General features: G+C 37.3%; 2 long non-coding RNA genes across 2 annotated transcripts; both read left to right on the top strand.

Annotated features, from left to right (window-relative positions):
• Positions 1–62383: 62383 nt before the first annotated feature.
• LOC103101177 (uncharacterized) lies at positions 62384–98843 on the top strand. The gene is made up of 3 exons (XR_459283.3): positions 62384–62655; positions 84059–84180; positions 98286–98843. It is a non-coding gene; the product is annotated as an uncharacterized LOC103101177 (long non-coding RNA).
• Positions 98844–101516: 2673 nt separating this feature from the next.
• LOC103101057 (uncharacterized) lies at positions 101517–115518 on the top strand. Its single transcript, XR_459282.3, has 3 exons — positions 101517–102113; positions 111437–111536; positions 115390–115518. It is a non-coding gene; the product is annotated as an uncharacterized LOC103101057 (long non-coding RNA).
• Positions 115519–144179: the final 28661 nt, after the last annotated feature.

Raw genomic sequence — 144179 nt, 5'->3', positions numbered from 1 at the left:
GATATGGGGCAATATGCTGCCACAGGCAGACTTCTGACATTTTGCTGGAGGTCTTCAGCACTTTAAGGGTGGATATCTAGCACCTTGAGTTGACCTCAGATAACTGAAACCTAAAGAGTGAAACTGTGGCTAAGGAGGCCCTACTGCATATTGCATTTACTAACCAGAAGACATTTAACATAAATGAGAAGCAAAAAATTTTAAAAAGACTTAGAAGAGAGGAAGAAGTCAGAAAAACAGCAAAATTCCTTTGTAATTTTTTAGAAGGGGTTAACCTCAAGTAAGTGTGAATTAATAGTTTTATAGACAGAAATAAAACTTGTTTCATTAACTAGTTCTAATAACTAAAATAGATATTGAATGTAAACAAATTTCATTTAGTCCAAGAACTATCAAGAAGAAATTGCTAGAATAGAGATGAAAATTATGGCCCAAGGATTAAAGTAAATTGTCTGAGTCTTATTAAAATAAAAATGATTAGGGAAAGATTAAGGATGAAAATCTCTTAATATGATATAAGAAATTCCATATAGAAAGATAAGTAAAATTAAGAAGCTATTCTAAAATATATCATGGAATTACAAGTTTTAAAAAGTAGGTCTGACAGTAATGACATATAATAAGATACAATTCTAACTTTAAAATACTGGAAGTCTCGGACAAAGGCACTATAGAATGATGAAAAGAAAAATAAATGGCAAATGTATTACATTTCTCAATTTATATGTACCAAGTATTTTAGCAACTAAATAAAAGAAAGATGAATAGTGGTAGAAGAAGAAATTGACAAAATTAGAATTAAAGTAGGAGAGTTTAACATTTATTGCTGAGTATGATCAATCAAATTAAAAGATGAATAGTGAAGAAATCACAGATAAGAACCTAATCATTTGGAATTAAGAGATATATAGAAAGAACAAAATGGGAGAAAGGGATAAACATTCTTTTTAAGTATGCATACAATGTTCATAAAGATCTATACTATATTAAGTAAGAGAAAAGTTCCATATAAATTGAAAAAAAGGAAAACGTGAAACATCCTATGTTTTCAGACTTTGATGCAATAATGTTCAAATTAGATTACATTGACATGAGTGCAAACCATAAAAACAACATGGAAATTGAAAGCAATCTATCAAATATTGATTAGTTTAAAGAATATGGATTATAGCTAAGACAAATTTCATTGATATAAGTATTTCCTGACTGAGAAATCTCATTTCAATTCAAATATGAGGTGAGATTTGAATTCAGGTCTTCCTGATTCCAAATCCAGCACTCTGTGCTGATATACCAAGAGGACTAAACTAAGAAAATAACAGAAAAAAATTATAGAATATTTAAATGGCAATGACAACAAAATGGCAAAATCCCCTATTAAGTCTATGGAATGCAGCCAAAGCAGTTCTTAAGAGCAAATTTATATTGCTGAATGCCCACATAAAGAAAGAAAAGCAGAATGTAAATCCATTAGACTTGCACCTAATGGCACTATAAAAGGAGCAAAGCAATATTCTAAAGGAGTTTATTTTTAAAGATAAATGATAAAATTAAGCACAGAATAAATAGAAGAAAAATGAAAGAAGAATTCAATTGATAAATAAGACCAAGTGGTACTTTTTTCCCCTTACAGACCAATAACATTTACAAACTATTAGCAAGCTTAATTTAAAAATGGAGAATAAAATAAAATTCAGTAAAGTTACAAATAAAAATGGAGAGGTGATGACAAGTAGACAAGAAATGAATAATATCAATAATAATTAAGGAATAAGGTATATTTTCACAAATAGGGTAACTTAAAGGGAATGGATATATACAAAATATTAATGGACATATCAGGAAATTTATAATTGAAACAAATCAGTCTTGGAGGGAAAAATAAGTTGTCATCAAATAAACATCTGACTCAAATGGATTTCTTTGATGGATTCTTTCAAACCTTTCAAGAAAAAAGTCCCTATATTATATCAAGAAAAAAGTTTTGGGGGACAGCTGGGTGGCTCAGTGGATTGACAGCCAGACCTGGAGATGGCAGGTCCTCGGTTCAAATCTGACCTCAGACACTTCCTAGCTGTGTGACCCTGGGCAAGTCACTTAATCCCCATTGCCTAGCCTTTACCACTCTTCTGCCTTAGAACTGTTTTATTTATGGTTGGACTTAATATATTATTGGTGGTTGCCAGGGATTTAATTTCTAAGTCCCAAAATGAATTACTAAAGTAAAATGTAATTTATTGGTAGTTTACTTTTACAATAGAGAGAAGATATTAAGGAAGAGAGATAAGTGGAGAGAGAGAGGCAGATAGAGCTCTAGCTTCACCAGAGCCAGGTAGAAATTCTAAGCCCCACCCAAGGGAAAGGAGTCTCAAGAGAATGGACCTTTCTCAGAAGTTCACACCTCCAGAAAGGCAAGGAAACTAAGTCAGCCTTTCACTCACCAAGGTGACCATCTAAAAGGAAAGCAGTCTGAGGTCTCCTACAGGAGCTCATCCTGGGGTCCAGTTCCACAGCCAATTGTCTTTACTCCAAGTCAAGTGTCTGTTTTCTAATCTCTCCTCTGAGTGACTCTTCTTCACTCCAAGACCAAGTGACTGATTTTGATTCCAGTCCAACTCTGAGTGACTGAATCTTGATTCTTCAATCGATCTATTTAAAGACCTTTTTTCTCTTCTGTCACCTCCCCTAAATTTTACATCTACCAATCACAGCAGATGCTCCTCTTCAGGACTGCCCACTCAATGTATGAAATGGGTGTTCACACCTTTTGTAGTTAGTTAACACCTCTTTGTGGTTAGTTAACATCTTTTTTGGTTAGTTAACACTTTTTTTGTTAGTTAGCACCTTTTGTAGTTAGTGAACACCTTTATGTAGTTAAAATGGGTAGAACTACTTTAAATACTGAGTTAACACTTTGGGGGATTAAAATCTAAAAATAGACAGGGGATTACAATTCAATCTTCCCAATAAAGGAAGAACTAAGTACCTCATTGTTACAATCAGGAGATAGCTAAATCCAATCTTCACAGAACCAATACACAGTATTGATTTTAAGACAGAAGGTGAGGGTTTAAAAAACAAAACAAAACAATGTTTTTCTTTGACTGAATCTATGGTTTTCTGGCTATAGGAAGGAAGTTTCTGGAGAATTAACTCTAAATCAACACAGAGTGACACCATCTCTGTAAGTTGTAATCTTTTTGAGCCGTGTAGAGCACTAAGAAGAGAAATGATTTGCCTGGTGTCATGTAGCTAGTGATGTCAGAGGTGGGACTGATCTCTAGGTCTTCCCAATTTTAAAAGTGATTATTAATTTCTTGGTTTCCTTCAATACTCAGCTCAAGTCTCACTTTCTACTTGAGACTTCCTACTTTTAACAGCTGCTGGTGACTTTTCCTCTGGGACTACCTTCAATTCATTTTGCATATTTTTTTCTATGCATTTCATTATTTTCATGTTGTTTCCTTCATTAGAATATAAATTGTTTCAGGCTCTATAGCTCAGGGCCTCATATAGAGACCTTGTACAAGTCACTTAATATCTTCTTCCATTTCCTAATCATAAAATGAGGATAGTAACAGCATCTACATGCCAGAATTGTTGTGAGGATAAAATGAGATAATATTTGTAACATGCTTATTACCACAGTGCCAGAGTACAGTTTTAAAATGTAGAAACCATGATCAGGATCATTCAAACTTAAAAATGATAATATAGAGTAGGGAAAATCTTGGAATATGCTATTCCAAAAGGCAAAAGATAATGGTTTATCCTTCAAGGCAGAGTATAAACTTAATGGGGGAAAATATATATCTTTAATGGAATAGAGGATTTTTCAGGCATTTTTGATGAATGGATCAGAGCAGAACAGAAATTCTGAAATGCAAAGTCTTATCAAAGGAAATCTAGAAATATAAATACATTTAAGCAACTAGAAGAGACTAAACAACAATATTCTTTATTTCTAATAGGGGGAGAAAAGATATATCTCTTTCAGAATTCTGTCTTCAAGGGTCATAAAGGAAGCTACATAGGGCAACCTGAGGTTCTGAGGAAGGGTGGCTGTGTTTTGTTCTTAGAAAAGAATAGAGAGGGGAACACTAGAGAAAAAGTGAAGAAGGAGGTAGGACTCTATTTCTCCTACTTGGAGTGCGTTACAAGAATAGTATATAAAGATAAAGGGATGGACGAGTGGGCATTACATGAACCTCACTCTTATCTGAATTGGAAAAGAGGAGAGTTGACCATGCAAATATAAACATGCACAAATGGTTTGGTAGGAAGCAAATGAAGATAGGAGAGGAGAAAGAGAGAAGGAATAGTCACAGGCAAAACAAACTAATTTTTGAGAGTGGATCATTTAAGGTGGATTAAAAGGAGAGAAAAATGGACCAATTGTCAGCTGGGTAAGAGGAAGAAAAGAGGGAAAATAGAATGGGAGCAAATTGCTTCACTCACAGATCACTTCACAGAGAACATTCCTTTTCTCTCCTACTACTTGAAGCGGCTTTTTCACCATGAAGGAGAAATGAGAGTCAGTCAGCATTTACCATTCAGGTCAAACCACTGCCATCATTTTGACTAGCACCTACCCTTACTCTCTAATAGAAACAGACTGGAACCCTGAACCCAAGAGCCCTGGGAATAGCAGTGCCACCCCTTTGCTCCCAGATTATCCTTGCTGCTTCCAACCCATACATCATTGAGGGGGGAAATTACTGTGGGGAAGGGACTCACCTTCCTTAACATCACAAATACTAATGGTGGACCAATTGCCACCTATGGATATGTGAACCCTGAAGATCTGGAAATAGTAGCACCCTCCCTGCTTCAACCACTTGTCTTATTTTTAGCCTAGCCTTGACAGCTTTTATTCAGGAGGGGGCAAGAGGAGACACAAACACTGTGGAGATGTGACCTGCAAAACCTGCCCTGATCTGTCTCCTTACCTATCTTCTTCTGCTTTTACTTATCTCCTTAGCAATCACAGCTTTCAAAGAGCCCATAAAGAAAATTCTCAGCCCTGTCAAACGTTTTAAAAACAAGAAACAAATATGAATTAATAGTAGAAATGACATTAAATAAGATGCTTTTGACTACACTTTTAAATAAAGAGACCTTTCCATATGACATATCTGAAACATCTTATATATATATCACACCCACCACCACCCCTCATGAGAACTGAAAAGCAAGAACTATCTTATTTGTATTTGCATTTTCTATTTGTATCCCTAGCATTTCACATTAAATGTTTAATAAAAGCCTTTCTATTTATTTTACCTTCTTTTCCTTTATAAAGACAGAAGAAAGCACAAAGATGTCAAGAAATGCAGAATTATAGATCAAATTATAAATCAAAATATAAATAAAAAATTATAGATCAAAACCATGAATCTTCCCATAAAATGGAAGAAGATAGAATAATTAGTAAGAAAGTACTGGAAATGTTGTTTATAAGAAAAACTGAAAATAAAGATTCACACACAGTTAAAAATAAGGGAGTGGAACAGAATTTGTCATATTTCAAAGAATTTAAAAAATCGAAAATTGCCATCATGATCTCAAATGAGGCAAGAGTAAAAATTGACATGACTTAAATAGGTAAAGAGGGAAAGTACATCATGCCTAGAGGCATAATGAAATAATGTCAGTACTTAATATACATGCACAAAATGCCACAGTGTCTACTTAAATACTTAAAATGTAGTTTAATCCACCTACAAAAAAAAATGGACAACAAAATGTTGTTATTGTTTGTCTTTTGTTTTTGAAGAAGACCAATGATATCACAATGAGTGATGTCTTGACTTGCAGGTGAACTGGATTTTAGTGAAGCAGAGTTGTACCAAATCAGCTTCATTTTATCTTCCAGGATCATGGAAGTCCAGTGGCAAGACAAAAGTCAGGATGACTGGTAAAGGTCCAGAATGCTGTGCATGATCTTGGCATCTCCAATGCTTGACTAAGCTCTAAGCCTTCCATAATGTCTCTTCAGCTATCTTCCTGGCCACTGGAGCAAATTGTTCTCATCTGCCCAGTTAGCCTGGGGAAATCCTCCCATGTCTGAGATAGGCATTGCTCTATGTCACCAATAATTTTAAAGCCTGTCAGGTACTCTTAAGCTGTTTTTCTTGGGCTATGGCTCCTGTTCACACTATAGCTTCTTGCAGGCATATGTGAGAGTTAGGTAACAGGTCGACACCAATGGTTGGTGAGCAACCCTGAAAAGGGCTTGACAAATCCTCTCATCAGAGGTGCCAGTCCTTCCTGAACACCCATTAAGGAATCTCCTTGGGGACATTGGTTGATATATTATTTTCTTTGTTTTGTGAAGCAAATGAATAACCTAAATGAATAAAAAAATGTTTAATAAAATATTAGCCAAATGGTTACATCAATATATTTTAAAAGACCATATACATAAACTAGATTAGATTTATTCAGGAATATTGGCTTGATTCAATATTAGGATAATCATAAGGATAATTTCAACAATAAAAGTACTTAAAAAATTCATGATTATATCAAGATATGAGTAGTAACTATTTAAAATAAAAAAAACCCTAGTATACAAAATTGAGAAAGAGTAAAGGCCTTTCCAATAAGATTAGGGCTCACACAAACACATCCATTATCTCTACTATTTATTTATTTATTCATTCATTCATTCATTCATCCATTTATTTATTTATTTATTTATCTATCTATCTATCTATCTATCTATCTATCTATTTATTTATTCATTTATTCATTCATTTATTTATTTGTTTGTTTATTTATTTATTTATTTGTTTGTTTGTTTGTTTGTTTATTTATTTATAAAAACCCTTACCTTCTGTCTTGGAGTCAATACTGTGTATTGGCTCCAAGGCAGAAGAGTGGTAAGGGTAGGCAATGGGGGACAAGTGACTTGCCCAGGGTCACACAGCTGGGAAGTGTCCGAGGTCAGATTTGAACCTAGAACCTCCCATCTCTAGGACTGGCTCTCAATCCACTGAGCTACCCAGCTGCCCCCTCTCTCTACTATTTATTAATATTATTTTTGAAATGTTGATTATAAAAATAAGACAAAAAGAAATTGAAAGAATAACAGAGCACATTTTTTTCAGATGATATAATGATCTCCTTAAAGAACCCTCAACTAAAACTAAAAATAATTTAGCAATGACTTCAACAAAGGAAAAAGATATAAAATAAACCCACATAAATCATCAAGCTCTTTGTATATTAATAACAATAATCATCAGGAAGAGATAGAGAAATTCCTTTCTAATAGCTAGCAAATGTAGCAAATATTTGGGAGCCCACCCAACAAGGCAGAAATAGTAATTATTTGTATAATGGGGGATTGTCCCCAAGGGGCCAAGAGCTTCTACAATCTGCTTGGGAAGCTTGATTCTTCTGGAAATATCTGATGGTGAATAACAGAGGTCCAGTCTTCTACTTCAAAGCATGTGCAAGGGTTCTATATTTCTTATTTGCTTATTGCAGAGTGAAGAAAAGCCTTTTAACTGGATGAGCTCGAACTGAGTGTGTATACAAAAGAAGAATTCTGTGCATACAGAAGAATTCAGTTACTCTGTCCCTGCTGGCTTTTGAGTGAAGTGGATGGTCTTGGGGTCTTGGATACTCTATGAAACCGTGAAATATGATGCTGCTGCTTTTCTGCTTCTGTTATTTTTCATTCTTCTCTGCTCTTAGTTGAATGAGTGTAGAAGGCAGAAAGTAGTAGACTACCACTCTTTGAGTTTCAAAAGAATCTGGATCTGACAGAACTAGCTATCTTCCCCTGGGGTGGTTGAGGAATATGCCCCATGTAGATGCATTGTACCAAACAGGACTTGTTTTCTTTAGGGTACCACCATCCTTTCAGTCAGTCTAGTTTTCAGCTTTTGTGTCATTGTTAACGCCTCACTCTCACAACTCCAACTGGCCAATAAATTGTTAAATCTTGTCATTTCTGCTCTGATATATTCCCTTATGTCTGATTAATTGTATGGCCTTTGATCTAGTTAAGACTCTCATTACCTCTTGCTTATACTACTTGTAATAGCCTTCTTATTGGTTTCCAGGCTTTAAAATCACTCTGTCATCCTAATCCTTCTATCTTCCATTCTGCAATTAATGATTTTTTCCTAAAGCCTAGCGAGGTCTGACCATGTCATCTCAGGATCCAATAAATCTCAAATGTAAAATCCTGTAGCTGCAAAATACTTTTCCAACTTGGCTCCTTCCTCGCTGTCCAGCCTTCTTACACTCTCCTTCTCGCCATGTAAACCATGATCCAGTAATACTGATATCCTTGCTGTTTCTCACATTTCATCTCCCAAATAAAAGCATTTTCACTGACTGCCCCCATGCCTGGAATGCTCTTCCTCCTCATCTCTGTCTCCTCATCTCTGCTTCCTCGATCTTCTTCAAGTCTCATCTAAAATCTCTCTTTCTACAAGTATCCTTTCCCAGTCATCCTTTTTTTCTTTTTTAGCTCTTACCTTCCTTCTCAGAACTAATACTGTGTATTGGTTCCAAGGTAGAAGAGTGGGAAGGACTTGGCAACAGGGATTAAGTGACTTGCCCCAGGTCATAGAACTAGGAAATGTGAGAAGTCAAATTTGAACCCAGGATCTCTCACCTTTAGGACTGGTTCTCAATCTGCTGAGCTATCTACCTGCCCCCACCCAAGTCATTCTTAATCTTAGTGCTTTCTCTTTGAAAAATTTCCCCATTTTATCCTGTATAGATCTTATCTGTACATAGTTGCTGACACATATTGTTTTCCCCATCAGACTGAGATCTCCATAACATCTCCTCAAAGAGTGCCTCTTGATTTCCTTTGGATCCCAGTGCTTAGCACAGTGCCTAGACCAGAGCAGGCACAAAATGAATAGCTGATACATAAAAGGACACTGAATGAATTTGTAAGTGAGATGATAATCAAAGAAAAATAATCTCCATCTATATAAAATATATTCTGAAATATGAAGTGAATATGTTTCTCATCCCCAAATATGGAAAGGATGTCAGAGACAAATCTACAGGTTAACATCATTACTAAATATTGATATTTAAACACTAAATAAAGTCCTGGCAAATAAAAAAGATCGACAATTTACAAATATTATATATATTCAAAATACAAATCCACTTTATTATAATTGCAAGAAAATAGGATTTATACTAATATTAGTTTGATTCAACATTAGGAAAATAATTAGTATAATAACCTTATGGATAACAAAATATTTCTTAGTTATATCAATGTATATAATAAAACCTTGAAAAACTATTCTACCATTTACATTTAAATATAAATATAGAAATGGAATAATTTGCTCTTAATATGATGAAAAGCATTCTGATGGAGTCTGAATGCAGATCAAAGCATAGTATTTTTTGCTTTATTTTTTGTGAGTTTTTTGTCTGTGTTTTCTTTTACAACATGACTAATGTGGAAATATGTTTTGTATAACTGCACACATATAACCTATATTGAATTGTTTCCCTTCTTAATAAGGGGGGAAGGGAAGGAGGAAGGAAGAGAATTTAGAACTCAAAATTTAAAACATATATATTAAAAACTGTTTTTACTTGCAATTGAAAAACAAAATATAACATTTAAATATAAAATAATATATTAATTAAAATATCACATAAATGAATATAAATATAAATAAAATGAATGTTTTGTAAAATATAAAATGGAAAACATATGTGATGGAAAACATTGGAATCTTTCATATTAAGAACAGAAGTAAAAAACAAATAACCATTACTCTTGACAGTTTTAGGAATGTAAGCTATAATAATAAGGCAAGAAAAGGAAATTCAGAAAATAAAAATTGGCAAAGAAGAATCCAAACCCAGTTATATTTGCAAGTAATATAATGATTTGTGTAGAAAATTCAAGTTACTAAAAAAAAAGATGATAATAATATATACCTTTGGTAAAATGGCAGATTACAAGGTATTTTCAAATTTGGAGTACTGAGGAATATTTTAGATAATCATATTTCTATCAATAGGACGCTGGAGTTACACAACAACCCTGTAATGAGTTAGATTTTTTTGCCCTACTCTTAAAGTTATTTATGGTCCCAATTAATTTTTTTATGAGTCTCTTGGGTTTTCTATCAGACTATTTCAGTTTTCTGCAGACCAACCTAATTCAATGAAACTGCATAGTATATTAGAGGCTGAGTGATGAATTCTCCACCAATCTATGGAATAGAGCATAAATCCACCAAAGTCACCGGTTTCCCTTTAATAATCAGCCAGTAGACTCACACTGACTTTTTTAGCAAAGGCATTTACTTAAATGCTACAGCAAGAAGAGTAGCTACAAAGCATTCCATACCCCTTCTCCCTGGCCAAAAAAAAAAAAAACAACCCAAAACAAAACAAAACTGGAGGACAGTCTCTCACAAATTTACACAGGGTTTGGGGTGCATGGAGGGAGATTATTTCTTTGCAGTCCTGAATTTAATGATAATGAAGTGCATGTGTAGACGACACATGTGACCAAAACAATTCACAGTCCTTTAACTACAGGGCTTTGATGTATATTGTCTTTCTCTGGAGGGTCCTTTTGAAGTTCACTGTAAGCAATGGTGTTGAAGGTGAAAGAATTGCCCTGCTGCTTGGAGCTGGGTTAGACCAGTCATTCAAGCATTGGACTATTGGTGACTATTGATGGACAACTCAGATTTTGGGCAACAGCTGATAGACTGGGCTAGGTAGGCTCTGATGTCTGTCCAGCTTAGTCAAGAAGTGGGAGAGATCTAGTCTCTCCTATTTAACAGTCAGTCCTCATTCAAAGGCAGTTAGTTACCTTAGTAAGACACTCTCCCTGGCTTAAGGTGATCAGTTCCAATTCAGAGTCTCATGTAGATGGAGGACTAGGTACAGCTCGAATCTCAGAGTGTGTCTATTTGACTTTTTAATATTCAAGTAAGTTATTCAAGCCTCAGACCCTTCCTAATGGAATATTTATTTTGCATTTTGAAGCTTTTCACTTTAGTCAGTCAGTTCTATTTCAATATCCTTGTCTTTAAAAGCCTTAAGCTTTTGCTGAAGCCTCACTAGGGCACCTTATTTCATAATGATAACCATAATATGATATTACCTGCAATATATATAATAACCAAAATATATATTGAAATAACTGAAGAATAATATTAAGGGGAGAGAGATTCTATACACATGACTAGGTCAAGCAAATTCAGCAAAGAAACCAAAGCGACATATAGATTAAATGCACATCAAACAAAATAATGATTGGATAGTCTATTAACTAGATAACATAATTACAAAATTTATATCAGAGAAAAAATAGTCAAGCAGACAGGAATTAAGAAGGAAAAAAGTGAGTGGAAAGGGGACTTATAGTGATATTATTATCATATAGTTGTTATTAAATTAACTTCTGGTACTGGAAACAAAAATATAGATGCCATGAATAATTTATATGTCATAACTAGAACCAAATGCAAACAATAGCTTTTTTCCCCCTCTTTTTGAAGAGTTAGGTTAAAGTGGATAGATTTGGGGCCTGAAATTTCATTGGTTTTAGGAACTCAAAGGAGGAGACTCCCTTCTCCCAGAGCAGGCTAACAATTGTTCTGCAATTTATAGTTTTAGAATGGAGCACACAGAGAGAAAGTGACTTGCCAGTAATCATTTAGCCAAAATGTGCCAGAAGTAACAATGCATCAGAGAATTGTACTCAGGTCTTCCTAACTCCCAAATCCAACCTTTATACGTTAGCATTCAGCAAATCAAAGATCACAAAGGATTGATAAAGCAATTTGTTAAATAATAAAACCTACTGGGATCTTTGGGTTGGAGTAAGGCAAAATAGGGAATTAGATTTAAATCTCACACCATAAAGCATAATGAATTACAAATGAATTCATAGACCCCATTGGGTACATCCAGTTCCCAAGTGGCATTCTCTCTCCTCAGTTGCTATGGTTTTGTAAAAAGGATCTGAGTATTTGGAAACATCCATTGTTAATCCAATATAACTGGATCAGCAATGGACTTTATCAGACTATTGAATGGGACTTTCTACTTATGCTAAATTAGGTTTTAGTATTCATCACTCTTCCCATAGCCTATCTTACTTCCAGGTTAAGTTATCCATTATCATCCAATCAGCCAAGTCTGATTAAAAAAAAAAAAAGTTGAGATTATCTCCAATTGGGTTGATGCTGGCTAACAGGCAGCTCAATCAAGCAATGGCATTGGTGGAAAGATGAAGAAGGAGCACTTTTATGTATTCCTGAACTATTTCTGGGACTCTACTAGTTCAGATAAAATGATGTGTCTCTGGATACTAACTCTTCTGAAAAGGAAATTATGAGGCACTTTGAGGCTTACATTGTAAGGAAATAGAGGAAAAGGGATTGTTTTAGAATTATATGATTTATGTATATGTAACATAACAATATAATATAATGTGATATATGATTATATTATAATACAATATAATAATATTATAACATAACAACATAACATAATATAATATAATGTAACAACATAATATAACTTAATGTAATAATGTAATATAATATAATATAACACAACACAACACAACACAACACAACACAATGTAATGTAATGTAATATAATATAATATAATATAATTAATATAAACCAGCTCCAGGTTCAGAAAACAAAAAGATAAGGACAGGTTCATAGTTACAAAGGACAAGTGTTTCTTGTAACAGAATACATTCTTTTTTGGTAACATACATTTCCTCTTTTTGGATATACGTCTAATTTATCATTGCTGTTATTATTTGTGATAAAATATATATTATGTGGCATGTGGAAAGATGCTTTCCATTATTATATATGTAAAATTGATATCAGATTGCTTGCTGTCTCAAGGAAGTGTAGAGAGAAGGTGAAAATTTGGCTCAAACTTAAAAACAAAGGATAATTTTTTTTTCATATAATTGAGGAAAAAAATTTTAAAATATACATCATATATTGTAAGAATACCCTCAAGACTTTGTTTCCTACAATGACTGGGGCCAATAATATCTCAGTTGTGAGGAAAGATTCTATGTTTTTCAGAAGATTGTGCTTGAAGATGGCAGCTTAGCAACATTGAAAGCTGGAACTGCTCTGAGAATTCTCCCAAACCAACCTTAAAATAGTGCCTCAAAATGACAAGTCAGAGATCCAACAAGGAGATGGAGTGAAGGGGCTCTCCTGGGCAAAACAACTTGAAAGGTAGGCAGAGAGAGTCAATTTTCATGAAAAAAGGAGGAACCAGAAGTAAAAAATGCACACAGAGGAGTATAGGTTCAACACCACCCCCAACCTTGCACCAGGTTCCAAGCCTGGGCATATACCAACTTTGCCATCCTCGGACCCTGCCTAAGCCAACAGCAGAGGACACCCCAACCAACCCTTGAAGTCCCAAGCCCTGGCCCCAGCCCACAGTGAGTCCCCAAAGCCCACAGAGCGTGACCCTGTCAAGACTGTAGCTGCAGTGAAGCCTCTAGCCTCAGAGCAACATAGTTCACAATGCTTAGTCCTGCAAGTCATCAGCAAAGGAGACAGAATCAGCAGTTTTCAGAACTCCAAGTCCACAGGGAAAAAAGTCTAGGAAAATGAGCAAACAGCAAAAGAAACACCTAATCACAGAAAATCTTCATGGAGACAAAGAAAAGCAAGGCACTGATTCAGTAGAGAACAGTGAGAGCAAAGCAACCATATGCAAAACTTCAAAGAAAAATGGGAATTGATTTCAGGCACTAGGAGAGCTCAAAAAGGAATTCAAAAAATCAAATAAGAGAGGTAGAAGAAAAATGGGAAAAAATGAAAGTAATGCAAAAAGAAAATAACAGCTCAAAAAGGAAAATTGGTAAAGTAGGAAAACAGGCACAAAAATTCAATGAAGAAAAGAGTCCTTTAAAAAAAAAGAATTGATCTACTGGAAACCAGAAGGCTATGCTTGAGTTTGCAGCACAGTGATATTACCAAGCAGACTCTTTTTGGTAGTATGGACTACCCCAAAGGCAGTTTAGACAGTGAACCTGAGTGTAAATGGGATGGGTCAGTGGGAAAGAAAAGCAGTTGGATGATGGTCAGCAAGAATGATAGAGAATGTTTTGAGTGACATGACTTTCAAAGGCATCAAGTCCAAAGTCTAAGAATTTCAGACCTGAGACAAGAAGCTTCAGTGTTGTAAAACTACTTTGACTTGAGAAAAACTCAGAAAAGGCTCTATAGGAGACAGATTGCACCGTGCTCAGGGTCTCTAGTTCTGAAGTGACTATGCTTTCTCCCTATGCTGCATAGTCGAAATAACTGAAGCCATGAGTTGAATAGTTATCATCCAAAAAAATCCCTTTTGAACTCGGAAACTCAAAAGGATTATACATGTGTTGTTTAAAAGTTCCACCATAAAATAGATTGAATTTTAGACTTTTATTTGGAAATGTACTCTATATTTGGCCCTTCTTTGGGAGCAATTCCCATAATTGCAGTTTCTAACTTTTTCACGTCCTCTTGCATCCTTGTTCCAATGGTCACCAAGCAGAAATGCCAGAACCTTATGAGAAAGTCTATTTCTGTGGTATTCTCCTAGCTGCATTGTATACCCCTCTTCAAAACCTTCTCAACCCACTGGATTGGACCCACAGATTTGGATCAATTCCTAAACTTCTGGGGGCTGGTCCAAACCCCCAAAACCACTATCCTCTGGAGTTCCTTTTACCAAGCTTGTTTGCTAGTCTTGGTAGAATGATCTCTTTGTAGGCAATCCCTAGACTTGCCTCACCATAAACCTCTTCAACCAGGCTGTCATTTTTGTGGCTCTCTGGGCCTGAAAAGTATTTTCTTCTGAATGGATTTCTCAGTTCTGCCAAACTTTTTTTCTAATCAGAGCTCAGGTCCTCCTGGGTCACTCTACTTTCACAGGTTTATTCTAAATTGCATATGCAAAAAAAAAAAGATTTTAATCTATTCTATTAATTTTTTCTCTTAAGACATTTTCTACATTCATCAAATAATGAAGTATTTAAGTATTTGAGGAGTTGGAATACATGTTGAACCTACCACCCAGGGTCAAGTTTATAGACTAATATTGACTGAGTCAACATTCTACCTAGTTGTGTGACCTTGGGCAAATCACCAAACTTTCTTGAGCCTTAGTTTCTCTGTAAAAAAGGGGGGAATAATAAAACCTATGGTACAAAGTTGTTGTGAAGATCAAAATGAGATAAGATATGTTGGGGTTTTGCAACCCCTAAAACAAGCCTATATAAATCCATCAATAAGTATTTATTAAATACCTATTATATTTTAGATAGGAGACCTTAATTCAAGAAATTATAACTTGGTTTCTTCTAATCTTGCCTGTATTTGTCAAAATATGCCTTCTCTAACGGGAGAAGGGGAAGGAGAGAGGGAGGGAGTTAAATGGGCATTTGAATGTAACAAATAATCAAACAATTTTTTTAAGTACCTTTTATGTGCTAGTGACTGCACTACACACTGGAGGTAACAAGACAAATATGAAATCATCCTCTGTCTTAAGGAGCTGACATTGTATAGAGTGGGGGTGGGGAGATATATTTTTAAGTATATGTAAAATACAAATAAGGTAATTGGGAAAAGAGGGCACTAGAAACTTATAGGACAAGGAAAAGCTTCATGTACTTGAAAGGTGATGCTTGAGCTGAATTGTGGAAAAAATAAGAGACTTTTAAAAGGCAGAGATGAGAAATGGGGGAGAATATTCACCTTAGGGAGGAGAGCCAGTTCAAAGGCTTAGAAATGAAGATGGAATAGAATGTGTGCAGATGATCAGAAGGCCTTTTTGGCTGGACTGCAGAGTCCAGAGAGAGCAGTAATATGAAATATGGCTGGAAAAGTAGGTTGGAGTCAGGCTGTGAAAAAGCTTTGAAAGTCAAACAGAAGATTTTTGTGATTCTAGAAGCAACAGAGAACCATTAGAGTTTTTTGCAATATTAAGATCAGTAATTATTCTGATTCTTATTTGCCTACCTTTTAGTAGAATATAAGAGGATATAGAAAGATTCCTTACTCCTAAAAAATTCTCCTGTACTTCTATTGAAAATTTCCTCTTTACTTTGCTATGTTTCCAAAAATGTTACCAAATTAAAGATTTATGAGTGGTCTAGTAGTTATTTACACTTTAGTGTGAATGAATGTGAGCAGAATAGAAGCTTAGAGTTTTAGAGCTTGAAGAAAGCTTAGAAATAATATAATCCAAGCCCTTAATAGGTAGGTAAACTGAGGCTTGAGGACCTAAAGTAATTATGCAAGTTTACATTGTTAATTAGTGGTTAAGCTGCTATTAAAACCTGAGACTCATGATTTCAAATAACATAATCTTAAGGTCTAAATCAATCAATCATTTATTCTTGGTTTTCTATATATGTCCAGGTACTAAACTAAGCTTTAAAGGATATCAACAGATACAAAGTGAAATGAACAGAACCAGAAGAACATTGTACACAGTGTCAGCAATATTTTTTGATGAACAATTGTGAATGACTTAGTTATTCTCAGCAATGCAGTGATCCAAGATAATCCTGGAGACTCCTTATGAAAAATGTCATGTACCCTCCAAGAAAGAACTGATGGAGTCTGAATGCAGACTGAAAAATACTATATTTCACTTTCTTCTTTTTGTTTGTGATCTCTTCCACAAAATGATTAATATGGAAAAATATTTTACATGATTGTATATGTAAAATCAATATCCGATTGTCTACCTTCTCAGAGAGGATGAGAGGTGGGAAGAAGACAATTTGAAACTCAAATTTTGAAAAATTTTAAAAATTTTAAATTTTTTTCTTGGAACTCAAATTTTTAAAAATGAATATTAAAAATTATTTTACATGTAATTAGGTAAAAATGAAATGTTATTTCCAAAAATAGAGTACAATATCCAATTTCCAGTCTGTTATTTAAAGCAAAAAAATTAATAAATAAAGTGGATCAACCACTCCAAGGGAATTCAGCAAGTAGTTACTGAGTACCTGTTATGTGCAAGGCACTGTAGCAAATACAGAAATAAATAAAATGTCATTGCTGCTGCTGCTGCTGGAATTTATAGTCTGCAAGAAGAAATGAGATAGCTACAAATAATATGAATTCAAGGTAAAATATTAAAAATTCAATATTAGGGCTATAGAGCACAACAGTGTTCAGAGGTAAAAGATAGGACCTCTGGTGGATAATTAGGACAAACTTCATGGAGAACAATAACATTAAAACTCTGCTTTGATGGATGGATGGAATAGAAAGAGATGCTCAGGGTTGGATTCCAGGAAGGAATAGAATGCATAAATTGTGGATAAAGGCATGAAGATAAAAAAAGCTAGAACATGTTCAAGGAAATGTGAGTGGTCTAGTCTAGCTAGAACAAAGGATATCTGGAGGAAAGTAATGAGAAATAAAGCTGGAAACACATTTAGGGACTAAATCATAAATGATCCTGAATATCAGATGAAGAAGTTTTACTTTTATCTTACAGGCAATCAGGAATCACTGAAACCTTTTCAGTAACACAGTGTGACCAGGAGATGATTTAGGAAGATTAATTTGGTACCTTTGTTAAAGATGTGGAAGGGAGATTGGAGCCCTTTAGGAATTAAGAATTAAGAAATAATTAAGAAATAATAAAATAAAAATTAATATTAATAAATGTCCCTAAGGAGAAAACATGTACACAGAAAAGTAAATACAAGATGATTTGAGGAGAGAGAACACCAGTAGCTAGGAAGGTAAGACAGGCTTTCTATCGAAAGCAGCGCCAAAACTTAACCTTGAAGGAACTTAAGGACTGTAGGACGTAGAAATAAAGGAAATAAAGCTAGGAGGAGAGAGAAAAGAGGAAGGACGTACCCAGACAGTCCATATACTTTTACCACCACTTCTCTGACTCTGGTGAGGTAGCTAGGACCCTGAGCCCAAGATTCCTGGGAATAGCAGTGCCCCCACTCTTCTTACTTCTAGCTTTCCCTGATGTCATCAATGAGGAGAACAACTCCCTGTGGAGGAATAGTCCATCATTCCAAGGGACTTAGGACCTAGCACCACATCACCATCCTTCCCACAGACCACTGTCCCTGCCTTTTAGACTCTCTCTCTGCCCTGCCTGCCTCCCCATGCACCTACAGCAATCTCCATAAAGAGGAGGTCATCTCTCTCCACCAACTGACAATCAGATGTCATCAATGGACCAAGAAAGCTCCACCTTGGCTGAAACAGCAAGGCACACTGGCAGGAAATACAAGACGAAGAATGTGACAGGTGAGTCAAACCACTACTACCACTACCTCTCCCCACATCCCAAGGGAGAGATAGTCCAGGACCAAGAATCCAAGAGCTCTGAGCATAGTAGTCTTCTCTCTTCCAAATCACAGATGCTATTTCTAGACCACGTCCTTATAGTCATCATCGAGGGGAGGAATCTCTATGGAAAAAGAGCCATCATCCTTGCCACCACTAATATCAGCTACTGACTACCAAAGTCCTTGGCACTGTCAAATGTTTCAACATATGAAACAGATATAGTTTTATCAGTGAAAATGATATTAAAGAAGATTCGTTACCATCTTCTTTGTTGTTGGACCCTATAATCCACGGGATATTTCCATCTAATGTGCAGATGAAGCCTCCTACTTATATTGTTTTCCCCATTAAAATGTGAGCACCTTGAGAGTGAGGATTATTTTGCTTTTTATTTAAATTCTCAGGATTTGGCACAGGGTCTTGTGCTAATAAGTGCTTAATAAATAACTGGGATATGGAGTCAAAGATAAGAGAAAAAAGAGGGAAATGCTTCTAAAAAAGAGGAAAGATAAAGAAGATGAGTTAAGATGCACCAACTTTGTTTTAGAGAAGAAAGAAGTTGAGGGAACTCATTTGTTTTACTGTGATAAGCAGGAAGATGTCAGGAAGAGGAAGAAGTGAAGATGGCACCAATTTTCAATGGAGACAACATCCATAAAGTGCTTAGCAGAGTGCCTAGCATATAATAGACATTTAATAAACATTTTTATCCTCCCTTATTCACAAGGAAGTGGGAATGAGTCCAAAAAGGGTGGAAGAGGGCAATAAAATAAAATTTTATCAACATAACTGGCTCTGCTATAAACAGTATAACATTGGAGTCCAGTTCTCATTGTCATCTATATAGCAAAATCTACTTATGGCCAGCTATGGCAGAATGGCATGATAATATTTCCCCCGTTTTAGAACCTGTACAGGTATTCTGATTTCCACTCCTCAGGTCATGAAGAGAAGCCTTTCATTCACTTCTAAACCAGTTCTAAGAATACATTCAAAAGGCACTACCTGGCCAAGGCATTTTCTCTTTCCTGCCTGGCTGGCATTTGATCAAGGTGAAAGTGGGGGGTCTCTGAGTGAGGGAGGTGCTCTAGGACCTCCATCTCCTGGAGCCTGGCAGTCAGGAAGAAAACAGCATTTGGGGAAATGGTGGCAGCAAGATGCTGTTGCTGCCTAGCTCCCCTCCAAGGCCAGCACCTGGCTGCTTAATTCTTTGTCTCGTTATCCTTCCAGATTTTAGGGTGAAGAGAAGAGGAGGTGGCTGGGACCTTGCGAGCTCCCAAGAGTCAGAACAGCAAACACCAGCAATCCAGCAGCAGGAGTCCATCCTAGGTCTTGTAAGTGCCTCAACGCCAGTGAAGGGGTCACAGACCCAATCCAGTAGGAGAGAGCAGCAGCAGCAGCACATTCATCCTCCACACCACCCTCAGAAGTGAATTTTGGGGACAATTGCTTTGTAGAAATGACTTTCACATCCAGTCTACTCTCCCCACAGCCTGATCAGGTTTTGAGAGAAATGTTTGTCCTTCTGTTCTAACAGTAACATTGCTTTGATGTTCATTGATGGCACTGATCCCTGGTGATTAATATTGAAGGGAAGTCATTGGAAAGGGGGCTCAAGCTGATAGCATTAGACAATAGCTCCTGAGCAGTGGATAAAGCCTTCTTTTAGAGTCCTGACTCATCTATAAGACTAGAAATTGGATAAAGATATTGATTTCTGTATATGGTAGCATGTAGCATATAGCACATGGTAAGTGCTATATAAATATTAGCTCTCATTATTTTTGTAAAATTAGGGCAGCTAGATGGTGTAGTGGATAGAGCATCAGACCTGGAGTCAGGAAGACCTGAATTCAAATCCAGCCTCAGATACTAGCTAGGCAAGTCACTAAACATTGTTTGTCTCAGTTTCCTCATCTGTAAAATGAATTGGAGAATGAATTGGCAAATGACTCTAGCGTCTTTGACAAAAAAAAAAAACAACCCAAATGAGGTCTTGATCAATGACACATGTAAAACCCAGAGGAGTTGCATGTTGGCTACGGGAGGGGGATAGAGGAGGGAAGGGAAAGAACATGAATCTTGTAGCCATGGAAAACTATTCTAAATTAATTAATTAAATTTAAAAAAAAATGGTGACACAAAAGGTCCAATCCCACTTTAAGATAACAGTAATCAGTATTATTGACATGAACTACAATAGCAAAATATGTTATTCAAATTTTATCCCCATTCTGTAACATGTACTTTTAATGAACTTAAGAGGAAAGATGAGGAGATAAGTGGTCATTTTTTTGTCCTGATATACCGAAATGTGCCTGACCTACTTTGGTAAAGCCCTAAACCCCATGGTATCTTTCTGCATTTCTGGTGTCATGATGAAATCTTCTTATAAATGCCTGAAAAAAACAAAAACAAAGCTCACACATTTCTACCATCTGGCTTCCTCCAAATATCTGACTATAGTGGTAAGATCATTCCTAAAGACCTAAGTCTATGAGAACACTTTTATAGACTATCTTGAGGGACCCAGTGAAATCCTTAGTGAGGATCAATAATATTCTTGTGTCAGGGAATGAAAGAAAGAGCAAGAGACTGAGGGAGAACTTTCCAAAGAAATGGAAGACTTTGGAAATGGAGACCCAAGCCTCCAGCCCATGTCGTACCTACTTGCTAAACTGCATGCCCTTTTTGGAACTGAAAGAATTATGGCCAGAAGCAAAGCCAAGTCAACTCTGGTACAGGCAGGTCTGAGTTGATGGAATGAGGGATTTTCTCAAATCTGGAATTTGAGAAAGGAAGGGAAGCTGGGAAAAAAAATTAGAAATGTAAATGATATCTGATGAAATCCTTTTTTGATTCTATAACCATTAATTCCAGGTTGCCTAATTCTTCTAACTCTTTAATTGTCTCTCAAGTATTTTACCTATTAGGTTGAGAAATTATTGATTCATTCCTTCATGCAGCTAGAACAATACACACCCATTGCCCAGAATTTAAAGCAGCAGTCAGTTCTAAATAAGCTATGTAGTAGAATGCCTTACACCTAGTAGTCACTCAATATTAACATGACAGAACGCAACTGAACCAAATCTACTAAGTCTGAAGATGGAGAAGGAAGCACATTCCCTATAAATGGGGATTCAGGAAGAATCTGCTGCAAAATTTTCTGAGGGTGGAATCAACTATCTCCTCTTAAATAGGAACTAAATTATTGGGCTAAAACAAGAAAAGCATTGTAGATTTTTCCAGGATTTTTTTAGGAAAGGGGAAAAAATCCTGAATTATTTTTCAGTCAGGATGGGCTGATTTTGTACAAATGGGATGAAATGACCAACACTTGTCCCTAAACCTTGGTGCTACAATTTAGAGCTTCATATGAATTTTGATGAAGCCCTCAAAGCAAATCATTTTCTGTTTCTCCATGCCCTATTAAACTATATGCTACAGATGATTTCAGAAAAAAAAATCTAGAAAGACTTACATGAACTTATGCATTAAGGAAAAAAATAAATGAAAAAGTATTTATTAAGCATCTACTATGTACCAGGCACTGTGCTAAGCACTGAAGATACAAATTCATTCAAGAAAGACAATCTCTTCCTGAACAAGCTTATATTCTAATAACATACTTAGGAGAATGGTGCCCCAGGAAGAATGTTCTGCAAAGAAAAGTCAGAGAGAATGGTGCTTTAAGTGAGAGGACAACAGATTGAGCTGTAATTGAATATTGTTGATTTGATTATTATTCTCAGTAAAAAAAGATAGAGAGAATGATTTTTATATTATAAATAATAAGAAAACGTTATGTCATGGGCTTCTCAAAGTCACATATTAACATTTTGAAAGAATATCCTTTATTGATTCTATGAGACAAGCTGTCATCGTGGCTAGAGTGGTAGGTGGGGACTAGATCATAAATGCATCCCAATCTACATAGTGGAATGTGTTGGTGGAGGGGGTTAATGCACATAATTACCCATACTGACAAAAAGTACAAAATACTTCATGCATTCATGAATTGGTAATATTGAGGATGTCTGGCTTCTACCCTTGGCCACATTGGCTGCTCTTGAGCTGAGATAATCAGTAGTTTATAATACCACTAGACCCTCAATAACCAAAGCATTGAGAACTCAAAGGATATGTTGCATTTTTTTTGCATAGGATGTGAATGAAAAAAGAAATAAAGCATATATTCTCCCCACCAATTGTCCTTAATTCAGAGATGTTTAACTCAATATGACAGAGTGGAACTCAGCTTCTGATAAGTATGATATGGTTTCAAGCCCTGTAGCAGGCTTGAAAACTTGCCATTCCTGGAATTTACACTGTCTTTTTTTTCTGTGAAAACCAGTGTTTTGTGTGATAATAAACAGAATGGTCCCATTCTTGCACCGGAGGAATGACAATATCTTAGTTTCTTAAGATATTAAGTTAGTTTCTTAGCATCTTAGTTTCTCCATTTGTATCTTGTACTATTCTTCACATTCAAAGATGAAACTTTTTTTTTCCATCAGCAGGGCATGAATTGTTATTTTCAGCAGTGGCAACTGAGTCTTATGACCAAGGCATAAAAGTTGGAGATTTTACTAGGTTGGGATGTGTGGCTATGGGAGAACACAAAACAAATTTACTTGCTACAGATTCATTAGTATCATGCTTTGATAAACAGGTGAACAAAATAAAACAAAAACAACATTTAGAATCAGAGAATATCAGAACTGAAATGAACTAGAAAAGTATGTTCTATAAATTATCTCACATGATCATGTTCCTAACTTTTTTTAGCTATTTCAGCTATTTTATGAGGCATACACTGAGAATGCTTTAGCAAAAAGCAGGATAAGATATCATTTAAGACAAATGCATACAATTATAGAAAAATGAATTTAAAGTTAGAAGGAGTTTGAATGGCCATATAGTTTAAACCAAACCCAACAAAAGAATCTCCACTATATATAAGCGATCATATAGTCTGTGCTTGAATACCTCCATAGATGGATCCTACTATCTTTCATTTCATGCTTCCTATTAATAAAGTAAACCTTAAATAATTGGAAGGATAGTCATCTTTCCTGATTGGGCTAATATCAATATTATAAAAATGGCAATGCCATCTAAATTAATTTATTGATAGAGTGCTATACCAATCAAGTTATTAAGAGGTTCTTTATAAATTTAGGCAAAATAATAAACAAATCATTGAAGGAATAAAAGGAAACTCAAGGGAATGATGAAAGAAAATATAGGAATGAAGAGGGAATAGCACTTCTAGACTTCAAAATGAGTTTTATAAAGTAATCATTGTCAAAAATATTTGGTCTTGGTTTAAAAAACAGTAAAAGCATAGAAGAAAATGGTTCAGTATGTTATAGTGGTTAGAGAGGAAGACCTGACTTGAAATCTTGCCTCTGATACCTTCTGATTGCGTGACTCTGGGAAACTCATTTTCTGTTACTCCATGCCCTATTAAACTATATGCTGCAGATGATTTCAGAAAAAAAATCTAGAAAGATTTCCATGAACTGATGCAAGGTGAAATGAGCAGAGCTTGAAGAGCACTGTACACAGTAACACTAATATTATTTGATGAACAACTATGAATGACCCAGTTATTTTCAACAATACAGTGATCCAAGATAATCTCAGAGACTCAAGATGAAAAATGCCACCTGCCTTCAGAGAAGAAAACTAATAGTCTGAATGCAGACCAAGCTATACTATATTTCACTTTATTTCTTCTTTTTTTAAATCTATGCTATAAAATGACTAATATGGAAAAATATTTTACATGATTGCACATGTTAAATCTATACTAGATTGTTTACCATCTCAGGGAGGGTGAAAGAGTGGGAGTGAAGGAGAGGGAAAGAGTAAGAAGGAGGGAGAGAGTTTTGAACTCAAAATTTTTTTAAACATTAAAAATTGTTTTTAAATGTAACAGGGGAAAATAAAATATGATTTTAAAAACCATAAGCTGTAAATCAGTTTCTGCTCTCCAGTGGTAGAGGAAATTTCCTTCTTAGGAATTACCTTCACTAATGAAATCACAGATCTAGATGAAAAAGAAAAAGGAAAAAAAAGATTAGTGGAGCAGCCTAGAAAAGCAATACTCAGTAGCAGTAGAAGTCAACAATCCAATGAACAATAAACTCAGTAGCATAAACTACTTGGGGAAGAACTCCAAATTCCATAAGAACTGTTATAAAACTTGAAAGCAGTTTAGGAAAAAAATATGTTTAGACCATTACTTTATGCCATATGCCACAATTTCCACATGAATGAGTGACCTAAATAAAAGGTCACATAAAAAAGAGAAAGATGAAAATAAATAGAAGTATCTGTCACAATTACATCTAAGAAAGTTTTTAACCAAAGTATATGAGAGACAACACAAGATAAAATAGAAAATTTTGGTTACATGAAATAAAAAAGATTGTGACAAAACAAAAATTTAAAACTCAATGCAGCTAGGTAATCTAGAATAGTTATTGCAGTTAGGTTTTGATAGGACTGGTCAGGGTCCTCTCTCCCTCACCTTCTATAGGTTAGGTTAATTCTATCCATCAAAAGGCACTAAAGCTATTGCCAAAACTTGATTAGACCATGGGATTATGTCTCAGGCTTCATAGTCCTTGACACAGATTTCTGATGGCCTAAAGTCATATTGGCATAAAAGCCATAAAAGCCATAAAACACCTACCCACATTGAATCTGAGGTCCATCAGATTTGGTGGATGTCCCAAGGCAGTTTGAGTCATCACATCCTGCTCTGCTGACTAGACCTTTGGCCTTTATGCAGAAATATCTACTCCAGTTAAATGCTATAACTATAGAGAGGAGGGAAACTATAGAGAGGAGGGAAAAAAAGTCATTGCATCAAATATATCTGATAAAAGTCTTATATCTGAAATCTGATATGTAGGGAATTAACACACCCACACAAATAAGACTAAGAGCCATTCTCCAGAGAAATAGTAAATGGATATAAATAAACAATTCTCAAAAGAATTGCAAATTATTAAGAACCATATGAAATATTGCTACCGAGTACTAATAAGAGAAATACAAATTAAAATAACTCTTGAGTTTAACTTCACTCCTGGAAAATGGTTGAAAATCATGAAGAGTGTAAATAGTGTTGGAGGGACAGCTAGAAAGTAGGCACACTGATATTACTATGAATTAGTCCAACCATTCTTGAAAATTTGGCAATTATGTTCCCCAAAGTGCCCAAAATGTCAATATTCTTTGCACCAGAGCTCCTACTATTAGATTTGTACTCTCATGAAGTTAAATTCAGAAAGGTACAATCTATTCATGGCAATAATTTTGAGTCACCAAAGAATAGGAAATGATATGGATGCCCAATAGAGCCTGGGAATAACTAAACAAGTCATGAATCCAAGTTCCATGCATGATTAGCTATGAAATAAGGAAAGAGCACTATCCATATCCCTACCTCCCATACAGGGAGTTGGTAATAGAGAGCTCTTTTGCCACAATACATGTATTGTATATTGTATATTTGATTAGAGAATCAAAGTAAGATCATGAACTGGAAGTGTCTACTTCTAGAAGAGATTAAGTACACAAATTTCAGAATCAAATAGATACAATGACATAGTGTTTAATAAGCCAAAGCATCATTCCTGTTGGGATAAGGACTCCTCATTCAACAAAAATTATTGCAAAAACAGGAAAAACGTTTGACAAAAATTACATTTAAAAAAATATTTCATATCATATACCACAGTAAGCCACAAATGGATCTATGATTTAGATATAAAAGGTCATAGCATGAGCAAATGAGGAGTGCAGGGAAGGACATGAAAAATTTTGATTACATAAGATTAAAGAGTTTTTGCATAAAATTAATGAAATTAAAATTAAAAGGAAAACAAGTAGCTAGGAGAAAAATTTTATGGAGGGGGAGAGGTGAAGCAAGATGGTAGAGTAAAGTCAGGGACTCACCTGAGCTCTCCCAAATTCTTCTCTAAACAATGTTTAAAAAATACAACAAAATGAATTCCATAGTGGCAGAGCAAACAAAAGGGCATGGTGAAACAATTTCTAGTCTAAGGCAACTTAGAGAGTCAGCAGGAAATATTGATCTCATTGGGATGAGAATAAAGTACCATCCAGTGTAAACTGTACCTGGCAAGCCAAAGCAAGGACCTGTATTCTTGCATAAGGCATTAGCAAGCCTTGGGAGCAACAGAATTGGCAACAATGACTATTTGAGCTCTCACCACACAGATGGTAAGGGGGTTCAGTCAACTGGTCAGAAGAAAATTATAGGGGACCCTTTGATGGCACTGCATATAGGACTCTGTTGCATTGCCCATACGCTAATCAGAGTCCCAATACCAGGGCAAGGAAGAGTAGTAGTAACACAGTAGAATATTTTTGTGACTTCCAGGGTAGAAAATAGTGTTTGTGGCCACTCATGGACCAGAGCATAGGTCTAGAGAGAAGTGACTACACCTCTCTTTAGGTCATTCCACCTTGGAAGAACTGAAAACTTTCAGACCCTTAGAACTAGCTCTGAAAACAGCAGCAACAACAACAACAACAACAAACCTGAAGCCTGGGAAAGTGCCCTATCCACCCCTGGAGCAGAGCCTAACTTTATTTTTTTTACTCTTTATTTATTGAATTCCCTCTCATTTTTCTTTCCTGTTTACCTTTTTATTCTTCTCTTGAGTTCTATATTTAAAAACTGAATTTTCTATGTCTTTTCATCAGGAATAGTTGAAAGTCCTCTATTTCACTAAATATCCATTCTTCTCCTGAAACATTATACTTAGGTTTGCTGGATGGGAAATTCTTGGCTGTAATCCTAATTCTTTTGCCTTCAGGACTAAGTTCTTCTTCCTTTAATATAAAAGCTGCTAAAGCAACAAAGCAATGGGTTCAAATCAAGAAAACATCTAATGCCCAGTGGACTTACGTGTCGGCTATGGGGGGTGGGGGGGAGGAAAAGAAAATGATCTATGTCTTTAACGAATAATGCTTGGAAATGATCAAATAAAATATATTTAAAAAAAATAAAAGCTGCTAAATCTTGTGTTATCTTGACTGTGGTTCTACAATACTTGAATAATTTCTTTCTGGATATTTGCAATATTTTTCTCCTTGACCTGGGATCTCTGGAATTTGGCTAAAATATTTCTGGGAATCTTCATTTTTGGATTTCTTTCAAGAGGTGATTGGTGGATTTTTTCAATTTTTATTTTACTTTCTGGTCCTAGGATATCTGGGAAATTTTTAAAATAATTCTTTGAGAGGTTTTTTATTTGTTCATGGCTTTCAGGTAGTCCAATAATTCTCAAATGATCTCTTCTGAATTTTTTTCCAGGTCAGTTGTTTTTACAGTGAAATACTTCACACTTTTTTTTTACTATTTCTTCATTCTTTTTATTTTGTTTTATTGTTTCTTGATGTCTTATGAAATCATTAGCCTTTGCTTGCTCAATTCAACTTTTTAGGAAATTATTTTCTACAGTGAGTTTTTGTACTTGATTTTTCCATTTGGCCAATTTTACGTTATAGGAAATGTTTTCTTCAGTGAATTTTTGTTCATCTTTTTTCCATGTGGCCATCAGACTCCTACATGAAGTGCCATCAAAGGGTCCCCTATTATTTCCTTCTGACTAGTTGTCTGGACCCCTTTACCATCTATGGGATGAGAGCTCCAGAAATCACTGCTGCCAATTCAGCAGTCCCCATGGCCTGCTACTAGATTGCACAGGGACTTGGGGCCTTGCTGCTGGCCTACACCAGGGCTTGGGATTTATCTGCTAACTTACTGAGGTATTTTTTTTGCCAGGGTATTGCCTATACTAGACTTCATTCCATTCTCATCCTGGTGGGAGAGAACTTTTCTGGAAACCTAAGTTGCCTTAGACAGGGAAATTTGTTTCATCCCTCAAATGATATGAATAGGCATTTCTCAGATGAATAAATCAAAATTATCTATACTCATGTGAAAAAATATTCTAAAGTATTATTGACTAGAGAAATACAAATTAAAACAACTCCAAGGTACCAACTCACACCTACCAAGTTGGCTAATATAACAGAAAATTAAAATAACAAATGTTGGAGGGGATGTGAGAATTTTGGGACACTAATACAATTTGGAACCATGTCCAAAGGGCTATAAAACTTCATACCCTTTGACCCCATAATACCATTACTAGATCTGTATTCCAAAGAGATCAAAGAAAGGGTAAAAGGACATATAGATTCAAATACTTATAGCTTCTCTTTTTGTGGTGGCAAAGAATTGGAAACTGAGGGGTTATCTATCACTTGGGGAATGGATGAACAAGTTGTGGTATATGGTTGTAATGGAATACTATTATGCCATAAGAAATGATGAATAGGTTGAGTTCAGAAAAACCTGGAAAGACTTGTATGAATGCAAAGTGAGTGAGCAGAACTGGGATAATAATTTATACAGAAACAGAAAAATTATACAATGATCATGTAAAATTAAAATTACTCTCAAATAATAAAATATTATATTTTAAGAGATTTATTAATGATTATTAGAAATAAAGGAATAAAAGAGATACAAAATAAAATCACGTGCCCATGGCTAATCTCCTTGTTCAAAAACCCTGCTTACCACCACCATGGTCATGACAGGAAGCAAAGAGGCCAGACCAGGAACACCCACTGAATTTATACCTCTGTCTACAGGAAGTACATAATGACAGGAAGTCATTGGGCTCCTGGGCTCCTGGGAAATGCAGTTCTTAGGGTAACAGATTTCCAATTACACAATCAACTGTGAAATACTAAACCATTATCAGCAAAGCTAGTTTTCAAGAAAATTGAAAAGACCTCATGATGAAAAAAGCTATATACAACCAAAGAAGGAACTGTTGGAGTCTGATTGCAGATCAAAGCATGCCATTTTCCACTTTGTTTTCTTCATGAGTTTTTTAATTTTATGTGTGATATGTGTCTTCTATTACAACATGAGCAATATGGTAATATGTATTGCATGAAAGCTATGATATAATCTATATCAGACTATTGAGGAGGTGGAAGTAGTGGGGAAGACAGGGAAGGAGAAAATGTGAATCTTAAAACATCAGAAAACAATTGTCAAAAATGGTTTCTATACAAAAATGTAACTGATAAAAAAAAAAATTTAAGTCAATAAAAAAACAAACAAACCTGGAAAGACTTAGAGGAATCAATGCAAAGTGAATGAGTAGAACCAGGGGAATGATTTACACAGTTACAGCAATATTGCACAATGATCAACTGTCAGTGTCTTAACGTCTTATCAAGATAAGCCAAGATAACTCTAAAGGACCCATAAAAAAAAAAATAGAAAGAGCTCATGGAGTCTGAATACAGATTGAAGCATACGATTTTTCACTTTATCTTCTTCATGAGTTTTTTCTCATATGTGTGATATGTGTCTTTTTTCACAACATGATGAATATGTAAATTTCTTTGGTTTTATTTAGCATGACAGCACATGCACAACCTACATCAAAAAACTTACTGCCTCAGTGGGGAGGGAAGAGAGGAAGGGAAAAAATTTGGATCACAAAATGTCAAAAACAAATGTTAAAAAGTGTTACTACATATAATTGGGGAAAATATAATAAAATATTACTGGAAAAGAAAATTATCAATTCATCTTGAGGTGTAATTTAAAGTTATTTGGTGAGGAATTTGGGACAGCTTAGGTGAGTCTTTGCCTTTTCTTCACCATTTTAGCTCTATTCCCACCCATCCACAAGCTATTCTTAAATGAAGACATTTAGGTTTTTGTGAAAATTTCTCAAAACCATATAAGAGAAATGGAAATTAAAGTAACTGAGTTTCTACCTTATAACCATAAGATAACAAAAAGAGAAAATGACAATTGGAGGAGAGATTATAGAAATAGAGGCACACTAATGGAATGTTAGTGGATAGATAAATTGGACCACATATTCTGGAAAGCAATTTGTAACTATGCTTTAAAAAGCCACTAAAATGTGTAGAACATTATGTAGGTGTACTACTAGTAGGCTTATGCCATCTAAAGAAGATCAAATAAAGGGGGAAATAACTCATATATACAAAAATATCTATAGTAGGAGGCAGTTAGTAGGCAAAATACTGGGCCTTGAGTCAGGAAGACTCTTCTTCCTAGTTCAAATCTGATTTCAGACCCGTGCTGGCTATGTGACCCTGGCAAAAATCACTTAATAGCCCTGTTTGTTTCAGTTTCTTAATCTGTACAATGAACTGGAGAAAGAAATGGCAAATCACTCCAGTATCTTTGTCAAGAAAACCCCAAAAGAGATCATGAAAATTTGGACATGGCTGAAAACCACCACTACAGCAATTTAGAGTAACATTTTTTTTGTCATAGCAAATGTAAGATAAAATGTCTCTTTAAGACCCTTTGCATGAGCAGCAGGAAATGACAAAAAGAGCAAAAAAAATGTTTTGTATAAAAGAAAAGATTTATACTACTTCTCAAAAACTGTGGAATATTTAAACTACTACAGAGGAACATTTTGATATGAGTAGAAAAAAAATCTTTGTTTTTATATACATTGCTAAAATATATGTGAAGAAACAGTTTCTGTAATATAGATCTGAAGATTTGGATCTTTGTTAACAATGTGGAGTGATGCCATTCTTATGTGAGAACAGTTTAATGTTATAAAGAAACAGAAAACTATCTTTTATTTAGTAAGAAACTAAAATATTAAGTGTGAAAAAACAGTATCCAGGACACTAAGAAATGGACACTTTGTTGGAGACTTCAGAGCAAAGGCATGATGTGTACCCTATTCTAATTGCATATACAATCATCCCTTGCTATATCGAGGTTCACTTATCCCAGCTTCACTGTATATTTAACTGTGAGTTTTTTAAAAAAGCATATATATATATATATATATATATATATATATATATATATAATTTTGTATTGCAGTTACACTTATCAGGCACACTATTGGCTAATGGAATGACCAACCACAGTGCTGTGTTCTATATCCTGGGCTCTGATTGGTTCAGAGACTGTAGGTTAATAAGAGTGTGGAAAAGGTTTATAGGAGAATGGGAAAATTTTATAAAGCCTTAAAATATATATAAATAATAAAATAAACATAAAGCTACTTCACCTATCACACCTATTACATTCTTGGGAACGTAATGTGAAGATTGGATTTAGCTATCTCCTGATTGTAACACTGAAGGTACTTAGCTCTTTCTTTATTGTGAAGATTGAATTGTAATCCCCTATTTTTAGATTTTAATCCCCAAAAGTGTTAACTCAGTATTTAAAATAGATCTACCCATTTTAACTAAAAAAAAAGTGTTAACTAACCACAAAAGGTATAACTAACTACAAAAGGTGTGAAGACCCATTTCATACATTGAGTGGGCAGTCCTGGAGAGGAGTGTCTGCTGTGATTGGTAGATATAAAATTTTGGGGAGGTGACACAAGAGAAAAAGATCTTTAAATAGAGGAAACAGAGGCACACAAGGTTGAATCAAGAATTCAGTCCCTTGGAGTTGGACTGGATAGAAGTCACTTGGGCTTAGGATCGCTTGGGCTTGGAGTGAAGAAGAATCACTTGGAAGAGAGACTAGAAGATGAATCAGTCACTCGGAGGAGAGTGAAGGAGAGTCACTTGGAGTTGGAATGAAGAGAGACACTTGAGGAGAGACTGGAAGACAGACACTCAGACTTGGAGTGAAGACACTTGGCTGTGGAACTGGACCCCTGGAGGAGCTTGTGCAGAAGACTTCAGACTGCTTTCCCTTTTGATAGTCACTGTGGTGAGTGAAAAGGCCGACTTAGTTTCCTTGCCTTCCTGGAGGTTTGAACCTCAGAGAAAGGCCCATTGTCTTGAGACTCCTTTCCCCTGGCTGGGGTTTAGAATTTCTACCTGGCTGAGGAAGCTGGAGCTCTATCGGCCTCTCTCTCTCTCTCTCTCTCTCCCCTTTTCTCTCATCCTTAATATCTTCCCTCTATTGTAAATAAACTACCATAAATTTCATTCTACTTTAGTAATTCATTTTGAAATTTAGAAATTAAATACCTGGCGACCACCAATTTAAATATTCAGTCCAACCAATATAAATTCAACAGTAACTTCCAAGATAGATATGGGATAACTGTACATGTTTTATACCCTAAGAGAATAAAATTAAAAAAAAATATATATATATATATATATATCAAGTCCTTTACAAAGTTGGATACCTAAGTATGATTTTAAAGAGCTAGTATTTTGATATGGGAAATTTGGGAACTTGCAATTTTCAAGTTAAAGGGAGAAGCCCTAACAACTAACTTATTTAGTTATTTTTTCATTATTCAAAGATATTTTATTTTCTTGCAATTTTCAAGTTAAAAGGAGAAGCCCTAACAACTAACTTATTTAATTATTTTTTCATTATTCAAAGATATTTTATTTTCCTAGTTACATGTAACAAAAATTTTCAACATACATTTTCTGACATTATAAGATTTAAATTGCCTCCCTTCCTCCCTTCCCCCCTCCTTCTATTTAATGGAATGATTTGATCTGGGTTATATGTGTATTATTGTGCAAGACATATTTCTATATTGTTCATTGTTGTAAGAGAATACTCATAAAAAACCAAAACCCCCAAATAAAAATACAAATAAACTAAAGAGAAAAATAGGATACTTTGACCTGCATTCTGACACCAACAGTTCTTTCTCTGGAGGTGGATGACATTCTTTGTCATAAGTCCTTCAGAATTGTCTTGGATTATTGGACTGCTGAGAGTGAGCTAATTTATTTAGGTAACTTAGTTTGGCTAACTGAACAAAGTGAGAGAAGAGGGGAAGACTTTTCTCAGCGGTAGCAGAGGAATCTGAAGAGAAGTAAAGACACAATTGGACTCTAATATTTGCCCTACCCCTGTACCCTAAGAATCCTTGAGCCTTTTCAGTCACCCTGAAGTCTAACCCTTGTCAATGTGATATCACCTTCAGTTAGAAAGTTCCTTGAGAACAGAGACTATTTGGCTCTTCTACTTGTATCCCCAGTTCTTGGCACAAGCAAACACTTAAAAAATACTTTTCCATTCCATTCTAAGGATAGCATGAGAAAGTCTATCATGTTTTAATGTACCAGTCTACTAACTCCATCAAAGACATGAGGGAAAATGCTCTATACAACCAAAGAAGGATTATGACAGCAGATCAAAGCGTGCCATCTTCCACAGTTTTCAAGTTCTTTCAGGGTCCTGGGGTTAAATTTATCTGGACCTAGAGGCTTGAACACTTTGAGGGCATCTATGAGCTACGATGTAATCTCCTCACTTACTTGGATTTCAAGTACTTATTGGTCATTTTTGTTCTAACTTTACTAAAATTCTTGATATGAAAGCAAAATAAAGGTTATGTGATTCTTTCTTTTCTCTGAAGTCCATTATCATTATTTGAGCCATCCTAAGCTATGGTCCTGTCCTTTCCTTGATTTTTCTCTGGATCTCAATATATCTAAAAAAGCCCATTTAAAAAAAATCTCCCTTAGTATTAACTGAAACTTTTATCTTAATCTAGACTTTAGCATTTATCATTTTAAAGATCTGTCACTTTTTTTTGTTATTTTGTGTTATCTGCCCTTGTATCTATCCTTCCTCCAAATTTTTTGACATACATTCCCCCTCCTCACATTAAAATTGTATATCAAATTATTTTTTATTTTCACCTCCTTATTTATCATGAATTCTTAGATAAAATTCCTAGAAAAAAATAAAAATAGAATTCTTTCCAAAATGGCAAGGTTGCCACCAAAATAATGGAAAGAACAGAGTTTTGGGGTGGAATAAGGGGGTCACATTCTGTTTCTGATTTGTGACTTTGGGAGAGTCACTTGCCTTTCTTAGGCCTTAGTTTCTTCAATGACAAAATGAGGAAGTTGGTCTAGATGGCCTCTTAGAACCCATAGAGATGTAGAGCTATGATTACATAATCTCTGCTATAGTGTAATAGTTTAAAAGGTCACCAAATTATAATAATTAAAAATTAAAATTAAATTATGAGTCTGTTAGTAGCTTTAACAATTTAATTTAATCAAAGTAGAGATAGTAAAGAGAGGGAAATGTAGGAAAGGGGTAGGTTGTAGCTTAGCTAAATACACTAATTAGGTTCTCATGGAATGAAGTTCAAATCCAACAAAGGCACCTTCGGGTTCCAATCTCCAGTCAGAAGTCCACCCAGGGGATCAGTGCTTGTGGGATCAATTTCCTGTCTTATTAGTTTTAACTTCCTTTCACTGTGGGCATGTGTATCCTTGCACATCTTCAATGGTAAAGGACTTCCAGGTCCCTGATTGATTAAATTAAAACAAAGGGAGGTGAATTCCAATCTCACAATCGCAAATGATCCTTTCTTATTGGTTAGATTCAGGGTCTCTTTTGGTTTCCTACATTATGAAAAATAAAATGATTGATTATTAAGGCAATTCAAGAATTTATTAGCTATTCTGTCTTCAACAGAAAGCACACCAACAGATTCCTGATATTAAACTCTTATCATCCATTACCCCATTATCATGCTTGCATGATAGTTCTATGATCTGTTTTCTTGCTTATTGCCAATTCCCCCCCCCCCTCTCTTTCAGTGATCTATAGTATACAAAGGCATAGAAATAAGAATGAAAAATTATGTATGCCAGAGACTTTAAAGGTCCAGGCTGTTATGAATATGTATACATCTACCATAATGCTTTATATATCTTAGTTAATAATAAATTTTTGTTGAAATGTATTTAAATATAATCAACTGCTCCTTTTTATTCAGATATTAAGGAATAGGGCTGCTTTATGTAAGCTGGTACCATTTTTTTTAAGGCATTCACTATGTAAAATTGTATTTTAACAAGCCCTGGATATAAAAATACATCTAACTGTGTTAAAATGGGGTTTTACTTCAAAATTATCTTTTATCTAGGTCTCTATTATTGAATATTATTTATTTATTCAATCCCTCTAATTAAATTATGTAAACATTTGTTGAGTGGTTACTATATACATATACCATACTAGACACTATGCATCATAAGAGAGAAATAAGAACTCTGCCCACTAGGAACTTCTAATCTAGTTGTAGAGAAAACAATTCAGAGACATTATACAAACATGTGCGATACTGCGGTGTCCTTGAGAAGACAATGCACAAAAACACTGGAGGAATTCAAAACAAAGCCAAGTTTATCAGGGGAAAGTTTCACAGAGGAGATGAGTGTTTATAGTGGAGTTAACCAATCAATGAGGATGTCAATATTTGGGTGTTTGGGTTTTGTTTGATGGGGAGGAATGGAATCCTTATTAAAATATAGGCTGTGTTAGAACAAGACAAAAAAATCATCAGAAAATTATAGTATAAAAATGAAAAACAAAACAAAACAAATGAAGCCACTAGCAAATACTTCATAAAATAGCAACCAGCTAACAGAAACCACTCCACCTACTGGCTAGAGGAGTTCTTGTGGTGACCACTTAACATGGTTATTGGAACATTATTTCATCATGTGCACATCAAAGTGTCAGTGCCTGGTCAAGCAACAAGGCAGTAAGTTTCTCTGTTAAGTATTAGAGAAAGAGAATGATCAGCTTGCCTTCCCACCATAAAACATGGCACTATGAGAAAGACCAAAAGTCTTTCTGTCCTCTCGATGAGCCCTCAAAGCAGAAGTGCTGATCTTCCTTGAAAACCCGTACATTCCAAGAGTTGTATAGCTCATGTATGTCAGAAGTTCTGATGCCAGCTTTCTATCCACCATGCAACAGTACTCCACAAAGCAGGGAATTTGTCTAAATACTTCACTCCATGCTGTACCAAATTAGTGATTATGGATGAGGGTGATGATGATGGTCATAGTTGTTATGGTCCTCCTCGTGGTAAAATTTGTGCTTGAAAGATGAAGATAGAGCCTTCCCCCCCTCCTTTCTGGCTCTTTTTCTGCTTCTTCTCTTTACTGAGTACTTGGGCATTCAGCTCTTTTTAAATCTGGAGATTCTGCATATATTCCTCTTCTGGGAAAACTCACAGAAAACATTTGCAAATGGAAAACACTTTGCCTTGTGTGTTTTTTCTCCCTTTCAGGCACATGAATAAACAGAATGTTCCGACACACTCCATATCTCTCTCGCAGCCCATTGCCTTGCCCAATATTTGTCTGTAACAATTTTGCTGCATCTATTTTTTCTCCCCAAAGAAATAAGTTTCTTCACATTTCCGAAGCACAAATTGTTGCTCCCACTTTTCAGAGGAGGTTTGGTGTTTCCATATTTAGAAATATACTCCCAGTTGCCAAGCTCTGTCACACGCTGCCTTAGATTAACAAGAAATGTTCCATTTCTTGGGCAAATAGGGGGAAAGCATAAATGATCTAAATGGTTTTCAACTCAGAGAGAAGGTTCCTTTAGGAAAGATGCTTAAGAGAAAATCTAGTGGAATGAACTAGGAGCACAGAATAAAGTTCAAATACTAAATGAGTTGTATGATCTTGGGCAAGTCAATTTCCTTTTCTGTTAACTGGGGAGAATAATCTTTATCTCTTTAAAGATAGAAATAAGACAATAGATCCTAAAGTGCTAAGAAGAAAATCAAGTTTAAGGTCACAAGCCTGTAATACCTGCTAGTGGGGAGGCCAAGAGTGGTGGATCTCTTGAACTCAGGAGGACTAAAAATTCCTGAGCTACAGTAGGGCAACAGCTGACTAGGTATTTATACTAATTATGACTCCAGTATGAACCCCTGAGAGTGGAGAGGAGAGGGCACTAGGTTCCCCAAAAAGAGGCAAATTGACCCAAGTTATTAACAGAGAACATCAAAGTGTTTGTGTTGATCAGGAGTAAGATATGGTCCATGAGTAGTCATCGCCCTTCCCAATCTGGACAAGATAGGGAAATAGTCTCAAAAAAAGTAACTAAGTGAATAATTCTCCAATAAGTAAGTGTGTACAAATATATTTTAAGTTGTAAATTCAATGAACAGAATCAAAAATGCTTCAAATGTCTAGTAATAAGAGAAATGCAAATTAAAGGGACTTTCAGGTTTTATCCCACAAGCAGAAAACTGGAAAAGATGACCTCCCCAAAATGGAAACACTTTTTAGAGAAGCTGCAGAAAGACAGACAAACTGATGTATTTTTGTTGAAGTTATACATTAGTCCAACCATTTTGGAAAACAATTCATAAATCTGCAAGAAAACTGATCAAACTACTATGCCTTTTAATCCAATCTACCAAAGAAAGTTAAAAATAAAAAAGTGTTAAGTGAAAACCAGCACCAAAAGAACCCTGCAAGCAAGAGAAAAGGTATTTAGTCTTCCAAAATATGTTCATTTCTCATAGAAAGCACTTATGAAGAGGTCATCTTTTCCATAAAAAGACCAATAAATCTGGAGTGAGGAGTTCCAAGTTCAAATCCCACCTCCAATGCTTACTACTTATGTGATCTTGGGCAAGACATTTTCTTGACTTCAATTTCTTCAAAGATAAAGTAGAGATAATAATACCATCTACATCCCAGGATAATTAAAAGAATAGTTTTAATAGTTTTTATATAGTTTCTTTAAAGCACTTGTTCAGAAATTCAGTCATGTTCAATTCTTCATGACCCCATGACCACCAGACCTTTTTGTTCTTCATCTCCTAAAGTTTGTCCAAGCTTATGCTCCTTGCTTCTATGACCATATCTATCCATTTCATCCTCTGCCATCTTTTTTTCCTATTGCCTTCAATCTTTGCCAATATCAAATGAGTTCTGTCTTTTCATTATGTGGTCAACGTATTTAAGCTTCAGTTTCAGTATTTGACCTTCAGCGAATAATAGTCTGAATTAATTTCTTTAGGTATTGACTGATTTGTTTTCCTTGCTGTCCAAGGGACTTTCACAAGTCTTCTCCAGTACTACAGTATGAAAATTTGATTCTGTGGCACTCAGCTTTACATATAGACCAACTTTCATAGCCATTCATTGCTACTGGAAAAACAAAAGATTTGACTATATGTACCTTTGTTGGCAAAGTACCATATCTGCTTTTTAGTATACTGTCTAGATTTTCCATAGCTTTCCTTCCAAGGAGCAAGCGCCTTTTAATTTCATGGCTTCAGTTGCCATCTGCAGTGATCTTTGAGCCCAAGAATATAAAAGCTGACATTGCTTTGATTTCTTTTCCCTCTATTTGCCAGGAAATGAAGGCACCAGTTGCCAAGATCTTCTTTTTTATGTTGAGCCTCAATCTAGCTTTTACACTTTTCTCTTTCATCCTCATCAAGAGTTTTCTTAATTCTTCTCTTTTTGCCATTAGAATGGTGTCATCTGCATATCTGAGACTGTTGATATTTTTCCTGGCTACCTCAATTCCGGATCTTAATTCATTCACCTGGGATGATGTACTTTGCATATATAAGTTTAATAAATAAGATGACAATACATACTCCTTTTCCAGTCTTAAACCAATCAGTTGTTTCCTGTTTGGCTCTAATTGTTGCTTCTTGGGCTGCAGAAAGGTCCTTCAGGAAACAAATAAGATGATCTGATCCCATCTCCTTGAGGGTTTGTCACATTTTGTTGTGAACCACACAGTAAAAGACTTTAGTGTAGTCAAAGAAGCAGGAGCAGAAGTAGATGTTTTTTTCTGGAATTCCCTTGCTTCTCCATAATCAGGTAAATGTTGGCAACTTGATTGCTAGGTCTTCTGCCTCTTCAAAATCCAACAATCTGGGGGTGGAGTCAAGATGACGGCATAGAAGCAGCAAAAGTTCAGACCCCTGAATACCCTTCCTTACCAATTACAAACTAAATGCTCCTAGGGGACTGAAAATCAAACCTAATAATAAGATAGAGCCAAAGAACCCTCCTGCTGGACCCAATACAAAAGGTATTCCCCCCAAAAGCTGGAATTTGAGAACACTCTGGTTTAAGGGGAAGGCAGAAGGCTCCCCCCCCCCCCCACCTAGAGCGCTAAGCCTCCAGTGGCAGCGGAAACCTCTGGATAGGCAAAGGTGCTTGTCTGGAGAGTGTACCTTGCAGACAGGGCTGTGCCAGGCTCAGAGCATCAAACACATGTGGTAGGGAAGGAGCTGGAGAGGGAACACAGAGTGGGCAGCCTGGTCAGAGCGGTGGAGATCCTATATATTGCTTTAGCCTTCCAGGAGGTTTTGGCCTCAGATCACATCCAGCCCAACTCATCTGAACTTAATCCCATCAAAAGTCTTCAGAGGTCAAGGAAGCCCAAGCTCCAACACCCCTCCCCTAAAGACTACTGGACTTTAATCCAATCAAAAACCTCCAGAGGACAGGGAAGCTTAAACTCCAACACCCATCTCCCACAGATTGCACGGAGAGATCTCCTGTCAAAGCTCCAAGAGGGGAGACTGACACAAAACCCCAAAAGCAAAAAAATGAGAGGAACAAGAGCACAGACAAATATGGGGAGTAAAGAAGGGGTAAATATGAGCAAATAACAGAAAAAGAAGAAAGAAATTACAATTGACAGCTTCTATATAGGCAACGAACAAAGAGCAAATGGAACAGAGGAGGAGGGATCATCAAACGATAAATCAGAAATCCCAGAGAATTGGATACAGGCTTTGGAAGAACTCAAAATGCAATTCAAAACACAATTAAGAGAGGCTGAAGACAATTGAAAAAAGAACTTAAAAACTAAGATAAGTCATCTGGAAACAGAAAATAGTGTCTTGAAAGCCAAAATCAACCAGCTTGAAAATGAGGCAAAGGAGATGAAAGATGAAGCAAAGAAGATGAAAGATGAGGCAAAGGAGATGAGAGATGAGGTAAAGAGGATGAAAGATGACCTCCAAAGAAAATCAGACCAGAAGGAGAAGGATGACCAAAGAGCCAGGGTTGAAATCCAGTCTTTAAAAACCAGAATATAACAACTAGAATTAAGTGACCTCATAAGGCAGCAGGACAATATAAAACAAAACCAAAAGAATGAAAAAATTGAGGAAAATATGAAACATCTCATTCACAAAACATAAGATTTAGAAAATCGTTTGAGGAGAGACAATTTAAGAATCATTGGTCTACCAGAAGACCATGACAAAAGAAAAAGGCTGGACATAATAGTAGAGGAAATTATCCAAGAAATGTGCCCCAATATTCTAGAACAAGAGGGAAAAGTGGAGATTGAAAGAATCCACAGATCACCTCCTGTACTTAATCCCCAACTGACAACATTCAGGAATGTTATAGCCAAATTCAAGAACTATCAGATCAAAGAAAAAATATTACAAGCTGCCAAGAAGTCATTCAGATACCATGGAACCACAGTGAGGATAACACAGGATCTGGCTGCATCCACACTGAAGGACGGAAAGGCATGGAATACAATATTCCAGAAAGCAAGGGAACTAGATCTACAACCAAGAATCAATTACTCAGCAAAACAGACTATATTCCTACAAGGGAAAGTATGGTCATTCAACAAAATAGAAGAATTCCAAGAATTTGTAAAGAAAAGACCAGACCTGAACAGAAAATTTGATGTCCAAGCACAGAACTCAAGAGAATCATCAAAAGGTAATTTAAAAAGATGGGAAAAGAAAAACAAAACAAAACAAAACAAAAAACCTTTTTATTTAAAAGAACCCAATAAGTAAAAATTATATGTATCCCTATAAGAAAAGAGGTCATTGGTAGCTTTAAAAACTGTTATTATCTCCTGGGCAGCTAGAAGAATTATACTTAGAGGGAACAGTGACAAACTGTATAGGATGAAATAACAAGAAATAAATAGGTATGTAGATATATGTATTTATAAATACATATACATGTGTGTATATATACATATATATACAACTAGAGCTAAAAAAAGAGGTTAATACTAAAAGAAATGGGAAAAGAAACAAAAGGGGTTAAATTTATATGTCACAAAGAAGCTCATGGCGGGAGGGGGGAGAACATCAATATACTGGAAGGGTAAAGAGGTTGGAGATAAGAAATTCTCAATTGTTATGTGCAATGAAATTGACTAGAAGAGGGAATAACAATCAAATCCATTGGGGCAGAGAATAGATTTGCATCCTATAGGGGAGTAGAAGGGTAACAAATGGACTGGTGGGGAGGGAAGCAGTATAAGGGAGGGAGAAGTTGGAGGGGTAGTTTTAAAAAGACTTCAAAGAAAATAAGGAGGAGAATAAGAAGGGAGGGAGTTAGAAAGGAAAGTAAAATAAGGGTGGGAACTAGGGGGACTGATTAAAAACAAACATTGGTGTAGAAGGAAATAGTGAAAGAAGAAAAGCAGGACTAGGAGTAGAAATCAAAATGCTGGGAAATACACAGCTGGTAATCATAACTCTGAATGTGAATGGAATGAACTCATCCATAAAATGCAAGCAAATAGCAGAATGGATTAGAATCCAAAACCCTACCATATGCTGTCTACAAGAAACACACATGAGGAAGGTAGCTACTCATAGGGTGTAAGTAAGAGGATAGAGCTAAATCAATTGGGTATCAACTGATAAAAAGAAGGCAGGAGTCCCAATCATGATATCTGACAAAGCCAAAGTAAAAATAAATCTAGTTAAAAGAGATAGGGAAGGTAATTACATCCTGATAAAAGGCAGTATAGACAATGAGGAAATATCAGTATTCAACATGTATGCACCAAATGGCATAGCATCTAAATTTCTTTTTTTTTTAATTTTCCCTGATAATTTCTTTCAAAATTATGTCTAGGCTCTTTTTCTGGTCATGTCTTTCAGTCAACCTAGGGATTCTTGGATTATCACTCCTGAAACTATTTTCCAAATATGTTGTTTTTCCAGTGAGAGATTTCAAATGTCTTTCTATATTTTTTAATTCTTTTCAATTTGTTTTATGGTTTCCTATTGTCTCATAATGTCATTATCTTCCATTTCTCCAGTTCTGATTTGAAGGGAGCCATTTTCTTCTTTGGGGCTTCATACTTTCTTAGAGAATTATTTTCCTATTTGAAGTATTATATTTTCTTTTTTTCTTTTTCTTTTTTTTAGGAAACTGTTTTCTTCAGTAAGTTTTTTGTTCTAATATATTGATTTTTTTTCTATAACTTTCTTCTTCCAAATTTTCTTCTAAGTTTCTTATTATTTGTTTTTCTCTTTTTTTGGAGTTCTTCAGAAGGTTCCCTCTGGGCTTAATATCCTTTTACATTTTCCTTTGAGGTTTCACATATTTTCATTTTTGTATTGCTGTCCTCTTCTGGGTTTGTATTTTTGGTCATCTCTTTTGTTGAAATATTTTTCTAGCATCAGGCTTTTTCTCTGTCTTTTGCTCATTGGGGCGTTATTTTTTCCCCTTTGATTTTGTTTTTATGCTGCTCCATTCTTGGAGTAAAGGGATCAGCTTAACTGTCTTGATCTCAGATTGAATACTCTTAAGAGACTTCTTGGTTGTATAAAGATTTGCATCTGTTCAATTCAGCTGGCTCCAGTTGATTTCTGCCTGATCCTGCTTAAGCTGAATCTTCTTGTACTGAGTTCTTTCCACTGCTATTTGCAGTGGGTTTGCACCCAAGAGCTACTGCTCTCTATTGTGTTGGATTCCACTCTTGTCCTGCTGAGACTGGATTAATCTGACTGTGCTTTTCCCCCTGCCACTTACACTGTATTTCATTCAAGTTCTGCTGAGTTTGTTCAGCCATCTCTCATTGTAACTCAGTGAGATGAGTACCCTTTGCTGCCCCTCAACTTTGTTCTTGGCTGGAGTATTGTGTCACTCCTTCTGTGGGTTCTGCTGCTCCAGGACACATTTTGAGGTATTTTTGCTCCTTTCTGGTCTTTTGGAGGATGGTTGATGGGCTTCAAGTATTCCTTACTTCACCATCTTTGCTTGATCTCTTTAGTAATACCCAGTTCAGTTGCCCAGGTCCATAGGCTCCTCAGTTGTCCTTTGTATCAATTCTTCTGACCACCATGTGAGTGTTTGCCTTGTGTGAGTCCCTGTAAAATAGTCTTTTAAATAAATGTGAATTTGACATTCAAATGTTATGGTCAGGATTTGTGCTTGTGTCAGAAGAATTTGAAAGCTTGGCAGTACAGTTCAAGAAAAGACGTCTAGTACTTTATCTTGCTGGGTGATATTCAGAATCTTTCAAACAATTCAAAGAGAAGAAATTCAATTTCCTGGCACAACACTGGTCATACTGTTCAGGTTTCACAAGCATACAATGAGGTCAGCATCGTGGTTGTGACCAGTCTGAAGGAAAGCTATCTGTTGGGCTCCTCCAAGCTCAAGCTCTAGGATCAAGCTGCACTCTAGCCCTCTCCACAGGAAGTCACGAGAACTCCAGAGGCTGTTCTGTCCATCCAAATTTCTAAAGGAGAAACTAGTGGAGCTCAAGGATGAAATAGACAGAAAAACTATACTAGTGGGAGATCTGAACCTTCCTCTATATGAACTAGATAAATCAAACCAAAAAATAAATAAGAAAGAGGTAAGAGAAGTGAATGAAATCTTAGAAAAATTAGAGTTAGTAGATATGTGGAGAAAAATCAATAGGGACAAAAAGGAATACACCTTCATTTCAGCAGCACATCGTACATTCAAAAAAATTGACCATGTATTAGGGCATAAAAACATTGCAAACAAGTGAAAAAGAGCAGAAATAATAAATTTAACCTTCTCAGATCACAATGCAATGAAAATAATCATTAGTAAGGGTACAGGGAGAGGTAAATCAAAAATTAATTGGAAATTAAACAATACAATTCTACGAAACTGGTTAGTTAAAGAACAAATCATAGAAACAATTAATAACTTCATTGAAGAAAATGATAATGATGATACTTCCTTTCAAAATCTATGGGATGCAGCCAAAGCAGTACTCAGGGGGAAATTTATATCCTTGAGTTCATATATTAACAAATTTGGGGGGGCAGAGGTCAATGAATTGGGCATGCAAATTGAAAAACTAGAAAGTGAACAAATTAAAAATCCTCAGATAAAGATTAAATTAGAGATCCTAAAAATCAAAGGAGAAATTAATAAAATTGAAAGTCAAAGAAATATTGATTTAATAAATAAGATTAGAAGCCAGTACTTTGAAAAAAAACAAATAAGATAGACAAAGTATTGGTCAATCTAATTTAAAAAAGGAAAGAAGAAAACCAAATTGGCAGTATCCAAGATGAAAAGGGAGACCTCACCTCTAATGAAGAGGAAATTAAGGAAATCATTAAAAACTATTATGCCCAATTATATGGCAACAAATATGGCAATCTAGGTGATATTGATGAATACGTACAAAAATATAAATTACCTAGACTAACAAAGGAAGAAATAGATTGCCTAAACAACCCCATATCAGAAAAAGAAATTGAACAAGTCATCAAGAACTCCCTAAGAAAAAATCCCCAGGTCCAGATGGATTCACAAATGAATTCTATCAAACATTCAAAGAACAACTAATCCCAATATTACATGAACTATTTGACAGAATAAGCAAAGAAGGAGTTCTACCAAATTCATTTTATGACACAAATATGGTACTGATCCCAAAACCAGGCAGGTCAAAAACAGAGAAAGAAAACTATAGACCAATCTCCCTAATGAATATAGATGCAAAAATCTTAAATAGGATACTAGCAAAAAGACTCCAGCAAGTCATCACAAGGGTTATGCACTATGACCAGGTAGGATTCATACCAGAAAGGCCAAGATGGTTCAATATTAGGAAAACCATCCACATAATTGACCATATTAACAAGCAAACCAACAAAAATCACATAATTATCTCAATAGATGCAGAAAAAGCCTTTGATAAAATACAACATCCATTCCTATTGAAAACACTAGAAAGTATAGGAATAGAAGGGCTTTTCCTAAAAATAATAACAGTATATATCTAAACCCATCAGTAAACATCATCTGCATTGGAGATAAACTAGAAGCCTTCCCAATAAGATCAGGAGTGAAATAAGGATGCCCATTATCACCTCTATTATTTAACACTGTACTAGAAGCACTAGCAGTAGCAATTAGAGAAGAAAAAGAAATTGAAGGTATTAAAATTGGCAATGAGGAGACCAAGCTATCACTCTTTGTGGATGATATGATGGTCTACTTAAAGAATCCTAGAGAATCAACCAAAAAGCTAGTCAAAATAATCAACAACTTTAGCAAAGTTGCAGGATACAAAATAAACCTGCATAAGTCATTAGCATTTCTATATATCTCCAACCCATTTTAGCAGCAAGAATTAGAAAGAGAAATTCCATTTAAAATCACCCTAGACCATATATAATACTTACAAACACAGGAACTATATGAACACAACTACAAAACACTGTCCACACAATTAAAACTAGATCTAAACAATTGGAAAAACATTGATTGCTCATGGGTAGAATGAGTTAACATCATAAAAATGACAATCCTGCCCAAATTAATTTGCTTATTTAGTGCCATACCCATTGAACTACCAAAAACCTTTTTTATTGAATTAGAAAAAAAATATGACAAAGTTCATTTGGAAGAACAAAAAAGATCAAGGATATTCAGGGAAATCATGAAAAAAAATGCAAAGGAAGGCAGCCTTGCAGTCCCAGATGTCAAACTATACTATAAAGCAGTAGTCATCAAAAAATTTGGTACTGGCTGAGACAGAAAGGAGAACCAGTAGAATAGACTTGGGGTAAATGACCTCAGCAAGACAGTCTCTGATAAGCCCAAAGATCTCAGTTTTGGGGACCAAAACCCACTATTTGATAAAAATTGCTGGGAAAATTGGAAGACAGTGTGGGGGAGATTAGGTTTGGATCAAGATCTCACACCCTACACCAAGATAAACTCAGAATGGGTGAATGACCTGAATATAAAGAAGGAAACTATAAGCAAATTAGGCAAACATATAATAGTATACCTGATCTTTGGGAAAGGAAAGACTTTAAAACCAAGCAAAAGCTAGAAAAAAATCACAAAATATAAAATCAATAGTTTTGATTGCATCAAATTAAAAAGTTCTTGTACAAACAAAAAACGAATGCATCCAAAATTAGAAGGGAAGCAACAACTTGGGAAATAATCTTCATTACAAAAACCTCTGAGAAAGGTCTAATTACTCAAATTTATAAAGAGCTAAACCAATTGTATAAAAAAGCCATTCTCCAATTGATAAATGGGCAAGGGACAAGAATAGGCAATTTTCAGTTAAAGACACAAAACTATTAATAAGCACATGAAAAATGTTCTAAATCTCTTATAATCAGAGAAATGCAAATCAAAACAACTCTGAGGTATCACCTCACACCTAGCAGATTGACTAGCATGACAGCAAAGGAAAGTAATGAATGCTGGAGGGGATGTGGCAAAGTTGGGACATTAATGCATTGCTGGTAGAGTTGTGAATTGATCCAACCATTGTGGAGGGCAATTTGGAACTATGCCCAAAGGGTGCTAAATGTCTGTCTGCCCTTTGATCCAGCCATAGCACTGCTGGGTTTGTACCCCAAAGAGACAATAAGGAAAAAGACATTTACAAAAATATTCATAGCTGCGCTCTTTGCAGTGACCAAAAATTGGAAAATGAGATGCCCTTCAATTGGGGAATGGCTGAATAAATTGGGGTATATGTTGGTGATGGAATACTATTGTGCTCAAAGGAATAATAAAGTGGAGGAATTCTGTGGATACTGGAACAACCTCCAGGAACTGATGCAGAGTGAGAGGAGCAGAACCAGGAGAACATTGTACACAGAGACTGATATACTGTGGCACAATTGAACATAGTGGACATTTCCAATAGCAGCAATGCAGTGATCCTGAACAACTTGGAGGAATCTACAAGAAAGAACACTATCCACATTCAGAGGAAACACTGTGGAAGTAAAAACACCGAAGAAAAACACTTGTTTGAATACATGGCTGGAAGGGATATGGTTGGGGATGTAGACTCTGAATGAACATCCTAGTGTAAACATCAACATGGAAATAGGTTCTGATCAAGGACACAAATAATACCCAATGAAATTGCTCCGGGAAGAGAGGGTGGAGGGGAAGGAGGGAAATGATGTGATTATTGTAACCAAGGAATAATGTTCTAAATTGACTAAATAAACTAATTCAAATGGGAGGAAAAAAAAAACAACCAACAAGCTCTTCTGGTTATTCTCAGTTCACATGTTGCTGAGACCTAGCTTGCTTAAGCATAACCTTACCGGTATGTAAAATGAGCATAATTGTGTGGTATTTTAAACATTCTTTGGCATTGTCTTTAATTGGGATTGGGACATAAATGGATCTTTTAAAATGCAGTGGATACTATTGAGTTCTCAAAATTTGCTGTTGTATTGAGTGCAACACATAAACAGCAACATTTTTTAGGATTTTGAATAGCTCAGCTAGAATTCTGTCACCTCAATTAGCCTTATTTTTGGCAACATTTCTCAAGACCCACTTGATTTCATTCTCCAGGACATGTGGATTTTGATCAGTAACCACACAATCTATGGTTATGAGTGATGTTAAGATCTTTCCTACATAGGATTTCTAGACATTCTTACCACTTCTTGATTTCTTCTACTTGTTAAGTTCCTATCAATTTTTTACTTTTATCATGTCCAATTTTACATGAAATATTCTTTTGATATCTCTAATTTTCTCAAAGATATCTCTTGTCTTTCCCATTATATTATTTGCTTGTATTTCTTTGCATTGGTCATTTAAGAAAACCTTTGTATCTCTCCTTTATACTAACTTAACAAACTTTAAAGTATTGTGTTTAAAGAAATGCCAACTATTATTACTTTTTAAATTATTTTTTGATGCTGGCTTCAAGGAGATCAGAGGGTAAGCCAGTCCTTAATTTATAAGTAGGCAGTTTTAGGTTTTAGGCTTTTCTCTTTCTGCATCCATCTCCCATTTCAAGTCAAGTCAACAAGCATTTAAAGATCTACTATATGCCAGATAATGTGTATGTTAAATTTTATGGTTACAAAAACAATCAAAATTAGTCTTTCTCTTAAAGAAGCTTAGATTTTCCTTCCTGGTGTCCTCTCTCTCCAGTCCCTAAAAGTTCAATGTCTTTTTATTGACCTCAGTCCAACTTTCCAGTTCCTCCCTTCTGTTCATATTGCAAGTTCCTAGCCTTGCAATGCCTCATGTTTCCACTATTTTTTTCTTTATTTTATATACTACCTTAATCCTCTTTCTCCATCAAAATTCCCATTTTTCTCTTGATTTGACATGATATTCCTATTGCTGTTTGTGTATTCTGCCCCACCTGGATTAGCATACTGTACAATGGGCCTGACTTTCATGGTCAGTATTCCAGTACCTATGCCATTAATGTTTGGGAAAATTAATTTCCTCCTCTCTGGATCTTCCACATTAGGGCTCAACTGGTGTACTGATGACCTAGCACCTGCAAAACTACACTAGACTTTACCTTCCTTCACATTCAGACAATCACGTGGGCTGGTCTATTTTTTTTAAAGGCAAACTTCTTGTAAGGATGATTATAAGTTTAAAGAACTTGTAAACATTACCTTAGTTCAAGTATGGACAAGAAGAGGATTTGCTCATGTGTCAAGGAAGCTCATCCCCTCCCCCTCCTGAGTAACTTTACCTGTCTATCAAACATTCCTGACATACCACAGTTGCGCCAGGGTTGTGTGGTGTACGTTCTGTACTGTATGTCAATAAAAGTTAAGGTTTGGGGGAGAATCGAGGAGACCGACAAGAGCTACCATGGGAGAACCACGAGGAGAGAAGATGCAGAGTAGGCAGGTGAGGAGGAATGAGGAAGAGACTGGGGAAAGGATGCTGGGAAATACTAAAGGAATTCTGGGGAACCTATTTCTGGGGTTCAAGATTTTCCAATTATACATAGTTTTCTTAATACCACTGTCTTCAAATATTTTCTCTTTTTAAAATTTTCATCCTCTTTAGACTTGAAATAGTCGCATGCAAATAAAAGCTAACAGACCAACATTCCTTCAAATTGCTTAAGTGCTAAGACTGTTTCTCCACATCTTGTATCCTGAGTTTTTGTACTCACATTTTCCCAGTTTTGAAATAAATAAAAGTTATTTTTCTGCTTCTTTAAACCATCTAACTGTTAGTGTAGAAATAAGGTTTTAACATCTTTCACAAGATGATTCATCTTCATCTTTGTAGCAGTTAATTTTTGTAAAAAAAGAACTGCTAAAATCTCATCTGAAAACTGTTTATTGATACTCATATTTTAGCAATTTTATTAAATCAATATTCTTTTCCTACTTCTTTCCGGCATCAAAATGTTCATCTATGAAAAAAGCAATATCTTATATCCTTTATGAGTTTATATAATTCTTTTTTGTTTACATGAGGGTACTTTTTTACCCTTTTCATATACAAAACTGCTCCAAAAAAAAAAAGACTTACATGGATGCTACCTTATATCTCTTATGAAATGAAAAGAAGATAGTCACTTGTCATATTAGGCTCCTGATAAGCCCTAGAATCAACTATAGGCAAGTGACAGTAATATTTTATGGGTCAAGAAATAGCACTCAGGGCCCCTTGATATGGCCCATTTCTCAGCTATAACAAGTTGGAGTCTATTCAAATCCACAAGTCATGATGGTGACCCTACAAATGTTTCTTTTAACAGATCAAACCAGATGATCATGGATTAAAAGCAAAATGCATTTCATGAAATAATCAAACAAAAACAAAGAATTGAATTAGATATTTAATGCTGTCCATGTATTCTCTAGGAAACACTTTCTCAGCATGGAAAATGAGTGGTTGCTGAAACCTCCTCTTAGGAGGTCTTGAAATCAGTGGGTTTTTGCCTGGGAACTAGACAACATACTGGAGCTCATCACATGGATGACACTTTCTTTTCATTTCTCCTTCACTAACTCCTATGTTTCTATCCCTCCCTCTTACTCTGCATGACACTTTCTACTTGGTCTCTTACACTGAAATTCATTTTCTAGCATTCACATGTATCTGGAATACAGCCAAGAGACAGAAAAGAAGAAAAATGTTCATCTAGAAGCCAAAATAGATATTGCAAAGTCTTCATTCTTAAAGCTTATGTACTTTGTTCTGAGAAGAAACATCCCCCTTAGACCCATTCTCAGATTATTAACTCTCATTGTACATAAAATTCAAATAAACTTAGTGATCTAAAATTTTAAGCCACCTGAATATTAGATGCACTTTCTTACAAAAGAGAGAAAGGCTTCTAGAGACAGGCACTTGACAGCACTAAGAAATAACAGCTGAAAGCTGGACAGTTAAGGAAATGGGAAAACCACCAAAAGCAGACACACATAAATTTAAAAACACAGCTCTCAGGGGTCATTTAGTGCAGGGGCAAAGAATGGTAGATTTCAGGAGACCTGGAGGGTTTCAATTATTGCATTACAGTAAAATATACTGATATACATTCATAATGCTGATTCAAAGCTCTCAAGAAAAGGCTAAATTATGTTAAATATGCACTGCAAAAGAAGTTAGGGAAGTATTTTATGAATCTAATCTTCTCTAAAATTGTTTTAAACATAAATGATTGGAGGTATAATTCAGTTACTAAAAAAACAAGAGAACCAAACCCATCCAGAAAGACTCATTCCTCAGCAGTTCTGAATAGATGAAGTTTGACTCCATCCTCTTTTCTTCCTGAAAACTGACCAGTGCAAGTTCCTTTCTCAGAACTTTCATATCATTTTCTCATTGCTTCTCTTATTTCTATATGCCTATTTGTAAATATATTTCATTTGACACAGGATTCACAGAATTGATTTTAAAATGCATTTGTAATATATATTACATTGATTAGATATGAATTTATTTTACCTGTTACATTTATTATATTGTAATTCATCTGTGGTGTTTATTATATTTCTATTCATTAACATAATAATAGGATATGATATTTATATCATGCTTTAAGCTTTGCAAAATGGAATCTGTGCATATTCTCTTTACTGATCCTCACAGCAATGCTGTGAGATTGTTATTTATTTGCCATATTTGTGTCTTCAGAGACTGATAATTTATGCTTCAAAATCATGTAACATCAATGCAGCAATATTGGTGTAAAAAAGATGGATTTTTGTTTCAGAGGGAAGCATGGGTTTATTAAAAGTACTACTTGGTTTCCTAAATGCAATCCAACCATGCCATTTCAAATTAGAACCTGTTTGATTGTCTAGTCTTTCTATTGCATATGACCATGACAAGTATACTAGAAGATTAGCTCTATGGGTTGTCCAGCAAAATGTCTAAACAATGTGCATTTTTCATTCACTTGGTTTTTCCTCTGTGTTTAAAAATCTTTTTTTCCCTTTATTTTTTTTAAAACCCTTACTTTCCATGTCAGAATCAATACTGTGTATTGGTTCCAAAGCCAAAGAGTGGTAAGAGGGCTAGGCAATAAGGGTTAAGTAACTTACCCAGAGTCACAAAGCTGGGAAGAGTCAGTGGTCAGATATGAATCCAGGACTTCCATAGTCTCCAAGCCTGGCTCCATTGATCCACCTAGCTGCCCCTAAATATATATTTTTTTAATTATTTGTTTGTTTCTTACATTAAAATTCCTGTGTGTCTTCCTCCTTCCTTCCCTCTAAAATTCCCAGATATCTCCTTTCTTCCCTTCCTCACCCTCCCCACTCTAGAGATGGCATCATTCGACAAAAAGATATATGCTTATGGAAAACCATGTCTTATTTGTTTCTATTTATCATTTAGACCTCTTCATGGATAGGAGATATATCTAATAATGGACACTGTGGTGGACATCTTCCTTGACAACAGCAAACATCTTTAGGGCATAATTCAAGGGGTTATAGAACAAAGTTTTCTCTATTATTATCTTTCAAGGAGGCTTTTGTAAGTCACCTAATGGACATTGGAGAGATATGGTGGAAATTCAGTAAGATCTAGAATATTTCCAATGAAGAATTGTTTAGAAGATATGGCATAAAATGGATATTATCAAAGAAATGTATAACCAGAAAAAGTTAACCATCTATGTAGCGAAAGCTAATGGATAGTTACCATATCACATTGTGCCAGACACTATGGCACATAAAAGAGAAATTAATTTTATCTTTTTTTAATTAATAAAAATTAATTTTCTCACCTTCCCTCATTGGGGAAGAAAAGAAAAAAACAAATGCTTGTAATAATTATGCATAGTTAATAAAAATAAGATACATTTCTAAAGATAAACATGTCTCAGATGAAGAAATAGCTATCCTTCCCTCAGAGGGCTTATGGTCCTGCTTAAAGGGAAAAAATATATGGAACCATTTTAAAATTACATTTATATACATGCATGATACTGAGAGATAATATGTAATATATACATGAAACTTTTGAGTGATTTAAGATATAAGAAATTTTTAAGGGGAATATTTTATGAAGGAGGTCGGTATTGATCTGATACTCCTACATTGATAATATTAGCAAAGTTAACTAATCAACCAGGATTATCAATGAGTTTTGTTTTATTTCCTTTACTGCTGTATATGGCTACACAGAGTACAGCACAATTGTTCAGTCATTTCAGTCATGTCCTACTTTTCATAACTCCATTTGGAATTTTCTTGGCAGAAATATTAGAGGAGTTCGCCATTTCCTTCTCTAGCTCATTTTATAGTTTTGGAAACTAAGGCAAAGAAAGTTAAGGGATTTGTCCAGGGTTGTGCACCTAGTAAGTGTCTGAAGTCAGATTTGAAAAGTGAGTCTTCCTGACTCCATGTTCAGCCCTGTATCCATGGTACCATCTAGTTTCCACAATATAATATAATAAAGGAGAAATAAAGGGGAAGGACAATCATATAATTATGGAATTACATTTAAAAAATGAACAGAGAAAGCTTTTGGCCAACCATTCATTTTTTTTTCATGGCATATGCATTTATTTCCATCTATTCCATTCTCCATTAGATTGTAAGTTCCTTAAGGATTGGAATTGTTCATATCCCTTTTTTTTTTAAAATATATTTTATTTGATCATTTCCAAGCATTATTCGTTAAAGACATAGATCATTTTCTTTTCCTCCCCTCCAACCCCCCACCCCCCATAGCCGACGCGTAAGTCCACTGGGCATTAGATGTTTTCTTGATTTGAACCCATTGCTTTGTTGATAGTATTTGCATTAGAGTGTTCATTTAGAGTCTATCCTCTGTCATGTCCCCTCAACCTCTGTATTCAGGCAGTTGCTTTTCCTCGGTGTTTCCACTCCCGTAGTTTATCCTTTGCTTATGAATGGTGTTTTTTTTTCTCCTGGATCCCTGCAAATTGTTCAGGGACATTACACCACCATTTATGGAGATGTCCATTACATTCGATTATACCACAGTGTATTAGTCTCTGTGTACAATGTTCTCCTGGTTCTGCTCCTCTCGCTCTGCATCACTTCCTGGAGGTTGTTCCAGTCTCCATGGAACTCCTCCAATTTATTATTCCTTTTAGCACAATAGTATTCCATCACCAACATATACCACAGTTTGTTCAGCCATTCCCCAATTGATGGGCATCCCCTTGTTTTCCAGTTTTTGGCCACCACAAAGAGCACAGCTATGAATATTTTTGTACAAGTCTTTTTCAACCATTCATTTTTAAATTTTAAATTTTTTTCTTAGTTATACATGTGTTATCATGAATAACATTTCCATATTGTTCATTTTTATAAGAAAATACTCATATAAAACAAAACCCCCAAATAAACTAAAGTGAGACATCATATGCTTTGATCTGCATTCTGAGTCCAACAGTTCTTTCTCAGAAGGTGGATAGCATTCCCTGTCATTAGTCCTTCAGAATTGTCCTGGATCATTGTATTACTGAGAATAGCTAAATCTTTTACAGTTGATCACCCCACTTACTGTATACAATGTTTTCCTGCTTCTGCTTATTTTTATCAGTTCATGTAGGTATTTCCAGCTCTTTCTGAAATCATCCTATTCATTATTTCTTACAGAAAATAGCATTCTATTCCACATATATCATCATATACCACAATTAGTTCAGCCATTGCCCAAATGATGGACATCCCCTCCATTTCCAATTTTTTTGCCACCACAAAAAGAGGCAATATAAAATTTTTCATACAAGTAGTTCCTTCCCACTCCCCACTTTTAAAAATCTCCTTTGAAAATAGACCTACTGGATGCATCACAGGATCAAAGTATATGCATTGTTTTATAGTCCTTTGGATTTGGTTCTAAATCAATCTCTAGAATAATTGGATCAGTTCACAACTCCAACAACAATGCATTAGTGTTCTAATTTGCCACATCCCCTCAAACATTTATTGCTTTCCTTTATTCTCATATTGGCTGATCTGATAGGTATGAGGTGATAACCTAAGCATTGTTTTAATTTACATTTCTCTAATCAATAGTGATTTCAAATACTTATTTCCCATGATTATTTATAGCTTTGATTTCTTCATTTGAAAATTACTTATTCATATCCTTTGACCATTTGTCAATTGGGGATGGCTTGTGTAAAGATAATTTTAGAGTTGTGACTTAAAATCTAGATTTAATTGGTCACCGGAGAAAATCCCAAATAAAATACCCAAGTCAGTCTGGAAATTTATGGTAATTTAATTAATATAGAGGGAAGGAATTTAAGGAGGAGTGAAGAGGATATAGAATTTCTCCTGCCTGGCCTGTGCCAGGGGGAGTTTTAAAATCCCCACCTCTAGGTCTCTGAAGAAGATTAGAGGCTTCTAAGAGGATAAAGTTGGAAAGTAAAGGAGGAAAACTCAGTCAGAAACTCACCACCAAACCAAACAATAACTTGTAGCCACACTAAGATGATGAAAGGCCCAGCCCGCTGCTATCAGCCAACTCTGCCACAAAAGGTTCTGGAGAGAGGAAGTGAGTCAATATATGGACCTTTCACCCTTGTGTCCCCTCCTCTAAATGCCCATTCATCTTCTTTGATTAGATTATATCTTTAGAGTTACTTAACACTTCTTTGTTAAGTTCACCTTTTGTTAGTTACTTGACCTTTTTGTGATTAATTTAACATTTATAGTTACTTAACACCTTTTTGTATTAAGATCTAAAAATAGACTTAGCTTAAAGTTCTAACTTCACTATAAGGTGAGAGCTAAGAATCTTCATTGTTCAATCAGGAGTTTACAACTTCATCTTCCCATAAAGTAAGAGCTAAGTGGGGTGGAATAATTCAAAGTTCATACTTGTTTGCTTATAAATTCAACTTAGTTCTCTATATATTTGAGAAATGAAACCTTTATCAAAGCAATATGCTATAAAATTTTTTGCCAGTTTGTTGTTTCCTCTCTAATCTTGGTTATATTAGGTCTGTTTGTATACAACCTTTTAAATTTAATATAGTAAAAATTATTCATTTTACAGCTAGCAAATAGACTACAGTAATATATCACAAGGATTATTCACTATGACCAGGTGGAATTTATACCTGAAGTTCAAGACTGGTTAATATTAGAAAAACCATCAGCATAATCAATCACATCAATAATCAAACTAACATGATTATCTCAATAGATGTAGAAAAAGCCTTTGACAAAAATGTAATACCATTCTTATTGAAAATACTGGAAAGCATAGGAATAAAAGGACCTTTCCTTAAAATAATAAGTAGTGCTTATTTAAAACCATCAGCAAATATATGTAAGGGGGATAAGTTAGAAGCCTTCCCAATAAGATGAGGAATAAAGCAAGGAGGCCCATTATCACCACCATTATATAATATTGTACGAGAAATGCTAGCTTTAACACTTAGAGAAAAAAAATAAATTGAAGGAATTAAAGTAGGCAATAAAAAGACTAAACTATCACTCTTTGTGGATGATATGATTGAATATGTAGGGAATCCTAGAAAATCAACTAAAAAACCAGCTGAAATAATTAATAACTTTATCAAAGTTACAGGATAAAAAATAAACCTATATAAACCATCAGCATTTCTATATATTTCCAACAAAACTCATCAGCAAGAGTTAGAAATAGAAACTTCATTTAAAATCTCTGTAGACAATATAAATTACTGGGGAATCTATTGGCCAAGACAAACACAGGAATTATATGAATACAATTACAAACACTTTTCACACAAATAAAATTAGATCTGGACAACTGAAAAAATATTAATTGCTCATTGCTAGGCCAAGTTAATATAATAAAAATGACAATATTACCTAAATTTATTTACTTATTCAGTGCCATACTAATCAAGCTATCAAAAAACTATTTTATAGAACTAGAAAAAATAATAACAAAAGTCAGCTGGAAGATCAAAAGGTCAACAATATCAAGGGAACTAATTTTAAAAAATGAAGGATGGTGGTCTAGTAGTACCAGATCTTAAATTATATCATAAAGCAGTAATCATCAAAACAATCTGGTACTGTGCTCAGTGGATTGAGAGTCAGGCTGAAAGTTGGGAGGTTCTGGATTCAAATGTGGCCTCAGATACTTTCTAACTATGTGACCTTGGGCAAGTCACTTGATCCCAACTGCATAGCCCTTACCAGTCTTCAGCTTTGGAACCAATATGCAATATTGATTCTAAGACAGAAGGTAAGGGTTTAAAAAAAATTTAAAAACAAACAATCTGATACTGGCTAAGACATAGAAGGGGGGATCAATGGAATAGACTATGGGTAAATGACTTCAGTAATCTAGTGCTTAATAAACCTAAAGATTCTAGCTTTTGGGATAAGAACCTACTATTTGACAAAAACTGCTGATAAAAATTAGAAGATAGGATGGCAGAAATTAGTTTTAGATCAATATCTCACACCCTTTACCAAGATAAGGTCAAAATGGGTATATGATTTAAACATAAAGAATACTTGTCATATCTATGAAGAAGGGAATTTATGACCAACAAGAGCTAAAGAACATTACAAGATATAAAATGAATAATTTTGACTATGTTAAATTAAAAAGGGATTGTGCAAACAAAACCAATGTAATCAAGATTTGAGGGGAAAGAACAAACTGGGGAAACTATAACAAATTTCTCTGATAAAGGTCTCATTTCTCAAATATATTAAGAACTAAGTCAAATTTATAAGAATCTAAGTCATTCCCTATTTGATTTAATGGTCAAAAGACATTAATAGGAAGCTTTCAGATGAAAAAATCAAAGCTATCGATAATCATATAAAAATGTTCTAAATCCCTGTTGATTAGAGAAATGCAAATTAAAACAACTTTGAGGTGCCTCCTCATACCTATCAAATTAGCCAATATGACAGTAAAAGAAAATGATAAATATTGGAGGGGATGTGGCAAAATTGGGACACTAATGCATTGTTGGTAGAGTTGTGAACTGATCCAGCCATTCTGGAAGGCAATTTGGAATTGTGCCCAAAGGGCTAAAAAAATATCCAGTAATAACACTACTGGGTCTGTATCCCAAAGAGATTTTTTAAAATGGGAAAGGATCTGTTTGTACAAAAATATTTATAACTCCTGTTTTTGTAGTTGCAACTAATTGCAAGCTAAAGGGATATTCCTCAATTGGGGAATGGCTGAACAAACTGTGGTCTATGATGATGATGGAATATTATTGTGCCATAAGGAATGATGAACAGGAGGATTTCAGAAGGAGCTTGAAAGACCTACATGAACTTTAGCAGAGTGAAATAAGAAGCAGAAGAACATTGTACACAGTAACAGCAATATTATGAAATAATCAACTGTGATAGACTTTGCTATTAACAGCAATACAATGATCCAGGACAGTCCTGAGGACTTATGAAAAAGAATGTTATCCACCTCCAGAGAAAGAACTGTTGGGGTATAAATATAGATGAAAACATAATTTATCACTTATTTATTTGGGTATATGTTTTGGAGTTTTGGTTCTATAAAATTATTTGCTTATAAAATTGAATAATACAGAAATATGTTTTGCATAATAATACATGTATAAAATAACCCAGATTAGGTTGCTTGTCAGCTCCAGAAGATGAAGAGGAAAGTAAGAAGGGAGATAATATGGATCATATGATTTTGGAAAACTTATGTAGAAATTTTTTATTAAAATTAAAAAAAATTTTAAAGAAGAGACAACATAGGGGGCAGCTGGGTAGCTCAGTGGATTGAGAGCCAGGCCTAGAGATGGGAGGTCCTAGGTTCAAAACTGACCTCAGACACTTCCCATCTGTGCGACCCTGGACAAGTCACTTAACCCCCATTGCCTAGCCCTTACCACTCTTCTGCCTTGGAACCAATACACAGTATTGATTGTAAGATGGAAGGTAAGGGTTTTTTTTGGGGGGGGGAGCAAAGAAGAGACAACATAAATAAGGTATTCTTCATGAAGAGCTTTCATACATTATAATTATCCCATAAATTCTGAATATCTACTCTTACCCTCTTTGATGCCTCTTCTTATCTCTAACAAAACTGTTTTGAAAAAATACTTCCGAAACCATATTAAACAGTCTCTCTCTCTCTCTCTCTCTCTCTCTCTCTCTCTCTCTCTCTCTCTCTCTCTCTCTCTCTCTCTCTCTCGCTCTCTTGAAGAAGAAAGAAGAAAGAAGAAGCAGAAGCAGAAGCAGAAGCAGAAGCAGAAGCAGAAGCAGAAGCAGAAGGAGAAGGAGAAGGAGAAGGAGAAGGAGAAGGAGAAGGAGAAGGAGAAGGAGAAGGAGAAGGAGAAGGAGAAGAAGAAGAAGAAGAAGAAGAAGAAGAAGAAGAAGAAGAAGAAGAAGAAGAAGAAGAAGAAGAAGAAGAAGAAGAAGAAGAAGAAGAAGAAGGAGAAGGAGAAGGAGAAGGAGAAGGAGAAGGAGAAGGAGAAGGAGAAGGAGAAGGAGAAGGAGAAGGAGAAGGAGAAGAAGGAGGAGAAGGAGAAGGAGAAGGAGAAGGAGAAGGAGAAGGAGAAGGAGAAGGAGAAGGAGAAGGAGAAGGAGAAGGAGAAGGAGAAGGAGAAGGAGAAGGAGAAGGAGAAGGAGAAGGAGAAGGAGAAGGAGAAGGAGAAGAAGAAGAAGAAGAAGAAGAAGAAGAAGAAGAAGAAGAAGAAGAAGAAGAAGAAGAAGAAGAAGAAGAAGAAGAAGAAGAAGAAGAAGAAGAAGAAGAAGAAGAAGAAGAAGAAGAAGAAGGAGAAGGAGAAGGAGAAGGAGAAGGAGAAGGAGAAGGAGAAGGAGAAGGAGAAGGAGAAGGAGAAGGAGAAGGAGAAGGAGAAGGAGAAGGAGAAGGAGAATGGTATGGGCTAGACAATAAGGTTGAAGTGACTTGCCCAGGGGCACACAGCTAGAAAGTTTGAGACCAGATTTGAACCCAAGACATCCTTATCTCTAGGCCTGACTCGTTATCTACTAAGCCATATGAGTTCCCTACACAACTATTTCATTCTCTTTAGCCAGCTATTTCTTTTCTTCCTCATTGGAATAATTTGTGCCTTCAGAATTTCATTTTTGAGAATTTTACATTCCTTATGAATCAACCTTTCCCAAAAAATATTAGGCCATTTGATAATACCCAACCTTTCCTTGAAATCCATTCTCCCCAGGTCCAGAGTACACATCATAGTGTGCCTGGCATTCCTCCCCATCTCTTTCATAAACTCTAAGATGGATGGAACTTGACCCCAAGGTTTTGTCAACCCTACTTCAGCAACTTTGTTCTTCCTTTTTATTCAGAATAGCAATTTCTTCTTGTTTCTTTTTGAAAGATGAAATAACTGTTAGTACAATACATGAATCTATAAGTTGCTCTGCTTTTGGCCTAAAGAGAATTTCAACAGACTTCTATATAATCAAAGTCTCCCATTACTATAATATATGTTCCATTAACAAATATGTGATGTTTCCCAAAATTATCACATAATTTCTCCTTCAGTGCAGGTAGTCTGTAATAAACCCTACAATATTTTCTTTTGTCTATTGATCCTTATACCTCCATTCCTGAATCTTCACTTTTCTCTCCCCCATTCCCCAAAAGCCTTCTCATTCTGGAAGATGTCTTCACCCAAGTGAATACTAGAAACAGCTTGATCCACCTCCCAAATGCCAATTATTCAATTTTTCTCTGTCAGCATTTACACCTCAGAAATTGGCAAATGTTACACCATTCCATTCAGGGCTTGGTTTTTTGTTTTATTTACTTAAATAACTTAAATAGACTTAAGTCTAAGCTTAAGAAAGAGAAGGAGAAAATGTGAACAGTACAGATTAAGATAAAAAAAATGTGTCATGCAAAACACTTTCCCCACAGATAAGTTCAAATCTAAGCTTGGACACTTGCTGGCTGTTTCATCCCAAACAAGTTACTTGAGTTCCTTTAGATTCTGTTTCCTCATTTTAAAAATGAGGATAATAATAACACAAATGTTAGAGGGTTGCTATAAGGATGAAATGAGATGATATTTGTAAAGCATTTTAAAAACCTTAAAGCTTTATACACATGCTAGTTACTGTTTTTATCGCCATCATCGTCAACATCATCACCATCATCATCACCATCCCTCTACTCCTATGTTTTTTTTTTCCCTTAGATCAGTGACTTCTTCTTAAAATTTCTATTTTGAGGAAATGCCCAAGCCTGTCATGCTCCCCTACACTTGGGGCCCCACTTCTGACTCTCCAAACATCTCCACTGTGCCCCTTCATGGATCCCTTCTCTCCACTCTCTTTCTTCTTCTAATTTTCAGCTCCTTTTTCTGTTTTATCTTCCTTCATTAGAATTTAAACATCTTGAGGGCAGGAACTGTCTTTCTTTTTTTGCTTATATTTCTATTTCCATCACTTAGCTCAGTACCTGGCACATTGTAAGCATTTCATAAATTCTTATTGACTTGGCAACTCAAATGCTCTCTACCATGCTTTTCTTGTCAATCTTTTGAATTTCCTCAAAAGAGAATCTTATTTAATGTACAATTCTACTTCACCCCACCCCCTGCTTTTATTTATTCTGTACCTTTATGGTAATTTATATTCTTCCAAAGCTATGTTCTAACTATAAGTCTCAGCCTACCAAGGCTCAGCCATACCTATTGAACAAGTTCAGATTTGCCTGGTATAAGAATCTCTAGGTCACCCTAATTATTATCCAGACATTGTGTATTTAAATATAAATATCTGACTACATGACTTCCATTGCAATTTCTATTGTTAAGTATTATGTCTTGAAATTATTGGTCCTCACATGACATTTTTCCTCTTAGGTTTTACCTATTACTCCCTTTATATTACCAAATTCATTATATCAATGAGGGCAATTTTCCCCCTTTCCTTTCTTTCTCAGTTTACAGTGCTCTTATCAGATTTGAAGGAATTCATAGAAATATGCTTTTACCTGCCCTTGTTAGTTACTTCACCCCTTAGGCAAAATTCTGTCATTCCTTTATTTGGAATCATGATCCAGAAAACTAAATTCCATTCCTAAACCTTGTTTTTTGTAGTCAGTTCTTTCCTTCCTACATCTACTGCTCTGTTCTGAATTTCCTATATTTAATCAGTAATAGTGGTAAAAATATAAACTTATACATTAAGATTTTTTTTTCCACTTGATATTTCAAAATCCTTAGCAATGGTTTCAAGAGGTTTCCTTTGCCTTCCCCAATATCACTAGAAGTGCAAAATGGTTGTCAAGTTTTATAGGTTCTGGGAATTATCATATCTCGTGTGCTACTAGAAGACTATAGCTCTCTATTGTTTAGGTCATACTGGCAAACAGTTGTCTCCCTCCAGTAGACATTTCTCATCTTTTCCCCTTCTAACCTTTCACTAAATTAACCTTTCATCTGATGATACCTATTAGTCTACATCATCATTTTAATGAACACAAGGATCTATATCATAATTATTAAAATGGCAATATTTCTTAATTTTATAATAATTTATTAATTGATTGCTCAATATATTCTAAACTGACCAACTGACTCCTACAATCCAAATGAGTGCCAAAGAGATCAAGAGAGATAAAATAAGCTAAATTGCTTTAACCAGGCTTTATATGACATTTGTGATCTTATCACTCAGTCTCTCCTCCAGACATTTCAAGACATCTCTGACTGGGAAGTAGCCACTGAGGAGGTAGACCTCTAGGCTCCAATTCTTCCCTCATTATTTCATCACAGGAAGAGGTGGGTCTTTGTCCATAGAACAAAGATGCCAACACATCCTTTCCTCCTTGCTACATGGCTGGGTCAGTCTAAGATGGCTGCACAGCACAGTCTTCATTGAACTTTTCTATGGCTTCCAGGCCTGTCCTTAATTCTATTATACTTTTAAAGATCTAAACCAAAGAAGAAATGATCCAACCCAGTTTCATAGCCTGGGGGAGCAACTATTTCAGCCTGACTTTAGAATCAAGCAGTTCTTGGTAAGGGGTAAAGGGGAGATTGGGAAAGTTATTTCATAAAAATATCCCAATTCAAAATTAATTTTCCATAATAACTTTTCTTTATAGAGGCTAATATTTGTTTCTTCTAAATGTTTAGTGTTCTTTTACTTCATTCTATCTCTGTAACATTCTTTCATTCTTTGAACTCCCAACACAGATTAGAATTCCCATCATCCTCTTCACATAATTTTTCTTTTTTCTTTGAAATAATTCTTACTTTTGTTTTCAAAGAAAATGTTCTTCTCCCTAATAACCTGGAGAGTAGACATATTTTCATTTTCTTTTATCAAAGAAAAACTTAAACTTTTAATATATGTATATGTTATTTGGCATGGCTTTGAATAAGGTCCAGGTAACTGGACTATGTAGGCTGTCTCAGAACCAGCCTACCTATATTTTAAGTGGCTCATCACCAGTAGATTGACCATATAGTGATGAATTATCTGATTGTGACAACCCATGAAATAAAAATAATATCCTGTGAAGCCCTTTTCCACTGTAATTTGACAGACTAGCAGAAATACAAGTAGGAAGTACTAAGAATTATACAGTTTTTAGACTGTCTAGAAACATTAATTTAGTTGATAGCACTCAAATTAGAGATATTGGTCCATTGACCAAAAAATTAATATACTATTAGAAGAAATGAACCACAGCCATACTGACATTCTTTCTATAAATGAAACCAGAAGGCTTAAGGAAGTAGTTATTAAACAGAATCATGACTCCTGGGTTTTCTTTGGGGAGGCAAATAAAGGAGTTGGCAGAGTTGGTTTCATTCTATGCCAAAAGACAATAAAAAAAACAATTTCATGAAAAATTTGGTCATCTGACCTAGCAGTGCTCATAATAGACAAAAGCAAAAAGACCACCATGAAGATAATTGCTGCTTATATATTTTCTGCAGCAAAGTTCAAAAAAGTTGAGAAATTCTTTGAAGAATTCAATGAGATCCTCTAAATCAAGTCACTTCAGTCTTCAGTACTTCAGTGAAAAGGTGTACATAGGCTAGCAAGGCAAAAAATATAAATTGGAAAAGATTATTTTGAATGTTGAACTATATGGATATATAATGGCCAATGACTTAAAAATGATAGCAATTTGCCACTTGTATACAATGAATTCTTCCACCCCAAAAATAATTATGGCCCTGGCTTAAACTGAACAACGTAATAAAAAATGAAATCAACTGTCTCAACAAGCAGAAAAGTATTGGTTATTGATGGGTGTATCATTCCATTTTAGCTGACTTTGTGTAATCTGACAGTTGATTGGTTGGAGCAAAGGTCAAAATCAATAGTTAAGTTAGAAGAAAGGATAAGAATGAGGAGACACTAAGAAGTTACAGCAACATGACCTCTTTGAATAAGTTGTTGATCCTGAAAAATGGGAAATAGGACTTATAGTTTAAAATGATGGCATAAAGGATTCCAAGAAGATTCAGATACCTAAGGCATACCTATTAAGAAGAAAGGAAGTATCCAAATGAAAATTTTAGATCAAATACAAATGTCACCAAGCTTCTCTAATTCCATTTAAAAACAAAACAAAACCCAGTATAAGGAGATGGGACCTGAAGCAAAGACTTCCCTGGGGGTTGTAAAAAATAGACTCGAATACAGGACTACAATCCCCACAAGCCTTTGCTCCACTTCCCCAAAATGCTTTGTAATCTCACGGGAATTCTGAGGTGGGCCGAGATCGAGGAAGGATTTAAGCTGGTGGCAAAGGTTTTTGGGGTTTCTTTTGGACTTCCGTTTTGGAGCAGATGTGTCTCTTCCGTGATGTGAGGTTATCTGGCCTAGGCCTCTGGCCTAGGCACGTGTTTTTTCTTATTCTGTATTTTCTTTAATCTTTCAACTTTAATAAACCTCTAAAAAAATATAATACTCCTTGCAGAGAGAAACTAATTTCTACCTGCCTCAGTCTCCCCATATTCCTAAATTTTAATCTTTACAGGGTTAAGACTATTAGTGAGCAAAATGCTGATGAAAACTACAAATTTTCCTTCTCCATCATGGAGGTGAGCTATATGGCACCCCTGCTATCTACAAAATTGGAGGAAAATTTTGGGGCTCTCACTTCATGCCAGAGAAGAAATCTCCATTTCTTCTTCTTTTATTGAGTATTTAAAGTGCCTTATTGTAAAATCTGGGCTATTTCATGATAGATGACTTAATACATTTCTGAGTTTCTAAATGTTTTCTCTGTCATCTGCTGGCCTTTGCATGTAATCTGTGTTTTCCACAAAATTCCCCCTAAATTCCCATTTAATTTCTTATGCTAACCTGCAGTACATCAAAAGCACAATGGAGAAAGTCAGAATGTAAAAGGGATACCTGTACTTGCCAGTGATTACAACTCCAGTTGTCACTATCTTCACCTCTTTTCATTTAAATTGAAAAACATCCAAGACCCTTTGCAACCATAGAGATAACTATGTTCAGCAATATGACACATAGCATAAAACTCTCAGACATGGTCCCCAAATATATTCACCACCTTAATGGAGGGTATTCTATACAAAATTCAAATAAGAGAGGTATTTCTTTTAGATACTAATTTTCTCCTTGTTGTTGGATGACATTGTGCTGATTATCCTAAGCTACAGAATATCAGAGGGTCTCTTCAATGAGATACATAGCTACTCTCATGCTAAGAATCCACTTAGGAAAAATAAAATAATGAAGAATGCCTATAGAATGTTTGGATGAATATCCATTGGCACAGCCCATTAGTACCTATACTTTGAGCAGCATTGAAGACTTCAGCTATGCCCTTGAACTTGGATTGTAATATCAGACTCCCAAATGAGGTTATAGAGGGAGTAGTAATGGTACAAAAAAGAACAAAGATGAGAAAAGCATATAGATTAGACCAAGTTACGTGTATATAAGTGAGATCTGTGCTGAAGGCGACACAATTGAGAGGAAATTGAGGGCTTAATTCACAAAGTATCTAAAAGAAAGGAAGGTTTTTTAATGCCTAGAAAAAAAAATCTTGAATTTTACTTATACTGAAAAAGGTGACCTAGCGAACATCAGCAGCTACTGATCTATATACCTACTTTCCCATCTATATAAAACTTTTATGACAATCATTATGACATTCATTGAGAGCACCAGTGATGAGGACATTAGGAAGGAACAAGCAGACTTTAATAAACAATATTAATAGTAGATCCCATCTTTTACCCAATGACTGAAAAATATAAAGAATACAATATCCTTCTATACTTATTGCTTTTTGTTTTTTAAAAAAGCATTTAATTCAGTAGCACAAAATTACTTAAGATTCCTTGAAAGAAAGAACAGAAATAACCTTGTTCAGTGATTCTCTGATCATAAATATTAGATGAGACATAAAACAAAGAGTCCTACACTTGTCAAAAGTGTTCAACACTGTTATGGAGGAGGTTTGTTGCAAGGTCTAAATGCAGATGACATTTTGCTGGTTACATTAAGCTCCAGGACATTGCAGAAACTCCCAGAAGAGATTCATAATCACTCAAAAGAATTTCACATAACCATTCACAGAAGAAAGAGCAAGTTTAAGAAGAACATCTCTTATTGCCCAGATAGATTATAACGTAGTTAGATGAAAAATCTATAGAATTTGTCTATCAACAACATGCATTTAAATGTATATCCATATTGAGTATGTATAGACATATATAACTTAGACAAAGAGTTGGACAAGAATTAAATAAGAATGAATCCTTAATTAATACAAAAGTATTTATTGTTTACTATGCGCTCTGCTAAACAATGTGGATGCAAATACATAAAGAAGAACAATCTCTGCCCTCAAGTAGCTTCCATGGTAATGGAAGATCACAAATGAGGAGAGGCAGTCAAGGAGGGGCACTTTTGTTTCTGAAAATTGTAGGGATGGTGATGGTGCTAGTGTGTAATAGATGGACATCCTCCTTCTTGGAATAAAGGCAGAATGATTTGATGAAGATTCGTGGTTCCAAAATTAGGGTGGGTGGGAAAGACTTTGGCATTCAACTGATTGGATTAATGTTATATAGGAATTTATCTAAGCTGTGAGCATAATCCTCCTCCTCCCCAGAAAACAAGATAATAAAATAATAATAATAATAACTAACATTTATATAGGACTTACTGGGTTAAGCACTTTACAATTATTTACAATAATTTACAACTGTACCAAGCCCTTTATAATTATTTATTTGATTCTCACAAAAACCTGGAAGATTAATGCTACTATTATCCCCAGTTTACAGATAAGGAAACTAAGGCAAATAGAAGTTAAATGACTTGCCCAGCTAGTAAGTGTCTGAGGCCAAATTTGAACTCAAGTCTTCTTGACTCTAGACTCAATGATCTATCTGTGCCACCTAGCTGTTTCTATTTGGTGGCATTATGTTTCAAGGAATTAGGAGAAATATTTGTATGCTTGTGTTAGCTTTATCTCTGAAGTCAGTATCTTTTGTAAAAGCTGATCTAATGTTGAGCATGTAAATGAAACTAGTAAATAGGATACTAGTTATTAAGTCGCTAAAAGGGAAGACAAAGTCAGTGGGGGACTCAAGCCAATGACAGAGGAAAGACTTCCCAGATCCATCAGAGGACCAGAGAATTATGATGGGGATAATGTAACAGATCTCAAAGAATGAGTCTAGAGAAACCATGTTATAAAACTTAATTTACTCAGTCCCTCAGGAAAGTCCTCTTCATCCTTTCTCCCTGTACCACATTCAGTCTTTCTCAGGAAAAGTTCTATTAATCCTTTACCTCTGTTCTCAAATAGTCTCTTTTTAGGTACCACAATGAACAATCTCTCTAGATTGTGAAACAGCCCATTTCTCAAGGTTCTTTTCCTTTTTAAAGATACAGTAATATTTCCCGTAGTTCTTGTGGAAGGGCTATTGAAGATTATATGTTACATATGTAAATACATATTGGTGAAAAGAATGGATACAGATAGAGAACTAGCCTGAAAATCAGACTGGAAGATTTTGGTACAAATCCTGTCTCTGACTGGCTGTGTGACCCAAGGTAAGTCCATTTACCCATTGTGGACCTATCTTATTTCCCTAATTAAACTGCAAACTTCTTATTTTTTTTATTTAATTTTACCCCTCCCCCATAACATGTAAAAATAGTTTCCAATGTTTTTCAAAGAATATTGAATTTCGAATTCTGTCCCTCCTTTCCTTCTCTTCCCACATTCCCCTTTGAGACAGTAAGCAATCTCATATAGATTTTATATGTGCAATCATGTGTATAACATTTTTCCATATTAATTCTTTTTTGGAAGGAAACTTGAATTTTAAAAATTGAGAAAAAAGGGGGAAAAGTTTGCTTTGGTCTGGATTCAGACTCTATCAGTTCTTTTTCTCTAGGAGCAGATGGCATTTTTTTTTAGTCCTTTGGGATTGTTTTGAGTTATAGCATACCAGGTATATTATTAGCATCTTGAAAGTATGATTAGTGTATTGATTTTGTATCTTATGTGTTCATATACCAGACTCATGGTCATGTTATTTATTGATTATTGTACTTCCAAATCTTCAGCCCAAAGGACAAAAGAATTCCTGAGCAGGACAATATTTGCCACAGGGTCCTAGCTCCCACCTTGTTAGACCACATTCCTTACCAAGTCACATGTTTGATTAACCTTTTCTTTGATTACATGATTATTAATTGAGCCAATGTTAACACCTATGCCATGTCACATGCTCATTAGTGACCTCCCACTCCACATTCCTAAATTTTCCAATAAAAGTTTGGGGACACTTGTAGAGCCCCCTCTCAATTCCATCAAAGGGGCAAGCACAATGGAGTCCATATTTTTTAACTCCTTTTCTCTGAGTCATTATTCCTTTGTCTCTCTCTCAATCTCTCTTTCTCTCCTCTATCCATTTTCCCTCAGTTTCCAATCTCCTTCTCAGGTATCCACCCATGAAAATATTAATATGTAACTGTGGGAGGTTACATGAATCACTGTATTGCTGAGAATAGCTAAGTTATTCATAGCAATTCATTGTAGAATATGCCTGCCACTATGTACAATGTTCTCCTGGTTTTGCTTATTTTACTCCACTTCAGTTCATGTCTTTCCAGGTTTTCCTGAGCTCTTCCTGTTTGACATTTCTTATAGCACAATAATATTCTGTTATAATCATATACTCTAACTTTCTCAGCCATTCTCCAATTGATGGATATTCCCTCACTTTCCAAATCTGTGCCCCAACAAAAAAAATCTGCTTTAATTATTTTTGTACATATAGGTCCCATTTTGTATTTTATCTCTTTGGAATACAAACCTAGAAATGGTAATCAAAGGTATGTACCCCAAATTGCACCCCAGAACAATTGAATCAGTTCCCAACTCCCCCCAAAGTACTTCAGAGTTGTTTTAATTTGCATTTATCTGATCAATATTGACTTTGCATGACTTAAGAGAGCTTTAATTACTTTGTCTGAGAACTGCTTGGTCATATCCTTTGATTATTTATCAACTGGGGAATGACTTGTATTTTTATGTATTCAAAATTTTGCATCATTATGATTGTTGTGTTTCCCCCCCCTTTAGTTTATGACCATCACCTCCCCAAATTTTCCCCCTTTTCTATCAGCCCCAGCCCTCTTCTCTAAATCCCTTTCCCTCCTACTTTTCTGAAGGGTAAGAGAGATTTGTATATTCTATTGATTGTGATTGTTCTTCTCTCACTGAACCAATTCTGATGAGAGTCCACATGTTCCCCATTTCATTTCCCCCATCTTCCTCTCCACTTTAGAAAATCTTTCATGCTTCTTTTATGCAAGATAATTTACCTAATTTACCTCATTCTATTTTTCTCTTCTCTCTCTTCTCAATACATTCCTCTTTCTCATCCCTTAATTTAATTTAATTTTTTATATCTCATCATATTCAACTCCTACCTTTGCCCTCTGCCTATGTATACTACTTTTAAATGCCCTAATAATTATAAAATTCTTTAGAATTACAAGGATTATCTTCCCATGTAATAATATACACAGTTTTAACCTTATTGGATGTCTTTTAATTCTCTTTCTTGTTTACCTTTTTATGCTTCTCCTGAGTCTTGAATTTGAGAGTAAAATTTTCCATTCACTTGGGGTATTTTCATCAAGAATGTTTGAAAATCCTCTTTTCAATGAATTATTCCTTTTTTCCCCTGAAGGATTATGATCAGATTTGCTGAATAAGTGATTCTTGGTTGAAGTCCTAGCTCTTTTTCCCTCTGAAATATCATATTCTAGGCCCTCTAATTCTTCAATGTAGAAGCTGCTGGGGGCTCAGTGGATTGAGAGCCAGGCCTAGAGATGGGATGTCCTCTGTTCAAATTTGACCTCAGACACTTCCCAGCTGTGTGACCCTGGGCAAGTCACTTAACCCCCCATTGGATAGCCCTTACAATTCTTCTGCCTTAGAATCACTATATAGTATTGATTCTAAGGTGGAAGATAAGGGTTTAAAAAATGTAGAAGCTACTTGATCTTGTATTATCCTGACTGTGGCTTAATAATATTTGAATTATTCCCTTTTGGCCATTTGCAATATTTCCTCCTTGACCTGGGAGCTCTGGAATTTGGCTATAATATTCCTCAGTTACCCTTTGGGATCTCTTTCAGGAGGTAGATTCTTTCTTTTTCTACTTTGCCTTCTGGTTCCAGAATAAAAAGGCAGTTTACTTTGATAATTTCCTGAAAGCTGATATCTAAGCTCTTTTTTAAATCATGATCTTCAGGTATTCCAATAATTCTTAGGTTATCTCTCATATCCATATGTTTTCTAGGTCAGTTGTTTTTCCAATGATATATTTCATTTTTCTTCTATTTTTTTCATGCTTTTGAATGATTATTTCTTGATGTCTCATGGAGTCATTAGCTTCCACTTGCCCAGTTCTAATTTTTAAGACATGATTTTCTTGAGTGAATTTTTGTACCTCCTTTTCCATTTGGTGAATTCTACTTTGTAGAGAGTTCTTTTCCTCAGTGAATTCATGTACCTATTTTTCCAAATCTGCTTTTTAAGAAGTTCTCTTTATTGCATTTTTGTATATCTTTTTCCATTTGGCTAATTATGCTTTTTTTTTAAAGTTCTTATTAATATATATATATATATGTATATATATATATATGACCAACTGACCTATTCTGTTTTTTAAGATAATTTTTAGTAAATTTTGTGCTGCTGTTGCCAAGCTGTTGACTCTTTTTTCATGATTTTCCTGTACTACTCTCATTTTCCCCCAATTTTTCTTCTGCCTCTCTTATTTGATTTTCAAATTCTTTTTGAGCTTCCATTAGTTCTTTTGGGGCTTGAGAGCAATTTATTTTTTTCTTGGAGATTTAGTGTGTAGCAGTATTGACTTTGTTGTATTTTCCTGAGTTTGTGTTTTAGTCTTCCCTGTGACCAAAATAAATTTTTATGTTCGGTTTCTTTTCTGTGGTTTGCTCATTTTCTAAACTTTTTCTTTTTGTTTAATTTTAAAAACTGTTAAAGTTGGGCTCTATAAGTGTGGTGAAGGGAGCACTGTTCCAAATTTCAGGTTCTTTGTGTAGCTGCCTTCAGAGCTGGCTCTGGGGATATATCTGCTTTCAGTTCTTCCAAGGTGGTATAATGTAAGGAGAAGTCTCCTTTCCTATGCTCTGGTCTATGAGTAATCACAAGCACTCTTTTAACACTTATTACTATGACCAGGGTCCCTTGCTCCCCGGTGGCAGCAAGTGCTGGTGTGTGCTAAAGTTCCTCCTCATCCTAAAACCTTGGCCCAGGACTGCTTCCTAGGTCTGTGTATGGGCAATATAACAAGAGTTGTGCACCTAGAGCGAGAAAAGTGACTCCTGCAATATCCTTCTGAACAGTTGTCTGACCCCCTTACCATCTGTGGCTGAGAGCTCTGGAAGCCTTTGCTGCTAATTCAACTGTGCCCAGGACCCATTGCTATGGTGGGGTCTCCCTAGAGCACTACTTTGGCCTCTACCTCTATCCTGGTATACTATATCCCTCTAAATGGCCTTCTAAATTGTTTTGGGTTGAAAAATTACTTCACCCCATCTTTTTATGATTGCTCCAGAATTCATTCTGAGGTGTTATATAAGAGTTTTTTGTAGTGTCATTTGGTAGAGTTCAGATGGGTCTGTGTACCTTCTCCACCATGTTGGCTCTGCCCCTCTAAACCGTAAACTTCTTAAGGGCAGACACAATTGTTTTTAGTAAGCACTTAATAAATATTTGGTGAGATGTTAAAAGGTCATATACTATATTGGTGATGGAATTCTATTGTGCTCAAAGGAATAATGAACTGGAGGAATTCCATGTGAACTGCAACGACCTCCAGGAATTGATGCAGAGTGAAAGGAGTAGAGCCAGGAGAACATTGTACACAGAAACTGATATACTGTGGTACAATCGAATGTAATGAACTTCTCTATTAGTAGCAATATAATGATCCAGAACTATTTGGAGGGACATATGAGAAAGAATGCTATCCACTTCCAGTGGAAGAACTATCAGAAAATAAACACAAAAGAAAAACAACCACTTGATCACATGGGTTGGTGGGGCTATGCCTGGGAAAGTGGACTCTAAAAGATCACCCTAGTGCAAATATTAATAATAAGGAAATGGGTTTTGATCAATGGCAATGTTAAACCCAATTGAATTGTGCATCAGATATGGGAGGGAGGAGGGGGAGGGGAGGGAAGGAACATGAGTCTTGTAACTATGGAAAATTATTTTAAATCATCTAATTAAATAAAATTTAAAAATAAAAAAATAAAAAATTTTTAAAAGGTCATATACTGACAGATTGGATCGATGGATTATTTAGTTTGGGGTGAACTACTTTGTTCTTCCTCTTAAGGAATGGCTTGTTGACTAGGAGATCAGGAAATGATGTATTGAAAAATGTTGATGTAAGAACAAAATTTTAAAATTAAAATAAAATGTTAGAATAAATATAAATTTATCTGTGAATTTCTATGAAGAAAGATAACAGATGATTCCAAGCAGAATCATTTCATGAGGTAAAAGGCCATAGTGAAGGGCAAGATTCTGTCAACATGCATTTATTTATTTCTTTGTTTACTTTTTAAACCTTTACCCTCTGTTTTAATATTAATACTTAAGTATTGATTTAAGAGAGGAAGAGTGATAAGGGTTAGGTAATTGGGATTAAGTGACTTGCTCAGTTAAGAAGTATTCTATATCATATTTGAACTCAGGACCTCCCATCTCTAAGCCTGGTTCTCTGTCTACTGATCCACTTAGCTCTCCCTATAGTAAGCATTTAAGTGCCTACTATAATCCTCACTGTACTAAGCACTAGGGATACAAGGAAAGGCAAAGAGCTTTCAAGAGCTTATAGTTTAAGATAAGTTTTTAAAAGCCCAGCAAGATATCCAACTAAGCAAAATCATCCCAAGCGCATTCAAGGTTGAAAAAAAGGAAAAGAACTGCAAATGGAAGAAAAATGGAAATGATTTGCAAAAATGATTTCAGCGATTTTTTTTCCCCATTAAGGATGGTGGAACCATCATACTTGGATGCTCACACCACATTCCCCGAAGTACTTATCAAAGAAACAGAAATAGAGGAGATCTGTGCTAGAGACGATACATTTAAAGGGCATCAAGGGACCAATACATGAGATATCTGAGGGGAGGAAGATACTAAAGGCATGGAAAAATACTGAACCTTATTAATACCCCCCAAAATGGAGGGGGACAATAGAACATCCTTAACTACCAACTTATGTGCCTTCTTTCCTATCAAAATAAAATCTTTCTGAAGGTCACCTATACATGAACTGAAAGTATAACTGAAGGTATTAGGTGGGGATTTAAAGGGAACAAATAAGCTTTTGTTAACAATATTCAAATGGAACAATTCATTATGTTCTCACAATTGACTAAAAGATATAGAGAACATAAAATCTTATTGTGGGTATTGTTTCTTGATTACAAAAAAGCATTTGGTTTGGTAGAAGAAAACATTACCTTACAGGCATTTTTTATACATAGCAAGATGTCCTTAGAATATATAACAACAGAAATAGCCCTGTGTAATGACTCTGATAATAAACATCAGATGAGACATAAAACAGGGAAATACATGTTCACAGTGGCAAATATTTTTAGTATTCATCACAGTGATGAAAGAGACACAGCACAAAGCCTAGGTCAAGGAGAAATTCCCTGTAGATGGTAAGGTTGTCCAAATAATACTGTTTATAGTCACATTGTGTTAATTGTTTCAAGTCCTAAGACACTGCAGAGCCTCCTGAAAAATCTGTAATCAGTCAAGGGAATTTAGTCTGTCTATTCACATAGGAAAAGTGTTAGAAGGGTTCTCTGAATTTCAGAGATACTTTGGAGACCCAAGCAATAATAGGTTGTGTTTTGTTTTAACCCTTACTTTCTAAATTGGTATAGATTCTAAGACAGAAGAGTAGCAATTGGGATTAAGTGATTGTGCTACCTAATTGCCCCCTGACCAAAAATATTTTTTACAGAATCACAGAATTTGAGGATTAGAGGGGATCTCATTGGCCACACCCAATAAATAATAATAAACATTTATATAGCACCTATCATCCACTATAAATACTTTATAGATATGATCTCATTTGGTCTTCACAACAACCTTGGGAGTTGGTGCTAATATTATCCCCCTTTTACAGATAAGGAAACTGAGGCAAACAGGTTAAATGACTCATCCAATGTCATTAGTAAGCTAGTAAGCCTCTGAGGATTTGACTTGGGTGGTCCTGACTCCAGCCCAGTGTTCTATCCACTATATGTGAAAAGAATCCCCACTATAATATATCTGATGAGTGGTCCTCAAGCTTTTCCCTGAAGGGATGGAAGGAAGGATAGCTCATCACCTCTCTAAGTAACCCAATGTACTTTTGGATAGTTCTAATTAGCAAAAAAATGTTCCTTGACATCAAGCCTCATTTTCTTCTTGATAACTTCCATCCATTGCTCCTAGTTCTTCCCTCTGGGGCCAAAGGGAACAAATGAATATACACAAAAGAAGTCATTTTTTGGTTCAGACCTGGAATTTCATTGGTGTCAAGAATTACCAGAGAGGAAAATTTCTCTACCAACTGTTTTGCAATTTAAAGTCTTAGAGAGAGTTGCCCATGGCATTTTGAGATCAAATGATTTGCTCAGGGTCACATACCAATTAGTGTCAGAGGTGTGAGAATGGAGAGAAAGAGAGAAAGAGAGAGAGAGAGAGAGAGAGAGAGAGAGAGAGAGAGAGAGAGAGAGAGAGAGAGAGAGAGAGAGAGAATATATTTAGTATTTTTAAACTTTTTTATTTTACTTAAATGTTTTCCTAGAATTTTCTGGGAAAATATACTAATTATAGAAAGAAAAGAGCTTTTTGGGGGGGGCACTATCACAATAGCTGTCTAGTCTGGTAAATTAAAATTTCAAGTCCACTTTTAGCTTATAGCTTTCCTGGTCTCCTTCAAATGTGCCTTGAGGGGGGCAGCTAGGTAGCTCAGTGGACTGAGAACCAGGCCTAGAGACAGGAGGTCCTAGGTTCAAATATGACCTCAGACACTTCCTAGCTCTGTACCTGGGCAAGTCACTTGACCCCCATTGCCTAGCCCTTACCACTCTTCTGCCTTGGAACCAATACATAGTATTGATTCTAAGGTGGAAGGTAAGGGTTTAAAAAAAGTAATAATAAATTTTAAAAAATGTGCCTTGAACAGGCTCTGAACCCATATCATAGGTTCACCTCTTTCTAGGAAATAGGAACTAGGAAAGGGAAGAAATTGGTTTTCTGAGTTTATCTTGAATCAAGGTGGGGTAGCACCCACTCCTAAGGCTTGAGAGAAGACAAAGAATTAGCAATATCTTGCCCTACTGGCAAGAAAATTATTGAAGCTTCTTTCTATGCAAAGACCCCAAAGCTTATCCCTTCCTCCACTTGACAGCAAATATGCTTGAGTTAGCATTGCAAAAATAATACAATTATTTTCATTTACATGAATGTCTTCCCATTTATGTCTAATTACCATGTAGCACAATAGCGATTATACATATCATTAAATACCTGTCACATTAACTTGCTTATAAAATTTATTTAACCTCCACCCAGCTTCTCTGTTCACATATGTTCCATCTCTATAGTTTGTTGTTCAAATAGCCTGGCCTTACCTTCCCAAGTCAAATAAGTTAGCATGTTTCTTTATCAGGCCACGTAGATCTATATAAAAGTAGTGTGGGGTTGCCCACATATAATCACTATAATTAGGCTATATTGTCATCCCAGATGTGTCAGCATCAGGGTAGGATTACATTCCTTTGTTGTGTTAGGGGTTGGGCTACTAAGATTTGTGTCAAGCTAAAATTCTGCGGGTCATTCACTTTTTTTTAAGCCTAGTAACCAGGATTAAAGGCACTGTGGCCAGCCCTGTTAGTAAAATGAGTAAAATATAGCTTCATTTTTGCTCGTGGAAATATGTAGTCAATTAGGCCATAATGTGGTCCAGACTTCTTTTGATATTTTCAAATGAAAACATTCCAAGTTATTTATTTCCTGATGGTTGTTTCTAAGCATTTCCAGTAGCTGCTGTTTTTAATAATGCTCTTAAAGGGTGTGGGATATTCTGGGTAGAAAGAGGGGCTGTAGAATTCTACAGGGTTTCCATGGGTCTCCGTACTCTGTTATCACATATCCTGAGTATAATTATTGGATGTTACATCTGGGAAAGTCAAAAGCACTTTCACCCACCCATCTCTTACCCACCCTGTTCTTAGCCCTTTTCTGCACAACTGGAAGGAATTATGAAGTCCAGGTAAAGGTGGGACCCCTTGTAAGGATGCCTTGTCCTAAGAAGAGTGATTGTAAGAGTATTTCTAAATACTCTTACATGCATAGAAGAAAAGACCAGCCAATCATTTTTTAATTTTTTAAATAATTTTCCATATTTACATGATTCATTTTCTTTCCCTTCCCCCTCCCAAAGCCAACAAGCAATTCCATTGAGTTATACAAATGTAATTGGTACCTATGTCCATATTATTCATTTTTGCTATAGAGCGATTTTTAAAAGCTTAAACCCCAAATCACATACCCATATATACATGTGAGAAGTGATATCACAGGTTTTGCTTTTGCATTTCTACTCCCATAGCTCTTTCTCAATGTGAATAGCATTCTTTCCCATAGGTCCGTCAGGAGTGTCCTGGCTTGTTGCATTGCTACTAATAGCAAAGTTCATTACATTTGATTTTTCTACAATGTTTTACTTTCTGTGTGCAATGTTCTCCTGGTTCTGCTCATTTCACTCTACATCAGTTCATTGAGGTACTCCCAGTTCATATAGAAATCCTCCAGATCATTAATTCTTTCAGCACAATAGTATTCCATTGTTCATCCTTTCCCCAATTGAGGGACACCCCTTTATTTTCCAGTTTTTTGCCACCACAAAGAGTGCTGCTATGAATATTTTTATACAGGTCTTTTTCCTTATTATCTCTTTGGGGTACAAACCCAGCAGTGGCAAGACTTTTGCATATAATTCCAAATTGCCTTCCAGAATGGCTGGATTAATTCACAACTCCACCCGCAATGCATTGGTGTTCTGATTTTGCCACATCCCTTCCCAACATTTATTATTTTACTTTACTGTCATATTGGCCAATCTGCTAGGTGTGAGGTGGTACCTCAGCACTGCCATTCATTTAATTACTGGATATTTCCTTTGTACAGAAGCCTGTGATAAGTTCTGTGGGCAACATGAAAGAAAAAAGAGAAAAAATCTCTACCCTAATGTTGCTTAGAGCTTGCCTGGGGAGAAAAGATAGCAGTGCAAAAAATTACATGAAAACAGTCCAAAAATGTAATATTTTCTTTGTATTTATAGGTGCATATGCTACATATGTTATTTCTTCCTATAGACTGTAAACTCCTTAAGGCCTGGGTTTGCTTCTTTTTTGACTTTGTATCCCCAGCATCTAGTATAGTGCCTGATACATTGTGTAGGCACTTAAATACTTTTGCTCAGCCTTGAGCTAAGCTTAGTAGGGGGTGTGGAGAAGTTTAAAATACAGTCTGTGCTCTGGAGGAGTTTGTATCATAGTTATAGAGAAAAGGAAAGGTTGTTCTAATATTCAGGGTGGTTTTTTTTTTAATTATTTTTTCCTGAACTGTAGCAAATGTTCTCTGTATTTTTTTCCTTTTAAATTATTTTTTTCTATTAACAAGCATTTGTTTTCTCTCTCTCTCCTACCTCCCCTCCCAAATGTGTATTAAAGTGCATTTTCCCCTAAAGATTCCAAGCTACATATTTTTTAATCACTTGAAATAACAGCAAAAGAAATGACAAGATATAACCACAGTGCCTGCTAAATTCTTGCAATACAGGATTTAAATGCTACAAAAGTTCAGAATTGAGAAACATCACAGCATGGAAGTCTTAATGGAGGAGAGGAGACTAGCTGGGTCTAGAGGAATGAATAGGGTGTAGACAAGTGAAGGGAAAGAGGGAGGACATTCCTAGAGCAGGAAATAGCATAAATGAGATCAATACAATTAATTTGGTCTGGTGTGCACAGGACCAGAGAGAAGAACAAATTGGCTGAGGGAGGAAGCTCTTATTAGATCACAGCTGTGATAAATTGTATGGGTTAGGGGGCATCTAGGTGCCTCAATGGATAGAAAGCCAAATCTGGAAATGGGAAGTCCGGGGTTCAAATATGGCCTCAGACACTTCCTAGCTATGTGATCCTGGTCCTCTGCCTTGGAATCAATACCTAATATTCCAGGATAGAATATAAGCAGTTTAAAAAAAAACAAAACAAAACAACATAAAGGTTAGAGAGGACTAGATTCTGGAGCACCTTAAAACATAGGCTACTATTAGACATGGTAGACATGGAGCAGAGAATAGAGGGTCAGAAGAACCAAAAGAGGGCTTTGCCTTCTTTGCCTCTTCTTGGGGAGGAAGAGAGTAAATAGTCTTTGGAAGGTTGGCAACTTGGGTTCCTGGGACAAGGTCTATTCAGCGTCTGGCCCCATGGATAACTTGTTACAAGGAATTTCCCAGTTCACTGAGTCTTTGAAGTTTCTAAAAGTTGATCAACCAAATCTTTTTTCTTTCTTCTCATCTATTGCAAATAAGATTGAACACCACAGACTATAATGTGGACCTGCTGTATACAAGCAAAAGGGACAGAGTCTCAAAATGCTAACCTTATCTGTACTGCCAATCATAGATCTAGGCAAGAAGGGGAGAGGAAGAGACAGTGAAGAGAGAAGGGGCAGAGAAAAAGGTTATCGTCAGAATGATGACACTCTCTTTCCTGTACTCTCACTCTTCTATGTTTGCACTGGAATGATCTGGCTTCTGAAATTTGGCTAGATATCTTTCTTTCTCTCCCTCCCCCCTTCTGCTGCTTTTTAGGATCCATGGTTAGGGAAAGATCCCACACACAATCCCACACAGATTCCAATCCATCTCTGTACCCAATGGTTCCAATCAATGGCTGGTGGGAGGAAGAACTAGCAGTGATGAAGAGATGAGGGGGTTACTCAAAAGAGGGCTTTTGAGTACTGCAACATGTTCCCCTAAAGACCCAAAGCTTTGTCTTGTACCAGATCCAGAACTACCCAACAAAGCTATATTTACAAGGTCCTGAATTGCCTAGGCAACTGGGACAGCCAAATCAGTCTCCATTTTCATACATGCTTTATGGTCTGGCAGCTGAAACATGAATATAAATACATACATATGTACATTTTTTCCCTTCACTTTGGCAGATGAGCTTGGACTTGCTTGGTTTCTATATCTGAGAATAGAACACCAGTATTTCTTCATGCAATGGAAAGGGCATTGGATTTGGAAGCAGAGGTCCTGGATTTGAATTCCACTTCTGTCTGATACTATTTACTTGCTAGGAACTTTTAGGAAATCACTTAATCTCTATGGGCCTTGGTTTCCTCATCCCAAAAATGAAAGACTTGGATGGGATGACCATAAGTTCCTTTTTCAGCTCTAAATCTATGATCAAGTGATTGAGTCAGGCTATCTCTATTGCATTTCCTTTGGTGTTAATATGAATTGTTCACTACACTGGAATACATTCCTATTTTTTCTTTTTCCTCAAGGAAATACAACATATATATACATACAAATACATTACATCCTTTTAATACTTTAAGTGCCTCCTTCTAACTTGAAGTCTCTACTATTTTCAAAAGTTGATTTGATATTGGGACAGCTAGGTGGCTCAGTGGATAGAGAACCAGGCCTAGAGACAGGAGGTCCTGGGTTCAATTCTGGTCTTAGATACTTCCTAGCTTGTGACCCTGGGCAGGTCACTTAACCCTAATTGCCTAGCCTTTACTATTCTTCTGCCTTGGAAGCAATACATAGTCTGAGGGAAGATAAAGGTGTTTTGATTTTGGGTTTTTTTTTTAAAGTATATTGAAACAGTCCTTAAGATTTGATTGATTCAGTGAATGGCTCAGTGAGATCACTTATTGTTCTACTGAGTACAAAATACCCATGAGGAGCTCCAGGCATTCTGGTGCTTGGCCAATCACAAGCAAGGAAGCTCCTCTCAGCTTAATCAAATTGGCATCCCAAGTGCCATCCTGATATCTTTCTATTATGGTTAGGTAAACTGTGACTGTTAATTGTTGAATGGCCTATGCATGTCTCATTTAGTTCCAATATCAAACATAAACTCTTAGGGACTGGCCTGAGTGAAGCTTAATCTAGAACATTGAGGGATGATTCCCCCCCCCCCCAAAAAAAAAACAACTCTTTTTTTTTTAAAAATAAAAACTTCAATATCTTTTAAGGAAGTACTCAATTAGCTTACATGGGAATGGGATCAAGATATTGCTCCTCTCCCACTTAGGGACCAAACTCTTCAAACTTAGGGAGTACTCAGTGCATGTGATCTCATTTGACCCTCACTTCACAATTCTATATACAAACCTCATTTCATTCAGGTTGGATTTATTGAGTATGTATTATGTGCCCAGGCATTATAGGGAATATAAAAGAAAACGCATAGTTCCTTATCCTCAATAGTCTCAGAGTGTAGTTGGAGAGAGAAAACCAACACACATGAAACACAGAACTACATAAAACACAATACAACAAAATGCTAAATTTGAAAAGTGATATTCAAATTTATGTATCACTCCATGTTGTGCTATTGGCTTTGGTAAGACTCCTCATCGTCAGGGGGCAGCTGATTAGTGTGAAGATAGAATTAACTCTCCCCTTGTCTTTTTTTAGCTAAACAAATCAAGAATTTAAAGTACCCCTACTTGACACTAAGAAAGAGAGTTAGCTCACACCTCCAAAGGCCACCGCCCCTCCCCCACAAGTGCTAGACAAATTAAAAGACTGTAATTGGTTCCCATAAAGTGGGGGAGCAACAAGAAGTGATATTGAGAAAACTGCTTTTAGAAGGTTAGCTTTAGAATTTAGTGAGTCTCTGCATTGTGAGCTGGATTGGAGGAGGAAACTTTCCCTGGATCCTGTGTCAGCTTGTGGTAGTGAGCAGAGTGATTCCTTCCTTGGTTCCATGGTGAGTAGATTCTCTCGGCTTGTTGGTGCTTTGGTGGGATACTCCCTTCAGTGTGAGCTCTGGTGAGATTCTTGGTGGTCTTAATCTCCTGTGCACTGAAGGTTCTTGGCAGATTCTTCAGCATCTCCTGGTTCTTCAGATTTCAGCTCCCTGATTAGGACTCTGGATTCTGATAAGATTCACTTTTGGATTCGCATTTGTGGTCTGGAGACAGTAGGATTAAACTTAGGGTATTTATAGCTAGGCAGTACTTTCTGTCTTTATCTACATTTTCCCACTCTTTCCACCTCTTTGTAAATAAAGCTGCTAAAAGTCATTTTTTATTTAAGCTGTAATATTTTTAAATCAGCAACCACAATATTACTTTAGAATTCTCATATTAGCATAAAAACCTAAATTTAAATTCTTATAGTATCTCAGTAGATTGAGAGCCAAGCCTAGAGATGGGAGGTCCTAGGTTCAAATCTAGCCTCAGACACTTCCTATATGACCCGGGGCAAGTCAATTAACCCCCATTGCTAGCCCTCTCCCCTCTTCTTCCTTGGAGGCAGTACACAGTATTGATTCTAAGAAGGAAGGTAATAGTTTAAAAAAAAAAAAGACTTCATGGCTATCAGTGCTACACAGAGCACCAGACGCAGAGTTAGCAAGACCTGAGTTCAAATCCTGCCTCAGTCTCTAGGTATGTAACCCTGGGCAAGTCACTTTAAAAAAATTTCTATTTGCTTCAGTATCCTTATCTGTAAAATGAAGATAATAGTACCTACCTCCCAGCATTGTTGTGAAGATCCAACTGATATAATAATTACAAAAGTGCTTAGCACAGTGTCTAGCACATAGTAAACACTATATTAATACTGGCTATTATTGTTGTTATTATTATTATTCCTTCTCACCAAATGACTGACCTATCTCTTTTTCTGATCATCTATCTCATTGATAGTATCTTTTACACAGCTTCTTATGTAAAATTCATTGTTCATAATATAGTGCAAGCAATTTTGGACTGAATCTCACTTTTAAATCTTCAAGGATTTTGGCATTTTCTGATTTTTAGGTACATAAGATTGATATAGCTATACTCCTGAGAAGGAATGATAATGGTTTCAGAGAGAAAATTGAGGTTATTGAAAGTACTGTACAATTTCCCAAATGCAATCTCTCATTTTCTCTTTCTCTTGTTCAACTCTGGATATGGTTCATTATCTATGCAGAACATCCATCCAGTTTACAAGTATTGATGGACTAGATAAATTTATTTTATAGCCAATTATATATCATATTGTGAATGATGGGTATTCTTCATCCTACTGGACTTCCCTGTGTGGAATAAGATATCTTCTCAGCCTCCTGAATACACATCATGATTAGCCAATCACCAAGAAAAGATTGCTCCAAAATGCAAGCTTTTTGTTTTTATTTATTTTTTCATTTATTTAAACCCTTACCTTCTGGGACAGAGGCTGGCATTAGCTTTGATATTCTTTAAGATGTTAGTCACTACCATGAACTCAAAATAGACTTGGGGTATGATTTGCCAGAGGTAATTTACATCTATGTAATAATTCATTGGCAACTGTGTCCATCCCATAGTCATATTGGTTAATGTCCCCAGAACACCATCTATAATCCTGCCACTGTATTATAAATGATATAGTATCCCCAATAAATGGCAATTATTCCTAGACCAGAAGACCACAGTATTAGTTGTAACATGTTCCCCATTAGATCTTTTCTAGGCTCTAACTGCCAGGAGTTAATAGAAAATGGTTGTTGTCCCCACAAGCTTTGCTTCTAGCTAGACAGGATCCAAGATGGCCAGATCCTATAAGCTGACAGCCCTAGTACAACTTCCAGCTTTTATTTTTTTGTAATACAATTGGCACCCCGGATTTACTGTGTATTGGTTCCAAGGCAGAAGAGTGGTAAGGGCTAGGCAATGGGGGTCAAGTGACTTGCCCAGGGTCACACAGCTAGGAAGTGTCTGAGGTCAAATTTGAACCTAGGACCTCCCATCTCTAGGCCTGGCTCTCAATCCACTGAGCTACCCAGCTGCCCCCCAAAATGTGAGCTTTAAAAAAATTTTTTTTGTTTAAAATTCCTTTCTTCCTATAAGTTGAATCTAATTAATTAGTAAATAGGCATTACTTAGTGCTTATTAGATGCTAGGCACTCTACTAAACACAAGGGCACAGAGAAAAGCAAAAACACAGTCCTTGCCACCAAGAAATTTGCCTTCTAGTGGAAGAGAAGAAATGCAAAAACTGCACAATACAAGATATCTACAGTACTGTGTAAATGAAAGGGATCTGCAAAGGGGTGGGAAACCTGAGAAAAAAATCTTTCAGAAAGAGGAATTTCAGCTTATTTTTAAAACAAAGATAACAATCTATAATGTGCTTTGTACAACTCTATACAAATTCTATTTCTAATATTCCTTCCCATTTTCTAACTCCCAGTCTAATATCTTCATCAAAAAGGGAAATGAGTATTTGCTGGCACCACTTGATCTTTTTTTTCCCTCATGCTTTAGCTCATTTTATTTTTTGTTGGTTTTTTTTTTTGTCAAGCCCTGAGAACAGTATAGATGTTTATTTTATTTTTAAAATTTAAATGTATTTGTTTGTTACATTAAAATACTCTGTTGACTCCCTCACTTTCCCCTATTAGAGAAGGCATCATATGACAAAAAGATAAGTAAATATATAAAATTCTATCTTACTTATTCCTATTTATCAGTTCTTTCTCTAGAGTTGGACATATTCAAATAATATTTCTGCTGCTGTATATAATGTTCTCTTGGTAATCAGTTTATTCTTGAAGGATGCCAGTGAAGCCTGGAAATGAAGACAAGAAGGGAGAGCATTCCAGGTATAGAGAACATTCAGTCAAGGCATGGAATCAGGAGACGGTGTGTCATATGAGAGGAATGGTAAGTAGGGCAGACTGGCTGTATTGTGGAGGGCATAGAGGGGAGTAAATTGTAAAAAGACTGGCAAGCTAGGAAGGGCTCAGGTTCTAAAGGGCTTTAAATGCCAATGAGCATTTTATATTTAATCCTGGATATAAAAAGGAGTCACTACAATTTATTGAGTAGGAGAATGTCAGAGTCAGACATATACAATAGGAAAATCCCTTTGGCAGTTGAATAAAGAGGTAGGGAAGACCAATTAGAAAGCTATTAATATAATACCAACAAGGAGTGATGAAGGTCTGACCCAGCGTGGTGGCTGTTTGGGAGGAGAGAAGCAGATATTTAGGGGAAATGTAGTAAAGGTAGAAATAACATAATTTGGCAACAGATTGAATATGAGATAAATGAGTGAGGAGTCAGTGATAAAACAGGGATTGTGAGCCTGAATGATGATGATGATTATGACACCCCAGAAAGTAATAAAAGAGTTGGGAAAAAGGGAGGAAAAAATCCTTTAAATGTTTTTTTTCTTTTTTTATATATTCAAATATTTATATCCATTGGTAATCATTAAGTTCCTAATAGAAAATTTTTTTTAAAACACATATTAAAATTTTAGTCATAATAATGGCAACTGAATCAATAAAAAGTTCTGTTTGATACTATATTTTTGTATATACCTTATTTCCTTATTACTTGATGGTAGAAATTTAATGATGATGATTACAAAAATAATAACTAATATTTATATAGCCTTACTTTGTTAGAAACTGACTCCAGGCCTCAGGCACGATTCTTTGTCCTTGCAGCTGCCCCTTTGTAGAACTAAATCAAACTCATCTAGTCAAATGTCCATATTTTTTTTACAGATGAGCCTGAGACCTTCTGACTAGGTCCCCTGATTTCAAAGCCTAGGCTTTCCCCCTTCTTCAGGTTCTACCTTCAAGGTAGAAGCCATGTTACTTTTATATGCACCAATGTCAGCTGGTCTGAGAGTGTTCCAGAGGTTCAGAAAGCACCTTTTGGAAGATAGGGGTTGGTGAATGGGCTTTTTCTATATTATTGTCATTAAAAAAAAAACAAAAAACCTTTATTTTCAGAGTGTATTCCCCAACCTCATACACACTTATTATCAAAAAAAAAAAAAAAAGAATACATCAAATTGTGGCCATGCTAACAGCTACTTAGCTAGGAAAGAGCTCCACAGGATTTCTTCTTTCCTTCTTTTCAGGTGCCCCTCTTTTCCTCCTCCTTTCTCTCTTTTTTCCTTCCTTCTTTCCCTCCTCCCTCTCTCTCCTTATTTGTTCCTTTCCGCTTTTCTTCTTCCCTTAAAAAAATTTTTTTTTTCTTATTTCCCCTCCTTTTCGCAGAGGGGTGTCATGGGCTGGGATGGTGATCAGACAGGAGGGGGTGAGTGTGTGCTCCTCGGGAAGGGGCAGGAGGCAGGAGAAGATTGTGGAGGCGGGGGCTGGGGGTGCTGCTTGGGAGAGCAGATTGCGCAGCGGAAAGTTTGAGGCTCCCTGCCTGGCTCTTGGGTTGCCGAGTCCCCTTAGTCCCCACTCCGCTCTCGGAAGCAGCCAGAGTCAGTCCCCGAGCCCCGGCTCGGCCAGTCTCAGACCTGCTGTGGTCTCCACCGGCCTGATCCATGGCTAGGCTCCCACGCGGGAAGGGGCGTGGGGGAAGGAAGCCCAGAGCTTTCGCCCATTGTCCTCTGGCCCTGCCCGAGTGAGAGAGCACCAGGCGCCAGGACAAAGGGGGGAGTCATTTCCCTAGCCGAGCCCGAGCCCGAGCCGGGGTGGAAATGGAAAGGTCGCTGGCAGCGCAGAGGCACTCCCTCTCTTTTCCACGTGGTGGCTGGCGGGGCTGGGGGAGAGGGAGGGGGCTCCTTTGTCTAGCCTTTAAGTCCTTGCTCAGTTCTTCCTCTCTTCCTCTTAGGATCTCTGGACTGGGCTGGGCCAAAGCCTCCAGCAACTAGGACCCAGGACTTGGGAGGGTCCTTCAGGAAGCACACCCCTAGGACTAGAGGCTTCTCCACCTCCTCCACCCCCCCCCCCCACAACCTACCCCACCCCCACCCCACCCCAGTGTCCCCTGACTGACTGCGGTGATTCCACATCATGGCAGAGACACCTAGTGGCCACAAGCCAGCAGAGTCCAGACCCGGGTCCCCACTGGCCTGTGATCTTGGCTCTGAGGACTGAGCGGGTGGAACAAGAAGGGCTCAGCCACATCCTCTGCAATTTACGTGTAGTTTCCAAGGTTTCCTCCATTCCCTTTGTTCCGCTTCGATATCCCGATATCCTACAACACTCATGGCAGGTACTTTAACCGACCGTCATTTGCTGGCCCGTATTGTTCACTCGTGGCTTCCCAGCATTGGGTTTGGTCTTGGATGCTTATTTGCACTGACCGAACCCATGTGGGAAAATCGTAGAGAACGTTAGAGCTTCTGCTTTTCTTTTGTCTTGTGCTGTTTTTATACACGGGGAAACATTATGTGGCTTGTTTAAGATCATAAAAAGATCTAGCAAGAAGATCACAGATGTAGAGATGAAAAGGACCTCAAAGATCATCTTTCAGGGGATTCCTGAAGTTGGATGGGAAAAAATTTTGCATCTTTATTTTCACTAACCTTTGGTTTCCTCTTAAAAAATCCTAACCCTTACCTTCTATCTCAGTATCAAGTTTATGACAGAAGAGTAGCAAGGAAGAGTCAGGTAGGTGACCCAGTGGTTTAAGAGCCAGGTGCAGAGAAAGAAGGTCCTGGGTTCAAATACTGCCTCAGACACTACCCAGCTGTGTGGTCCTGGGCAAGTCTTTTAATACCAGTTGCCTAGTCCTTGTATGTCTTTTGCCTTCATTTTAAGATGGAAAGTGAGGCTTAAAAAAAAAAAAGAGCGGCAAGACCTAGGTCACACAACTAGGAAGTGACAGGGCCAAATTTGAACTCAGGTCCTTCCAATGTGAGGCCTGGCACTTTATCCATGTTGCTACCTGGTTACCTTCTTTGGTTTACTTTGTAATGCTCTAGAATTTTTTGTATTTAAAAACATGGTTCTGAGAAGGCTATCCTCCACTCTGTTCACCAGACTGCCAGTAGGGTGCATAAAAATGGTTAAGAACCTTTGATTTTTGTCTGAACTCTTTACTTTATAGATGAATTAGTAACAAGACCAGGACTCTAAGACAGCTTGTGGATTTCAAATCCAAAGTTCTTTATGACACAGAATGTGACTTCTCTGTATCCTGAGGAATATCATTAATTCAATTTATTTCTGTAAACAGTACCTAGAGCATATTCAGATATTGCACTGTATTCTGGTGAAACACAGACAAAAATTACAAGTGTCCTTGCCTCTCAAGAAGTTGACATTCTACTGGTTAATAATGGATGACATTTCTATAATATTTTGCAGCTTTACAGATACATTATTTCAGTTGAGTTTCATAAGAATCCTTTGCGAGAATGACTACATCCAGCTGTCAGGTCTGGAGTCAGTTGGATAGAACTCAGTTAAAAACTGGTCTCATACAATTTACTAGTTGTAAGACCTTGGGCAAGTCACTTATTTTGTGTTTCCTCAATTGAAAAAATGAGAATAATAGCATCTATATCCCAAGATTATTGTGAGGATCAGATGAGATAATATCATAAAGTTACTTAGCACAGTGCCTGGCTTAATAAATGTTTGTTTTCTTCCTTTGCAAACCTTAAAGGCCCATACAAACACTAGCTATTATACCCTTTTTATAGATAAGGAGACTGAGTCTCAGAGGGATAAAATGGCTTGTTTATGGCCATGTGGTTTTGGACAGTATTTGAAGCCGGATCTTTGTCATTACGAGTGTAGCATTCTACCCGTTATATAACCCCAACTCTCAGTATAAAAATACTGAGTCCATGGCAGCTTCTCAATAGACACTTGCTGATTTTCTTATTTTTTAAATTATGATTTATTATTTTATGATATTTACACACCCTCAATCTGTATTGTTTCTACCACAGTTGCAGGCTTTTACCAAATCCTACTCTGGGTGGCATATATACCAATCCCTCAAGGGTATCTGCTTGTTCTGTTTTCACAGAATGTTTGTGTGCCCTGGACCCTCGTGGGTATAATTAATCAAACCCCACAATGACCCTGAAGGAGGCATTTTTATTCCCTATTTATGAGTCATTTGTTGTACCATACTAAGGAAAAGAAACTAGTTTGAGTTATGTAAAGGTTGTGGGTGGAGGGTAGGTTGGAAGGCAGTACAAAACACTGAGACTGATCAGCAGAGGATAGCTATTAGCTATTCGTTTATTTATTTGTTTGTTTGCACAAAGCAGTCACCTATAGATTTGGATGCCCTGCTTTTGGAGATCTGATTGTGAAATTTTAATATGAACATATACACCTCAGAAATGCACAAATGCTACAAATCAAAGCATGATTTATTGTTTGCTAATTGTCTAGATTTAAGAAAGGGTGCAGCAAGGTGACATTGTGCATAGAGCCACCAATCTGGAGTCAGGAAGCCCTGTGTTCAAATCCAGCCTCAATTACTAGCTATGTGCAGCTAGCCTGACAAGTTACTTACCTCTTTTTGCCTCAGTTTCCTAATCGTAAAGTGAGCTGGATAAAGAAATGGCAAAGCATTATAGTATCTTTGTCAAGAAAACCCTAAATGGAGTCAATTAAAATTCTTATGACCAAAACAATTAATCAACAACAAGAAGACTTAAGAAAGAGATGGAGAACATGTTAATAATTCTGAAAAAACTTAAAGTGTATTGTGAGTATTTATAAATACATGTGGGGTGTGTATTTATGCATATTCTTGAAAGCTGATTGTTAAACATTTATGAGCAGCCCATATAATTCCAGAAATATTGGAAAGGCCCCCTATGCTGAAATCAATGTTAGTGTCTGAAATGCTACCTTTAAAGAATCTTTATTTGAGGTTAAGCCTTATCATTTTCAAATCGTTTTAAAATGTAGATGTGCCCTGGAAGAACACCTACATTTTCTAGTCAATTTCTTTGAGTGAGTTAAGTTTACCAACTGCCTCTCCCTGACTGTGGAAATGTTTTCAAGGAATGAGAGTTGTGAAGGTCAGCTTAGAAGGCTGAAAGGTAGGGAGAGACAATAAAAGAGGAGCCACGAATTTGGTCTGTGACAGGCAAACCCTTAATGATTCATCTTCTACCCACACAGCTCTCCCTGGACCCTTATGGAGAGAAGGATGTTTCTAAATTATAAAATATATTTACATATCTTTTCCTATCACTAAATAAGAAAAAAATCCACCAAAAAAATGGGACTGCATATTTTCTCAGGGATAGGCAATTGGGATTAAAAGATTTGCCCAGGGTCACACAGTTCAGAATCAATATTTAGTACATAGCACTGATTCTAAAACAGGACATAAGTTCTAAATCTCTTATAATCAGAAAAATGCAATTCAAAATAACTCTGAGGTATCACCTCACACCTAGCAGGTTGCCTAATATGACAGCAAAGGAAAGAAATAAATGCTGAAGGGCATGTGGCAAAATTGGGACACTGGTGGAGTTGTGAATTGATCCAACCATTCTGGAAGACGATTTGAAACTATGCTCAAAGGGCACTAAAAGACTGCCTGCCCTTTGATCCAGCCATAGCACTGCTGGGTTTGTACCCTAAAGAGATAATAAGGAAAAAGACCTGTACAAGAATATTCATAGCTGCGCTCTTTGTGGTGGCCAAAAATTGGAAAATGAGGGGATGCCCTTTGATTGGTGAATGGCTGAACAAATTGTGGTGTCTGTTGGTGATGAAATACTATTGTGCTCAAAGTAATAATGAACTGGAGGAATTCCATGTGAACTGGAACAACCTCCAGGAATTGATGCAGAATGAAAGGAGCAGAACCAGGAGAATATTATACACAGAGACTGATACACTGTGGCAGAATCGAACATAATGGACTTCTCTACTAGCAGCAATGCAATGATCCAGGACAATTCTGAAGGACTTAGGAGAAAGATGCTATCCACATTCAGAGGAAGAACTGTGTGAGTAGAAACACGGAAGAAAAACAACTGCTTGATCATGTGGGTCAATGGGGAAATGATTGGGGTTATGAACCCTAAATGATTACTCTAGTGCAAATATTAATAATATGGAAACAGGTCAATCAATGACACATATAAAACCCAGTGGAATTGTGCGTCGCCTATGGGAGGAGGTTGAGGGAAGGGGATGGAAGAACATGATTTTTGTAATCCTGGAAAAACACTCTAAATTAATCAATTAAATAAAATTAAAAATAAATAAATAAAACAGAAGGTAACATGAGAGAGAGAGAAATACATATATATATATGTGTGTGTGTATATATATATATACATATATATATATATATATATATATATATATATATAGAGAGAGAGAGAGAGAGAGAGAGAGAGAGAGAGAGAGAGAGAGAGAGGTCATGAGCTGAGATAACAGATTATAGAATGAGTGTCCCATTGATACCTTTAAAAATGCAAAAAACCTTAGGGCAAGGGCAGCTAGATGGCACCATAATGCATAGAGTACAGGACCTGGAGTTAGGAAGACTCATCTTCCAACGTTCAAATCTGGCCTCAGACACTTATTAGCGGGGTGACCCTGGGCAAGTCACTTAACTCTGACTTGGGTTCCTCATATGTATAATCAGCTGGAGAAGGAAATGGCAAACTACTCTAGTATCTTTGCCAAGAAAGCTCCAAATGGAGTCACAAAGAGTTGGACACAACTGAACATGAAGAGGTATTTTGTAAAACCTCCAGCTTTAATCTCTTAGTATCTATTCTTTCCTTTCTCTTTGAGCTAGCAATCAATAGCATCTATGCAAGGAATATTTTAGTGTAATCAGATTAGACAAAATGGTAGTTTTTCTTTAAAAGGTAAGGACACAAAGAATATCTCTTTACACTAGAACATACATGATGAGTTTCCTTATCACATTTTTGATATATCACTGGTTGGCATAAGAAATTAAATGAAAAAAATTTAGGAGTTCTGCAGAAGTCATAGATAATACTTGAAAGCCATCAGATGACACAGGGAAAAGTTTAAAAACTCAGAAATGCATAAAATATCCTATAACCAAATGCGTAACCCAAATTTTACAACAACACTGTAAACACCCCATAAAAGAAAAAGAAAGATTTCAGACTTCCTTTCTAGTATGGAGGGCCAAAAAATTTTATGAAGATTTTCCAGATGGAGGGGGTACTACATCCCTAACTCCCTATGATGTGGAAGGGATACCTGTACTTCAAAATTGAGAAATAGAAAGTTCAAGTACTTAAGCAATCTTCCTTATTTCTGAGTGCAGGGAGTTGATGGGTTTGCCATTCACACAGTCTGTACCACTGGAATGCTTGCTGATCACTATAATCTTGCCAGGAATCTGGATCCTTCAGGATATATGCTCCTCATCCATTTAAGCTGGATATCGCTACTGGCTTCTCTGATGGTTAAACAGGAAATTTTTTTGCCAGTTCAGAAACAAATGAAGACGTGAAGAGAAATTCTACCAGAGGTCACCCTTTGAAAATCCTTCATCCAGAGACCTCCATGTGTCATACCTAGGAGTCTATGAAACAACTTGCACTAGGCAGTCTCAAAAGGATATAATCCACTGGGAAAGGCAAGCAAGTCATGAGTCATCACCCACAAGTCTCATCATTCAGGGAAACTCACATGGACCAAATCACAGATCCATTGAGGGATTCAGAGGCTATTCTAGCTTGACTAATCTATTCAGTAGCTTCCAATATACCCCACAAGCCCAACACTAACCACTCCAAATTCCTATTATCTGAATCAGACATGTGGCACTTTAATCATATACTACTTTGTGACCACTCCCATATTGCTATCAGGTAGTGTATTTTAATTTTCAAATAGATGAGTCTTGTCTCCCCATCTAGATTATAAACTAATTGAGGATTAGGATGTAAATCATCCCTTATCAGCTCACTATCCTACTATCCACAGCAACTTTTTCAAACATTTTGATCCTTCCTCAAACCTCCTAAACCTTCCCTTTCCCCAAACCCCCTCCCCATAGTAACAGAGAAACTTGCCCCCTATTTTTCAGAAAAATAATGAGGCCACACACTGTAAACTTTCTCTTCTTCCCCCTTCCTTGTCTTATATCACTTAGAAGTCTTATGCCACTATTTCCTCCTGTACTCACGTATACACAAAGAGGTGACCCTATTCCTTACCAAGGTAAACCCCTCTACCTGCACAAGCAATTCCATTCAAATCTGTTTCTCCTAACAGATTATAATCTCTGCCAATCCCACTCTCTCACTTATCTTCAATTTCTTTCTGTCTACTGCTCTACTGTCTACAAATGTGCCCATGTCCCTCCCATCTTCAAAAAAAAATGCTCTAGGGGCAGTGGGGTGGCTCAGTGGATTGAGAGCTGGGCCTAGAGACAGGAGGTCCTAGGTTCAAATCTGGCCTCAGCCACTTCCTAGCTGTGTGACCCTGGGCAAGTCACTTGACTCTTATTGCTTAGCCCTTACCACTCTTCTGCCTTGGACCAATACACAGTATTGACTCCAAGATGGAAGGTAAGGGTTTAAAAAAAAATGCTCTTTTGATCCTTCTATCCTTGCTATCATCCTATATCTCTTCTGCCCTTTGTGGCTAAACACCTTGAGAAAGTTTTCCATAAGAGGTGCATTTACTTCCTCTATTTTTACCCCATCTAATCCAGCTTCCAGCCTCATTACTTCACAGAAACTACTTTTTTCTAAATTACAAATTGTCTTTTCATTGCCAGATTCAGTGACCTTTTCTCAATTCTCATTTTTCTGGTTTTCTCTGGAGCCTTTGACACTGTTGATCACCGTCTCTCCTGGATACTTTACTTTACTCAAAGTTTTTAGGACACGACTCTCCCCGGTTCTCTCCTCTCTCCTTTACTGGATCCTGTCATGCCCACTGATTACAGGTGTCCCACAGGCTCTGTCTTGTACCTTCCTCTCTTCTTCCTCCATTACTACTTCACTTGGTAGTCTCATCAGTTCCCATGGATTTATTTATCATTGCTATGCTGATGGTTCTCAAATCTACCTATCCTGCTCTGGCCTCTCAGCTGAATCCAGTCTCTCATCTCCAACTGCCTTTCAGACACCTTGAGCCAGATGTGCTGTGGCCCTCTTAAACTAAACATGTCCCAAACAGAACTGATTGTTTTTCCCTTTAAATATTTCCCGCTTTCAAATGTCCCATACTGTGGAGAATACCACCATTCTCCCTAGATAGTGGTGCCAAACTCAAATAGAAATCAGTGGCTCCAGTGGATTGAGAGTCAGGCCCAGAGATGGGAGGTCTTGGGTTCAAATCTGACCCCAGACATTTCCTAACTTTATGATCCTGGGCAAGCCACTTAACCCCTGCAGCCTTTATCATTCTTCTGCTTGGAACCAGTACACAGCATTGATTCCAAGAAGGGAGGTATGGGTTAAAAAAAAAAGAAATAGATTCCTATAAGTCATATATTGACTTAGAAAACCATGAATTAATATTATCTATATCATAGTATATATTTTTTATTTTGTTAAATACTTCCTAAATATATTTTAATCTAGTTTGGTGGTAAATCCCTAACTTACCTCAAAGCTCAGTACAAGCACCAGCAACTTCCCAAATGAAGCCTTTGCTGATTCTTCACCTACCTGTCAGTCAATAAGCATGTATTAAGGGGCTACTCTATGCCAGGCACTATACTAAGCTCTAAGTATGCAAAAAAAAAGACAAAAGACAAAAGACACATACAGCTCTCAAGGAGTTTATAATCTAAAGTCAGAGAAAATAGGTAAAGAAGTATGTAAGTACAAACTATATATGGGATATAGGGGGAAATTAAAAGAAGGAAAGTGCTAGGGATTAGTAGGAATTGGAAATAAGTGTTATTATTATTTGCAATAGGAATTATTATAACCCCCATTTTGCAGATGAGAAAATTGAGGTTGAAAGAGATTAAGTGAGTTGTCCAGGGTCACCCACCTCAAAAGTACTAGCAGTGAGATTTGATCTTGCAGGTCTTCCTGATTTTATGTCCAGCATTCAAATCATTTTATATTTAGAATTGACTCCAGACTAGTCTGATTGATTGGCATGCTATTCAAAGTCATGGGGAAAATATTCTAGACATGGGGGGCAGTCAGAGAAAATATCCAGGGCTGAAAGATGAAGTCTCTTATTTATGAACCAGCCAGAAGGCTAGTAACACTGAATTGAAGAATAGCTATCAGGGAAGTCCAAGAAGTGTTGTGTTGCAAGGAATGGCAAGTAGGTCAACATTGCTGCATCCTCTTGTGTGTGGAGGAGAGAAAAGTATAAGCCAAAAGGAAGAAAGAGAGCAGCTTGTGAAGGGCTTTAAAAATGAAACAGAGTATTTGACATTTGAGCCTGGATGTGATAGAGGACTATTGGAGTTTATTGAATGGGGGATTGGATACATTCATATCTGAGCTTTAGAATGAGCACTTTAGCAGGTGAATGGAGGGTGTGATTAGAGTGGGGAGACTCGAGGTAGGCAGATGTACAGGCTGATGCTGTTGTCCAGACATGAGGTGATGAGAGCCTGGATTAGAGGGGTCAGTGGCAGGGGCAGTGGAGAAGGAGGCAATTCATTGCCTCCCAACAAAAATTACCTTGTATTTGCTTAGTCTATATTTTGTATGTATTAACACGTATGTTATTGCATGTCCAACCATGTCACTTCCCTATTCAGTAAATTCCAGTGGCCCGTTTTTGCCTCAAAGATCAAATACAAAAATACTCTGCTTGTCATTAAAAGCTCTTCCTGATCTGGACCCACCTGCCTTTCCAGTCTTCTTGGACTAAATTCCCCAATCTGTACTCTTTTATTTGGTGGCATTGGTTGCCTTATTATTCTTTGAACCAGACACTCCATTTCTCATCTCCATGTCTTATCTCTGGATGTTCCAGAAGCCTGGAATATTCTCCCTCTCTGATTCCCCACAATAGTCCAATAGGTGGCCATCTGTCTTTTGGGACCCACAACACTCTACAGGACAGAAGAGCAAGATTAAAATATCATTGGTAAATAGTGAACCAAATAAATAAAATTAATGAAATGTAGATAATATCAATATGGAATTTCCTAAATCAATATGTGGCTCATAGAGATACTTACATATAGTTTAGTGGTTCTTGGCTCAGACTTTGATGTTACTATTCTACAGGAAACCTTTCCTAATCCCTCTTAATTCTAATGACTTTGTTCTCTTAATTATTTCCTATTTGTAAAAGAACAAATTAAAAAATCCCCAGATAAAGTCTAAAGTGGACATCCTAAAAAATCAAAAGAGAATTTGATAAATTTGAAAGTAAAAGAACTATTGAATTAATAAATAAGCCTAATAGTTGGTTCTTTAAAAAAAAACAAATAAAATAGATAAAGTATTGGTTAATCTAATTTTTAAAAAAGAAGAGAATCAAATTATCAATATAAAAAAATTTATTTCCTCTTTGTGCTGTATATATCCTGTCTGCTTGTTCCTATTTGTTACTTGTCATCTCCCTTATTGTATCATGAGCTCCTTGAAGGCAAGGATTGTATTTTGACTCCTTCTGTATCCTCAGAGCTCACTTCTTAGCACTTAAATGTTTATTGACTGACTAACTGGCCCTAATAGATTATAAGCTTCTTGAGGACAGAGTTTATTTTTTGTCTGCATCTTTGGCACCTAGTACAGTGCCTGGTATACCTGACAGGCATTTAATAAGTGCTTCTTGATTGATGGTTTGGATTAACTGAATAATCCTCACAGTGCCTAGCCTCATATTTAGCCATTCGTTTGTTGTCTGACTCTGTGACCTGGAGGACCATACTGTCCATGGAGTTTTCTTGGCAAACGTACTGGAATTGTTTGCCATTTCCTCTTCCAGTGGATTAAGGCAAACAGCAGTTAAAAGACTTCTCCAGTGTTGCCTTGACAGCCAATGTCTGAGAACAGATTTTTACTAGGGTTTTCTTGACTCCAAGCTGGCTGCCTTCTCTAGCATAAGACTCTATAGAAAGTGCTTGAATAGGCTAATTTGGGCTGGTGTAAAGATGGGCCTGACTCAGGCCTCTATCCTCTTAGTTCTAATTGATGTTGGGACTCAGTGAGGTACTCAGAGATCAAAATGGTTAACTGAATGGTTAACTAAAAGAAGTTTACGTCGCCATGGCACAGAAAAGAGAATTAGCAAGGTTCCTTGTGTTCTTTTGTTTTTTTTCCCAGATGACCTATAGATAGAATTTTAATAATTTTTTATTTAATTTAATACATTTTCTGACATTTGGTGATCCATGCTCTCTCCCTCAAGATACTAGGATGTTGGCTATGTATGTGTTATCATGCAATACGTGTTTCCCTGTTGGTTGTGTTGTGAAAGAAGAAACCTATCGGTTATACTAGAGAAAAATTCACAAAGGAAATAAAGTGAAGAATAGCATGCTTCCATCTGCATTCAGACTCCAGTTCCTTCCCTGGTAGTGGATAACCTTTTTTTAAAAATCATGAATCCCTTTATTAAGAGTATATTTGTAGGTTTTGAACAACGATAGCTGTATAACCCCTTGGAACTGCTTGTTAGATTCAGGAGCAGGGAGGAAAGAGCTGGGGCAGGGGAATCATAAATCATGGAGCCATGGGAAAATATTCTAAATTTAAAAAAGAAAGAAAAAAGATAAACAAAAAAAAAGAATGTAAGCATAAGGCTCTTGAATTATCATCAGTAAACCACCTTAAAATTGTAAAAAAAAGAAAAAGAAAAAAAAGAAATATCTGAGGAAAGAAAGAAAGCAAAAAGGAAAGGAGAAAGGGAAAGATATACCCAAATGCATACAGATTCCCAAAGAATATTAGCAGAGATAGTAAGGTTTGCTTAACTGAGCAATGTAAATTAACAGAAGAAAACAAGAGAACCATTCTTCTGCCTTAGAGCCAATACACAGTATTGACTCCAAGATGGAAGGTAAGGATTTAAAGAAAAAGAAAAACTTTTACCTTCTGTCTTAGAATCAATACTGTGTATTGGCTCCAAGGCAGAAGAGTGGTAAGGGCTAGGCAATGGGGGCTAAGTGACTTACCCAGGGTCACACAGCTGGGAAGTGTTTGAGGCCAGATTTGAACCCAGGACCTCCTATCTCTAGGCCTGCCTCTCAATCCACTGAGCTACCCAGCTGCCCTCAGAAGGTAAGAGTTTTTTTTAAAAGAGTCTATTTGTGCACTTGCCTTGGATTTTCAACGAGGATACTCTTGACACTTGGCTAAGTCGGGCTTGGCCTTGCTATTCTATGTAGTTAAAAGCATCAGCAAGGTCTAATCATGCCTCCTTAGCTTGGGACAGCCTTGAGGTCTGAAGGGACTAGACCGCCTCCAAATGGGAGGGTCCCCCCATATAACCAGAGGCTGCTAGGAAGTTCAATCAAGGGTTTCTGGAAGACAACTTCGTTAGCTTTTAGGGGAAAACCTAACCCATCCCAGGTTTGGAAGAATAAAGGGAGAAGGAAACCCTCTCAAATAGAATAGTATCATTCACATAGTAAGTACTTCATGAATGTTTATTGGTTACAATTTAATTTTAAAGTGTCTCTTCTATTATAGTCTCTGAAATTTTACTACCAAAAATCTATCCCTTTGGGTTAAAACATTTCCCCCTGTTGGACATAAGAAAGAGGAAATGAAAGATCAAAAAGGGAAATAGAGCACCAAAAACAAACTTGGCCCACTTTGGGGTTTTTCCAGGGGTTGAATTTGCTTGTGATGATGAGATATTCAGGCTAAAGTGACAGGATCCTACCATGGGGTGATTTAAAGCTAGAAAGAACCTAGTAGGCATCTAGTCCAACCCTGTTATTTTCTAAATAGATCTACAGAGGTTACCTGATTTGCCCAGGATCATACACTGCTACCAGGTACTACCAGGAGCAGCCAAGACTTGAACCCAAAGGTTCTCGAAAAAAACCTCGAAATCTTTTCCACTATCTGGAAAGGAAAAGGTTAATTCGCTCATTTGGACTTCCTGTTTTTCCTCTGACATTATTCTTGTGTTATTTTCTCTTCCTAGATGAGCCTTGCCTGGAGAAAACTCTGATTATGACTCCAGTGCCCTGAACTACACTTCGGATGATGCTTCCTTTTATCATCAGCATTTCTATGGTCTGAGTCACTCAAGGGTGTGTTTTACCACAGAGCCAAGAGAGTTCACCCCAAAGACAATGGCCACCAAAGCAGTCAGCCGGAAGCTGGAAAATGGCAGATCATCTTTAATGTAGGGAGGAGCAAGGACTTGCTGCTGAGGACTCCCCTGGACCAGTTCCCCTCCTCGACTTATCAGGGCCAGCTCAAGTCCTGTTCCACCTTTGATGACATTCTCAATGTCTGGGATGACTATGATGGCACCTGCAATGAGTTCTTTTTCGACCCCAACCCTGGAGCCTTCCACACAATCTTGACTTTCCTTCAGGTGGGGAAGCTTGGACTGCTCAGGGAGATGGGTGCCATTTCTTTTCAGGAGGAAATCATCAAGCAAATTGGTTGTGGGGTGGTGGGTGAAGGGTGAGTAGAGAGATCACTGGGAAAATCAACCAAATTCACCTTGAATAAGTATGTAGATGAGTTTGAAGAGATCTTTTAAAGGGGGATTAATCTCACCCTAAAAGAGGGGGTAAGGAGGAAGGAGCTAGGTGGTACAGTAGATCAAATGCCAGGCCTAGAGAAAGATCTGAATTCAAATCTAGCATCAGACACTGATAAGCTATGTGACCCTGAGCAAATCATTTGACCCCTCTTTCCCTCAGTTCCCCATCTGTAAAATGGGAACACATTAGAGAAGGAAATGGCAAACTCCAGCATCTTTGCCAAGAAAAGTTCATGGACAAAGTCCATGTGGTCAAGTAGAGTCAAGTATGACTGAACAAAAGAAACAAAAATCTCACCCAAATTAAGGCATTCAAGAAGTAAATACAGAGAATTTAACTTTATCTTATCTTTGAAACCCAAAGAGGGAGCAACAAGATGGTTCAGTGGATTGAGAGCCAGGCCTAGAGATGGGAGGTCTTGGGTTCAAATGTGACCTCAGACATGTCCTAGCTGTGTGATCCTGGGCAAGTCACTTAGAATCAATACACAGTATTGATTTTAAGATGGAAGGTAAGGAATTTTTTTAAAAAAAGCATATCCTTTAAAAAAAAGGAAAGAAATGAGGAAGGAGAGGAAATCAGCATTTGTATACTCTGTTCCAGCATTGTTAACTAAGCACTTTGCCAGTATTCTCTTCTTTGATCCTTATAACAATCCAGTGAGGTAGGTACTATTGCTATTCTCTGTTTTATCTTTGAGGAAACTGAGGCAGACTGTGGTTATACCACAACTACTAAGAGTCTGAAGCTGGATTATAACTCTGGGCATCCTGAGTCCACTGCACCTAGAGTCTACTGTGCCACCTAGCTGCCAGGTTTCTTTTATAGGACTTTTAAAAAAATGTCTACTTTACCCAATAAATAGACTATTTTTCTTAAAAACCAATTTGACATAAAATCCAGTCAAAGCAGCTTCTTGAACTTAAAATTCTAATTGTGTTTGAATGTTTGGTTTAGAAAATGGATCTATGATCTCTTGGGTGTGGTATCAATGATGACAACTCATTTGTGGGTAACTAGTTTGTAATTAGTGTTAATTTCTTCTCTGCTTTCCCATAAGTTCACCATATGGAGCTCACCTGATAACTGGGTTCCTTCCTCATCTCACTTTCTCTCTTTTTTTTTAAAGCTCTTTTCTTCCTGTTTAGAATTAATACTGTATATTGGTTCCAAGGCAGAAGAGCAGTGAAGGCTAGACAATGGGGGTTAAGTGACTTGCCCAGGGTCACATACCTAGGAAGTGTCTGAGGTTTCATTTGAACCCAGGACCTCCCATCTCTGGACCTGGCTCTCGTTCCACTGAGCCCTCTAGCTGCCTCTCTACTTCATTTTCTTTTGACATGACAAGGATGCCAAAAAAGTGCCTGGGCTGTTCATCAATTATCCCTTGCTCCCATAGCCAAGTCATCCTCTTTTGTGCATATATACATAAGCATATATATATGTATATAATATATATAATAATATAAAAATGTGTGTATGTATATATATATTTATGCATAAACATATATACACACACACACATTTTGGGGATGATATAGACTTTGTTTTAAAGCCCGTCTTTTGAAATTAACTTGTTATAGCTTGTTCACCCCATACCATGATCCTCTCCATTGCACTTTGGGTGATCCTGAAATTCAGTTCTTCAGAGATGTTTGTGTTCTAGGACTTGTGATCATACAAAATTGTGTTTATCATGCAAAAATAAAATAAAACCCTACACACAATGATGTGCCATAAGTATATGTGTCAACCATTTAAAAAATGGTTTTGACTAGTCTTATGGAGCAGAAATAACTGATGAAAAGAACTAGTTTCATTAGTTTGAGTTTGTGTATTTATCATCCTCATAATATAGCTGACACTTCTGAGTGTACAGTAACTAAACAGGCAGAAATTCCTACTGGTAACTCAGAAATCAATGAAGTTTGAATAAATGACAGTGCCTCACTTTCTTCTTTATGGGCTTGTCACCTTCCTGCCCCTTTGGAGTGTTTGTGAAGCCTGAAGAGATAATGGTCTTCTGGTGCTTTGAAAACATGTAATACATTATAAATGCTAAATAATAATAACAATAATAACAGGTATCCTATAATCATAGGGATCCTTTAATAATACTCATCAAACATAATAGCATTACTAACCAGTTGAAACAAGACATGATACAACTCCATCTCTTTAATCACTATTTTATATCATGGGAGAATTTTAGCATCATTCAGATTAGTTATTATAGCCTCCTAGGAAACAAAGCCCATGAAAGCAATGCTAAAAGAGGTAGTACTGTGTGGACTCCCTTTCAGCCCGGTTGATCATTACCTTGAATTCTTCTCACATTCCCTCTTCTGATTGCTTCTCTACACTGCTAGTCCCCATGCCCTTCTCAGTTCCCTCTACACATTTTAGTCTCGTGGTTTCCTTCAAAACAGTTAAAGTTCAAATCTCATCTTCTCCTAATCCCTAATCCCTCCCATCCATCTCTCTTTAGTGCCTTCCCTCTGGGATTATGTTCCATCTACTCTGTCTATAGGCATAGTTATTACCATTTGGCCTCCCCTCCAACAAAATGTGAGTTCTAGGAGGGCAGGGCTGGATCTTTTCATTTGTTTATATTCCCAGCCTTAAATAGTCAGTGCGTGGCCTTAGGAAATGTTTGTTGATTCATTGATTCAGGGAAGTCATGTGTCATAGCTTGCTCTGTACCAATGTGACCTTCATTCATTTCATAAATTCCTATTGGATAAGAAAGGGCAAGAAAGCCACCTTATTCGGGGCCATAGTCATGAAGAAAATGTCTTCACAGCTGCTCCATCTGGTTTTACCACTAGATGGTGACAATCAAGTTGGGAACGTCCGCCTGAGGTCCCGGCTCCTTACCCCTCCCATCATCTTTTAAACAAAGAAAGGATCTTCAGAGCGCCCAGCTGGGCTGGACTTCGTTCTTTGTTGGCATTTGGAAAGCCACTGGGGGCAGTGAATACAGAGGAGGCTGGGAGAGAGACTTCTCCACTGCAGCCAGGGCTCAGCTCCCCAAAGCACTAGGAATTCTGGAGGACCAACAATTTGAATAAAGCTATGATGAACTCCCAACTTAGCAGCAGAGGATGTCACAATAGGAGAGATCCCTCTCTTCTTACTGAAGAGCCACCAGGGGTGTTGGCCACCCTCCTTTCCCCCGGGCAGGCTGGTTGGAGGCTAGGGAGACTTCGGGAGTTCTCAAGGCTAGTAAGAGACTGGAAAGACTCTTTGCCCAGGTGATGTAGCCTAGTTTTACGGTCCCAGTTCTGGAACCCTTCCCAAAGCGGATATTGCTGTTAGACCGACATATTTGAGACTAAAGCCTGAAGCAGAGTTGCTCCAAATATGTCGGTCGATACTCCCCTTCCTCGAACCTAATCCTCTCACTATGCCCAGCAAAACTCGGTGGTGTTTGGATCCCACCCTGAGACTTACCCTTCTATAATTTTCCCACCTAACCACCGAACTTTGAATCGTGTAACAGGCACAAAAGCCTCCTTCCCCCCCACCCCCCCCCCCACCCCCGCCCCGGTCTCAAATATACTTTTTTTTTTTTTTTGCCTGGGAAAGGTCGGGGCAATCCTTTTATTGTTTGGAATTTTTTTTTTTGCGTTGTTTTGTTTTGTTTTGAATTTAAGGAACTACCACACCCCCATTTGTCTCCGGCTGGGGTAAACTTGCTTTGAAACAAAGAGCCTTAGGAAACGGAGAGATTCCCATCGACGTGTTACCGAGGGGTGGGGACTAACTGTGCTGCTCCTCCAAGTGAGCCAAACGGCAGAGAAGTAGCTCAGACCTCATATCGAGGGTTTGTCTAGGTCCGTTCCTCCTGCAGCTTCTGATCCTGCTCCAAGTCTCGTTTCTGGACTTCTGGACCAGCTCTGGCCACTACTTCCAGCCCCAGGATTCTCCCCATTGAATCCTTTGCCTGAGCTCAGATCATTGACTTAGAGGAGAGAGTGTTAAAAGGGAAACAAATGATGTTAAGAAATCACTGAGCTCCACCTTTCAGGGATACCAGATGGACGGTCCCTGGCCTACTAGGACTGCTGCCTGCTCTTGAATCTGACCTCAGATTCCGTATATAGCCAATGATTGTATCAGAGATTACTTGTTCCTTCCTCTGACTTTTCCCAGAGTGATTTTTTTTTTACCACAGATGGTAAATCGCCCACGATTTATAGATATAGAACTGAAAAGGACTTAGTCTAATCCCTTCATTTTACAGATGAGGAAACTGAGGTGCAGAGGGTTTAAATGACTTCCAAAGTCACAGCGCTATCACCAGGTCTACAGTTAGGAAGACCTGAGTTCAATTGTGGCCTCAGACACTTACAAGATGTGTGACCCTAGGCAAGTGATTTAACCTGTTTTCCTCAGTTTCCTCATCTGTAAAATGGGGATAATATTAACATTTACCTCCCAGGGTTGTTGAGATGATCAAATGAGTTAATAATTATAAAGTATTTAGTACAGTGCCTGATACATAGTAAGCACTCTATGAATGCTAGCTATTATTAGCTCCTACTCTCAATCCAAATTATTTGCAGTTCGGTACAGCCAAACAAGAACAAGAATCTTGACCAGATGTAAAAAAGAGCTCCCTCATACTTGCTTAATTAAGAAATGTTTAAATACTGCAATGAATTACTAAGAAAAAGCTTTGAAATCTAGTTGTCTTCAAAAGTGTGACAAGACACAATTTCCCAAAGCCTAGAAAATTATTTGAGAATGATAAAAAAAAAATAGGTGATGGTGGATAAATATATCTTCCAGTTGCTTTTCAAACCCAAGACAGCTTCAGATCAGGTGTAAAGATTCCAAACCCCACTGCCTGGGGAAAAGGTGATGTTGGTACTCAGGTCATGGTATCATAAAGTGCATATGAAACATTTTAATCTTCAGTGTTCTCAGGGATTGGAAAATGTGTATACCAGTGAAGTATGGAAAAATCAATGTTTAAATTACTCATGTTAAATAATATATGCAGGTGCCCATCACTTCTACAGGCCATTTAATGAATATACAATTTCCTAATATAATTGTAATTCTATAAAATTATAAAATATGTTTTAAAATATTCAACAAAATGAGGGGAGTTGTTAATTCTCTTGCATTTATGAACTCTAGTTCAACCCATCTTGGAAAGAATGAAGCCCCTTACATAAAGATTCTGCCTTAGAAACATTTCAGCTACACCTCGAGCTAACCTGACTCAGACTCTTCTAAGACACAAGAATTTGCTTTTCTTCCCTTAAGGGACAGAGAGCACCCAGGCTCTTCTTACTAGGTTATTTGGGAGGAGGGGAAGGAAGGCAGTATGGAGAAAAAAGATGAGAGTTAGAGTGCAGCTAGATAGTTTAGTGGATTAAAAGACAGGCTTAGAGCCTGGAGGTCCTAGATTCATATCTGGCCTCAGACACTTCCTAACTGTGTGACCCTGGGCAAGTCATTTAACCCCCACTGCCTAGTTTTACCGCTCTTCTACCTTGGACCCAATATACAGTAATGATTCTAAAATGGCAAGGGTTTTTATTAAAAAAAAAAAAGATGATAGACAAAAATATATCCAATAGCTTAAGAGTCAAATCTAATGACTAATCCATGCTAGGAATCAGTCAATCAACCAACAACTATTGAGTGCTTACTGTGGTCATACTCTGTGCTAAGCAATGGGAATACAAATATAGTATAAGCAGATAGAAAAACAGTACCTGGCCTCAAGAAGCTTATGTTCTACTGAGGGAAGACAATATAGAAATGGTAGCTGAAAAGGGATGAGATGAAGATACCCCATTCCAGGATATAGTATAGAAAGTCCAGGGAGTCAGGAATATAGCCTAGAGAGAAATGGAGGCATGGTTGGCCTGGGCAGTCTCCCCCTTCCCCCCTTTTTAAACCTCTATCTTCTGTTATAAAATCAATACTAAGTATGGGTTCCAAGGCAATAGAGCAGTAAGAGGTAGGCAATTAGGGTTAGGTGGCTAGCCCAGGGTCAGGGAGCTAGGAAGTGTCTGAGGCCAGGTTTGAACTTAGGACCTCCCATCTCCAGGCATGGCACTCTATCCACTGTAGTACCTAGTTGTCCACCATGTCCCCTCCCACCCCAAATATTAAGGCAGTTCTGAGAAGTATCAGAAGGAGAGGCTTCCAGGGGAACAATATGTGACAGTTACGGATGAGTTAGCTTCCAAGGTGAAGAGATTTCTATGGCAAGGGAGAGAAAGAGTTGGGAGTGCAGCTTGGAAAGGATCATCTACTCCAAAGGAAAGATAATATGGTATAAGCTTTGGACCTGGTCACACAAAAGCCATGCTTGAGTCCCAGCTGTGAAACTAGGGGGGGAAATCATCTCATCTCTTTGAGTATCGGATTTCTTGAAAATATAAATATTGTTCCTACATCATAGGATCATTCTGAGAATCAGATAATAATTATTTTGCAAAGCTCTTTACAAATATCTCATTTAATCCTCACATAAAAACCTTCCGGGTAGGGGCTATTATCTTCATTTTATAGTTGAGCAAACTGAGGCAGGCCAAGGTTAAGTGACTTGCCCAAGGTCAAATAGCTAGTAGATTCCTGGACTTAGATTTGAACTCAGATCTTCCAGACTCCAAGGCCCCATACTCTATCCCTTGTGTCACCAGAAGCCTCTTGAAGAGATCTCAAACAAGATTGAGGATATAAACATATAAGGATAGGCTTTAAACACAAAGTATTGCCTTTTTAAATTTTAGTACACATTCATCTTTTCCCTCCCCATTCCACCCCACCCTCCCCCAAGCACCAGAGCACCCACACTAACCTAGGGAAAAGGAATATGGTAATGTTACTCCTTCCACCTAGAAACCTCAGTAAACATTGTAGAACAAATCCAAAACAAATTAGCCTGAACTTTATCCTCATTAAGAAAAACAGCAGCAGCAGGATTAAGTCATTGTGTCTAGATTGGCTCTAGGGAAGAGACATTTAGACTATACTGGGTATCTATTCCCAAGGAATACCTTAGGCTTCATTCCTCTTCCCAAGTCTTTGGAATGTCCTTTCTTTGAGTAATAAAATTTGAACTATGGAACTAAGAGGTCACCCAGTCCAACCCTCTCATTTTAAAGCAAGGTGAATTTGCTTGCCTGAGATCACACAACTAGTTACAGCAGAACTGCAACTAGAACCAAAGTCCAAGGCTCTTTCTCCTGCATGCACCATATTGCTAAAGGTTACATGAGAGAGAGAGAGAGAGAGAGAGAGAGAGAGAGAGAGAGATTGAGAGAGAGAGAGAGAGAGAGAGAGAGAGAGAGAGAGAGAGAGAGAGAGAGAGAGAGAGAGGATGATGATAATGATCATGATCATGATCAAGATGATGGAGGAGAATGACAATTGAATTGTAGAATCTCAAAAATGGTAGGAATTCATGTGGGTTTTATTATTCCTTCCTCCTTCCCCCAAGGAATTTCTTGGGGGTGGTAAACTTCATTCTTCCCCCAAAGGGTTCTCCTATGTCCTTGGTTTGCAAATAATAGAAGGCTTTTACCAACTTGAAAACAGAGTAGTGAGCCTGATCCCAGGTCCAAATCCTTTCCTCTAGTTTGTATATCTTTTCCTCCACACCAGGTACCAGGTATGAACAATGACCCCTGTGAGAAAGGTTTCCTTCTCCAGAAATTCATCCTTACTGGGGTTAAGCCTGGAATCAGATTGGGTCAGGGCATATGGACTCTGTAAAGTCTCTCCTAGAGATCACTGATCATCTAATCTATCTCCAGTAGGAAATCATACCTATAAGGTTTCAGCCTTCTGAATCAATGAGTCATCAAATGTGTTGAGGGGTTAGAAATAGCAATATCAGCCCAGGTGGTTTCTCTCCTGGGTTCCTTGCTCAGGAATATACCCCCCAGGACCAAATGTGGGAGCAGCCCTCTTATCTGAGACAAGGCCACCAGAATTCTTATGCATGTACAAGGACAGTGCTCAAGAGGCTGCCCTATAACCTTGCCACTAAGTTGAGTTGGCACAGCCTAGATACTGTCCTCTTCCCATCTTATCCACCTGTCCTGCAGTTTTGTTGACAGAGCCTACATATGAATGTCCCAAGAACTACCAGGCTGTGCCCTGGTTCCCAGGACTAGAAATGTAGTAGATCTTGTGACATCTAAGATAAAGTCCATGTTCCCGATGTTGTGGGGGGTAGAGGTGCACCCCTGGGGTTCAGGAAGGATACCTTTTGCAAGAATGCAAGACTCTGAAACTTAGCTTAAAAGTAAAGAGAGATTTATTAGTAATGTTGAATTTTTCAGCCAGCAAGACAGCATGACAGGAGCAACCTCCCATGTTGCTCCCAGAATGCCTCCATTCTGGGGTTTTAATATTCTTCTACAGCTGTGGGGTCCTGACTCAGGAGCAAGGGGTTGGAGGGGAGGCTAGCCCGAGGGCATGAGGGTGGTTCTCCTGATTTGGAGAATGAATGAATGCAATGAAAGGAGGGTAATCTTCAAGGTCAGGTTCTTTGGGTTGAGAGCCATGAGGGTCTAAGGGAGCAGAGGAATTTCCCTGATTATAGTTTGCCTGAGTTTCTGGGGGTACAATGTCCATGCCATCCACACTAGCATTATTATTATACTCCTCCTTTTACAAATAAGTAAATAGACTGAGAGAAATGACTTGCCCAGGATGACATAAATAAGAAAGTATCTAAGTCTGGATTTGAATTCAGGATTTCCTGATTACAAATTCCTGCCACCTAGCTGCCTAGCTGTCACAGAAAACTGCCTCCAAAGAGTATTGGTGTGGGCATTCAGTTTCATGGCAATTGGCAATGAAGGAGGTTTCCTGGGAATATAACAAGATTTTGCTATTGTTTATAGCAGTTTCCTGAGAGAGAGAGAGTGATGGACCCATTTGGATGTCTAATAAAGTCTAATATTATTGTGATTTTGTTGCTTAGATTCACATATAAAGGAAATGCCAAATTTCAGTTAGAGATTAGTAAAATTAAAGACGTAATTCTTTCCTATACAAGTTCATAGACGCCTTGAAATCTAAAACCCCTGCCTTTAAGCCTGGCCTCTGGGAAGAACAGAAGGCAGGATTAGGCATGATACATAGTTTGGAAGTTTCCTGATGTGGACTGACCCCACTGCCATCCAAGAATGGAGAAAGAAGGCAAATAGTTAAGCCTGACCTGAAAGTTGGAATGTGCCAGGAGACTAAATCAATTGCAGACTCAATCCCAGAGATTCTCAACAAAATGGAAAAGGGATCTAGGAGAAGGGAAGGAGGTTCAGGTTTTCAGGCTTCCAGGTTTGGGGCTAAAAGATGAAATACTATGTTAAATAATATATGTGAAAACAATTTGTCAAAGTCTTTAGGCATAGGTATGTGCCAATTTCAGGCTTGACCAATGCCTCTCAACCCCAACTAATTTTGTCCTCCCAAGTTACCTGTCAGCTGGGTCAAGCTGTTGTTATTCCCTGTACCACATTGCCTGTTGTAAGAAAGCAGACAAAATAGGGCTAACGATTAGATAGCTTTAAGGTTTTACATATATTATCTTCTTTGGCATCCCCCCTTCCCCAATGAGGTAAGTGCTATTAGTATTTCCATTTTATAGATGGGAAACAGGCTGAGAGGTAAAGTTGCTTAGGGTCGCATAGATGTCAGAATAGATGTCTGAGGCAGGATACAAACATAGCTCTTGTACACTTCATGAAGGCAAGAATGTTTTTTCCTTCTGTCTTTGTGTCTCCAGTACCTGTCACAATGCCTTTCACATGGTAGTAAATATTTCTTGCGTTGGATTGGATTGGAATTTCTCCATGGAGCCCTGCTTGTATCCTCAGCTAGAAGGTATTGACAGGGTGATTGATACATAAGTTCTAGAATAAATTCCTGAATGTCTTTTAGGGAGATGAGGAAGGGGAATTGGACCCTTCTGATGGGCCAGCAATATTACTTAATGGTCACTGATAGGAAGATCTCGAGGGGGGTGGGAGGTTAAGAGCTAAAGATAAAGTGCTCTCCTTCCATTAGCTCTGATAACCAATTCAGCAGTTGTCATCAGCATTCTAACCTGCATTTAAACATGAATCAATCAATAAAACCTGAAGAGAAAAATGTGGAAGGCAGCTTTCCCAGGAGTCCTTTGGTTGAGACTCTAGTGCCATTCATTGAGTGAGCCAGGGAAACATAAACACAGCTGTTTAACATGTACAGTACAATTCTGTCTGTGTTCCTGATGTTATCTCTGCCAATTCTTCCAGTTGGCTAAGCAGAGAATGGTCTCCTCCCAGTTTTTGCTTGTAAAAATCTCTCTGAACTGGGAGATGGAGGGAGGAAGAGACAAGGCAGTAAGAAGAAAAGCCTTTTGTTAAGTCTAAAGCACTATATAAATATAAGCTGTTTCCATTATTAGTTTATTATTATTGGCATTGGCATTAATGATGATAAGAATTACAGAAGTGGGAGGTTGGTTAGGAGAATCTTTTAAGCTCAATTCTCTGTAACATCTTTGAATTTCAAAATGCCACATGGGTTCCCAGACAGGTTGTTGTGTTAGAGCTGAATAAAACCTTTAAATTGTGGGAGAAGAAAAACCCATCTGCCTTAGAAGTTATGAGTGCTTTGAATGGTGAGGATGGACTATGGACCCTGTTCTTTGCAGCTTCTCCTCCAGCTTTTACCTCAGATGCCAGACTGTATTATAACTCTGCATAAAGACATATAAAAGACCAACCATGCATTTTCTTTCCCATCTCAGAATTCATCTCTGAGTCTTGGGTAATGAAGAACTGAGGCACAGAGAAGTTAAAGTCCTCAGTCATCCTGTGTTACATGTTCTGTCAGCATATGTTTGTATATAAACATGCATACACATGTAATGTATGTATAATCAGGTTTATTACATTGTTATCTTATATTCATGTCACTGTAAATGTTTTCTAGGGACAGGAAGGTGGTGCTGGGAATCAGGAATATTCGTCTTCCAAGTTCAGATCTGGCCTCAGACTCTACTAACTGTGTGACCCTAGGCAAACCACTGTTTGTTTCATTTCCTCATCAGTAAAATGTAAAATGAGTTGGACAAGGAAATGGCAAACCACTCCAGTATATTTGCTAAGAAAGCCCCAAATGGATATGAAAAGTTGGAAATGATTGAAATTACTCAATAATAACAACAAAATGTTTTCTGGTTTGACATAGATATATTTTATCTCTCCAAATAGATTGTAAATTCTTTGAGGGCAAGAACCATTTTATAGTTGAGCAAAATGAGGCAGCTAGAGATTAAAGGACTTACCCAGGGTCAAACAACTACTAGGCATCTGAGGTCAGATTTGAATTCAGGTTTTCTTGACATCAGGCCCAACACTGTCCTCTGAGCTACCTATGTAAGCTCCCTAGTTGAAGGAAAAATTTCCTAACAGCTCCTATCCAAAGACAGAATGAGCTTCTCAAGAAGAAGCAAACACCCCTTCTTTGATTTTCTTTTAAGAACGGTCTGATGGGGAAAGGACCTCCTTGTTCAAAAATATTTAAAGCTGTTTCTTTGGTCACAAAGAATTGGAAATTGAGAGGATGTCCATCAATTGAGGGGATGGCTAAACAAATTGTGGTATATGATGGTGATGGAATACTATTGTGCTATAAGAAATAATGATCAAGATGATTTCAGAAAGAGCTGGGAAGATCTACACTAAGGGACACAGAATGAAATAAGCAAAACCAGGAACACATTTCACATAGTAATAGCAACATTGCGGAATGATCAAATGTGACAGATGTAGTTACTATCAGCAGTACAATGATCTAGAACGATTCTGAGGAACTTATGACAAAGAAGGCTATCCACCTCCAGAAAAAGAATTGTTGGAGTCAGAATGTAGATGAAAGATTTTTTACTTTTTATTTGGGTTTTTAGTTTTATCATTACTCATAAAAATGAACAATATGGAAATATATTTGACATGATAATGCATGTATAATCCAGATCAAATTGCTTGCCAGCTCTGGGAAGGGGGAAGGAAGAGAGAAGGAGGGAGGAAAATAATTTGGATCATACAACTTCAGAAAATTTATATGGAAATTTTTTATTATATGTAATTGGTAAAAATAAAGTAAATATAAAATATTTATTAAAAATATATAATAAATATATATATATTTATAAAATATATACATAATATATAAAAAATAAAAATATAAAATATAAAATAAAGGAATCACACAAAAAAGGACAATCTGTATGACCATTTGTAGGGTAATCAATGGAGAAGTTCCATCCTTATTCATTTATGGCTGATGGCCCCCAAAAGGTCCATTCCACCTCTGAAACTCTGCACTTTGGGGATTAATAAATATTTGTCCAAGGAATCATTAATTTGACTTTTTCCATTCCCTGACTAGACTTGGAGCACAATTGGCAGAAGGTCACTTGTATGGGAAAACCACTGCCCAAAACCATTCTGGACTCCTGTGGACCCAGGTTAAGTCTTGAAGGTTTATTAAGGATTAAATACTTTAATGCAACTTGTAAATATCTCTGCCTTTGTTGGTCTCCTAGGAAGGAAGAAGATGATGCTCCCAGAAATACCCCTGCACATGGAACAAGCACTCGTCTCCTGTTACAACCTCCCTGAGGTCCTCTTGGCAAGCCGCCTTAGGTCTGTCTGCACTATGGATAAATACTTTTTTTCTCAAACATTTCCATTCTCTGCCACAGAGTGGCGCACAGTTTTCACATGTGGCCCTAGGTTCCAGGGTGAGAGACCTCTAAACTCAAGGCCAGCAAGAGTCTAGGGTCATGGCTGAGCCCCTCATAGGTACCTGGTAACAAAAAAAGGGAGCTGTAGATCCTCAGGGTCAGCTGGGCCAGTCCTACCTACCTTGAGCACTGCCTATGAAGAAGCTTGAAGGCTGTATATTCTCAGAGAGGAATGATGGACAGTGTACTCAGTGATCCAGAGCAGAGGAATTATAATAAGAATAATAATCGTTAACTATTCTATAGAGCCTACTATGTGCCCAGCACTATACAAAGCACTTTATAAATATGATCTCTTTTGGTCCTTTCCACAACTACTATTATCACCCCCATTTTGTAGATGAGGAAGTTGAGGCAAACTAAGGGTAAATTACTTGCCCAGGATCACACAATTGGAAAGTATTCGAGGTTACCTTAGATCTCAAATCTTCCAGACTCTCCACGCCCAACATTCTCCCCATTGTACCACTTAGCTGCCTGAATGGGTTCTGTCTTCATAAGCAATGGGAGATTGCAGGGAGAAGTCTTCATACCCAGGTCTTGAGAAGAATTAGGACTTCAACCCCTCCCTCCCAAGCCCAGGCATGGCATTAAGGAGACAAAGGTGCTAGAGATGGAATAGAATCTAGAGTCTGAGAGTCTCGTGTTAAATCCCACCTCAAACACTTAATAGCTGTGGGACTCTAAACAATTCAATGAACCTCTCTGAGCCCCTGTTTCTCTTCTGTCCAGTAGGCATGATAATAGCCCCTCCTTCACAAATGATTTGTTGTATAGAAGGTGATTTGCCAACTTTAAAGTACTATGTACACGGGAGCTGCTCTAGCAGAACTAAGCAACCCCGGATGCCCAGGACTTATAACAAATAGAAGACTTGTTTCTTAGATGGTTCAGGATCCAGGACATATACAGCATCCAGTGTAGCAGTTGGTTCTAAGGCAATAGATGTGCAGAGAGACTGTTCTCTGTTGCTGCTTCCACCATCTTGTCCTGATAAAGCACAAACAAAACACACAGACACGCACACAGAGATACACAGATACACACAGCCAATCTGTGAGAGTGGTGGGGCATGGAGCATCCACCATCTATTTCCAGATACTTGAGGAAGAACTGTTTTGCTACATTTTCCATTCTTGTCTTTCAGTATGTAAGTATCATAGATTGGAGGCATATTTGCATGAAGGAACAAATATATTGTAGAGATTGCCCTAAATATCCTTTGTACATTAAGGAACAAAAAGCATATCTTTTCATAATGGAGACAAAGTGGCAGGTACTTTAGTAGACACAGGACTAAACTCAAGAAATGAACATTACAAACAATGTGAAACATGAAAACCTTGCAAAAAGGTAATTCATCAAATATGTCCTTGATTGCTTAGATTTTTAAAATTCATGTCCAAGACCCCCTAGCCTCTATATTTGCCTGTAGCAACAAAAATAGGGCCATTTAATTACATCCTTATGATCAAAGTTCAATTTCCAAAGAATTAAAACAAGGAAGCCAAAGTGCACGTAAACATGCACTCTAGTGTTTCTGGACACATCAATTAGTTCTCTAATAAATGGCAATAATGGGCAAGGATTGAAGACCTTAAGCAAGATAAAACCCCAAAACTAAGAAGCAAGGTCAGTCATTGTCACTTCTGGTGATAGAAACAAACATAAATCTCTCTCCATGTATGGAAGTACCTGGCTGTCAGAGCCTAAAACCTCTAAAGGGAACAGATTCTAAGGGAAAGAGGAGTGGGAAATGTAGGAAGGTTAAAGCCATCAGCAGTTTGCTGAGCCTTCAAGAACTTATCACTGAATTTGGTATTTGTTTTGCTTATATTTGATAGCTTTTAATAGGTGACAAAACTGGGAAGAATGGCTCACACACTGGATGAGAAAGTCAGAATCCAAAAAGATTTCTATAGATTAGAACAATGGTGAAGTTTAATAAGGACAAATGTGAAGATCTGTCCTTGGAGGTGGGAAGGGGCTCTGTGTGTGTGTGTGTGTGTGTGTGTCTGTCTGTCTTTCTTTCTTTGTGCTTTGTGTTTGTGCTTTACTAGGACAAGATGGTGGAGACAGCACTAGAGAACAGTTCATGTAAAAAAGATCTGGAGCTTTAATAAATGGACCACAAGCACAAAATTGGTCAATGATGCCACTTGACCAGTGAAAAAAGTTAATGCTGTCCTCAGCTGCATTTAAGTGATCCATCATGTTCACAACTGGGATATAATAACCTCATTCACTATACTCTGCTCTAGTCAGACCACTTCTAAAATCTTGTGTTCAGTCTTGGGCACCATATTGAGTGAAGATGACAAAATGAAGCTTAGAACATGCTTCCTCCTTCCTGTTCTACACTCCATCTCTTGGTTCTGGGCATTCTCTCTGGCTGCGTCCCCCATGGGTAGAATGCTTTCCCTTCCTTGCTCCAAACTACTATCCTTCTTGACTCCCTTTAAATGCCAAGTAAAATCCCATTGCCTAAAAAAGTTTTCCCTAATCCCTCTTAATTGTAGTGCTTTTCCTGTTAATTATTTCCTATTTATCCTGTATATAGTTTGCTTTATATATTATAGTTTTATATAAAGGAATATAAAGAATATATTATAAACTTTGCATATTGTTTCTCCTATTAGATTGCAAGCTCCTTGAAGTCAGGTTCTGTCTTTTGCCTCTTTTTATATATTTATCACTTAGCACAGTTCCTGGCACATAATAGGCACTTCATAAGTATTTATTGATTGATTGTGTTCCTTCAATATATAAGGATGATATTAGAAATTGGGTCTTGTTACATTAGTTTAGAGATAAGAAGTAGAGAAGCTGGCTTGAGAAAGAATTGTAGTTTCAAGCAGAGTTGAGAGTGTAAATTTCAAATGTTGATAGTTGTAACAGTTTTTCTCTGGCAGTTGGTCTCTGGCAGTTGGCAGAGTCACACACAGAGACTCTTGCTCTGAGGACTTTGAGGAGCTAATATCTTTGCCTCTCTCTCTCTCTCTCTCTGTCTCTCTCTCTCTCTCTCTCTCTCTCTCTCTCTCTCTCTCTCTCCCTCTCTCTCTCCCTCTCTCCCCCCCCCCCTCTCTCTCTCCCTTCCTCTCTCTCTCCCTTCCTCTCTCTCTCTCTCTCTCTCTCTCTCTCTCTCTCTCTCTCTCTCTCTCTCTCTCTCTCTCTCTCTCTCCTCTCTCTCTCCCTTCTCTCTCTCTCTCTCTCTCTCTCTCTCTCTCTCTCTCTCTCTCTCTCTCTCTCTCTCTCCCCCCCCCCTCTCTCCCCCCCCCCCCCCTCTCTCTCTCTCTCTCTCTCTCTCTCTCTCTCTCTCTCTCTCTCTCTCTCTGATGTAAAGACCTGAAGGAGCTAAGTGTTTTCTTCTTCCAACTTGGGAAACACTATTGACTATCTATTACTGTCTTTATAGAGTATTTAACTCTGAGAAGAACAAAGAAAAACCTGGTCTTTGGTTTGGACTCTGAGTCTGCTAAGGCTCAGAGTCCTAATTTGATTCTTGTTGAGAATCAACTAGCTAGCCTTTGTTATTTTTATAACTTGGAGGTGAATTAAAAATTATAAGGATAAGAGTGTTAGTTTAATGTAGATTAGGGGAAATCTGGGTTATTTAGATCAGGAAGGATTAGTGTAGCCTGTGAAAAACAGGAGAAGCAGTTCCTTGCAGAACCAAGGAGTTTTATTTGGGTGGCATTAGAAATCCTTTTATCCTTATATATTTCAATAAATATTTTATTTTTTGTAACCAGAGTCTCCTTAGCATCCTTCTTCCTGGCCCTGAAAAGAAGTTTGAACTTCACTTCACTGATATCACTGAGGATATTTTGTGAGTGCTGTTGCAGAGTATCAGAAATGAGTTAATAATTAATAATCAAATCCATTGCTATATTAATTTTTTCATTCTTCCCTTTTATTTTTACAAGTAGAAGTTAAGGTCCTTGACTTCAATGACTAGTTTGTCATTATATGTCTAGGCTCTAATACAGAGTCTTATGTACACTTAATAAATGCTCATTGAATTGGATTGAAAAATGACCAGGATGGTGAGGAGAGTAGAAGCTATGTCACACAAGGGTCAATTGAAGGAATTGGGCAGACTTAGTCACAGAAAGATTTAGGGAAAAGGTGAGTTCTTTATGTATTTGTAGAAGAACAACTGGGTTTTGGGGGGTAAGTTTTTGTAACACATAAGAGACAGAACAAGAAACAAAAGGCAGAAATTTCAAACATTGTGGTACAAGAGAACGTAATGGACTTCTCCAGTGATGGCTTTACAATGTCCCTGAACAACCTGCAGCAATCTACGAGGAAAAAAAACTATCCTCAAGCAAAGGACAAACTCTGAGTGTAAAAATACCGAGGAAAAGCAACTGCCTGACTACAGGGGTTCAGGGGATATGATAGAGGAGAGACGCTAAATGAGTGCCCTAATGCAAATACCAACAACAAGGAAATGGGTTCAGAGCAAGGACACATGTGATACCCAGAAGAAAATGATCTGTTTCCAATGAATAATGTATGAAAATGACCAAATAAAATAATGTTTTAAAAACTAAAAAAAAATTAAATTAAATTAAAAAAAAAAGAAATTTCAGAGTCAAAATTTAGATTTGATGTAGGGATAAACCTCTTAGTGATTAGCTTTGTCCAGGGGAATGGACTATCTCTGGATCCAGCAGTAAACTCCTCATCAGGGATTTTCAACTAGACACTGGATGATTACTTGTTGGGGACTTCCTCAAAAGGATTCTTGGTCACTTACAAATTGGACTAGAGATGCTATGAAGTCATTAGCAAACACTGAAATTCTGTGATTCTCTGTCACAGGTAGATCTCTTCCAATTTTTCTGCCAGGAAATTCTTTTTAATTCTTTTGTATATTTGTTCTGCTTTTCACCCCACATATACAAAGGGTTAGGACTACTTTCCAATTATGCCACCAGTTTATTATTGCTGTGCATTTCCTTAAATAAACCACAAAGTTAATTAACACCTCCCTAGGCCTAAGACTATGGGTAAAGCTGCTGATATTGACTGTTAAATCTTCCCAGAAATAATCCATCATATGTGTGATTTGAGGATGGTTTCCTGATGAAATTAAGACAGTCAAAAACATATTTACTAAGCCCTCCTTTGTGTGCAGGCTTGAGTTACAAGTTTGGGTTACAAGATGATTGTGTTCCTCCAGTAGGAGTTAAGCTCCTTGACTTCAAAGACTGGTTTGTCATCATATCCTCAGTCCTAATCTAGTCCCTAAGTAAGCCACCATACCATATGATTTAAAAGTAGTTTCCTGATGAAATTAAGATAGCTCCTGTGCCATCAGCAGAAGCCAACCTTGTAAAAGATGGTAATCTTGCCCTTTAGGAAGGTGTAGTTCAATGGAAAGGAAAGATAAACCCTCACACTCAAAAAAAGGTAACAATATATCAATAGTTCTTAATATTTTAAAAATATATATATACTTATAAGCAGCCCTTCTTCAGAAAAATGTAGGCCTTTTTCTTATTGGTTAACTTGTAGGAGAGGAAAGCACAGGATCAGAGATTAGAGGAGGGTAGTGTGGTCTTTGAGATGATGATGCTCAGAGCAACACTGGATATTTCAGTCACCATGATGAGCTTGCTTATTTGAATATATCACTCTGGGGACTGGAGTAATGTGTTTTTACTAAGTCAGTAAGTACATCCTTCACCTTTAGCATCTCCTAGAAAGCCTTGGGATGCACCATCACATTTGTGGGAAGTTCATTCCAGGTGAGGAACCTGAGGATGAAATTATAGTAGCTCCCCATAAAGTTTAGGCACCTCCTGGAACAGAGGTTGCCAATGACAATACAGTTTCCACCTTGTGTGGACCCATTTGGCCCTGCTTCTTATGTGCATTAAGAACTCCATCTACTTTTCAAACAATCATTTCTCCAATTTGATCAATAATTGGTTTCTGGCACAGAAGCTAAAATGTGGCTTGGATCAAATGAGTATATTAGGCAGGATCCCGAGAAGAGAGGCAGATGGGAGGAGGAGCATCTTCTCTTTAACCTAATTTAGCTTCTGCTTAGGTCCAGATACGTAGGCTGGACTAGCTTTTCCCAAAAGTCAGGGAAACTGACTCTGAGACTTAGTTAGTCCAAGGAGCTAAGGTTTGCACCACTGACATGGATCAGCTAGGACATAAAAAGTCATCCCTCAAGGAGTCAGTACCTTTCAAACAACTGCTATCCCACTGTCATGCAAAGCAATACTACCAAGTTTTGGGAAATGATGGAGCTAAATTTAATTGAACCAGTTCTGTATCTTTGCTCGGTACCATTTCCAAGCTATGACTTAATAAACTTCCTTTTGTTGGTTGATAGATGGTCTGCAGGGGTGTCCTAGAGCCAGCTTGAACTGGTGTGTGAGAGCAGATTGTTGAATTTTCACTGTGAGCATTTACACTATGAAAATGGGCAAACACTACAAATCAGAATATGATGATTTAATGTTGATTTTCTAGACTCAAGAAAGTTATGGAGAAAATGCTAGTCATTCAGATTAAAGTTAAAAGAGGGTTGCAAAACTTTTTTTTTTTAGAGCTGATGGTTAAACATTTACCAGCACCCAATATCTGAGGGTCTTGTTTCTTTGAAATCACTCAATCATCAGATCAGGCTTTGTTTTTCATGGCCTAAAATGAGGACTGTGTCACTGAGAAATATCATCACATTCTAGTACAGTAGGTGTTAAATAGCTAAAACAAATTGAGGCTATTTTATAACTCAAACAGGTTAACCAGTATTAATAATGGACATACAGGATCTGTAAGGTTGACAAACAATTATATGGGGATCAGGTTGTAGAACCTTAGGAAGTTCAATATGGAAAGTCTTATGACCCTTACCAACTGGACTGTCAGATCAAGTATCAAGGATACTAGTCCTAGATGGTGATCAGGTTCCATTATCATAGCAAAGTGTTTGGTCCCCACTTTTATTTTCAATATATAGCAACAAAGCTCAGGAGAGGGAGATGGAAGTCCAGGTGAATTCTACTTTTTGGTTCTTTTCCAAGAGGTCCCATAGGGATACTATGTCTTGCCTGATCAACAAACAGATGCAACTAGGCAGGATTAGTGCTCACAAGAGCAGATTAATTGTATAATCAACTGACATATAACAGTTTTTCTTCCATGATCAAGCTAAACACATCTGAATGGTCCTAGAACTGGAGAGGGAACTCTAGAACGAGATCTAGCTGGAGGGCTATGGCTAGATGCATCATCCAATTTTTCCAAGTCCTGTTTCCAACTGAACATAAGGAAATCTTTCCAAAGCCCTATCTGATGCTCAAGTGATGCTTTGTTAGCACAACTACAGGGACACAGGATTTATATCTAGGCTGAATACATCACAATGTTTCTCTACTCAGACTTACAGGGGCTTGGTTCCCTGAGTCACTTGACAAGACCAAGATGGGTACCCACCAATTGGTTCAACTAGCACTGAAGTGACATGAGAGTTCTGGAATACTTATTTTTGCTTGGCAAGAACTAGTCTGTAAAGTTTACAAAGGCCCCAAGTGAACCATAGCTGAGACCTATAATACCTGGAGTCAAGGGGTTCTTTTATGAGGATTAGAAAAAGATAGGTTGATAGTAGTATAAAGGAAAACAACATTTTAAAAAATTTGTAACTATGACCAATGTAGTGAACAATGATGATTTCAGAGGACTAAATATGAAACAAGCCTCCTGACTCTTGGCAGAGACATGAGGGACCATATGTGTGGAATAAGCTATATATTTTCAAACATGGCTAATGTATTGATTTCTTTTGGTTGACTGTACTTAGTTATTACTGGGTATGGTTCTATTGGTGGATAGAGGTAAGGTAAAGGGTTCTTGGAAAGTGACAATAATTTTTAAAATGAACATCAATAAAATGTTTAAAATTTAAAAATAGGTTGGCTAGGGGATAGAAGATGAAGAGTGACTGGTCCCATAATTGAGAGGTGGGATGCATTCTCAATGCCCTGTTACCTGTGGTAGGCTGTCCAGTTTGTGATATAAAAGATTGATGGAGGACAAGACTCGAATTTGGCCATAATTAAAGATGGAAATTCATTGTGCACACACTGCCAGACAATTATAGAAAGGTCAGTTACCAAGACTATTTCTTTTCTTTTCTTTCTTCTCCTTATCTATTCTTTATGCTAAACTTGAGAAATTCTAAGTAAAATTAGCATTTCCATAAACATGGCAGAAAAGGAAAAAAAAAGACTATACATGAAAGCATTTATCTGTTAGAGATAGTTGGCTTTCCTTCTTAAGCATATAATAAATTCAACATAAAACTTTCAAAGCTGTCCTATTTATCTGTGCTTTCTTTTTGCCTTTTTTCCCTTCAAAAAATGATTTGATGACTCATTTTTCCTTTCTTTTCCTTTTTTTTTTTGGACAATGTTATATTTAGCCCCATTCTCCTTCCCAACTTCTCCCACTAGTGTGTGTGTTTGGGGGGAAATCCTTGTAACTAATATACATGCTCAAACAAAATAAATTCCCATGTTCCCTGGGTCTAAAAACATATCTATCATTCTGCAATTTGAGTCGATCATCTCACTGTCAGGAAGTAGGTAATATGTTTTCTCATTGGTCCTCTAGAATTGTGGTTGGTTTTTACATTGATCAGAGTTCTCAAGTCTTTCCATATTTTCTTTCAATGTTGTTCTCATGGCTCTATTGATTTCATTCTATATTGACTTATACAAATCTTTCCAGTTTCTCTCAAATCATCCCTTTTGTCATTTTTTATGGCTCAATAATATTCCATTACATTTATATAGGATAATTTGTTCAGGTATTCCCCCACTGATAGGTACCCTCTCAGTTTCCAGTTCTTTGCCACAACAAAAAGGGCTACTATCAATATTTTTCCATATGTGGGCCCTTTTATAATATTATTCCTTTTCTTCTTTCTTTAATCTCTTTGGAGCAGTTGACCAAGTCTATTTTAGAGACTCATAGAATCTAAGAGCTGGTAGAAATATCAGAGACCATCTAGTTAACTGTAGAGTTAATTTATCTAGGTTGGCTGGATTCAAGTCCTCCACAAATTATTTCACTAGAGCAATTTTATCCCAACTCAGCCTCCCAAAGCAACCAGTCTATTCTCTCATGTTCATTTCCCCCTTTCAGTCATACTTTTTGACTCTAAAAGGATATTGAAAGTATCCCTAATTTGGAACTATGCCCAAAGGGCGATAAAAGACTGTCTGCCCTTTGATCCAGCCATAGCACTGCTGGGTTTGTACCCCAAAGAGATAATGGACAAAAAGAATTGTACAAAAATATTCATAGCTGCACTCTTTGTGGTGGCCAAAAATTGGAAAATGAGGGGATGCCCTTCAATTGGGGAATGGCTGAACAAATTGTGGTATATGTTGGTGATGGAATACTATTGTACTAAAAGGAATAATAAAGTGGAGGAATTCCATGGAGACTGGAATAACCTCCAGGAAGTGATGCAGAGTTAAAGGAGCAGAACCAGGAAAACATTGTGCACAGAAACTGATACACTGTGGTACAATCGAACGTAATGGATTTCTCCATTAGTCTCAGTGCAATGTCCCTGAACAACCTGCAGGGACCAAGGAGAAAAAACACTATCCACAAGCAGAGGACAAACTGTGGGAGTAAAAACACCGAGGAAAAGCAACTGCTTGACTACAGGGGTTGAGGGGACATGTCTGAGGAAAGACTCTAAATGAACACTCTAATGCAAATACCAACATCGAAATGAGTTCGAATCAAGAACACATGTGATAACCAGTGGAATCTCACGTGTCGGCTATGGGAGAGGTGGGGGGGGGGGAGGAAAAGAAAATTATTTTTGTCTCCAATGAATAATGTTTGGAAATGACCAAATAAAATAATGTTAAAAAAAAAAGAAAGTATCCCTAAGGTCATGAAGGAATATTTCCACATTGTTTAAAAAGAGACTGAACCAAGGATCCTAGAAGGTTCTCTACCCTCCTGGAAAAAGAATATTGCTAGAACCAGGGCCCCCTGATCCCAAGTACTACTTTGCTACCTTCATACCTTGGAGTTTTCAGGTCCTCAGAGATCTGTCCTCATAGGGGTGTCTTATGCACAGCAAGCATCTCTGTCATTAATAGTCAACATTTATTTTATCCAGAAATTCACAATCATTTAAGCCATAGGGAAATTAGTAGGATCCTAGGGACTAAAAATCTGCAAGAGTAGTCAAATCAAGAGCATGTGATAAGCCTTGTAAAGTTAAATTATGAAGACCCCAAGAGGAACAGTTCTGCTGGGGAAAAAGGAAGATTGTCTGAAGAGACCAGTATGGATGCAATGGAAACTCACAGACCAAGCACAGTAAAATATAGAAGCAAGGACAGGTGAAGGAAGACAAGTACAATAGCCTAGAAGTTTTATATAGAATAGCATCAAAATACTAAAGAATGAACTGAGACTATTGAAGAAAGGTAAGAATAACAAAAGCTTTGACATTTTTAGGTGGGGAAAATAAAAGCAAAGGAGGAACAGAACCAACCACTAGGGTTTGTAAAAGGAGATTTTGGGAAGGTAGCAGGATTACAAGGAGAGTGTCATAGAATGCTGTGAAGCAAGACTGGCAGGGGTTAACCCTATTAGAATCTTGAAAGAGAGGGGGATGCTGGGATTCCAACAGCCAGCCACTGGAGTTGTTCCTTGACTCTGGAGGGACAACCAGTTCCCACACCCTTGCTCCAACCTTTGGAAAGTGGAAACCATTCCTGAAAAATAATTTAACAAGAGACTGAAACCCGCTGAGACTTATAACTCTCCTGTGACACTGTGAAGGGAAAGATCTGAGAGGGAGCGGATTGGACTCCTCAGTTTGTCTTTGGGGGTCATCCCACAGGATAGACTTGATCTCTCCTGAAGCCTGACTTCATTTCTATTAAATCTACAATTTAGAGACTTGTTCCTAAATGGATTTAGCCTAGGTTTAGCTAAGAATAGAAGGGAATTACCAGACAGAGAGTATATTCAGCTTAGCCTCAACTATGTTCAATGACAGAAGAGACTTTCCATCAAAGTCAGATGGTGGGGAAATGAGTATCGTTTTTATTAGAGATAGGGAATAATCCACAACCAACTTCCCTCATCCCATACCCAGTTATCAACGTTATTAAACCTTTTCATCTCAGAGAAGCAGTCAGATTGATTACTCACTGGCCTGAGGCAGAGAGGGCAGTCATTTTTGCTCTCTCACCTTGAAGAGACTACCCTGTCTGACCAGGTTCTGTAAAATCTGGCTCCCCATTTATACCATATTTACAGGGACTCTCTTCACTCTGACAGGTTGGAAGGGACTAGGATAAATGATGGCAGAGAAACAAGATTTTTATTCTGCTTGTTTTCTTTGTGAAGGAGAATGAATGACCTTTGAATTAAAAAGAATAAGAATAAAAATTCCCAATAATAAGTTCCCAATGATCTGTAAGTTGATGGGAATATCTATTTGCCCTTGATAAGTTCAAGTCACCTGGCCCAGATGACCTTCATCCTGAGGTACTTTTAACACATTGTTAGATGTGATTGCTAAACCATTATCAGTGATTTTTAAAAGGTCTTTGAGAACAGGAGAGGTACCATTAGATTGGTGAACACACATTATCCTGAAGAGAGTGGAGTCTGTAGGTTATGGACCACTTAGCTTGACTTTGATTCCTGGCAAAGTTTTAAAAGAAATTATTAAAAAGAGGATTAGCAAATACCTGGAAAAGGAAAATTTTCACAAAAAGCCAGAGTGACTTCATTAAGAAGAGGGCATCCTAAATAACCAAAATTATTTTTTTGACAGGTTAGTAAACTAGGAGATGAAGACACTCTAGCTATAGTTAACTGAGATACCCTAGATTTGATTATTGCACTGGACAAAGTTTCTCATGCTTTTCTTGTGGACAAGATGGAAAGATCTTTGTCTAGAAGGTAAAAAGTTTGGGTAGATTTGAAACTGACCAAAAACATTGTATTTGTTAATCATTCAATGTCAGCCTGGTGCTCCAGGGATCTGAATTTTTTTTCTTAATTTAATATTTTTTATCAGTGACTTGGTTAAGGATATGCAGACTTTCAGATGATACAAAGCTAGGAAAGATAGCTAACACACTAACTTACAGAGTATGAATTTTTTAAAAAATCATAGACTGGAAATTTGGACTAAATCTAATAAGAAAAGATTTAATACTGAAAAATGTAAAAAAGTCAAACTTGGGCTCAAAAAGTCAACTTCAAAAGTATAAATGGAAGAAGCCTTTCTAGATAACTATTCATCTAAAAAATGTGTTGGGGGATTACATGTTCAATATGAGTCAATAACATGAAATGATTAAGGATAAACTTTCTAATAATTAGACCTACCCAACAGTAGAGCGGGGTGGCCTCAGGAAGGAGTGCATTCTCTTTCTCTGGAGATGTTTAAGCAAAGCCTTGGTGACCATTTCTCAGGAATGTTATGGAGAATATTCTCATACTGGCAGAGGTTCAGCTGGATGGCCTCTTCAGTTTCTTCCAGTCTTGAGATTTTGTGAATCTCAAGGGCAGGAAGTGAATCTTTGTGGGCAGGAAGCATTGTGCCATTGTGCCAAGGAATTTTGTATTATTTTCTACTGTTCGAAATTTCTAGAATAACAATGGACTCTTCTGAATCTTTTACTACTGAGTCGATTCTTTTCTTGGGTTTATTTAAGTGGTAGGGAAGATATCCCTCAATATTCCATTGTCCTCTGACACTGGCTGATAGAGCTCTCAATCAGTATCAGGCTCCATAGCTATGTTCTGATGACCAATTTAAAAAATTATTGCTCAGTCAACCAGCAAATCAACTTTAATGGGAAAAAAGAAGGGAAAACAATTATCTTTCTTTTATACTTTTAGGTCCTAAAAGTATTTCTTGGGCCTCTTTAGTACTGGAACAGAGTAATCATGTGACGAAAATTGATTTCTTCTCTCTCTCCGCTCCCATTACCATTCTTTACAGAATGGGCCTAGCTAGAAGAGAAGAGACTTTGGAGGTAATCCATGACTATTCATGTTTTCCTTACTTCAAACCATGGATGTGCTGGAAGCAGTTCAGGAAAGCTGATAGTTAAATCTTCACTATGATCATTTACAACTCGGAAATTGGCAAATGTTGCAAATCACAGTTTGATTTATTATTTTGTTGATTCTCTAGATTTAAGAAATTATGAAGAAAATGTCAATAATGTAGATTAAATTGTATTTGAAATAGCATACTTTTTTTTTCCCCCACAAAGATTGTTTAACATTTAGCAGTATGCTCCTGCTTCAAACCCTGCTGTTTCTTATGGTTTGGAGATGACTATTACCATAGGAAGCTAGAAGGCATAGTTGATAGAGTGCCAGGCCTGCCTAGAGTCAGAAAGATTCATCTACCAAAACAAGCCCAGCAACTATACAAGCAGTTACCAAAAAATAAACTAGGACCTAAACAACTGGAAGAATATTAATTGCTCATGGAGAAGCCAAGTCAATATAGTGAAAATGACAATCCTAACTAAAGTAATTTACCCATTCAGTGCCAAACCAATCAAACCACCCAAAAATTATTTCATAGAACTATAAAGAATAACAATAAAGTTCACTTGAAAGAACAAAAGGTGAAGAATTTCATGGGAATTCATGGGGAAAAAAAGGAAGCAGGGCTGGTTGTACCAGATATCAAAACTGTACTAGAAAGTGGTAATCATCAAAATAATCTGGTACTAGCTAAGAACTAGAGTGCAGAGATTAGGCATGGACCAACATCTCACACCAGGATAAAGTCAAAATGGATACTTGGTCTAGCAATAAAGGGTGGCACCATAAACAAATTAGAGGAACATAAAAAAATTTATCTGTCAGACTAATGGATAAGGGAAGAATTTATGACTAATAGAAAACATTATGATAAATCAAATAGGTAATTTTGATTACATTAAATTTAAAGGTTTTGCACAAATAAAACTAATGCAAAAAAGATTAGAAGGGAAATAATAAATTTGGGGAAAATATTATAGCAAGTATCTGACAAAGGTCTAATTTCTCAAATATATAAACAACTGAGTAAAATTTATAAGAATACAAAGCATTTCCTAACTGAAAAATGGTCAAAGGATATGAACAGGCAGTTCTCAGAGGAGGAATCCAAAACTATCCATGGTCATATGAAAAAATACTCCAAATCACTACCAATTAGAGAAATGCAAATTAAAACAACTCTGAGATATCACCTCATACCTACCAGATTAACTAACATGACCAAAAAGAAAAAGATAAATGTTGAAGAGGATGTGGGAAAACTGGGGACACTAATACACTGTTGGTGGAACTGTGAACTGATACTACCATTCTGGAGAGCAATATGGAAGCAGGCTCAAAGGGCCACAGACCTATGAATACCCTTTTACCCAACAATATCACTATTATTTCTGTATCCCATAGAGATCAGAGATAAGGGAAAAGAACCCACTTGTACCAAAATATTTTCGCAGCTCTTTTTGACATGGCAAAGAATTGGAAACTGAGGGGTGATCTATCTCTTGGGGATTGGATTAATAAGTTGGGGTATATGATTGCAGTGGAATATTATTGTGCCACAAGGGATGATGAGTTCAGAAAAACTTAGAAAGGCTTATATGAATTATTGCAAAATTCAGCGAGCAGAACCAGGACAATGTACATAGTAACAGAAATATTATACGATGATCAGCTGTGAAGAACTAAACCATTATCAGCAAAGCCTGTCTCCATGCTAGCCACAAGGGACTCATGATGAAAATGTACTCCATAGTCAAAGAAGGAACTGTTGGAATCTGAGTATAGATCAAAGCATGCCCTCTTCCACTAAATTTCCTTCAGGAGATTTCTATTGTGTGTGACATGTCTTCTATCATGACATGAGCAATATGGAAATGTATATTACATGAAAGTATGGGTATAAGTCATATATATCTATTATATATATATATATATCAGAATATTCACTGCTTGGGGTAGAGGAGGGTAAGGACAGAGGAAATCTGAATTTTATAATGTCAAAAACAATTGTCAAAAAAAAGTTTCTATATGTTACAGAAAAAAGAAAAAAAAGAAAGATTCATCTCCCTGAATTCAAATCTGGTCTCAGACACTTGTGTAACTCTGCAAGTCATTTACCCCTATTTATCTCATTTTCCTCATCTGTAAAATGAGTGCTGGAGAAAGAAAAGGCAAACTACTCCAGTATCTTTGCCAAGAAAACCCCAGATGGGGTCCCAAAGAATGGGATATGATTGATACAACTGAACAACTACAACAAAATATCAATTCTTATCTCAAAATCTTAGTAGCTGGCAATAAGTGGTCAGCTTCAGTCTTCACCACTTGGCAAAGCAGAAGATTGTACACATTCTATGTATCATTCAACAATCATAGGAGTCAGAACTGGAAGGGAACTTAGATATCATCTGGTCTAATTCCCTTGTTTCACAGATGAGGTCATGAGCAATGAAATATCTTGTCCAAGAGCCCACAAAAAGTCAATAGCAGAACTAGAATTCAAACCACAGGCTCTTGACGCTAAATCCAGTAACCTTCGCATTCATTTCCCTATGCTGTCAACATATTTCAGGTGCAAATAGTTTGTTTATTAATTTTTTGTGACTGGAAAGAATTGAATAAAAACTAGATAAAGCTCTAGTTTCTCCTGTACATGAATAGAAGTCTCTATGATTTCATGCCTGAACAGTAGAAAAAGCCAACTAGTGGGTCTCCTAGTCTTAAATCTCATCCCACTCTTATGTTTATTCCACTCAGTTGTCAAAGTAACTTTCCTAAAGTATATATCATTTCCCTTTTCACTAAACCTCCATGGTTCCCTATTGGCTCCAGGGTAAAATACAAAATTCTCTGTTTAGCTTTGAAAACCTGTTATAACCTAGCCCTTTCCTACCTTTTCAGTCTTCTTGCACCTTATAATCTTCCCTCACCATGTTCTCTGTGATGTAGGCATGGTGGCCTCCTTGCTGTTCCTTGAACACTTCATCTCTTAACTCCATAAATTTTCTTTTTCTTTTTTTTCAAATCCTTATCTGCCATCTTAGAATCAATACTGTGTATTGGTTCCAAGGCAGAATAGTAAGACCTAAGGCAATGTGGGTTAAGTAACTTGACCAGGAGCGACTTCCGGGTAAGCATGGCTGCAGAGTAGATGCAGCTGGCTTCCTCTCCTCAGACCCAATGACACAGATGACCTCAAAAGACCCCCCAAAAAACAAAAACAACCATCCTCATTAGAATGGAGAGACCCCACACTAAGGTGCAGCACTGAAGGTAGGAGGGACTCTGGCATTTTCACAATATAAGGGAACGAAAAACTGACCCACCCTCCCCCCACCTACCACACTGACAGAGCCAGAGTTTAAGTCAGCACTGGCCAGAATCAACAAGTGAGGGAGGGGCACCCCAGGACTGAACAATGGGCAGCCCCAGGTCTGGGGACCTGAGTAAGACCACCAAGGACCCCCTCCTGTGAGTAGTAATACCCAAAACCCCAGCAGGCAGGCAAGGGGAACTTAGATTGTGGGTGCCCAGAACTAGCGCGCTATAAACAATGAGTGTGCAAAGGGATCCCCTGCAGTGAGCAAGGAGCACCCACAGGTCTTGGGAGTTAACTAAAAACACCAAAGACCCACACCTGAGAGAAGTAACACCCGAAACACCAGCAGGCAGGGGAGGGCAGACCCTGGGCTTCCCCTGAAGATAGCACAGCTGCGGAGAATGGAGAATTTGCCTGAGGCTAAAGCCTTGAGCATTAAACCCTTACACTGAGAGCCAGCCTTCCTCACTCAGATTTCTGACTGGAAAGGGGAGAAAAAAACCCCATAGAGATAGCAAATAGTGCACAGGAGCAACAGCCTCCAAACACCAAGAAAAGCAAGAAGAAGGGGGTGACTTTGGACACATTTTATGGAGCAAAAATACAAAATACAGAGGAAATAGAAGAGGAAACACAAACAAATGCTCCACAACCTTCCAAAAGAAATGGAAATTCTCCACAAGCTCTTGAAGAATTTCATCTAAATTGGAAATTATCAAAAAGATGGAAGCTTTCTGGCAGAAAAAATGAGAAATAATGCAAAAAGAACTCAGCAATCTGAGGGACCAAAATATGCAAATGCAGAAACAGCTCAAAGCCTTAAACAACAGGTCAGAACAAACTGAAAAGGAAAACCAGTCTTTAAAGGTCAGAATCAGGCAACTGGAAGATAATGATCTTGCAAAAGAGCAAGAATTAATAATGCAAAGTCAAAAGACTAAGGAATTAGAAGATAACATAAAATATCTCACTGACAAGGTGACAGACCTGGAAAACAGAGGAAGGAGAGACAATCTGAGAATCATTGGCCTACCAGAAAAGCCAGAAATAAACAGTAATTTTGACATTATAATACAAGATATCATCAAAGAAAACTGCCTGGAGATTCTAGAACAAGGGGACAAAATATGCATTGAAAGAGTTCACAGAACACCCTCTACACTAAATCCCCAAAAGACAACTCCCAGGAATGTAATTGCCAGATTCCAAAGCTTCCAAGCAAAAGAAAAAAATCTTACAAGAAGCCAGAAAAAGACAATTTAGATATAAAGGAATACCAATCAGGGTCACATGGGACCTAGCAATTTCCTCTCTGAACGACCTTAAGGTCTGGAACATGATATTTAGAAAGGCAAGAGAGCTGGGTCTTCAACTAAGAATCAGCTATCCATCAAAACTGACTATATATTTCCAGGGGAAAGTATGGGCATTCAACAAAATACAAGATTTCCAAGTATTCATAAAGAAAAGACCAGAGCTCTGTGGAAAGTTTGATATCCAAACACAAAGAGCAAGAGAAACATGAAAAGGTAAATATGAAAGAAAGGGAAAAGGAGAAAAATGTTATCTTTTTCTTTATTCAAACTCTCTTCTATAAGGACTACATTTATGTCAAATTATATATATTAATATGTGGGGGAAATGTAATGTGTAACTCTTAAAAATTGTATACATCATTAAAGTAACTTGACCAGGGTCACATAGCTAGGAAGTGTCTGGGACCAGATTAGAACCCAGGAACCCCTCTCTCTAGTCTTGGCTCTCATTTCCATGGGCCATCTAGCTGCCCTTAACTCCATGCATTTTCAAAATTTAAAAAAAAAGTTTCATTTTAGTTTTTTCCCCATGGCTACATGATTCATGTTATCCCCTTCCCCCCTCCCAGAGCTGACAAGCAATTCCACTGGGTTATACATGTATCATTGTTCAAAACCTATTTCTATATTATTCATTTTTGTAATAGAGTGAACTTTTTAAAATATTTTTTAATTTTTTTCTAACTCCATATATTTTCACTGGTGACTGGATTTCACTCATGACTGGAATTGTCTCCTTCCTCCAGACTTTCCTGGCTTTCTTTAAGTCCCAGGTAAAATTCCATATAATCATCTCCAATTGATCCTGCATATATCTTGTTTGTACATAGTTGTTTGCTTCTGATCTCCCCATTAGACAGGGAGCTCCCTGAGAGCAGGGACTTGTGAATTAGTTGTTCAGGGGGTTTTAAGCCTTTTTTTCACATCTTAAGACTTAGCACAGTACTTGCCACATAGTAATCACTTAAAAAACACACACTTGCTGACTGATGAGTATAGTATGACTATTTCAAATGGCAATTTTTTCCCCCAGTAAAATCACAGAATCTAAAATCATCCCCGGACCTATTCAGCTCACTTCCTTGCAAATTTAGGGGTCATCTTCCATATATTGGATATGGGAGTGTGCCTGAGATCAGTTAGCTCAGATTCCATCCCAGAGCCCAGGTCACCCACCATTGCCACTTCCTCAGAGACTATTCCTTGAATTTCTTTTCATTGTATGCTTTGACTTCTTCCCCCTCAATGCACACACCCCAAAGGAGTTTATGAGGGGATCACATGTCTCTCCCACAGTGGTTAAGAATAAAGAAATCTTAGCTCTGAACAATCATAGTGCTATGGGAAATGTGCAGTTAGTCATTTTGCTATAGAGACATTCATGAACATATAACTATGACTCTATAGCCATACAAATATATACACTTGGGTTGGGGGAAGGCTGAAGGGGGAGAGGAATTGAGAAAAAGATGTTTCTAATTACAGTTGTTTCGAGCAGTAACTCAAAGGCTCTGGAGAAAATAAACCACACATAAATAGTAGAAAACAGACCGCATCTTGTTTCCATGGCAACGCCCTACTTATATCACATTAAGCTGATTCATGTCTTTTCTCACCTCACTGTTAATAAATTATAGTGGCTGATGAGAATTAAGCCAGCTGGAAGAATTGGCGAGGATAAGTAGCACATTAATTTGTCATCCATTCCTGGGATGTCCCTTCAAAAAAAAAAAAGAAGAAGAAAAATTTGGCCGGTGTCCTTCCTAAGAAAATCATATCTTTGCTTCAAATCCAAATGAAAAGGTTAAAACATAGGTGGCTTTTCAGGCTTTGGTAATTGAGTTTCTCAGTACTTCATCTAGTTTATGACTATCCTGGAGAGAGAGTGACGATGGCGGAACACAAGGCAGACAGCTTGGGAGGCTTCTTGCTTTTTCCTGCCTCACTTTCCTAACCCCTATTTGCTCCTCTAAGTTGGGAGGATCTTAAGCCTCCCTCATGCTCAGTGCAGCTGTCTTCATTAATTCTGAAGGGAAATGGGGTGAACCCTGGTCAATGCCAACAGATGGAGCAGGAATGCCAGAGTATGGGGAAGTTACAGTACTCTTATTAGCCATTCAGGCTAGTGAGACATTATCTCCCCTCCCCCAGCCAGCCTAATGAGTCCCACTTGCCCTCAAACCGAGCAGGAATGGAGATGGCTCATTCTTTGTTCTGGCAAAGCTGGGGATGCAACCACGAAGGCAGGAAAGGAGCAGATGCGGCTCTTTTTGCAGCATTTCCACCCAAGAGGGAGTTGTGTTTAGGCAGGATATTTAAACAGAAGAGCTGTAGCCCATAGCTGGTGTGTGTCGTGTCGGATACAATTCCAAAGCTTACCTTTTTGTTGATGAAGTTACAACAGTATCTATGAAAGGGTTTGGATGAAGAGGAAAAAAAGAGTGGCTCTCTTTCAGCCACTCCCCACAGTCCTGGACATTAAATCCACCCCATAGAGGACTAGGACGCTTGCACCATGCAAACACTAAGCAGAACAATAGAGGGAAAATTTTGCCTGGGGGCCATCGCCTCCAAGGGAGCTTTCGCTCTTTTCCCTCCCAGCCTCTTTCACTTTTTCAAATTGCTAATTCATGGGCTTTTCCTAGAGTTAGAGGTCCAACTTCACTTCATCTTCTGCTCTGGGGAAGTTATGGAATACAAATTAATACGATTTTCTTTCATTCTTGTTCCAGCTCCTCGCCAGGAAAAATCCCAGCAATTCCAAGTCTATTTTCTTTGTTTCATTCTCTCTTCAAACCACCATTATCTCTCATTCATTCCCAACGATGAAACACCAACAAACGAGAAATTGCTATTGTTAACCCTACTTTTATGTACTATATATATTTATATTCTAATAGTAATTGAACAACAACAACAACAAAAGAAAAAACTTAACAGACTAGCACGGTGCCTAATAGGTGCCAAATAAGCACTTAGTCAATGTGTTATTTATTTCTATTAGTCAAGCTTTGGATTTAACATCAGGTTTCCCACATAGTGTGAGGATAGGATGAGCAGGCAAAATCACTATCTAGAATCAGTTGGCTCCAACGGAAATTCAACAATATTTGCTCTGCCCTGAGAAACCTCCTGTTTGGTTCCAGGCTATTTCTTAGCATGGGTTGGCAGAAGAGATAGTGGCAGCTGTAGTAGTGGCAGAGCCCCAGTGGCTTCTCAGATGCTCGCCTCTTTCCTGTTCTCAGACCTTGCTCTCCAAATGTCCAAAATCTGAACCTCACGCCCCTGTACCCATTCTTTGTCCCTGCTCCGCTCAGCCCTGCACACACACACACACACACACACACACACACACACACACACACACACACACACATGCACACACCCCAAGTCTAGGAAGAAATTCTTCAGAGCAAGAGAAAACTAACCCTGCTTCCTTAAGATATAAGTTGCTATTTGGAATGTGATATTTACATTCCAATCAGTGGACTTCATCTCTAGTCTGAATATCTCCTCATCTAAGTGAGTAAAGGGGTGGGAAGGGAGAAGGAGGGTGGGGAGATAACATATAAAAAGGAAGAAGAGGCAGAAAGAATATATCCAATGGTAGTCTTGGATTCCCTGAGAATCTCTGTTCCAGTCGGTTATCTGGTGTGCTGACTTGGAGGAAGGCTGCCAGGACTCTGAGGGAGTGTGTACGTGCTCCCCTAAAGGTTCCTCATGTGTCTGTGTGCCATGGACACTCTGGAACCTAAACATAATTCGCATCACTTGACTGCAGTCTAGGATGACTTTGTACAGGCAGGTGTGGAGATGGCTGCCTGGTAGCATCACAGGAGACTCTAATCTGCTACTAGTAGGTGCCTGATGGGAGCTAGTAGTCTGTGAGTTTTGTTTATATGGCCAAACTCCTTTCCTGCTTCCTGGTCTCCCTTTCTGTACACACCGTATTCGTTGTGCTCAGTGTATATTTGTGGGAGACTTCCATTGAGATGTCTGAGTTTCTTTGTGTGAACTCAGCTCTGAATGCCTTCAGGCTTCTGACATTTAGCCCTGGGTTATTTCTGGGTCCATCAGAACTGTCTTTAGTGCTGGGCATTACGTTTAATGAAAGGCATTGACAGCTGGAGCATATATGGAGCAGGGTTAGACACAAAGAGGTGACTATAGGGACAAGCCTATAAGAGGATTAGTTAAAGGAACTAGAGATATTTAGACTAGAAAGAGAAAGTGAGAGGAGCTATAATAGCTGACTTCAAGGATTCAAAGAATTTTTATAAGAAAGAAAGATTAAGTTATTTTGCTTGGCTTCAAAGGAGCAATTGGTAGAAGATAAATAGTAGAGAAAGCTTCATAATATATACATTTTTTTTCCTGTTTGGAAACCTTGGAAAGAAGGCTGGGACGACTACTTTTTGAGGATGTCATAGAGGGAATTACAGAACAGATTGAACCAGATGACCCTGAGATCATTCTCAAAACTAAGATTCTTTGATGCTTTGATATGGATCCATCCATGGAAATCTATTACAAATTGTTCTCAAGTTGGTCTAAAGATCCCTAGGGGTTCCTGAAACTTTTCAGTGAGATTCAGGAGGTTGCAACTATTCTCATCATCCCAATTCAGGCCCTTGTCACCACTCACTTGGTTTATTACAGCAGCCTCCTAATTGGTCTCAAGCCTTAGGAAATTCATCCTCCACACTACTGCCAAAATGTTATTCCTTAAACATGGATCTGACCATGTCACTCCTATGTTTAAAAAGCGCTAGTGACTTCCTCTTACCTTTAGGGTAAGTCCATTTTTGATCTACCCTTTGAAGTCGATTACACATTACCTCCCTCCATGCTCTCCATCCTCCAGCCAAACGACTCTGCTTGCTATTCCTACCACACATTTCATCACCTTTGCCCTGACTGTCTACCATGCCTGGAATGTAACCCCTCCTCATTCTATATTTTAAAAATCTTAGTTTACTTCAAGACACAGCTCTAGCACCACCTCCTACATTAAGGCATTGCCTGAACCTCTCAACTCCTATCACCAACCCCTAAATTACTTGGTATTCACTTTGAATCCATTTTGTATTAATTGTATGTGAACATGCTATTTCCTCTGATGCTTGTGTAGGCTCCTTGAGGGCAGGGACTCTATTTTTATCTTTCTATAACATTTGCACCTATCTGGGTGTGAGGTTAAAAGTGAAACCAAAATGAAAAAAAAGGTACCCTCCTCATCTAACTCCCACTCAAATGTGGGGTACCAAGCAGAACCAGCAATATATTTCTTGCTCACACCTGGCACTTCCTGCTTCCTAGTCACTGCCCTCTACTTTATGCTAGAAGACACCAGTGAATTTTAAAACTATTCCATCCTAATCAGACCATTCTTTAGAAGATCTGATTTAGCTGTTTCCTGATCAGTAACAGTGGAGATACTTGGAATAACAGAGTCAGGTCTTGTAAACTACATTTCTCCTCCCTTCTTAGTTTAACAAGATCTGGAAGGTCTGCATCAAACTCAAGATTTAATTATCTAAGGAAATGGTCTTCAACAGACATGTGCAAAAAAAAGGACAGACCTCTGGGCTGTCCTAAGTCAAGCTAAGTCCTCACTGGTACAGATGAGATGCAGAAAAGTGATGTAAAAATGTCCATCTAAGACACGTCACTTCCTCTCTCCTCCTCTTTCCCTGGAGAGGCGACTCTGGCTGGCAGCGTGCTAGGCATTCCAACATCTTGGGAGTGATGGCAGTTATTTGTCTGGGTTTTGGCGGTGAGTTTTATCCTTGACCTGATTCAGGTTCAGGAATCTCAGCTGAGCCTCTTTTGGAGTTCAGGTTGATTCCTTCTTCCTTCACACTCCAAACCATTACTTTCTAGATCTTCTAATCTTCCTATCCAGTATCAGCTGGGGATGGGGGAGTGGGGGGGAAGGGGAGAGAAATCCTTCACCTTTTCCTTCTCCCTTCTTCTTAATCTTCTCCACTATATCAATTAAATCACCATAAAATTTGGCAGCTGACTTAGGTATTTTATTATTTGGGATTTTCATTAGGATTTTTATAAATAAAATTCTTGGTGACCTAAATTAATTATACATTCAGTCTCAGCCATAATTTCACCCTTTACACACCTTATGCTAGAGAGGAAGATGAAAAGAAAGACCACCATTATAGTATGGCCACCAATAGCCAGCCTTGTCCCAGACAGCAAAATGGTACTCTGGCTTTGGAGGGATTGGGTGTGTTTGTTTAATCTTTATCTTCTGCCCTAATATCAATTCTAAGACAGAATAGCAAGGGTTAGGCAATTGCAATTAAGTGATTTGTCCAGGGTTACATATCTAAGAAGTGTCTGAAATCACATTTGAACCCAAGTCCTCCCAATCTGACATTTTTTAGCCTGAGGAGAAGGAAAATCTTAGATCCAATTCAATTCTGCTTTTAAGGCAATTTATCCAAAATCGATAAATCAAAACCATAAGCTTTTTTTCTTAATGTAACTTTGCTGCCAGCCAAGAGAAAGCCTGACACTTTTGAAAAGAGTGGAGAATTTTGGTCCTTTCTGTATTCTTATATTACAAAACCAAATACTGATCTTCCCAACACCAACCCTTGCTTGCAATTAAATACAGACACATAAATCATATACAGTTAAAGTAGGCCAGATTTTTATCTATACTGAACTTACTTTAGACAGTACTGAATAAGATAGTAAATAACCTTAAAAAAAAAAAACAACTCTATACATCTGTCCTCTTGGACACAAAGTAAGAATAGAAATTTCATTGACGATAGCTGGTAGGTAGGTAGATAGATGATAGATAGAGAGATAGATAGATAGACAGACAGACAAATAGATAGATAGATAACTACATTTTGCAAAGTTCTTTGCAAATAATAATAGCTAGCATTTATGTAGCTCTTAATATATATAGGGCACTATACTAAGTGTTTGACATTTATTTTCTCATTTGATCCTCACATCAAAAAAAAGGTAGGTTCTGTTATCAACCCCATTTTACAGTTGAAGAAATGGAGACAAACAGAGGTTAAGTAACTTACCCAGGACCACATTAGATATCTGAGGCTGGATTTGACCTCAGGCTTTCATGATTACAAGTCCAGTAATCTATTCAGTGAGCCACTTACCTGCCTCAGATCTTCTTCAAGTGCTTAAAGAGAAAAACTATAGGAGGATGGAGAGGAACTTGAAATCTCTTATCTGCTCATCTCTCCAGTTTCCTACACAAGAGACTTTGGGGAATTTTTCCTTGGGTGAGATCTGAGCCCCTCTTTCTTAGTTGAAATGAGTTGTCTCACTCCCAATGAGAGAGTAGATTTAATCTTTGAGTTGTCTTGTATACATTCTTCTATGTATACTTCCTCTAATTTCTGTTTACTCTCTGTTTGGATAAATGAGTTTGTGTACTGTTTGCCGCATGTGTTCATTGTGAAACTGGCATCTGATGGGAAGGGAGTCAAGCCTTGGATATAATGCTTGAGACACTCCTTCCCCATTAAAAGTTAGAGATCAGGAGTACAGCTTGAATATATAAATAACTTCCCCTAGACAAACAAGATTTAAGGGAGTCGATAGATATTATTCTAGCCTGGTACCCCATCTCTTTGAGATCAGTGCCTGGCTTCTGATGCCAATCTCCTGCTTCTCCCGAGAGGAATAAAAGTCTCCTTTGGAGAAGACTGGGGGGAAGAAACCTCTATAGATATCTCTTCTTGCCTCCCTCCAAGTCACATAAACTATATGGACAAAACAAAACAGCACACATCCCCCCACACACTTAAATGTTAAATTCCCCTATCAGGCAAATATGAAAACCTCTTACAAGTCAACAAGTCAGCAAGCATTTATTTATTAAAAGCTTACTATGGGAATAGTCAGGTGGCACAGTGAAAAGAGAACCACACATAGAGATGGGAGGTTCTGAGTTTAAATCCAGCCTCAGACATTTCTTAGCTGTATGATCTTGGGTAAATCACTTACCACCACCCATTGCCTAGCCCTTGCCACTCTTCTGCCTTGTGTGAAAGGAAATTCTTGGTTCTCTTTGTCTGTTCTGAGTTTGCTCTTGTGAAAAGGGAATCCTAGGAGGAAAGTTAACACCTTTAAAGGTAAGAAGCCAGTAAGATACTTGGAAGAGCTCCACCCTTTAACAGCCAGAAACTTTTGAATTCTCAGAAACGTGTGAATCCAAAGGTATGAATCCTAGGAGGAGAGTTGCTACCTTCAGAGCATGAGAAGTGTGACAATTTTGGAAACTGTGATTGGCCCCTGTGAAGAGGGGTGGGGATAGGAAACTGCCATGAAAGCCACAAAATCCTTTGACTGGCAGTCTGGTGAAGTTGAGTCTGGTGGACAAGGTCTCCTGGAGATAGTCTTCCAGGGAATCTCATTGGAGACTGCAGCATGGAGTCTGACTTCCACTTGGACTTTGACTCCTGGACTACTTGGTTGGGTGAGTGAAAAGGCTGACTCCCTTCCTAATTTCCTAAGAGACTAGCTTCCATCTTGGAGGAGGCCATGTAATTACTCACTACCGGCTCTAGTATAGGTATTTTCTCTAACCTCTTTCACATTTCTCTACTTTATTGTTTCTCCTTTCTTTTGGTAAATAAACTGCATCCAACCATTAAGTTTAACTTTTACACTTGGAACCAATACACAGTATTGATTCTAAGATGGAAAGATCTAAAAAAAAAAAAAAGAGCTTACTCTGTCCTAGGCACTGAGGAGAAAAATACAAACCAAAAGAAGATTGTTCCCACCCTCAATAAACTTAAGACAGTACGTAAAAGTGTTGTTAAAAACAATAAAAAAGGAAAAACAGTGCTCCCTCCCTGGCTCCACTTTGGGAAAGTGGGCATGCTGGGAAGGACAGCCACACTTTTCCAGTTTCCATGTGACTCTTCCCATTTCCTGGTTATTGCTTTCCACATCACATCGAAAGATACCTTTCTCTGCACATGCTGGAGAGGAAGATACAGAAGTATGACCACTATCTTCTCATAGCTTCAGCCAGCTGAAAAGCAGGGGAAAGGAGAGGAGAAGGTACCCTCGAGAAAGTATGGTGATAAAGTCCAGAGGAGGATGAAGGATGACTGGTTTGGACCTTCCCTAAAATGGAGATTCTGGGAAGAATTTACTAATAAGAAAAGGGGGCAATAGAAGTAGAGGGAGAAAGTAGCTAAATTATGATGGTGAAATGTGTATTTGCCAGGTGCTTTCCTCATAGATGCAAAAAGAAAACCCTAGATGGGAAGTGAAAAAATTTTTAAATAACATTAATTGGCTATAATTTTGCCAGCACCATATCAAGTCTGCTGCCCTGACTCTGAATAGGAGTTCAGTGGAGAACCAGGAAGTGGAAGAATTTAGATAAGTAAATGAGGAAGTGGGAGAAAGAACCTCCTGATCAGGGGTAACAAATTGTGGAAGCTTATTCAGATAGAAGGAGATAGAACATTTTAAAAAGAAATAATTTCTGTTCTTCCAAATCCTCACTTAGGAAAAAACTTCTTGACTTTCACAGTTTGACTTTCACAGTTAATTTCTCTCCAAGTGCACATTTTTTCCAGTTCCAGATAATCAAAACCAGAAGACTTAAGGACATCATCATGTCAGCCCACCATGCTCCTCCAAGAAGTTTATCTTTCTATTTCTTGACTGCACAGGGTACTCTACCCTTTAATTATTCACTTAGGAATTGATTGAAGGACATTTTTTCCCCCTGCTTTCTATACAAAATTTTTTTTCCTTGAAAAACAGAGGGAAAAAACCACTATGGTACCAAAAGTGAACTTTCTTCAGTTTAAAAAAAACAACTTCCTCACAAACCTTAGGAATTGTCAAAGTGGTGGTGCTGGGGGAGGAGACAAAGAGGCCTCTCCCCTTTCTCATGACATTTTTGTTAAACCCTTACCTTCTGACTTAGAACTAATTGGTTCCAAGGCAGAAGAGTGGTAAGGGTTAGGCTTTGGGGGGTGACTTGTCCAGGGTCACACAGCTAGGGCATGTCTGAGATCAAATTTGAACCTGGATCTCAATCCAATACACCACCCAGCTGTCCCTCTCTTTACTTTTAAACTGAAAGAGACCTTAGAAATCATGTAAATAAGTCTGATCCATTTATTATAGTCCCTGTTCTCAAGGAGTTTACCAAGCTTGGAATAGTAAACAGAAAACCACCTTAGAATTGGGAACACATTGACCCAACCTCCTCCTTCCCTTATGCTTTCCAAATGAAGAAACTGAGGCCCAAAGAAATTAAGGCCAACTTTCCCAAGGTCAGAAATATAGTAAATGGACAAGCCAGATTTTTGAACACAGTCAAATCTAATCTTCCATCTAAGATATCACACTTTTCTTTCCAGCTATTTTCCTTTTCTTTTCTCTTTATCGCCTAGTCATCTACTGGTCTAGTCAACTGTAAAGTCAGCTATTCTTTATGATGGTCCTAGTCCAGTGCTGAAAGCTATAGGCAGTACAAGAGAAGAACTTCCATTATCTATTCCTCTTACTATCTCATTCTATTTCTGCCCCTTTAATGTGTGCTTCCTTCAAGGTTGTCTCTTTAATCCCCTTCTAGCAATAAGAGCTGTAAGTTAACTTTTTTTGCCACCTGATTTCTATAAGCTTTAAACTCTCTTGCTTCTGTTCTTTGTACATCCTTGTAGGAAAGGGTGTCAGAGACTCTGGGGGGATGTTTTGTACCAATTCTTCTTACTATACCACCTTAGCTCTTTCTAAAGGCTAATTAATTCTGGCTAACTATTTGATATTGATTGATAATCATGGAGGGAAGCACCCTAGTGGGGACTCCTGGGTATCATGTTATAAAAATCACCAAACCTCTCAAGAACACCCCTGAAATCCTGAGGGGAGCTGTAGTAGTTGACGTCTGAGAACCCAATCTGTTAGAGTGAGTGAAGATTGGAAGAATAGTTCTAGGGATTACATATGCTACACTTTTCTATTTAAGTCCTTGCTTCTAAAAAACCAGTGTCTCCTAGATTGCTGGAAGTCCTTCCCATGAAGCTCTCCTTAAGCTTTAGGTGGCTTTTCTTTTGGGCTTTGATTAGTCTTGAAGCTGCCTTTCTTCAATGTGTCTTGCTTGTCAGCTCCTGAGGTAAATCTCATGCCAGCTATTCTGGGGATGCTACTAGGACCATAATACTGATGGAAAGTCCAAGACCCCATTGATATAAGGCAAACATGTTCCACTTCTCCTCCATCCTCCAGCCTTGTTGCTCCACCTTATATAAATCCTATAAATATATTTCAATGGAGATATATACTCAGTTTAGGGGTAGATTTATTAACATCCATATATGACCAGGAAGATGTCCTTAAAGTCATTTTTTACTTTTTTTTGGACATTTTTGAGACTAGCAAATGTGATATACATTAATTTTCTTTAATAATTAGAGGTCATGTTCTACTAATTAGTAAAACTTGTCTAAAGCAAAGAGACAAAGTGGACTGTCTCTTCTCATGGTTCAACATCAGAAAGAGATGTGGTTTTATCAATAGAAATTACATTTAAGAAAACACTTTGCCATTAAAATGGATGATGTTCAATTTGATAAAGGCAGTCATGAATTTTAAAAAAATAAAGAAAACACTTTACCATCTGCTTTGCCACTGTGCCCTAAGATCCACTGTATTACAGATGGCTTGCAGCTGAAGCTTCCTGTGTGTGTTGTTTCCCATAAGTTCCTCAAGAGTAGGGACTGCATTGCTTTTCTGATTGTTTGCCCAACTCCCAGCCCAGTGCTTTGTACCAAGCCAAGCACTTGGTAAATGTTTTTTTGTTTTTTTATTCATTCTTTCATTGACCTAGAAATTACTATTTGTACCTAAGGTGAAGCCAGTGCAAGACAGGGGCTTATTAGAGGATGAACAACTGCCATTGCAACTATTGATCTGAACTAGACAATAATGCCTTTGGGAGATTTCTTCTTCAATTGAGATAATAGGAGGACTGAGCAATAAAGAGAAGAAAATTGACTCAGAACTGGGGCAGTGCCGCATATGTTGCTATATATATATTTTACGTCAGTGAAACCTGTAGCACACCTCAGACTACAGGAAGTTGAGGTCCAGGGCTGACTAGGGACTGCCATTAAAGGACTGTTGTTTTTTTCCATCAGATCATCCTGTATATCTTTCAGTAGATATCTCTCTAGCCTTGTAACCAAAAGACTTTTTCCTAGAGTTGGTGTTAATGCTTTATCATTTTAATTTGAGCACTGACTACGTTAACAAAAGAGGTATATTCAAGGTTTTCAGTGGCCACTATCATATCTGAAAAAACTTGGTTTCCATGATGAGCCAATGATTTTGAGGGCCTGCTTGAGTTTATTTAGTGGGGTTGGGATTTTCACTTCTCCCTGAAAGCTATGATTTTACTTAAGTATGTAACAAAATAAGGAGGTTAAGGAATAAAGAGATCTATAATAAGATAAAGTGATGCCTACATGTTATCTGAAGTAAATAGAAGAATTATAGCAATACCACAAGCCCTCATGTATAACAAGAGAAAGGAGTTCCCAAGTAATAATAAGGTGACTATGAGTGATATGGTGAATGGAGCACTGGATTTGGAATCAGGAATATTCATCTTTATGAGTTCAAATTCAGCTTCAGACATTTAACTAGCTATGTATTGCTGGGAAAGTCACTTAACCCTCTTTGTCTTAGTTCTTCATCTGTAAAATAAGGAAGGAGAAGGAAACGGAGAACTACTTCAGTATCTTTAACAAAAAAACTCAAAAAGCCCAAATGGGGTCACAAAGAGTCACATACAACTGAATTGACTGAAAAACAACAAAATAACCTCACTAGAAAGGTCTGATAAGAAACTGGGTTTAGTGGTAGATATCCTTCTTGCAGCTGTTGTTCATCTTTTATTTTGTTTTTCAAAGAAGACCATTGACATCATGGAGGGATGTCTTGACTTGCTCATGAATTAGATTTAGATGAGGAAGAATTGCACAGTCATTAAACCTCACTCTCTTCTAGAGTCATAAAAATCCAGTGGCACAACAAACGTCAGGATAGCCTGTGATTGCCCAGGATGCAACAGATGACCTTGGAGTCTTCAATGTCCCACCTCTAAGACAAACTCTTAGCCACCTGCTTCCAACACTTTGATGGCCATTGGAACACATTGTTTTCATCCTCCCATTTTGCTGGGAGAAGTCTTCACATGCTTGGGGAAGACATTGTCCTAACTCACCAATATTGTTTGATACCTGTTAGTTACCCTAAACCTGGGTTACCCTGCCTGCCAAGATGGTCTTACCAGGATGTGACTGCTTGTGTGTGCCACAGCTTCTTGGAGCCACAGGTGAGAGGCAGATAAGAGGTGAACACCAGAGGTGGATGAACAGCCCTGAAAAGGGCTCAGCAAACCCTCACATCAGAGGTGCCAGTCCTCTCTGAATACCCCAAACTGTTAGGTAACTCAGTGGTTAGAGCACTACACCTAGAGTCAGAAGATCCAAATTCAATTCCAGCCTCAAACACTTACTAGCTCTATGACCTTAGGCAAGTCACTTAGCCTTATTTGCTTTATTACTGGAGAAGGAAATGGCAAACCATTCCAGTGTCTTTGCCAAGAAAACCTCATGGACTATATGGTCCACAAGGTGACAAAGAGTGGGCATAACAGAATAACAACAATTGGTCTCTAGGGACCTTTACAAACGTAAAAAAATTATCATTCTTACAGTAAGGTTAAACTGACAGGAGTATTCAGCCTTGGCAGCTGCACTGCCCTCAAATTCCCCTGCCTTCATCTTAAATGAGACTTTACTTCTATAGGCGTATTTGCCTCAAGAGTTCCTCTATTTGGTTTAGAGGATACGATTATCTAGGAGATTGTTATGTTATATTCTCTTGTTTATGGGCATCCAGATAGAATTGTTTAAGACTTGTCCTTCATGTTTCAGGTGAAAAAAAAGAATAATTACTTCCATCCCTTTGAAGGGGCATCACTTCTGTCCTCCATTCAGAATTAATTACATAAGCCAGGATTGTAGAGTCAGAGAACTTAAAAAAAAAATCAAATACATGGACAGACATACTAGCAGGTACAGTCAGCAAAATTTTTTTTAAATGTTAGCATTTGGCCATTTTTTCATTAGCAGCCTCAGAGGGACAGACCTACTGGCTGTCTCTTCTTTGACAGTCAGAGGCAAAAGCTCCCATCAGAGGAACAACAGTCTTACACAGCACACCTTCATTTTTAGCAAGAGAATCGCTTCTCAACAGATGATTATTATCACCTCACAATACTGGCTCGTAGGAGCACCAAAAGGAGATGGGAGAATCAGACCTGGTGGGCAGATGGCCTGTTGAATCGACCTGCTGCATCTTTTCCACATGGGCTTCTACTTCTTAGATTTCTCAATGCCAAGTTCAAGATTTCTCCATTCCTTTGACCTATGGGTAATAAGTACTTCTGATAATCCAGAATTTCCTGGTCAAACTACTAGAGCAGTGGTATGGGAATTAAAGTATTCAAAGGTTATACAATAAGCAAATTGGATTCCATGATTTCTCAGCTTGCAACACTAATGTTCTATGAAATAATTAGAGTCCATGTTTGTAGAGAAAATATATGAAATGATTAGAAACAAGTGCTACGGTTGTGCAACAAATGTAAGTACCATAGAAATTCAGAGGGGAAAGATTAGTATGACCAGCAGGACTTGGGGAAGGCTAAATGAAAGAGATGGGTCTTGAAGAATGAGTATGTTTTGACTTGATGGAGATAAGCTAAGACATC

The sequence above is a fragment of the Monodelphis domestica genome, chromosome 1 (genome assembly GCF_027887165.1).
Source record: "Monodelphis domestica isolate mMonDom1 chromosome 1, mMonDom1.pri, whole genome shotgun sequence".
Taxonomy (NCBI): domain Eukaryota; kingdom Metazoa; phylum Chordata; class Mammalia; order Didelphimorphia; family Didelphidae; genus Monodelphis; species Monodelphis domestica.
This window is presented reverse-complemented; position numbering and strand designations above follow the sequence as displayed.